The 105,688-nt window shown below is 26.5% G+C and overlaps 1 protein-coding gene across 7 annotated transcripts; it reads left to right on the forward strand.

Annotated features, from left to right (window-relative positions):
- The first annotated feature begins 6,727 nt into the window (after positions 1–6,727).
- Positions 6,728–104,734, forward strand: LOC145834033 (uncharacterized). Of its 7 annotated transcripts, none has more exons than XM_082941347.1 (19): positions 6,728–6,815; positions 9,073–9,367; positions 22,073–22,197; positions 38,008–38,080; positions 42,748–42,883; positions 44,765–44,829; positions 50,126–50,258; positions 57,188–57,316; positions 59,709–59,819; positions 60,279–60,315; positions 63,356–63,429; positions 69,233–69,372; positions 76,143–76,357; positions 80,517–80,608; positions 87,930–88,044; positions 90,573–90,732; positions 98,637–98,813; positions 100,122–100,272; positions 104,487–104,734. In XM_082941347.1, exons 1-19 carry the CDS (start codon positions 6,766–6,768, stop codon positions 104,540–104,542), a joined length of 2,334 nt encoding a protein of 777 aa, XP_082797473.1. In that variant the 5' UTR covers positions 6,728–6,765; the 3' UTR covers positions 104,543–104,734. The 7 variants fall into 7 exon arrangements, 6 of the variants coding, with proteins under 6 accessions (XP_082797473.1, XP_082797474.1, XP_082797475.1 ...); XM_082941348.1 differs by having other exon boundaries at positions 42,748–42,841; XM_082941349.1 differs by lacking the exon at positions 57,188–57,316.
- Positions 104,735–105,688: the final 954 nt, after the last annotated feature.

Raw genomic sequence — 105,688 nt, forward strand, 5'->3', positions numbered from 1 at the left:
AACAAATGTTCTATAACTAGAAGGGGGTAAGGATTTTTTGCCCTGGTTAAAATTTTAAATCTACAATCAATGTAGTACTCAGCGTCAGCACAGCTAGGGTTATGGAGAAGGTGTTCATAGATAATTTATAATAATAAAAATGTATTAAAATTATTAAAAACATTAAAATAGCAGTAATAAACCAAAGCAATGTTGTAGCAAATAAAATAAATTTTATTTTCATAATTTTGGTTAACTATTGCTATTTTTTATTTTAAAATATTACAAAGCATAAACATATAAACAGATTTTAAAAAGCTAATCTAAGTATTACTTACAAGTAAAACTCAAGACACACTTATATACTGCTTTTTAATTCTCTTGATTCTTTTTTTTAAATAGTATTATATTGCCTAGTTTTTATAAAACCTACATACACATTACATATAAAATTTTATATTAATATTCACTACAAAAACTGTAACCATTTTTTAGTTACATTTCATCTTATACCAAAAAAATTATTCTTTAGGAAATTTAAACACGAGATTTCAAAACTTAGGTTTTTAGTTTTTTGTATATTTTTTTCTGCTTTTTATATTCTAAATTTAATTTACGACAACTTCGGTTTATTTTTTTTAATCTTTTTAGATTTATTTTACAATTTAAGATCTCTAGAAGATTACTATGAGAGTGAAACTTTAAAAAAACTCTTTAACAACATGCAAAAAAAAAATTAAAGTCATTTTCTTATAGCTACGTATGTTAAGAACTTTTTATTGTCTAACGAAGGTAAATAACAATATTATATGCGAAGGAGAGCTGAAGTTATGCATATATTCAAAATCAGATAATTACGAATTTTGAACTGTTTTTCTATAAACACGTTTTAGTAAAAATTTAATATAGCTCAGAATTTTTATTCTTTTTAGACAAAAACATCTCAAACGATTTGTTTTGCTTTGTAGTATGACTCTTTAGTTTAAATTAAATAAAAACAACAAAAAATATTTTCTAATGGCTTAAAAATATAAGTAGTTTTTTTTTCTTGTTTGTTCTTTATAAAACAAACAAGAAAAAAAATGGAGCTTACTACTCGTATTCAATTTAGACAAAGAAGATCTCAAACGGTTTGTCTAGCTTTATAGGTATTACATTTTAATTTTAAATTTAAAAACATTTAAAATAAGTTGTCTTAGATTTTATTATTATATTCATATGACACTTCAAGAGTTTAGATATTTCAATCAAATTAGTAAGAGCTTTGAAAACTTTAATACCAAACTTAATGATCTATTTTCTTTTATGTCTTAAATTCATCTGTTAATGAAGTTCCAATAAAAAACTATTACCATTATATTTTAGGCAAGCTATTTTTTTAAATATTAATTTTTTAATTGTTACAAACCTTCAGCTGCTAAAAAAGAGATTCAAATTTCCAATATTTTTTACTAAACCGTTCTCCGTATTGATAAATTTATTACTATTATTTGATATCGTTAGAAACTTTCTAAGTACTCTTTAGCCATCTGTTTATAAATTTATAAAACGTTGTTATTAAAATTTAAGTTTGCAGCACTTTTTTATATACGTAAAATATTAAATTGTTTAACCTCAATAACACAAATGCCACAACTTTCTCGTCCACTTATTGTTCATGTTTAAAAAAAACTTTCTCCCAATTATTTAACCTTTCTATGATTCCATAAGCTTGTTTAAAAATAGCGCTAAAAATAAAATATATGTTAAAAAGTATTTCTTTTATGACAAAACTACATAAGGTTCAAAAAACTTAAGTTCAGTTTGACGGACGCTTTTTTAAACCTGTAAGTTGATTAGAATCTCTTGTTTTTATAACTCCCAAGTGATTTTTTTTTAACTATTTTAGTACTGTAAAACAATTGGTTTTTTATATTAAAAACTCTTTATTATTATTTGTTCTTAACTGTTTTTTCATGCAAACAGTCTCTAGTGTTTGTCATTAAGTTGAAAAAATGGAAATATTGCTTCAAACTTGGGTTTTTTTTTGTGATTTGGTGTACATTTTTTATTCAATATTTACTTTTTATTTAAACAGTTTGTTAACTCTGTTATCAATTTAAGCTGATGTTTATCACGATGAACATCTAAAAGTATATTTTTTAGTTTTATATCTTTAATCAACCGATACCTTATACATATTTTTGAATAAAGAAAATGAACATGTTGCCTATAGTCTTTAAACATTTCATCAATAAGCATTTATTTAAAAACATTTCACCAAATAAAAATAACCTACCGGGTTGTTTAGATGATAACTTAGTGTTCTAAACTTTTCTACTAAAATGATTTGTACGCATTGACATGTATGCAAAACTATAAATCTTTTCAAAAATACGTTTCGCCATTCCTTTTATTAATTCTTTATTGTTAATAACTATCTTTTATAATTTATCTTGTTGGTTTTTTGATTGTCACCTCTACAAAGCAAAACAAATCGTTTGAGATGTTTTTTGTCTAAATTGAATAAGAATTGTATACTCCATTAAATTTTTAATTAACTTGTTTGTTTTATATATAATGAAGAAGAAAAAAATAAGTTGGACTTTTAAGTCAAAAAAAAATTGATGTTTGTATTTATCTTAACAAAATAAAACATACCAAAAAAGCAAGAAAAATCGATTGAGATGTGTTTTGTCTATATTGAATAAGAATCATAAACTCCATTAAATATTTAAAAAAAATGTTTATTTTATATAGAATAAGAAAAAAAAAAATGATTTTTAGGTCAAAAATTTTAAAAATGTTGATTTTTTTATTTAATTCTAATGAAATATGTATGTGAAGAAAACATGACAATCGTCAAAGATTTTTGTCTAAATTCAAAAAGAGTTTTAAGCTCCATTCAGTTTTTACAAAAACGTGTTTATAGCGTATAAGTGTTCACAAACGCAATTATTTGATTTCAAATAGCTGCGAAACTTCAGCTTACTATTTGCAAATAAAAAAAGCAAAACAATATTCATTATATGTATTAAAGACCAAAAAGTAAAGGAATTGAAAAAATTGCAAAAAAAAAGTTGTTGTCATTGGCTATGTAATAGTAAATTATAGCCTATGGCCTGCTAACAGAAATTTATTGCTTAAAATGTTAAATTTGTATACAATTTTTACAAATTAAACATATTAACAAAACTGAAATATTTAACATATAATATTGTAAAATGTGCACTTATGTTTTTTTATACTATTTTGAATAGTTTCCTGTTTCTGGTGCGACATTTGAAAAAATGAAACAATTTACATAAGTTACTTAAATCAATGTACTAACTACTATTATTTATTAATTTGTCTTATTATATAAATACATGTTCAATGATATGCCTATAAATTACTTATTTTAACAGTAATAATTAAAAAGAATAGCTACAAGTCAACTTTAAATAATATAAAAACTAGAAGCAGACGTGAACAACTATTTTCAACTTTGATAAAAACTAATATTAACACAAAAAGTTTTCAATGTTGAAAAATTAAAAACAATCTGCGAATTAGTCAATAGTTTCCTTACTAAAAAGAAAACTCTTTTAAGTGGCTATTATTTGACAAGTGTTTTAAGTTTTAAGTAATAAAACTATCTACTCGTTTATTTCGTTTATCTTTAAATATTTTCGTGAAGTAAGTTACGGAAAAGAGTATACCCATTTGAAATAGAAAAAGTTTCATTCATAAATAACAAATCAAAAGTGTTTTAAAAAACTAATTTTGAAATATGCTAGACTTTCAACGGTCTTATTTTTATATTAACCGTAACTATTGACCGATTCGAAGATTGTTTTTAATTATACAACATTAGAAAAACTGTAGATTTTTAATTTATTTTTTATCAAATTTTAGAATAATTGTTCACGTCTACCAAGGGCGTAGCGTGGGGAGGGACACTGGCGCATGCGTGCCACCCAAAAAAAGAAAAGAAGTATAAAAAAAGAATGTAATATCTTTATCCTTTATTGTTTATTTTTTCTGCTTAATTTGCCTATTTTTCTACTATGTTTACCTTGTATTCGAAAAGTTAAACGAAATTTTGAATACCAATTAGGGAAATTACTCAATATACTGATTCGGTGCGCAAGCGAAAGTGCGTACCGATTTTGATGAAAAACTCCATAAGGAAAAATTTTATAACTTCATGAACTTCATAGGAATTTAGACTCAAAAAGTACGTAATTAATGTAGTGCACCGCTGTAGTATAACCTTATGACAGATTTTTCTACAAAAGTTTACAAAAATACGTCACGCTTAAAGGAAAATTAAACGATTATACAAGTTTTTTTTATGCTACAATACAGACTACTGCTAGTTTTCTGATCTTTATTTTTGTAAACATACAAGAAAAAGCGTGTCGGCCTATGAGAAATAAACTTTGTTTGTGATTTTTATTTAAAAAAAATACAATCAGATAAATTAAATTTAAAAATTATACTTTTAACTTAAAAACTTTAAAGTTATAACAACCAGTTATTTCGAACTTATTTTACTTTTTGAATTTATTTCAATTATATAACTTATAAAAAGATCTTTTAATAGCTAATTACAAAAGTTTTAATTTAGGGGATTTTTAAAGAAAAAAGTTTTGCACCCCTTGACCAAAATACTACGCTACGCCACTGACGTCTACTACTAGTTTTTTTTATTATTCAAAGTTGACTTTTAGCTATTTTTTAACTGAAACTCTTAAACTAAGTAATTTATATGTATAACATTGAACATGTTTTTCTTTTATAAGACAAATTAATTAATAGCTGTGAATAGTACTTTATTTTAATTACTTATGTATAAAAGATTTCGGTATTAATGTTAGCTTCACACTGTAAGGCAAAGTTTTCACATTGTAAATAATAACAGGACTAAATTTTTTATTTAATTTATTTTACGAAAAACTTAACAACATAATTACTCATTAAACAAAAGTCAACAAAATAGTATAGATACTTGATAAAAGTAAACATGTTTTAACATAAAACACAGTGCTCAAGTTTGCTTTTAGCTATTTTCTGTTTGAATTCTGGTAACTATAGTCATGATCTCAGTTTAATCATTAATAGCAGGCTTGCCGTTTAGAATTACATTAATTGATGAAAATTACTTACGTATGACATTTTGAACTAAAACAAATAAATTGAAACTTTGAACTGAAAATGAACTAAGTATTTAGTTGTAATAGCAACATTAGTATAATAAAAATCCTGGTGACAAGCAGATTAGTGCCTATTTAATAATTACTTTAGTTCAACTTATATACTTTACTTGCAATTTTTTTAAACATGTTCTGTCTGAAAAAGAACTTTTTGGTAAATTTGGCCTGCTGAGCGGTTACATGATAATTCAAATTCGGACAAATCAAATTCCGACAACTCAAATTCTTAAAAAAATTATTTAAGAAACTATATCTAGATAAGTAATATAAGTTTAAAGAAAATAGAATATACATATGTAGATCTTATTAATATCTACAAGCCCCTTTTTTCTTTTTTTGCAAAAATCTGAAATATTTTCAAGATATTTTAAAATTACTAAAATTAACTATACTTTTTACTTTATTTAAGCCATATCTAAAAATATATTCAATGTTTTGCAGTATAAAAAAATGGCTTGTAGATATTAATATGACCAACATATTTATATTTAATATTTGACAAATGTACATTACTTTTTCATTTTTAACCGTTTCAAATTTTTTTAAGAATTTGAATTGTCGGAATTTGAATAGACCGAATTTAAATAGTCGTGCTGACCATAGTTGTAAAAAAGCATTGCTTTATTTACTCTTGACAACTCTGATACCGACCATCCTACTAAAAGCTGCCCATCCAATACAGCAGGCTTGCCAAATTTATTTAAAATTGTATACAAGCAGAACAGAACAGGTCACAGCTTTCTAAATAAGGTAAAATTGTAAAAAGCTTAATTCCTTTAACGTTGAGTTTTATCAGTATTTTGTACTAAAAGTTTAACTTTTTTATTTGTTGAATCACCAAAGAAGTAGATATCTGATTGAAGTAGAAAATAAATAAAATTTATTTTAAAAACCGGTTAACTTGACCATATTTTTTTTTTGCTTTTATAAATATAAGTACTGTAAAATTTAGACACTATGTACTTAATAAGAGAAAAAATAAACGAAATAAAGCATTAAAATTGAACGCTAATAAAAAAAAAAGTTTTCTTCTAAAAAAATTCTTTTTTTTTTTTTTTCTGAATACTTTTCTTAGCTTAAAAATGTAACGATAAGGAAATATTTAATATTTGCAAACATTAAAAAGATAAATACATTACTTTTTAAGTATTTTCAAATCACCAAGTAAATATTTTGGCAATAAATTAATCACTTTTACTAATAAATAGACGAAAAAAAGTCCACATTTAAAAATTTAGAAGAAAGTCAGAAAACCTAAAAGTTTTTTGTTAAACCACCCTAAATATAGTATAAATATTTGAACAAAACTTGTAAATTCTGTAAAACATCTACAAAACAAAGAATAAATACTTTTTTAACTTAGTTTTTATATTATAATCTGAAATTCCTTAAGGATACTTACGTTCTTTAATATGGTTTACGAAATTACGATGGTTATTACTGTTCGTTTTTGCATTCTTTACTTGACTTTTTTATCTCTGTTTTTAACCTTTTCACAAAATAGCTATTTTTACTTGGGGAATTTTAAAATTATTGAAAACACTCATTTACATTTTAATTCAAATTTTGCTGTAAACAATAATTTTAGAAGTAATTATTGTGAAGAAAAATGCTATCAGTAAATGAATCTTTAAACAGACCACAAGATATTTACAACAGGTATAGTTAACTAAGTTTTTCAAAACTTTTTAAAATTTTTTTAAACTGAAATTTAGATGATTTTAAGGTTGCACAAAATTGAAATAAAGCAGGTATTTCCTGGCTGACTTTTGCATGAGGATTTAAGTTCATGATTTTTTCCACAGTTTGTGGTTTTTAGTGTTGAGATTTCAACCTTGTGAAGTGTAACCAAGGGATTTTTTTTAGTTAAACAGATAGTTTTTCTTTTTTTTGGTTAGTTTGATGTAAATTTAATATTGAAGGGACAAATAAAATTACAGGTGATGACAAATTGCTTGCTTAACTTTTGAAAGACGTTTATTGTTGTAGAGGAAACAATTAATCTGATGTTTTTCTACAATAAACACAAGTTCTTTAGTAGAAAATCATCAGTCTTACTCCTCCATCTGCAACAATAAACAATTTATAAAGGTCAAGCAAATAAGTTAGATGTTGTGTTATTATACTTACCCTTTTTAAAATATAAGATAAACTAGAAAAAAAGACTACATGTAAAAACTGAAAAACTAACTCCTTGGTGACACATCATTTATTGGGATTTGTTTATGCTTAAGATTTCTAGGCTAAGATTAAGCAAAAACAAGCATATTTTGTTCTGCTTGAGTAATTTTTCCATTTAAAACTGATAAATTGTTGATAAGTTTATGTTGTATGTAATAAAAAAGATATTAAAAGACTCTTAATGGTCTGTAGTTTTCTAATTTTGGTTTTGTTTATATCATAAAAACTTAAAAATAAAATATCAAGTTAATTTTTGGCTAAAATTAACATTTCTGTCCATTGTAAAAGAAACACACCTGTGACAAATGCAGTTAAACTTCTACAATAACTATTTATTTCCAATAAAAAACATATCAAAAGACTCTTAATATAGTGATCTGTTTGAGCTAAGATTTCTAGGCTAAGATTATGAAAAATCGAGCATCTAATGTTTTGCATGAGTAGTTTCACTGCTAAAATAGGCTAATATTTTGCAAATTATATCATGGTATCATTTTCATACTTTTCCATATTAAACTTTATTTAAAACTAATAAAACACATATAAATACATTCCTTAGGCTTTTCAGTTAATGAATAGTTTGTTTATTTTTGATATAAACATTTTAGTATACTTTTTTAAGACCTCAAAGTTCAACTAGTTTTAATAAATATAGACTCTAAAACACTTAAATGATACATGTTACGTCCTTTACAAACAATTGAAAACATATTATTGTTATAGTTTTTTGCGCATTTTAAATTATTTAACAAATGTTCACCTATTGCCGATTGACTTTTTATTGGGTTACCATAAAGCGGATTACCAAAAAGTGTGGGTGATAAAAAAGTTTAAACCCGTGAATAAATGTCTTTGTGCAAAAGTGTCTCATCATAATTTTTTTACACCTTCCCCCTGATAGCCAAAATTGCTCTTAAAGTTTAATATTGCCTGTTTTGGGAAAATGTCAATCTATTTAAAATATCATGATAAATTTGAAAAATGTTGTGCATGAACCCTGTTATTAGATCAGTATGATATTTTAATTTGATATTGAAATCTTTGAATAAGATTTAAAAATAACTAAAAAATTTAAAAAAAAACTGATGATTTTTCTTAAAACTAACAATATTATTTTGACTTCAAAATTTCAAAGCAACATAAATATTCAAAAATTAGTTGCAATTAGTTCGTTTGAAAAGATCTTAACATAACAAGTTTGTTGGAATATACAATAACAACAAATTTCACAGTACTTGCTTTATTTAACTGACACATGTTTCTCTAAATTAAACAGTTAACACAGTTTCTCAGAGTTTACATTTAGTTCTGGAAAGCAATAATGAATAACTTTGTGGAACTGTGTAAAGTTGCATATTTATATGATTTTTGTACTTATCAATATCACTAAAACTTGCTAGTTGTTCAAATTTATGTCTCAATACTATAAGTTCACTACAGTGTAATTAAATTAAAATAAAGAGCAACATTTTTTGTTGTTATAATGATAAACTTTGTTCGATTGAGCCTCTAAATTAATAGATGGTATATATTTTTGAATTTTAAATACTCGGCTTTATAATGGCTGAGGTTCAAGAGTTTATGCTTTTAATAAATTAATTCATCAAGATACTAATCTTTTGTATATATTATTTTTATGTTTGTGTTCATACAAATGAGTCTATTTTTAATGCTTATGGTAAAGTTTGATTTTGAGTAAAAATCAAACAAGCAAATGAATGTTAATTAATTTCAGTGGTCAAGATGGCTTTATTGATGATTGTCTTACATCTCTCAAACACAGTTTGCCATCACACTTATCACCAAAGTCTTCTATTATAACTACTAATAGAAGTTTTTTGGAGCTCAACAACACTTCAATGATACTTAATACTAGTGAAAAAAGTCTAAAAACAGTAACAATGATTGAAAAAATTCCAAAAACTGATATATTGAGTGGATGTGTGGCTTTTGTTGATACTTGGCAAGAAGGTGGAAAATATAATAGGTCACATATTTTTGCTAAAATATTAGCTAGGATGGGTGCTATAGTAAGTTAATTTTTTATTATTTTATCAATGCACATTGCAAATTGTTTTTAATATTTTTTGCTTTTATGAGATGTAAATTTGTTCATCTGACTTAAAATTCAATAAGTGTTAAGTGCTGAATTCAACTTAGAATAGTTTACTGATTTTGTGAGATTAAATGTTAATTATTAAAAAAAAACCTTTTAAATTAATACATACAACTTTTGTTTTTTGTTTAGTTGTTTTAAGTGATATTTAATATTTTTTTTCTGAGTAATACTATTTATTTTTGATTTAATATTTAAGGCCTCAGGGGATGATAAAAAAAATCTTGACCCCTAGTTGAAAACTAAGAAGAATAACTAACTTATTTATTATGTTTATAAACATTGATTCAGAATCATTTTTCAGAGTTTTAAATAGCAATAGATTATGAAATGCAATAAATAGCGTTACATAACTCCACATCGCATTTGCTCATTTAAAGCACAAACTATTTAAAAAAGGTTAAAAAGTAACAAATATCCTAATAAATAACTAAACTGTAAAGCAGGGTTGACAGCCTTGTGTAACTTGCAGGCAGGTTTTTCTATAAAAATTGCCTGCAGGCCTCACTATTTAGAAAAAAACCTTCGAGGGCCGCATTTGTTTAAAAAAAGTTCTAGTAGACAGAAGAAAAATATTATCTAAGATCTACTAATGATAGCAATATTAGAGCACTAATAAATTGTATTTATTGAATAAAGAGCCTAACTGTAAGTTTTTATTACAAAATTTTTAATTTTATATATTTAAAATGTATATTTTTGGCTTAAAAGGAGCTGAGGGTGCATTTGCCAACCGCTGCTGTAAAGTATAAATTTTATAGAATTCTTACTAAGCTAAATTTGGAAAACTTTAAACAACAAATCTTAATCAAAAACTACAAGATACACACTTAGGCTGCTTATAAATATGGCGATATTTGAGTTTTCAGCTAGAAGTTTTTTTACACTTGGCAAGTACCACAAAAACACCCTGTGCAAATTTTGAGATGATTTGAAGAAACTTTTACTTATGCCAAATTTTATTTTCTGAAAACTACCCCAATACAAAATGTATGGTATCCAATTGACCTTTGAATTTTCAGCTTTAATTCTTTTTACATGAGGCCAATTGTCGCAAAAAAACATTGTGCACAATTTAAGACAATTAAAAGAAAGTTTTATGGTGGCTTTTCTTGATTTTTTGAAAAAATGATTAGAAATTCAAGAAAACTTATAAAAAGTGTTAAAAATTACATTAAATCAAGTCTCTATAAAACTTTCTTAAAATCCTCTTGAATTGTGCACAATGTGGTTTTGTTATAATTGACCACATGTTAAAAAGTCAAGCTAAAAATTATAAGGTTGCATTTTTTTGGGTCCTATACAGCTTGAATTGGGGTTGTCTCAGAAAATTGAATACCCCAAGGTAAAAATTTCTTTAAGTCATTTGAAATTTTTGCACAAGGTGTTTTAAAGGTATTTCTCAAGTTTAAAAACTCTAAAAGGTGACTTAATAAGTTAAGTGTAATTAAGGACCTAATTTATTAGATCAAACCAGCTATGTATATTTATTGCATGTTTCGAAGCTAGAAAATGCAAATAAAGTCTATGTACTTAGGCAAATGTTCTATATAATCATTAAAAATTATAAATCTAGCAAAATCCACTGAATTTTGACAAAATTAAAGTTTCTTAGTATTCAATATCTGCCATGTTAAGTTTTGACAGAAAATTAATTATTTGCCCAAAGGGACACTCTAGTTATAAGTCAAAGAAAAAAGTCTTATCACTATACCTTATGTTTCTTATGTAATCCTAAAAAATGTGTTTTTTTTTACTGATTACTCTAGAATTTACTGATGTTTTGAAACTCTAGAAAGTCTAAGGGAGACTCAGGGTAACTCAGAATAATTTGAGATATTTTGAATTTAAAGAAAAAGTTAGGTTGACGCGGGGTAGTTTTGATTTTTAATAAAAATCTCAAGAGAGTTTAAAGATTTTTTATTTCTAGATTGAGTGAGTTTTAGTCGATCTAGTTTTAATGTTTTGTTATATTACATACCTAATTTTGTCCATGAACATGACTTTAATTGATTTAAATGTAAATTAACAATTTTTTTAGTTTTGTGGCTAGTTCTTAACCACTCTTATAAAAATTATTATTTTTTGTTTTAGATCTGAAAATAATATTCATGATTCGAGTTTTATTAAGCTGTTTATTAAAAATTGAAGTTAACTTAGAGGTTAATAAATATGCATTCAAGCAAGTACTTAATGTGGTAAGATTTAAGTTAGTAAAAAAAAATCAAACTATTTTCTTTTATATATAAAGTTAATTAAGGGCATAGGGGGGTAGAGTCCAACATTTTTTTACAAAATTAGTTATTGGAACTTATTTCAAAGCAACTGGTATATACTATAAGAAAATTTTTAAAGAACAAAAATTAATCAATTCATTTTTCAGATATAACAACCTTAGTAAAAAAATTCTGATACAATCGTATGGAGTAAAAAAAAATTATTGTCAGTATTTCAGAATTGAAAAAAATAATTAAAAATCTATCTCCTTCTTCGTTTTCAAAGCAATTTAACTCAAATTTTTAGGAAATGTCAATACTACAAACAACCTGAAAAAGCAGATTTTTGAAAAACAGCCATTTAAAAATTTATGACAAGAAAATTGTTTATATTATGTATATTTTTATTAACAAAAATTATATAGTTATTTGCCTTAACTAAAAAAGAATGCTCAATTTACTGGGATGTAAAGAGCTGATTTAAATATATTTATGCAAATTAAATATATATATATAGTAAATTGAGCATTCTTTTTTAGTTAAGGCAAATAACTATATATAAATAACTATATAAAAAGGTTTATTTAAAGATGCAAAACTCAAAGGACTTGAGTTTCGTGACTATTCACTCATCAGCTTCAAATCAAGTTTAAAATAAAGCACAAAACAAAATCACTAATGATTAGTAATTAATTTTCATTAGTGATTTTGTTTTGTGCTTTATTTTAAACTTGTTTTGAAGCTGATGAGTGAATAGTCACGAAACTCGAGTCCTTTGAGTTTTGCATCTTTAAATAAACCTTTTTATTAATAAAGCCCTCAAGGTGGGCTCAGTGTGAAAAATTTAATTTATTAAGTTAAATAACTTAATTCTATATATATATATATATAAAATAAGGTTAATATTCAAACTTGAACACCTTCTACTGAGCCCACTTGAAGGGCTTTTAAATAGTTTATTATTATTATTATATTGTTTATTGTGCAATGTTGGACTCAGGCATCAAAACCTGAGCCACTTAAACAGGACACACAAAAAGAGAAAAAGAAAATAAACTTATATTCAAAACTTTAAGATAAATTATATATATATATATATATATACAAACAAAATTTAAATGAAAACACAAAGTTAAACACAATATGATATACAAATGAACTAAATAAAAAATTCAATTCAAAAAATTCAAACTTATATATTACTTAGTACACACAATAAAGAAGTTTGTCTAACATCATCGCTTATAAAACAAAATTCATAATTACAAAATAAATAAGTAAACTAATAGTTTGTAGGGGGGAGGCGTAGGGAAACGAATATTTTTTCTTTTGTTTATATTGGAAAATTAGTGAATTTTACTGGTATTTATTGTATTTAAGTCAAATCTTTTTAGCTTTAAACAAAATTTTTCTACCCCCTCACAAGATACTATATCCTGGGGTAGTCTGTTCCACATAGCTTTTGCTCTGTGAAAAAATGTGCCTTGCCACTGACTGTTTTGAAAATCATGTTTACATTCTATTTTTAAATTATCTCCTCTTAGTTGATATTTATTTTGGGAAAAATTAAAAAACTGGTTAAAAAACTTTTATATTTGCCATTGATAATTTTGTAAAGAGTTAATAAATCAAATTCCCATCTTCTATATTCCAGTGATTTCAAGCCAAATTTAATCATTTTATCATTATATGATGTGTAAGATATGTTGCAACGACTACAAATATGACGGGTAAAACTCCTTTGCACAGATCCAATTTTGTTAACATCCTTTTTTAAATAGGGTGACCAAATTTGGGTACTAAACTTAAGTTTAGGGCGAACGTATGTTTTAGATAGTTTTGTCAGAATTAAAACAGAATTAGTTTTAAAACTTTTTAATATTTGATAAATTCTTTCAAACTATATAAATGAGACTCAATTTTTAGAACAAGATATATTGCATGCTTCTTTCATCAGTTGTATACTAAGCAATAAAAATAAAGTTTGAAATTTAACTTATATAGTGGAAATGCAATCAACGTAATTAATAATATTAAAGCAAAGAGTAATTAACAATACATAAGTACTTATAATTACAATGCAACTAAAAAAAATATAATAATAAAACAGAGCAACAACTTATAAAACAATTTAAGAAAACAACGAAACAGTATAATCAAAATCTTTATCCACTAGTGGTGTACAATTTACATTTAATTCACAAATGTATTCCCAACATGATGGAATAGCCATGGGCTCCCCGTTAGGGCCAACTTTGGCAAACATATTTATGGGCTTTATAGAAAGAAAGGTGGTCTCTAAATACAAAGTAACTTATTATAGATATGTCGACGATTGTTTTGTACTTGGAAAAGATGAGAAAGACATAGATGAACTTTTTGATGTGTTGAACAAAACACATTCTTCAATAAAATTTACTTCAGAAAAGGAAAACAATGATGAATTTGCTTTTCTTGATGTTTTAGTAAAACGACACAAGAATCAATTTTTGACAACCGTTTTTAGAAAGAAAACTTTCACTGGTAACTACTTAAACTTCCATTCATTCTGTAGCATGAAGAGAAAAACAAATTTAATAAGAACGCTTTGCCATCGAGCACATAAGATCTGTTCAAGAGAATTAATTGATGATGAAATAAAACAGATAAAATTGATATTAAATAAAAATGGTTATCTAAAGAACTTGTTAATAAAACTATAAATTTACATCTTAATAGTTTGAACAAAATAAAGCCAGTAGGGCCTGAGAAATGCTTGATTCCTTTAGTATTGTCTTATGTCAATAAGAACTCAGGAGTGTTAGAAAGAGAGATTTGTAAATTAGTAAGTAGGACGTATCATTCGGCTAAGCCAATTGTTATTTTTATATCGAAACCAATGTTCAGACCTGGAGGAAAAGATCCGATAGCAGAATTTAAACAAAGTATGGTAGTTTACCAGTTTAACTGCTTCTGTGAAGCCAGTTATGTCGGGATGACCTCAAGACAATTTGGCAAAAGAATAAAAGAACATATTCCAAAAAGTATTGACGAATTTTGTAAGAGTAATGAGAAAATTAAATCTATTAGAGTAATAAATGCTTCAAAAAGATCTGCTATTTCTGAACACTTAGTAAATAACCTTGATTGTGCTTGTAATTATAATTTAAAAAGATTTAAAATTGTTAAAAATTTTTTCACATTTCGGATTTAATTAAACTTGAGGCTATTTGTATTTTATTAAGAAAACCTAAGTTATGTAAACATAAAGATTTTGATTATACTGTTTCGTTGTTTTCTTAAATTGTTTTATAAGTTGTTGCTCTGTTTTATTATAATATTTTTTTTAGTTGCATTGTAATTATAAGTACTTATGTATTGTTAATTACTCTTTGCTTTATTATTATTAATTACGTTGATTACATTTCCACTATATAAGTAAAATTTCAAACTTTATTTTTATTGCTTAGTATACAACTGATGAAAGAAGCATGAAATATATCTTGTTCTAAAAATTGAGTCTCATTTATATAGTTTGAAAGAATTTATTTTAATGTCAAATAATGTTTAATATTTGATAACATGTAGTTTTTGCAATCTTATATAAATAGTTGATATGTTCATTCCATTTCAAATATTTGGAAATATAAATTCCCAAATCTTTAAAAACTTTAATTTCTTGTAACTTGATGTTATTGATTAAAAGGTCAGTTGGAGAAGATTTTTTTTTGTTAATGGTTAGAATTTTGCATTTACTAGGATTTAAGTTTGATTTTATTGTTTTTAACCATATGTAAATGTTATCTAAAGATAGTTGTAATGAAGTATTTGACTGACTAAAGATTTTGGCATCATCTGCAAATAAGCTTAACTCACTTTTAATATCAATGTTTTAACAAATATCATTAATATAAATTAAAAAGAGAAGGGGACCAACTACACCACCTTGTGGTACTCCACTGTAGATTGTTAAAGAGTCAGAAAGCGTATTATTGATGAGTACTCTTTGTGATCTATTATTTAAAAAGTTATCAAACCAATCAATTAAGCTTTCATGTAGCCCATACAGATTTAAAATTTTTAATAATCTTTTGTGTGATACAGAATCAAAGGCTTTTTGAATTTCCGTATAAACTACTTTAGTAAATTCATTTTTGAGATAAGGAACTAACCAAGAATGTAAGCATGTTAACAGTTGAATGGTTGATGAGCGGTTTGGAACAAAACCAAACTGTTTTTCAGTTAATAATTTGTTATCAAAGAGGTGATTGAGAATTTTTACAGATACAATATGTTCATAAATTCTTGAAAAGCCACTTGTTAGAGATATTGGTCTGTAATTTAACGCATCGTGTATATTACCTTTCTTGTGCACATGAATAATAAAAGATGTTTTCCATTGTTTAGGAACATCAGATAGTTCTAGAGAGCAATTAAATATTAATGAAAGTGGAAAAATTAATGATTGGATAACATGCTTGATATAATAGGCCGAAATGTTTTCTGGCGTTCTTATGATTTTATCTTTTAAGTGGTTAATTGAACTTATAATGTCTTCATAGGTTATGAAAAAATTTTGCATTTTACTACAATTCTTTTGGGGTAGCTTAAAAGACTGGTAACTCTCGTCTTTTTTAGAAACTTTTTGAAAATTTATGTTGAAAAGTATGGCTATTTCAAAATCTGAGGTTACTGTTTTGTTTTTATCATTATCATATAAGAGATGTATGGAATTATTTAACTTAAGTTTAGATTTCACGTAGCTATAAAACTTTTTTAAATTTTGGTTTTTGCAGAATTTGTTTTCATATTCAAAGTTGTATTTTTTAACAGCTAATTGATATTCCTTAGACTTGTTTTTGTATTTTATCAAAAGTGATTTATTTGTCTTACTTTTTTTGTATAAATTCGCTTTTTCTTTTATTAACTTTTAATATGAGATGGATATTTTTTACTTTTGTTATTTCTAGAATAAATTGGAACAAAACGTTTGATTGAGATTTGGATTAAGCTAATGAATTGATCGTAGAAATGCTGGAGATTTTCTGAATTTTTAAATAAAGAGGTCTAATTACTTTTTGACAGGAAATCATTGATGCTTTCAAAATCTGCTTTTTTATAGTCATATGAGACTTTTTTAGCAATAGGTACTACTTTATTTTCAATTTTAATTTTTAGTGAAAGCAATTTATGGTCACAAGTGTTTGTCAATGGAAAATTAGTTGAGTGTGATATGTTTCTATCTAGACCAAAATGATTGCAAATTATTAGATCGAGAATGTTACCATTCTTATGGGTTGGATTTTCAATTACTTGGGTTAAAAAATTGTCTGTACAAAAATTAAGAAAACACTCATGGGGTTTATTGAAATCTGTGCTAGGAATCTTTCAATCTATATTTGGCATATTAAAATCACCAAGAACATAAAAAGAACAATCTTTTGGAAAAACCATTTTAATCATTTTAATTATATTTTGAACAGTCAGTGCGCATCTCGCAGACAGTGGAGGAAGGTAGACACAACAAAATCTTAATTTCATCTTTTTTGAAATTACATCTACACATAGGTATTCAAAATTGATGTTGCTAGTAGAGATAGAATCCTTTTTAACTTTAATAACTTTAAGCGAATTTTTGAAAAGGATAGCAACACCTCCACCCCTACTAGACCTATCACTTTGGTTAATGTTATAGTTAAAAGGACACACTGTGGCATCGTTGATCTTATTAGTCAACCATGTTTCAGTCAAAAAAATAAATCAATGTTATTCAAATTTATATAGTTCTCTAAAATATAAAATTTATTTAAAACAGATCTTATATTAGTGTAACAAACTTTTAAATAGTTGTTGTTACAATTTATATAGGAAAACTTGTTAGTGTTAAAATTAATCCTATCACTTAATAAATTTATACCCGTTGACTCACGATTTCCTCCACTAATCCCAGATGTCCTGGGAGCGGTAACGAAAGGGCTGTTTTGTCAGTTCAACTATCTTGTTGTTCCTTATAACATATTTTATGTTCAATTTTTTCTCATCAGCGATGGCTTGCTTTATTTTAACTTCTTTTCTCAATGTTCTGAAAGCTTCAATTTCCAAGAAAGTTCTGTCAGGGTTGATGTAGATTTTTGATTCAATTTCACCATTAAACATTTCAAATCTCTCAGTCTTAACAGTCTGTGTTTGGATGCTAAATTGTTTAATTTGACTATAATTGGTCTGATTTTGTTATCTGCAATTTTACCAACTCGATAAAGTGACTTAAACTCTTCTTTTTTCATTTTATTTTCTCCTAATACTTGTTAAATAATTTTTAGATCATTTTTGCAACTTTCTAGTGCATTATGAGTTGGATTTTTACTTTCTGGAATGTTAAATATTATTACATTTAAAGCCTTTTTTTCTTTCAGTTTTTGTTCATTTTCAGCCTCTATTTTTTCTGCTACTAAATTTAATTTTGTACTAATGTTTGTGATAATTTCTGTTGGTTCACTTTTCTGCATAGCTTCAGCATATTTGGAGAATTTAGTTTCAAACTTGTTAAATTTAGAAGAAAAATCAGACTTAAACTCTGAGAAACTTTTTTGTAATTCTATTTTCTATATTGTCTATTCTCTTACTGCTGAATTCATCTTTTTGAATCTGATCAATGTTATTTTCAATGATTTTACTTTTTTCATTATAATCTTCCTTAAATTTAAGCATCTCAGCTTTAAAACAACTAAATTCATTGTCCTTCTTATTTCCAATGGTAATCAGTTTTTCTTTCAGCTGTTTCCCAATTTTTGAGGACTCAACTAATGCTTTGATTTCAGCTTCAACAGACATTTACTTTTTTATATTACAAAACCTTATTCAATATGTTGAAATGACAAATTTAAAATACCGGAAAATATGTTTCATAAAGACAAAAAAGATTGTCTTTATCTTCAGCCAGTTCAAATTTAAAATGAATAGCACTTAGGTAAACAAAGATGCAAAAGTTTACAAAAAAACAAAAACAATATGACGTAAGAATTGAACATTAAACATTACAAATATTCAGTACAAAAATCGATCTACCATCTAACTAATCAAACAACTAAAAATCAACGAAAACAACAGCTAATTGACTATAAAATACTATAAAATACTTCAAAATTTGTTGTATTTTAAGAGGAGCTTTTTCATATGTCGACAAGACGATATGAATTCACTCCTCTTATTTAAACAACCTTCCTTTTTCAACGCATACATAAGGGCTGTTGATTCTTTTAAGCACAGCCTACAAACAGGGTTGTTACCATCTGCTATTGGCTGTGCTCTTTTTATCCCCTCCCAAGTTAATTTAAAGTAATTTTTTTTGCGCTTAAGGCCGCAAACATACTTCGAAAACTCAGTTTCATTTTCGTATACACCACCTTTAAAGGATTTTTTATGGTTAGCATACCGAAACCTGAATTTAGTGGAGCATAAGCCGATGTAGAACTTCTTTTCAAGGTCAATCTATGTAAAATCTATGTTAATATTTTTGCCTAAAATCAACTATCTATTATTACGTAATACCTAATTTTGTATAATTTTATTGCTGTACTTAAAGTTTGCTTTTCATTGAATGAAACTTGGCTGAAGACGCGTATTAGACGCAGAAACAGCTGTCCCAAGCAAAAGTTTATTTTGTGTATTTTAATTTTATATATATATATATATATATAGAAATAACATACACAAAATAAACTTTTGTATATATATATATATATATAGAATTAAGTTATTTAACTTAATAAATTACATTTTTCACACTGAGCCCACCTTGAGGGCTTTATTATTAAAAAGGTTTATTTAAAGATGCAAAACTCATTTTGAAGCTAATGAGTGAATAGTCACAAAACTCGAGTCCTTTGAGTTTATATATATATATATATATATATAATTTATTCAAATGGCGATTTTAAAAATTCTGGAACATATGTTTCACAAAGCTTTAATTTTTCATAAAGCTTTGATCATCAGCCAGTTAAATTCAAAATACAAAGCACTGTACTAAACAAAGATACAAAAGTTATGCAAAAAAACAAAAAACAGTATGACGTAATATTGTACATTACAAATATTCAGTACAAAAATCGATCTACCTTCTAACTAATTAAACAACTAAAATTAACGAAAACAACAGTTAATTGACTATAAAATGCTTAAAAATTTGTTGTGTTTTAAAAGAAGCTTTTTTATATGTCGACAAGACGATATAAATTCGCTTCGCTTATTTAAACAACCTTCCTTTTTTAACGCATACATAACGGCTGTTGATTCTTTTAAGCACAGCCTACAAACAGGGTTGTTACCATCTGCTATTGGCTGTGCTCTTTTTATCACCTCCCAAGTTAATTTAAAATCAATGTTTTTGCGCTTAAGGGCCGCAAACATACTTCGAAAGCTCAGTTTCATTTTCGTATACACCACCTTTAAAGGATTTTTTATGGTTGGCATACCGAAATCTGAATTGAGTGGAGCATAGGCCGATGTAGAACTTCTTTTCAAGGTCAGAGTTAACTGTTGCCTTGTAAATAATGTTCTCTGACCGGCAATTGCCCCCCTTCAAATTGTATTTACAGCCACCGGCGCAATTAAATAAACCTTTATATATATATATATATATATATAAAGGTTTATTTAAAGATGTAAAACTCAAAGGACTCGAGTTTCATGCATGATTTTTGATAGTTTCAAAATTACGTCATAATCTATTTATGCAAAAAAAAATTAACTTTTATATGTGATTTTGTTTTGTGCTTTATTTTAAACTTGTTTTGAAGCTGATGAGTGCATAGGCACGAAACTCGAGTCCTTTGAGTTTTACATCTTTAAATAAACCTTTTATATATATATATATATAATATTATATAGTTGTTATGTGCAGTTTAATATTTTATTTATTCTTGAAAAGTTCTCAATTTCTTGCCACCGAAACCGGTCGCGAATAAAATATATAATTTGCACAATCTATTTTAACAAAATTTAAAAATATGTTTCCTACAAGTTGTTTAAAGTTTATAAAAGATTACTCTGAATTTTTTTAGAACGGTTGCTCAAAAACTGAAGGAGGAGATAGATTTTTAGTGAAATAGTTCTTTTTTTATGTTTTTGGTATGCACCTTTCATTAGTAACTTATTAAGCTCACTGAATTTGATAGCTTATATTTCAAAAATTACTTTATACTATTTTGAGCGGTCAAAATGTCTATCAGCTCAGATAAAACTTAACAAAATAATATCAACTTAAGGTGAACCCCCCTATGGCCTTAAGCCAACAAAAAGACAAAATTTTACATATTGTAAGTTAGGAGACTTGTGTTATTGAAGAAGTAGAATAAATTGTTACAGCTATGGCAATTAAAATGATGGCACTTCTACCCTACATTGATGCATATTCTTTTCAGACGTTGAAAGATGGAGACTGCTGGTGCAGTTTAAAAATTATTAGTCTCATGACAACTCATTTTCTTGTCTTTGATAGAGCTATCTCAGATGATGACATAGATAAAATATTCACAATGCTAAGGACTTTTATCCCAATGTCATAGCCTCCTCCACCCGCAAACATTATGTCCTTCATTGATTCCTTTGTTTAGCTTATCACATTATGCTCACCACGTTTGCTATTAACTGTGGTGATTTTACAAGTTTCTGCTTTGCTTTGCACCCCAAGTAGCAAACATTTTTAATGGTTCATCTTTGTCCTGGTGTAGACTTATTAGTTCTTCTCTTATTACACCAGTGACAATCCTTGAAAAAATTCTAAAGTTTGCTTCTAAGTTTTAAATATTAAACAATTAGAGTATACGTATTACTAATTTATTGTCTAATGTTATACCTAATTATAAGTTTATAAAAGCTTACAAGTTAACAGTTATTTTACAAAAAAAAGCCTAGTATTAAACTTTCTATAAGTTATCGATAAATAAATTTCTTTGTTATTTATCTTATTTTAAATCATAAAAAAAAAAAAATATCCTGTTTATACTCTATTAAAGATTTTATTGGCACTTTTAAAATTATATCACAAGAATTAGTTGTTGTTAAAACATATCTGATAGCTATGATTAAGCTCGAAAAAATAGGATCAAGTTGTAAAAGGCAAGGTCCCCTATGGCCTTAATAGTTATATTATGATTTTAATTACAAAATTATAAAAAAGCTATTTTTCAAAAAATCCTTATATAAAACAATATTGTTCCTATGGCTCTTTAGTTATAAATAAGTTCTAAATAGTCAAAACAAACATATATGAAGACAAAGGCTTAATATAAAAACTTTAACTTAAAAAATAACAATAAGCAAATAAAAACTATTAAAGAGCTTGAAGCTACTTTGTCTAAAACTAAAAAAAAATAAAAATAAGTTGTATCAAAGGTTTTAATGTTAATAAAATACATTTTAAGGTGGAAAATGACTTTAACAAGGACAAGAATTTAACACATCTAATATTCAAAGATGGTCGAAAAATCTACCTTAAAAAAGCCCAGCAAAGAAAGGTTAAAGTGGTCTCTTGTAGTTGGGTTGAGAAGTATGTATTTTATCTTTTAAGTTTTTTTCTTAAATATGTTTTTTATTTTAAGCTATAAGCTAAACTAATATATTTATTAGCCGAATGTGTTAAGAGATAGCACATTTTAAGTTGTTAATACAGGGGTTCTGCATTTTAAAGTTTAACAAGCCAGCTTTACTGAAGTTATTTCTTCTAGGACTGCAGTAGTTTTCAAAAAGTGTTAATTACAGATTTTAGTTAAGTTCTCTTAAGTATAAGTTATAATAAAATGGTCAATAAGTAAGTACTGTTGTCTTTTTTTTGAAAGCATATTTGTAAGTATTTATTGTTTAAAACTTAATATAAGTTTATTGATATAACTCAGTTTTTGCTGCACACTTAGTTTAAAATCAGGATAACTCAGGCTAATTAAGTTTTGAAAAACTCACTCATGTTGAATATTTATGAAAAACTCAGACTAAATAAGATATTTTTTTTTAAATCTTAAGCTAATGTTTCAGAATAAAATACTTTTTTCTAATGAAATGTATTCCTTAAAGTCATATTCATTACTTTAAGGTTCTTAAACTTGAATAAAAGTATTTTGTTTATGTTACTAATTTTCATAAATTAAGTTAAATCAGGCTAGATTGATATCACTCAGTTTAGTTTTCGGTCACCTGGGCTGTTTTAAGTTGTCTCAAAAAGTGGAAACCCTAATAAGTTGTTTTCAAGCTAAAAAGTGTGTTATGGGCTTTATTTCATTGGTTTTGTAAATTCTTTATTTAAATATTTTTTTTTACTTTAAAAAAAATATATTTTTACAGTCGGATTTAATAACATATGTTGCAACTTATATTAACCACTAATCTTCAATTATGACATAACTATTAAATACAAACGTTCATCTATTTCATCTTGTACTGTTTCCTTACAGTATTTATTTATTTTACAGAACTCGGTTGAAGTGTGTTAATTTGTTAACATACAGAAACATATGTTAGTTTAATAAAAAAAGAGTACTGAGAAATAGGGCTAGGGAGTGCTTGGGTGATGTTTGCTGGACACATCTAAACATATGACTCGGATGTGTTTTGGCTTCGTTAAAAAGAATTTTGTAATAAAAAAAACTTTGGAAAAAATTGCATTTTAAAAAACTGATTTGAATCCCTTAAATCACCTGTTCTTTTTTTTAAACTTGAATGAAAATAAAGTATTTTATACTTAGACTTACAATTTATATCTTAAATGAAAGCTTATAAATGAAGGCATACATTCAAAGACATTTCAACTGCTTTTGACATATTATGACATCATAATCACACAAAATATGTAAATTTTTGCTGTAAAATGGTTCCTTTTCTAATATAAAAAGCAAATTGTTCTGCTGTTTTTACAGTTAGTTTCTTTAATTTTGAGTGTTAAAAGTGTGGAGGTACACACCGAAAAATATTACTAATGTAATGTCATTTCAATTGCATCGTGATACAGTTATAAAATACATTCTGAATCACTTTCAGTAATTAAATATTATGATTTTTGAGAACACCTACCTGACTAAAAGTAAAATAATTATTATAAGTTCTGCATGTAAATTAATTAAAGTTACTGTAACTTTATTGTTTAAATATAAAGAGTTTCATTTAATAGTAAAATAATTATTTATCTGTATAAAGTTTTATTTTTAAGTTAGGTTTAAGTACGTTATTGTTTTCAGTTTACTATTAGTTTAAGTTTTTAAAATATTTTACATATTATTTAACTATAGCTTGATTTGTTAGTTTGTTTAAATGTTTTAATTCTCTTATTTAAAAGCTTTGTATCAAATCCATCCAAGAAATGAAGATAATGTGTTAGGGCATTGTTATGCAACATTAAGGGCATAGGGGGGGGGGGGGGTAAACACCCTTTTTTGGTTTTTGATCTTATTTTATATAGTTTTTACTAAGCTACAAGATTCTTTTTACAGATTTAAAAAATTCAAAATAATTTTTGAGATATAGCCGGTCAAAGTCGGAGGCAACAATAGGATCCTTATGGGAGGCGCAAACTAAAACGGCATTACTTATTCACTGAGAAACCATATCCAAATAGCATTATTAGCAGAAGGGATGTCTTTTAAAAACAATTAAATGATAGTTATTTTGTATCTCTATGAATATTATGTTTACTTAATTATTTTAAATAGAAAGTCCATTAGATTTTATCAATCATGTGACAGTTATTTTATAGTTTTATTTCTAAAGTATCAGTCATTTTGCAGTACTGTAAGTGTAAATGCAAAATGAAACAGTACGCTGTTCGTTTTATTTTGCAATGTTCTTTATTTCTTTGTTCTAGTCTCTATTTTTCAATCATTAAATTATGTCATACAACATAATCTTGCACAGGTAAATCATAACTTATTATTATTTTTTGTTTTCTTGTAATGCAAAATGATTAACTGTTTAAGGTTTTTTGAAAACATTTATAGCTTTTTGAGTTATGACATCAAATATCCCACTAATATGCATACCACATCACCTAAATTCTGAAGTTAAGTAAGTAAACCTACAAAGTTTCATTTTACAATAATTAAAAAAAAAAGATTAAACAACCAGCTGTGCTTTTTAATTTTCGAAAAGCACCGTTTTACAGACAAAATTTACATAATTTGTGTGATTAGGACGTTATAATTAAATAAAGCAGTTAAAAGTCTTTAAATGTATATTTTTTAGTGTAAGCATTCATTTAAGATATAAACAGAATTGTCAAAAAACCTTGAAACCTGAAAAAAACCTGGAATTTTTTATAACTTGAACATTTTAACTAGTTAAATTTCGATATGACTCAAAAAATCTATAGTTCAGATAAAATTATTTTGTAATGATCAAAATTTTTTTTATTAAAAAACATATTTTAAGTAGCTTTAGAGTTGATCATACCAATTCAATCATTAGACAACAGATCGAATAGGTATGATCAACCCTTATGTTAAACTTGAGTTTGTCTCACGGCATACGAAAGTCCAGACTTCTGTCTGCTGACTTTCGCCGATGTTTATGTTGATTGTATTAAAGTAACTTTATAGTATCTTTTCAATGTTTTTATACCATTTAACACAGTTTCAAAAAACTTAACTTTAAACTAAAAATAGACCCAAAAGTGTGTACTTTCAAAAACCTGGAGGAAATTTTGAAAACCTGGAGAAAATTTCCAAAAAATATTTGGCAACCCTCTATAAATTATAAGTCTATCTCTAGGACATGTATAAATAACTTTATTATGACTTAATTTAAAAATCATAAATATATGTGTTTTTTGGGTTGCGATATTTATTTTTTGGAAAATTTTAGTTTTATTTAAAAACTCTTCTTAATGATGCCAAAACACATCAGAATCATATGTTTAGATCAGGGTTTCCCAAAGTGGGCGGTACTGCACCCTTGGGGGCGATTTTAGTAAGTTGGGGGGCCTTAATTAGTGAAGAAGCGAAAGGGGGCGATTTTAAAACTTTAGGAAATTTCAAAATTTTTAAATTTACACTACATATTCTTGAGTTGCAGATGAAGATAAAAAAAAGTCTAAGGTGTTTTAAATGGTAGTCTTGTTGGAGGGGACAATAGCCTTTTTTATTTCTTCAAATGGGGCAAATTGAAAAAGAAGTTTAGGAAACCCTAGTTTAGATGTTTATTTTACAATATGACTAAAAATGTAATGTACTCTCTACCCCTATGTGAAAACTTGATATTATATATTCTGGTGAAATTGCTTCGCTAGGTTTATTATTAGCAAACGATATAACTTAAAATTTTGAATTTATAACTTAAAAAATACCTTTACTACTTAGTTAGTAATTATGTGATTGATTTAATTATAACTTGTTTATAACTTAACTATTTAATTACCTTGTGGACAATTTTAAAAACAATATTTATTACTTAGATACTAACTATGAAATTGCTAGACAGTTAAAATACTTTATAAAACCAAAAAAAAAATCAAGAATAAAATTTAATAAAGAGCTTAAAAAATATAACTTTCCAGGACATCTTGCTAATCACGCCTAAACTAGAAACTGAATAATAATTCAAGTTAAAAGTTAATAAACTTTACTAGTATTGACGTAACTGTTTAAGTTATGAATTTAATAACACACGAAATAACTAATTTGCTCTTTAACTTGAATGGCTGTCACGTTACACAAGGAACTTTTCCTAGAAATTTAGGGTATTTATCTTAAAAAACGTTGGAGGAGATAGTCTTATAGTGATTTTTGTTTATTAGCTTATTTATTTTTCCTCCCATAAGGAGCCTATAGACTTTATCATAAAAATTAGTTTGAATATAAATAAGGCTTGAAATCAACTTATAGCTTAGTTAAAACAATACAATTTAATTGGTTGTAAAAAAGTGCTTTACCCCTTATGCCTTAATAGTTTAAATAAATTTGATCTCTATGAAAATCTATTAAAAACGACTCAAAAAATAGTATGAACAGGGTTGCCAAACACTTGAGTTAACTCTGGCTAGTATGAATTGTAAGAAAAACTCATGCTAGTTTGAAATTATTTTGGCTGTTTAAAAATCTCAAATAATTAAGATTTTTAAAAATGTTAGTCTAGTTCAGTGGTCGGCAGGCAGTTGCTGCTTGCGGGCCAAATTGCAAGTTTCCAAAATCTTCGCGGGCCGCATTTTTAGTTTTAATGACACTTTAATAATCTTCTGATTTTAGTTTTAGTCACACTAGAGAAAGTTATTCTTTTATTAACTTAACTAATTTAAATGACTTTTGGCTACATTTATTTAAATTATAAATATTTATTGGAATAAAATTTAAATTGACTAATATACTTAAGCCTTAATAAACTATGTACTTTCATAAACACAGAATAAGTTAAACTTAATATTTTTATTATTTTACTTACAACCTAACTCTCTATAAAAACCGAGCTTGAAAAATATTTATGCAATACTTTTATACATTTTTTATATTAGAAACCACATTTTCATATTATAAAAAATACTTATGAAAATAATTTTTTCGTAGTATTAAATAGTTTTCACTTCAAAAAAATTGAGTAGTTAGTTAACTAAATAAAAACAAATTGTTCAGTAATCTTACTTTATTGTATATTTTATTTTAATGAAAACATGTATACACCTACTTTATTCTATGCTTCTATTCTTTCATTACAGTAATTATATTTTTACAGAACCCAGTTGAAGTGTATTAATTCGTTAACACTCAGAAACATCACTTCAACTGGGTTCTGTAAAAATATAATTACTGTAATGAAAGAATAGAAGCATAGAATAAAGTAGGTGTATACATGTTTTCATTAAAATAAAATATTTTTTACCGATAATAGTTAATAATAGGTAAAATACTTAATGTTAAATCCGAATGTTATAAAACTACATAATATTTGTGATTATTAAGTCTAAAATAAGTAAAGTAAACTAAAATACACAACAAAACAGCAAGTCATAATATAAACAAACAACTCACTTTAATTGAAAGAATAACTGATTCAAATTTTACTGTTGTTAACGAATAAACAAAATACATTCATTAGGGTAGGACTTTTTATGGGTAGTTTTTTTTCGAGCAATATTGGGTACTTTTCATGAGTATAATTGCAGCAATTTTGCAAAAAAAGGCTCCAATATTTTGATGACGTCATAGCATATTTTGGGTAGTTTTGATTTTAAAATTATACAAAAAAGTTGTAAAAATACGTCGCGCTGAAAAGTAAATTGAACAATTTTACATTTAAAAATTCTATAACAAATGGCTTCATTAAAAGTCGTACTGCTAGTTTTTGGAGCTTTATTTTAAAATTACAAAGAACAAGCGTCTCTGTTTATAAAAAATACGCTTTCTATGTAATTTTTAATTGTAAACAAATTCAACTAAATGTATAGAAATAAAATAAGAAACTATTTTAAATATTTAATAAGTTTTAATGAAATATAATGACAATTATAAAGTGAGTTGTTTTTAATTTATGTGTAATTTTCTTTGAGTCATGTGTACTTTATAAACTTATTTACTAAGTTATAACTACTGTAATTACTAGTAATTTTGAAATTATACATTTGAAACTTATTTAACATGATACAACAAGACTTCTTCTATGTTATGATTTTCGTAAAAAACATAATTGACCAGTTAAAATAATGATTAAAGTCGGTAATGTGATGTGTATAGATAAACTAAAATAAGGCATAAATAGTTTTAAATTAAATCTAAAGAGACTACTCTCATTTTGATTAAAAACAAAAACCTAGTAAAGTTTTAATTAATTGTAAGCTATTAATCATAATTATTTAAATAATACTTTAAACAAGCCATATGGGTTCTAGAATTTATTTTTAACAAATTTTATTACTTGCTCTTAACTCTAGTTGAAGCTTAAGTTCAAACTGTAAAATTATTCAATTATAACTATAATATTTCATTATACTATAAACTTTAAATCGAATTCAAAGTAACTTTAATTGTATACAAAAATAAGTATCACCTGTAATTTTAACTAATAAATAAAGAAATGAAACATTTTCGCATTTGTTAAAAATTTATTATTTTAAACTATGTAAATTTTTTCACACACACAACAACTTTAAAAACACTTTATATTTACCTAAATGTATAAGATAAATATTTTATTATAAAACACCCTAAAAAATTCACTAGTTATCTTAAGTTTTCATAATAATCCAAACATATTTTGAAAAAGCAGAAAACAAAACATCTATCTATAATACTTTTAATACTTGAACTTTTTATTTTAAAAACAAACAATTTCTTCCGTTAAATGTGTTGGAAAATTAAAAACAGGTGTATAAATCTAAAACATACAATCTTTAGTATAACAAAAAATGGATTATCATTAGTCCTAGGTAATCCTGTTCAAAATAAGCAATTTTCGGTTATCAATATTAATACTACTTGATATGTAAACAGAAAATTAACACTAAAAAATCTAATTTTAATGTTTACTGACAGTTATAGATCATAAAAAAACACAAATCTGATTTTATAAAGTAAACAGTTAAGTATGTAACCATGATTTACTTTTAATTATATGGTCAAAAGTTAAAATAGACTAACTCAGATAAAAATTTCTTTTTACAACTGAACTAAAACAGCACTTAAAAAAACAAAGTTAAATCTAACAAATAAAGAAACTAAAACGAAATACTGAAACATACACTCTTTAGTATAACAAAAAAAAAGAAATATCATTATTCCTAGGTAATCCTGTTTAAAAAAGCAATTTTTGGTTATCAATATTAATACTACTTGATATTTAAACAGAAAATTAACACTTAAAAATCTAATTTAAATGTTTACTGACAGTTATAGATCATAAAAAAACACAATTCTGATTTTATAAAATAAACAGTTATGTTAAGTATGTAACCATGATTTACTTTTAATTATATGGTCAAAAATTAAAATAGACCAACTCAGATAAAAATTTCTTTTTACAACTGAACTAAATCAGAACTGAACAAAAACAAATTTAAATCTAACAAATAAAGAAACTAAAATGAAATACTAAAACATACACATTTTAGTATAACAAAAAAATGAAATATCATTAGTCCTAGGTAACTACTTGTGCACTAATAATTTATACAGGCAAATATACTTTAGTTCAATCACAATAAAAGTATGTGAAAAAGAGTCAAAGAATTTTATTTAAGTGAAGTTCCTAAGTTTGTTTAGGGCCACTTAACACTTGACAGAGTGTACACTTTGACATATATGAGGGTGATAGAGTTGCAGTCAAATTACAATTGGGATCACCCATAGATAGTATTCCAATCTTAAACTAAATAAATTGTCTAAAAGTATTTGCTTGGATTGTCAAGAACAAAGATGCAGTTGTACAAATAAGAGATACATACACTTTACAATAGACTCAGTACTTTCTTAAACAATGTAAGTGTGAGCACCACAAATGTGGATGGGAGTTGACCACAATGCACGCAGTTGACACTAAATTTGACAATTGATCTATATATTAATACATTCTATCCACATGTAAATGGTCTAGAAGAAATTACAGCCAAATTTCTAAACACAGTTTTTAATTGTAAAGCTCTTGGAAACGAAATAAGTATAATAATTTAACGGTCTTCAAAACTTTTGATACTAACAAATATTGGCATCCAAATTATTTTGTTATTTTGTTGTATAAGGTAACTTTTTATCAAAAAGCTGTATTTGGAAAAAAAGGATTCTGTTGAGTCACTATAAAACCTACTTAAACAACTCAAAGAATATGATTCGATTAAAATAGTTTGGTATACAATAAAACATTCTTAAGATAAAAACTTCATCAGGGTGGTCAATGTTGTTTTATCTAAAGAATTTAAAAGATTTCTGTTTCAGTACAAAAGTACCCAACCATTGTTTTGTAAGAAAATTAGAGTTGCTCCATTTTCCACCAAAAAAGTAAAAGTTAATACTCTTAAAAGTAAAAAAAATTAAGAGTATAATTGATGATCCAAATTTAAATACCAAGTCAATTAAAAATGTGAAGTATAGAATTAACACCAAGCATAAGGAGAAAAATACTGCAAACGATCTAGAGAATTGCTTGAAGAAAGTAGGTGATGGATTCATTCAGTCTATCAAAATTTTTAATGATCCTATACTTACAAATGTACATAAAAACTTATCTTCATTTATTCTTTTCACAGAGGATCAGTTTGTTGACATGGTCACATGTTCTGCTCAACTAGGTTCAGGTATAAGTGTAGAGAGAACTTTTAATCTGGGAACATATTTCTTGACAGATATTACTTTCAAAAACAAAAAAGTAACTTTTAGAAATAATAGTTCTAATCCAGTATTTTTAGGTCCTTGTTTCATACACAAACAAGCAAGAGAAGAAGATCATAACTTTCTTTTCTCTTATATAAAATCAAAAACTTTAAATAATTTTCTTACCTTCAATTTTTCAACCCTATGCTTTGTCACAGATGGTGAACAAGCACTTGTAAATTTAATTACTACACAAAGCTTAGGTGTCATATACATACTAATAAAAACATTTATTATTTAGATAAAAACTTTATCAGGGTGGTCAATATTGTTTTATCTAAAGAATTTAAAAAGTCTCTGTTTCAGTACAAATGTACAAAACCAATGTGTTGTAAGAAAATTAGATTTGATCTAATGTAAATCAAAATAATTGAAAATTGAATTTATGTCAAAAATAAAAAATATTGATGACCTAAATTTAAAGAGTAAGTCAATTAAACAACATCAAGTACAAAACTAAGATCAAGCATAGTGGCTTTGAAGAGAAAATTATAGCAAATATTTGTTTATGGTTTTGAAAAAGTTCGAGTCGCTTTAACCCTCTTTCTACTACCAGGTTTTTTAGCAATGCTTTGTAAATGTTTAGGTATTTTGGTGTGACCACTATCGGAAACTGAATATCTAAATGAATTTTTTATAAGATCTTTATAGTGGTTGTTTTTGGCTGCTTCACTGAATGATAGAAATTGATAATATGAAATAAATTTTTGAAGCTTATAGTCTCCTTGATCAGAAATTGAATACTTTAAGTTATTATACTGGAATTTTACAATTGATTTTAAATTATCTATTAGTTCTGCAATGTTTGTCTTTGTCCAATTCACATAATTCTTTATTACATGGTTAATTGATTCTGATTAATTTGTTGTCAACGGATTTAATAATTTTTTTTCCCACATAGGTTGACTTACATACATAAAAATTTCTTCAATGAGCTTTTTTACACAACTTTCTGTTTTTTTATCCATCACAAAATTCAACATTTCTCCTTTAGTTTTTGCAACACTGAATATATCTTTAGAATTAATTAAGTTATTAAACTTTCTTTTCACGTCTGTTTTCTGTGAATAGTCCATATTAAACTTTCTCAAGTTATAAATTATGTTTTTATTAATATCTACATGACACCTAAACTTTGTGCTGTCAGGAAAACTTTTGTAGATTGAATTTACAAGTGCTTGTTCACCATCTGAGACGAAAGATAGGGTTAAAAAAAATGAATGTAGGAAAGTTATTTAAATGTTTGATTTTATATAAGAGGAAAATAGTTATAATCTTCTTCTCTGGCTTTTTTGTGTAAGAAACAAGGACCTAAAAATACTTGATTCGAACTATTATTTCTAAAAGTTACTTTTTTGTTTTTGAAAGTAATAGCAGTCAAGAAATATGTTCCCAGATGAAAAGTTCTGTCTACACTTAGAAATGAACCTAGTTGAGCAGAACATGTGACCATGTCAACAAACTGATCCTCTGTGAAGAAAAGAATAAATGAAGGTAAGTTTTTATGGACGTTTGTAAGTATAGGATCACTAAAAATTTTGATAGACTGAATGAATCCATCACCTACTTTCTTCAAGCAATTCTCTAGATCATTTGCTATATATTTTTTTAAAGTCCTTATGCTTGTTGTTAATTCTATACTTCACATTTTTAATTGACTTAGTACTTAAATTTGGATCATCAATTGTATTCTTAATTTTTTTACTTTTCAGATTAATATCAACTTTTACTTTTTTGATGGATATTGGATCAACTCTAATTTTTTTACAAAACAATGGTTGGGTACCTTTGTATTGAAAAAGAGCTCTTTTAAACTCTTTAGAAATAACAAAAGTGACTACCCTGAAATTTTTTTTATCTAACAAATGTTTTATTTTATACCAAATAATTTTCATCAAGTTGCACTCTTTGAGTTTCATTAGTGACTCAACAGAACATGTTGCAAAAACTTTAGTAAAACCTGACTTCTGATAAAAAGATACGGTTATGGTTAACTTTAGGTGAGCACCAATATCAAACTGAAAATATAATACATTTGATGTCTTATTTAACTATAAATTTAAACTAAAAAAACAATATTTTGTTTTAAACAAGCTATATAAATATATAGAAAGAACTAAACTAATATATTATAAACTAAAGTATTTAATCAATTTTATTTTACAATATAATAATCAATATTAATTGTTGTATTGTTATAAGCACTTTATATTGTAAAATAAAAGCAATTAAATATTTAAGTTTATTAGTTTATGATATATAAGTTTAATTTTATTCATGTATTTATAAAAGATAAAGTTTTAGCCTAAAATTATGATTAAATAAGACATCAAATTTATTATAATTTAGCTTGATATTGGTGCTTAATTTGTTTTGAGTTTGAAATTGTAATTTACACAAAAAATATAAGAGTTAGAAATTATATTTCTATAACTTTAATAACAAAGGGAAATGTTTTGTACTATTTCATTGATTTTATTCAGATTTATGCATTTTCATATTTAAAAAAACAAACAATGTGAATTTATCATAGGCCTGGACAGCAATTTTGCTTTGTTTACAAAGTTTAAGCTTCAAAACTACCCAAAGTAAAGTAAATGACGTCATCAAAATATTGGGTACTTTTGATTGCAGCAATTTTGCAAAAAAAGTACCCAATATTTATAACTACCCATAAAAAGTCCTACCGCATTCATTACATCTAATGTCATGAGGTGTTGAACATTACGTCACAATATAAGTGAGGTTATTCGTTAACACACAGAAACATATGTTGGTACTATAAAGGAAGATTACTGTACAATTTGTTTTTATTTATATTCCAGTGAAGTTACTTTACTAGGATCTTTTGTTAGCAAACGATTAAACCTATATTTTTGAACAGTTTTAGTAGTTAGTTAACTAAATAAAATTAATACCTATTTCTATTGTAAAAAATCTAAAACAAATTTTTAACATAATTAATGCTCAAATACTTTAATAAAATACTAATAAATAATTAATCTTTTATATACTTGCCATTTTAAAAGCAAAAATGTCTGAGTTATATCAAACCAGCTTAAGCTTATTTAAAGATGAAAATTCTAAAAACTAGCACTTAATCAAGCTTAGATACCTTACTAAAATATCATCATTATAAAACAGTACACAATATAAAAGTAGACAAGAATAAAATTGAAATTAGTAAACTACACTACAATCATAAAAATTATATTTTGATTCGAAAATTTATCAAAGTGTTTGAAATGAAAGTTTCAAACACACCTAAACACACCCCAGTCTTAAAAAAAATCTCTTAAACAGATTTAACCTTGTCTAAGTTTTTTTCAAGCTAGTCTGTTTGTTTTTAAACCCTGTTTAAAATAAAGTTCACAAAATAAAGAAATAACGAAGTCAATATATAGCAAAAAAATATATTATAAGTTGGCTTGAATGGACAATTAAGTTACTTAAATATTTTAAACAAAAGTATAAAAGTTTATTAAGCCATTAATGAAGTAGAAAAACTTATTTTTTATTGAGCATTATAACAACTCCTAATCTGGAATAAAAATAACATTACATTTAAAAAGAGTAATTGCGAAATATAAGACGAGCTATAAGAATTAAAAAACGTTAATTAAGAGTTATTTCGAAAAAAAAACAATTCGCTAAAGTCAGTTTCAACAAAGCACATGATTATCTTCAATTACTACAGACTGATCAGAAAGAATTGTTAAGACAAGTTATAAAGTAGCAAAATTAATTACTAAAAAGAAGATACTGTAAATAGTTAAAATCTTTTTTAAAGTATCTGTTTAGGCGGTAGTAAAATATTTTGTTTACTTCTTCAACGACAACAAAAAGTCGTGTTTAGGAAATGTCTGAAGATTATAAAGCCGCATAAATCTAATCAAGACTTTAATTAATCTCTTAAAATGAAAGCACTGATGCAACAAATATTGCTCATCTGAGAATTTTTATTAGAGGTGTATTCACTTAACTTGACGTAAAAGAGAAGTTTCTAGATTTAGTTCAATACAAAGCACAACGATAGGTAAATACATTTTAAAAGCAAAGATGCAATGCACCAATATAAAGTTTTTGAAAGTACAATTTTTTGCTTCTATTTTTAGTATAAAGTTAAATAAAAGGTAAAATAAACTGTCTTAAATAATAAAGCAATACTAAAAAGATACTGTTCAGCTACTTTAAGTGTGTTTTTTAATAAAAGAATTATTTATGTGTTAGATTTTTTGTGCAAAATCTAAATTTAGTTACCTTACATGTTGATTTTTTTTTTAATTTCCAAGTTTTCTAAAAAATACTCAAATTTAAGAATTTTCTAGGTTTTTAAAGCATAAATTGTCAAGTTCCAAGCTTTTATGGGATTCAAGTTAGTTGGCAACACTGATTGTTCACACTTATATGTATACAATTAATATAAACAATATTTCAAATTATATCAGGTGCAAGACTTGAAATTTAAGATGTATTTTAATTCAAACAAAGACTGTGATTTGAACAAAACGTGCATCATAAGTTTAATTTTCCTCTCTTTATACCAAAAAAGCCAGCCGGAGCGACTAAAAACTATCCAGATATTTTAGTATACAAAAATCATCTCAAGGCAAAAACTGATAAAATGACTAAATTGGCCTGAGATTTGAAGTCTTTAAATATTCATAGTCTGAGTGTGTGGAAATGTTTAGTTGTGTATTTGCTTGAATTTGAAGTATTTTGTTTAAAAATGTACATAATTAATAGATTTACTATCTCTAAACCTAGTTTGTATTAAATATTTAGTTTCAAAAAACAGCAACTGTATATGTTAGTGTACAACGCTTACAAACTAACTTTAGTTGCCAATAAAAAATTGTTTGGAAAATAAAAATGTATACTTAACAAAAAACTATTTTATTTTTTGTCATATATTTTATCATAATTGTGTTTGTACCAGGCACGTGGCTTGGCACGTTTCTGTAAATCTACAGAAACGTACACTTATATGCGAAAAAACTTGCTTTTATTTCAGCTTAAAAGGATTCTGCTTTCTTAGCTTTAAGTATTCATTTAAACTTAGTTATGCACTCCTGGGAGATAATTTTGACATGTATGTATTCTCTAGCGTTTTTAGTGTCGTAAAGATTAAATGAATTAAATACATCAAAATTGTAACATTTAGCGCGTTTTAGCTTTTAATTTGACAAAAAGCTGCATGCAAAATTGATCCTAATGGAAGCTGTAGCTTCAAAAACTAAAATCATACAATTTTATGTTACAAAATTTTGCATAACTTGTTGTTACTATTGACTACGTTAAATGTTTGATTTAATGAGTATAAATGTTTTTGAGTTAAATTGTGAATTTTTTATACTTATTTTTAATGAATGTTTTCTGGGTTTACACAATTGGCAACACATAAAGAGTCATAGGGGGTGTGGAGCAAAAAAATTGCCTTGTATACACTTTTCACTCGTACTTCAACATTCCATTTTTAATGTATTAACATAACTGCAGAATTTCAGATTAAATTCAATAACATTAGAGGTAGCTGTGATCCCGCTAGGACATAATCACGCGTCATTTCATATGTTTAATTTTTTGTAGATTCGTAACATTTTTGAGCTAGCTACGTCCCTGGTTTGTACACACTTAGATGTTACAAGTAGAAACAATAATGTTAGAAAATTGTGCATAAACTAAACTTAATCCGACTTAAGTATTAAAAAAAATGGTTTAAAGTATGAGCATCTTTGTACATTGGTGTGCATAGAAACTAATTTAAAGTGAAATCAAAACTTCTAAAAAATTAAAATGTGTAAAAACTAAAATGTGTAAAAACCAAAATTAAATAAACCTTATTTCTTACTTTTATATTACTTTAAATATTTTTTGCACACTGAAATACAAAATTTAATAATAAAACATCTAAAAAAGAAACTTAAGTATAAAAAAACATGTAAAAACAAATACCTAAACTGTAAAGAAATAACATTTTAGTTTATTAATGTGCATTACTTTTGTACAAGATTGAAAACATTTACATTTAATTTATTTACTAAATAGGTATTATATAAAATAAAAACAAGTTATACAGTAATCTTCCTTTATTGTACCAACATATGTTTCTGTGTGTTAACGAATCAACACATTTCAACTGGGTTCTGTAAAAAAAATAAATACTGTAATGTAAGAATAGAAGCATAGAATAAAGTAGGTGTACATGTTTTCATTAAACTAAAATAATATACAGGAATTTTTTTACAGAACCCAGTTGAAGTGTGTTGAGTCGTTAAAACACAAAAACATATGTTGGTACAATAAAGCAAGATTACTGTATAATTTGTTTTTATTTATATTCCAGTGAACTTGTTTCACTAGGATCTTTTGTTAGCAAACGATTAAATCTGTATTTTGAACAGTTAGGTATTGTATAACTATCTTACTAAATCCAAGCTTTCTTTACACTCTTTTTTTCAGATAATACCTTGCTGTTGTAAAATGAAAGTTATTATGAAACTGAGAAAAAAAACCTGTTTTCATATTCTGTCTTTTTCACATTTTAGGCTATAGCAGTAAAGTCTTTTAACTGTTCTAAAGTTTTCTGCAGCGACTTAAAACGAAATTAATCAAATTAAACCAAATTACCGTAAAAAATAATTTAAAGTATATTTTTGCTCAGCGGGCCACATTTACACTCTCGCGGGCCGTAAAATTTTCTTTCGCGGGCCGCAGTCCATTCAAAAAAAAAAAGTGCTCGCGGGCCGCATATTTACCCTTCGCAGTTTGCCCACCCCTAGTCTAGTTCTTTTATTTCTAAATTGTTGTCTTGGGTATGCTTAATGGCTGTTTTTTAGTTTTTGGCTCTTACTACATATAAAAGAAGAGTTAATTTTATTCTCTAGCTAGATTTTAATTTTCTTGTTTATAAATTAATTCAAGTAATTAACAAAATATTTAATGCATAATTAGATAAGTACTAAACTTAAAAACATAAAATTGTGTGTTTTATAATAAAGATAATAGATTAGTTATTTAACTTTTAGGTGTCGTATTACTCAGACTTGGGTTGAAGAAAAGCCATATATTTTTAATCCACAAGGTTACAATCCACCAAAGGTAATTAGTTTCAAATGTCTACAATTAAGATTTAGATTAAAAGACTTATTGTTTTTAACCGAAGCATTTAAAATTTGTTCATACATAAAAATGTTATACAAAACTTTCTATGGTAAGTAAATTATAAAACTTTGTTTAGTTATAAGTTGGTATTTTTATTGAAACGAATATTTTTTTTAGTTGGTAAAAAATAGTTACTGTTTAATAAAAATATTTCAAATCGTTTTTGTCTAAACGTGCACAGTAACCAAGTATGAATATTTTATTTATATTTTAGTAATTTATTTTTAAATTTGACTATAAATTTAATTATAATCTAGTTTTTTCCTTTAGCTGAATTATAAACATTATGTATTAAATTTTAATAATCTTTACTTAGTAATTTATCAGAAAAACCGAATAGTCAGTACTTGATCATTAGATTTCAAACTAATTTTTAAACCTGTGTTCCAGTAGAACATTATTTCTTTTCCACAGCTGCTGTCAAAAAATCTGTTTTAAAAATATTTTTTTTTACTAATAAAAGCATAGTTATCTCTAAACAATATTCAAGGTTTTGCCTTTTCTTATTCACAGAGCCAAATTAGATTAATCCATCTATGCGATTTCTATAAAAGGCATAAGTTTTTTACCAACTTTTTAAAGTTTGTTGCTTCTTGAATGTCATGTAAAGCAGTGATCTTCACAGTAATCGAATTCTGTTTACACTAACTGGAAAAAATAATTGGGCGCCCTAACTCAAAACTACCCATTTACCTTTGCTCTTTATTTAAAATTTTTAAAGAAAACACCGGCGGAAGTCTACAGAGCTTTAGCCTGGATTTTCTTATGCCGTGAGACAAGCTCAAGCTAACATAAAGGTTTAATAATACCAATTCGGTCATCAAACCACAAACCTTCGGTAGACTGAGATCCGGGTTTTGTTCTTATGGAAATTTGTCAGGCTGTAATGAAATATACATTTCATTTTATAACTTTAAAAGCGTGTGAATAAATACGGAATTTTCCGTAAAAACAAAAGCATTCGATAAGTTTTCTCAAAACTGTTTTACCAATTCCCCAAACAACATTAATATTCAAGGGAGTTAATTTCATTCCGACGCGTATATATCGGCGTTTGTCTTTTGAATAAGTGTTAGTTGTTTTACTTACTTCATTAACTAGTTTCGAGATTCAAGAAAACGTCTACATCGCGGAGTTGATGTTAGTAATTTATATAACTTAACGATTGTTAATACTTTTTATAGATTTTATTTGTGTCGTGATTTAATAGTTTCTTTCTTCAGAACTAAGAATTATTATTTATAATAAAGTAAATTGCATTTATTCAACGTTAGTTTTATTCATAACTTAAAAATAATTTTTGTAACTTAATACTGTAAGCTACTCGTAAGTATAGCAGTCAGTTTATAAGTTACTGGAGACCACTTAGTTAAAACATAAACCAGCATATAAAAATAACCTATTTGGTTAAAAGGCAGTCGCATTAGGCGAATGTTGACATGTTGAAAGTCTGTATCTACATGGTTTAGCTCTTTTTATGTATAAATTTAACAAAAGCTTATTATTAGCTAGTTTGAATGATTACTTAAAAAATAAAAAAGATATTCATAAGTATCATACGAGGTCTTAGGTAACCCACTTTGTCTTACCTATATTCAATAATAAGAGTGGTCATAAATCACTAGCCTACCAGAGTAGTAAGTTATAGTTTGGGATTAGTTTTGGTTCCAGGAAGATTTTGAAATAGTTTTTAAAATAGTGACTTGATAAATAGTGATAAGTAATAAACTATGATATATAGTAACAAACTTTGATAAATAGTTAAAGTCATAATTTATTACTGCTACTGTTTTATTTACTTTTGTTAAAAGAATTTTGTTAATGAATTTTTCTTTTATTAGTTGATTTGTTGAGTTGCAATCACTATGGTTCAGTCTAAATTGCAGCATTTTCATTTAATATTCTTAAGATTAATTATTAAGATTTCCATTTAAATTAACTTCGAAATATTTACCAACTTATTTCTTATTTTCTAGCTTGCTCATATTAATTTTTAGTTATAGATATATATTTTTAAAGAGTTAAACACATTAATATTAGGGCTTTAGATAACTGTTTTAAGTAAATTTTTTAATAATTTAACCTATTTTTTTTAAGAAACCTAAGTTTTTTTCTGTGTTTGCAAGTATTTTTTTGTTTTGTTATCGTTACGTTTTTGGCTAAAAACAGAATTATAAAAAAAAAGTAGGAAAATTGTTGTTATTATAATTATTAGTATTCATTATTGTTATTTTTCTTATTAAGTGCATAATGTGTAAGTGTTACAGTAATTAATCATTTATTTAAAAGTCAAATTATGTTCGTGGTTACATTTACATTTTAATAAGTAATTTAAAAAAAGTTTATCGTCAAATATAAGTACTTTAACTGTTACGATCGGGTGGGTATCAAATTTGCACGAAGACACTTTTACACTGGTTGAACTTTTTTTTTAATTAGCGCTGTTACCCTTGGTCGGTAACTTTGTTTTTCTTCTTATTGTTTTTTTATTAAATTATTTAATCAAATATTTTTTCAACCATAACTGTTAACCCTAACCCTTACCATTGGTTGGCAATTTTTTGTTTATTTTGTTAGTATTTTATTTATATATATATATTTTTTTTCTTATGAATTTTTTCGTTTTGTTAATAAATTTTTTTCTAAATATCATTTTTTTTACTATCACTGTTACCGTTTAACCTTGGTCGGTAATTTTTTTTAGTTGATTTTGTTTTATGTTGTTTTTTAACTCTCGTCCAAAATTGATTATTCGTCGAAAAGTATCTTGGTGCACACATTTAACCCTCGTGCAAAAGTGTCTTCGTGCAAATTTGACCTGTCTCTAAATCTTTACCTTCTTTGAAAATTTGCAAAACCCATGTTTCCAGGGTTGCCACTTTACCTGGAAACCTTGAAAAACCTGGACTTCGACAATTTAGGCAACAATAACCTGGAAAAACCTAGAATTTGAGAAATTTTGAAAAAAACATGGAAAAACCTGAAATTTTTAATATTTTTAACATTATCAGTAGTAAAATTTCGATTTGACAAAAAAAATCTATCATATAAATAAGATTTTTTTGTCATCATCAAACATTTTTTTTTTGAAAAACACAATTAAAGTAACTCCACAGTATCTTTTTAATGTTTTTATTCTATTTAATACAGTTTGTTATTTAGAAATTAACCTAAAACTAAAAATAAACCCAAAAAAGTGTACTTTTAAAAACCTGGAAAGAAATTGAAAAAGCGAGTGGCTTTCATGTCTTTCATGTTTGCCATTAGGACTGTTTGTTTTGTTATAAGTTATTTTTTACATTTTCTACTTTTTTTTTTCAAAATTTAAGGCTCTACTTAATTTTCATTTGTATAACAAATAGACTAGTTTTGTGTACGTTTTTAATACAATTTTTCCAAGTAAATCTATTACTTTCATTTGTAGAAGTTTAAAACTTAAAATTTTGATAATAAATTTTTATTAGTTTGTAATATATTGTAAAAGCATGTGGTGTACAACTCCATAACCAAAAGGTTCTTTTGTACACCAGGTCAATAGATCAAACTTAATGAAAGCTTTATATGTTGTTAATTTTAAATCATAATACAAAAACTTTTTTATTTAGAACACAAAGATTATTAAAATCTATAATTTAGTCAATAATTTAAAAAGATATTGGTATTTGCACGTAAGGAAGCAAAATTTCTATGATTTAATCAATTAACATGCTTTTGTTGATAGAGCTAAGCTTTGGTATGCCAATAAAAAGCAAATATAAAGTTTACCTTTGTTTTTTAATTATCTATATTGTTTGATATCAACAAGATTTTCAATTTTCAGAAGTACTGTAACTGTGATTTGGTATACGCTTGATAGTTTATTTGTGTATTTTTATAAAACATTTTATTATAAATTTAGTGTGGGTGTTTCTCTTTATAACATATTTTTTTATATTAAGGATTATCAAAAAACCGCTGTTGTTTGTTTCAATACTTGAAAACCGATCTAATATTGGATAAGATATGCCAAAACTAGTGATCTACACGATCCACAAAATTAGGATCTTTAAAAAAAATTAAGTTCCGGCCGGAACCGGATACTTTTAAAATCCTTTGGATCTGGATAGTGGGTCCGAAGATCACTAAAATACTCTAATTTTGTTATTCTTTGAATAAAAAAAAACCTTATAAAATCATTTTTAACCAACTGTTTTTGTAAGCAAATACTTAATTGACTGATGACGTTTCGCTTTTGAATTTGCGTAGAAAAACAGTTGTGTAGGATTTCTAATAGCTAGTGAATATTAGGATCTTTAAAATTTAAGGCTTTGTTACCTTATTTCATTTGTCAGTAGCCGTTTCTAAGTGACGGCCAATTAATTTGATTTGTTGGTTGCATTTGGCCCGTTGGCCGCAGTTCGCTTACCCCTGCGTATATTTTAAAATTATATTTTTACTTAAAAAAATATTTTTAATTTTGTGATATTATTAGTTTTTTTTGTTTTCAATGAAAAAAAAGATGTTTTGTAACTTAAATTTGTGATTGAAAAATCGCCTGAAAATTAATTTACACAAAAAAAACTAAGTTAACTTTATGGTTTGAAATGTGTAATAAACAATTTTAGTTTCGTGAATCATGTACGTTTGAAGAGAAGTTAAGAAAAAAAGAAATTCGTCAAAAGAAACAAAAAATAAAAACAAAGGCAAAACAAGCTAGAGGTGAAAAACTTTTTAAAGAACTCTTACTTGCAGATGGAAAATGTACGTTTTTAATATTTTTTGTAAGTTAATTTAAATCGAACCATCTAGGGAGTACGGACGTAGGTTGAATTTTTTATTGAATAAATAACAATACTTTTTATACAACTTGATACATTAAGTAGAGACCATGATAAAGTACGCTTTGCAAGAAGTCAGTACTCTCGTAAGGTACGGCACTAAATATCAAAAATGATAGAGATCAAAAATTGTTAGAAAGTTATATGATTGTAGTAAAATAAACGAAAATAATATTATGATTAACACTAATATAGCAAAGGTCTAGTAACTTGGAATAAAAGACTAGATTAGACCTTTTTATGATTAACAAGTAAATATTAGCTGTAATTTAGTGTGAAAAGTGTAACATTTACCTCAAAATTATAAGATTTATATTATTGTAAGGTACGAACTTTTGCTCGGGTTCAAGATGCTTAACTTATTGATGTCCCTACTGTACTCCCTAAGTAGAAAACTTGACCTTGATAAAGTCATTATTACTATATTTATTATTATTATTATTTTTGAAATTTCTGTTGCATTCTATGTAAAATATTAATATAATATTACTAGTTTTGTGTATATTTGTAAGTTAGAACAAGTATAATTTAAAAATAACTACTTATTATATCTTGGCTGCTGTTGTTGATCGTTGTACGATTAAGTTTATTATTTATGGCGCGAAATAACTCAACTTTGTTGTTGATGACTGAAAAACGTACTGGTTGAAGCTTAACATACTAGCGTAGACTAATATTGTAACAAGCTGACAATATTTAGACGTTGGGCACTGAACAATTTTCCTATGTCAGTTTTTCGGACGTTACCAACAAACGGTAGCTTCAGTGCATATGTACTGAACCCCGCTTGGTTAAAAATAATTTTCTAGGTTTCTCGCGATTATGCCTGCCTGATGAGTCCTAATAAGGACGAAACCGGTAGTAAGTTTGTCTCGGATGCTGTTGTTGATGGTCTTGTTGTGAAGATAGTTGTTTATCATAAATAAATTTAAGTTATAAAAGAAAACTTTAAAAAAAGCAGCAATAAAATTCCCAAGCTTAAACCAAGTGCAGTCGAAGGACTGAAAATTAAATGTTAAAACTTTTATTTGACATTTACTTAATTTAGTTTTTTTTTACAATACTTTTATGTGTGGCTGTAATATGTATGAGTCCAAACGTTTTCATTTCTAGCTAATCTTTTATTTCATTATTTTGCTTGGGAACGGGTCAAATATGCACGAAGAAATTTGCACGAAGGGTCATATATGCACGAAGACACTTTTGCACGTTGGGTTATTTTTGCACGAAAGTAAAAAAAAACTATATAAAAAACATAAAAAAAAAACAAAAAAGAAGAAAAAAAATAAGTCACCGACCGAGAGTAAGGGTTAGGCGTAACAGCAATAATAAAAATAGGAAACAAATAGTAATTAATAAAAATTACAAATAAAAAAAAGTTATAATATTAGTTATAAAAAACAAAAAAAAAGAAAAAAAAGTTACCGACCGAGTGTAAGGGTTAGCAGTAACAGTGGTATTAAAAATATTAAATTAATAAAATAAGTGAAAATAAAAGAAGTTAAAAAGTATAAAAAAACAATTCAACTCGTTCAAAAGTGTCTTCATGCATAAGTGTCTTCGTGGAAAAGTGATCCTTCGTGCATATTTGACTCCTACCTTTTTTGCTTTACTATTACTAACTCGCATTAATTAGTTCAATTAAGACCACTCAAAAATAGTTTTACTAAGTTATACTAAATCTAAAAGAATCTTATTTATATCGGACTTGTTTCTAAATATTTCGTAATGAGAAAAATAAATTTTGCTTCTATATAGTCTATAAGTCACTTTATTTTTATTATGTTTTTAAATTTACATGCAGCACCAGCAGAACCTCCAAAAAGAAAAATTATTGCTCGGAATACCCCATTCAAAAATTACCAGTCGGTAAGTTTAAAAAATTGATAATATGTAGATTAAGTTAAGTGTAAAATTTAATTTAAGCTGTTTTTTTATTATTTATACTCTTAATTGATTAAGTGATTAGAGCTTTATGCACAAAATCTACTATAAATTATGAGTAGAAGGTTTTAAAATCTGGTTTAAATTAAGATAAAATTTAACCTATATAACTATGGTTACATACAAATACATCACACAGTGGGACCAAAAGTAGAAGTTAAAAAAAATTGAATTTTCCATTAAAATTTAGTGATTACAAAGTCAATATTTTAATGAATAGAGCTTAAAACAAAATCAAAGTTTTGTCTAAAACTGAAAAGTTTTAAACTAGCCCAAAAAGTGTAGTAAGTTAGAAAAGTTGTTTATAACTTATGAAGACATTAAAAATTCAATAACCACTTAAAAGATAAAATCATTAGAACGCCAGTAAACATCTCACCCTATTTTGTTAAGCATACAGTTTCATAAGTAATATTTGTTTAAAAATAAAAAGATATAAATTGATACTATATATACGATATCATTAATATTCAATAATTTCAATTACAAACAAGTTTTTTTCTTTAAATTTCATCTAAATTAGTTAGTTAAACTTTATTTTTTCATTATAAAGAAAATATTTTCATTTTTCTACGCCTCCCTCCAACAGACTATCAATTTACTTTTGATAATTTTGTACAAATGTGTTATGTCTTATAAACAATGCTTCTAGAAATTTTAGTTGTATTTTAGTTGTACTTTCTTATAAATGTAAGTTTACAATGAATTTAAAAATTGTTTTTTGTATGTAGTTAGTTATCGCCTTTTATTTAAAAAATAAGTTTAAACTTTTAAACTTAAATCTTTTTGAATTTAAGGGTATATGGGGGATCCAACAATTTTTTCTACAAAAATAAACATTAGACAATGTATACATATATAAGCTTTAATTATATACTATAAGATACTTTTACAGAATGAAAAAAATATTTATTAACTTTTGAAACATCTTCAGTTTTGTAAAAAGTTTTTGATACAAACGTATGGAGATAAAATTTTTCATTGCTGATTTCTTCAGAATTTTCAAAAGTTTACTAAAAATCTATGTTTTCTTTCATTTTTTAGTCAATTAACTTCAAGTTTTTAGGAAATGTTACTTGCATTATTAAAAAAATATTATTCTAAGAATTAGTAAAATATTTAAAATTAAGAATTTTATGACCAAAATAAAATTAAAAATCCTAGAATATAAATGTTTATTATTTAGATAAAATTAAACTGAAAAAGTTTCAGAAACATTGCTTGAAAACTGAAGAAGATATATTTTTAATGAAGTAGACTTTTTTGCCTTTCTACCCTGGTCCTTTTATGAGGAACCTATTGAGCTTTCCAATTTTTACTTTCATATCTCTAAAACTAATTTGAATTTTACAAAACGGTAGCTTAATTAAAGATCTTAAAAATAAGATCAACATGTAAAAAGGTTCCTACACCCTTGTCCTTGATTTTATTTAAATTCTATTTAAATCTTAAATAATAATCTATATATATATATTTAATCTTAAATTGTTGAGTATGAGTTTATTTCATTTTTCTTCTTCTGTGTCCTGTTTGAATAGCTCAGGTTTTGATGCCTCAGGCAGCATTGCACGAAAAACAACATAAAAAAGAAAATTAAATTAAGCGTAAACAATTATTCACCATAAAATTAACACTATTAAAATACAATAAAATTGCTTATTATTTTTTTTTACAAAATTTAGTATTGTTTTTTGAATGAGAGCTTATATAAAATTTTAAAGTATTAACTATAATTCAGTTTTTATAAAATATAAAACTTTGATTAACGTTTGAGGTATAGATGTAACGAGATCGATTCTCGATATCGTTGTTTTTATATTTTCCGCTAGTTGGCGTTATAAAAGACAAAGTTACTATACTTACTTCCAATTAAGCATTAGCACAAAGGCTAACGTTTATTTTTTTCTGTGTATGCAGTACTCTGCTATACGGTAGCGAAACATGGACGTTGTCTAGCGTCAAGAAGAAGAAAATCAATACCTTCCACCTACGATGCCGTCATCGCATCCTTTGAAATGCATGGCAACAAAAGATCACCAACGAGGAAGTGTTGAGACATACTAGTTTTACCACCATGTACTTTACCCTCAGTCAGCACAGTCTTCGCTGGTTCGGTCATGTTCTGAGGATGGATGCTGAGCTAATACCAAAGTCTCTGTTGTATAGCGAGTTGGCCGTTGGCAAATGTAACCGAGGTCGTCCAAAATTACGTTTTAAGGACGTATGCATGCGCGACCTAAAAATATTGAATATAAGAACTGATGAGTGGGAGTTGTAATCTTTTATCATCTTTATTTATTCTATAAGTTATAAATTATGTATTATTGAATCGGTTTCAATTAAGAATTAGATTCAGTAAAGTTAGGAAAAATATTTGTTTTAGCTTGATCTGTTGCAGCCCTGGTCTTGTATAGTTTATATTTAGTCATTAGGCACAAAGTTTGTTTGTTTAATAAATGAATTTTATTCATAGTCTTTAGTGAGTCAAGTAAAAAAATGCTAAATAGGTGTAGGCTTCTAGATAAGATAGACCGTTATCGTCAGTTATAAGCCAGCCATGGGTTATATATTGTAGTTAGTCAATATCCAGTTTAGTATATAGATATTGATTGTTAAAAATTTCCAATACAAACGAATCGACCACATTTTTTTCATTGTCAATTTTCTCACAATTTAAAAGTTTCACCAAAAACCTCAAATTTTTAAGAAACTTTCCTTAAATAGTTAGATAAACTTTAAGTTTTGGAATAAAAAAAAGAAATATTAGACAAAAATGTGTTAGTTTTTAATTAATTTTATTTTTTTCCTAAATAAAAATACTCGTGCTTTGAAACGATTTAAATATTAGTAATGGAGTTAATGTAGAATTTTAAAGAAGGTTGACTAAAAATGAAGGATTCATATATTTTTAGTGAACTAATATTTTTCCTGAATTTGGTTTGCGCATGGTCATTGGTCAGCTGTTATCAACAAGGGTTTGTCAGTTTTTTTATTAGTTTATTATAACCAGAGTTATCTTTTACACAAAATTCATTGCGAAAGATTCTTTCAATTTTATTAGAGACTGAAACATCTTAATGTAAATGAAATGGCCAATGATACACTTCTTTTGTCATTTGATGTAAAATGCTGTTGCAAGTGTACCACTAAATGAAAATAGAATTTTCTGCTGAAACATCATAAAGCATGAAAAATTTAATTTTTAAAGCATCTAGCTCTATTCAACTAATGAAATTGCCACTGAAGGTAATATTAAGTTTCAATAATGTCTTGTCTTGTGAAATTGACGGCATAGCTATTGGGTCTTAATTAGGACCTACATTGTCAAGTTTATTTAATGGGATATTTTGAATATCAGGAAAGTTGCCAAAGTTAAATTTTAAATGTTATTTACTTTAGGATTTTAGATAGTTGTTTCATCATAAGCAACAGTGAAAAAATAACCTCATCGCTTTTGTATTATGAATGAACTTAATTCAGCACATACTGCTATAAGTTTCACCTAAAAAACTAAAGCGATGATCAATTTTTATTTTTGGACGTCTAAAAGTAGTTCATCACTTCTGTTTTTACAAAACCAAAATTTACTAGACAATATTTAAATTTTCAATCGTACTGTAGTAACAGAAGAGAAGTGAGATAAATTAAAATGTTGTTTTACAGAGCCAGAAATATCTACTTGCCTGAAATTTTTTCAGCTGAACTAGTTTTAATAAAAGAAGTATTATTTAAGAACGGATATCCAAGTTCTTTGATTGATAGAATATCATAAACTGAAAATAAAAGACAAAACTGCATAGATTTTTATGGGGCCCGTAAATCCCGTTAAGTTTTGCCTTATGTAGGTGCAAAACCAATTAACTTTGAAAGATCTATAAAGACAATGACTGAAAACGTTTACTATGCAGCTAAAGCCAGACTAATTTATACCTCTAACTCTGTTATTGTTGCAAGAGGTAAATATCTTATACCCAACGAATAAAACAATTGTGTTTGTTAAAGCATTTTAATGTTGTTACTAAAACTTATAGACACTTTGTAATTAGAATCAGTGAATATGTTATGTAATATGATTTGAATCATATTAGAAATCAATCAAAGTCTGTTGGTATCACAACTAAAAATGCTATGAAAAGTTTTTCAATGCACTTGATAAAGAAATAAGTCTGTGCAAAGAGTTACAATGGAGCAAGTTTTAGCATATTAAAAAAATGTTATAAAGTTTTTGGTCTATTTAATATCAAAGCTATACTTATAAATATTTATAAACCAACTTTATGTAAACGAAAGAAAAATCGATTAAACAGTTTCTTTTTTAGGTAAGTAATTTGGTTGCATTTTAATTTCAGTTATGTTATTTTTAAGTTAAGTAATTGTTTACGCTTGATTTAACTTTGATTACTTTTCCCTCGTTATTGATTACAATTATATTTATATTAGTAATTAGAAAGTTATTTAAGTAAAAAAAAATGTTTATCTAATATTGCAATTGTACACACACTGATCGAAATTGTTAAATATATTTGTGTTGTTGTAAAAAAGTAGTTGTCTTATTCTTTACCAAAATGCCATTATTTTTTTGTAAAAGTTTATTTAGACACCCTTATTTCTAGTTCTGCACGGTTTTGCGCACTGAATATATCATATTTTTTAGGAATTAAATTTTGGATCCTAAATATGTTTTATTTAAATCTTAAAGAGTTATTGAATCAATGAAGTAAGTTTTTAAGAAGCATCTATGCTTAACAAAATTATATTGAAAAATGTGCAAACTTATGTATTTACTAATCATATAATTGTATCATTACACTGTTAGGACTTTGAATATTTGGTTATAATTTGTATTATCAGATAACATTAAATTAGATTTTTCGTATTTTAACGGATAAAGATTTTCTTGATTGTTAGTAATGTAATTGTGAAATAAATTACATTAAACTACGTAACAGCTCACAATTTAGTTTTCAAAAAATACACACAAATAGTTAAAGTGTTCAATATTTTTTTCCAGCTATGTATATTTATCCAGTGTAGTAATTTTTATTTCATTTTATTGTAAATGTATTAAATTGAAAATATTCGCCTATTTTCTTTTATATTTGTAAAATAAGAATCTTGTATAGTAATATTTCGAAATATAACTTTAAATTGCCTAGTCTAAATATTTCTTCACTTGATGAAGTTATTAAAAGTAAAAATAACAAAGCAATAAAAATTCTAGCCAAAACAAATAAAACCAAACTATGTTTTCGAAACTCCCAATTATAAGTTGCAAGAAGCTATGAAAAGAATTAAAGACGGAAGATCGTGTTTTACACCTGCAACTGACTCTGGTGATGACTCTATGAATTGTGGTTTGTTTAATATTGTTAATAAACTAAATACTACTAAGTAGAAAATGAGTTATATAAGGTTTTTTGCCTATAGTTTAGGTTTTCATGACTATAGTTGTTAATTGAATGTGCTTGTTCCCACAACTTAAAGAATCGGAAACTGAGAGAGTGGTTTAAGTTAGTTTCTTTGTAGAAAGGATTAATATCATATGGATGTTAAACATATAGTTTGACTCAGCTACCAGTAAATGTAAGCTTTCCGTATCCGTTATAACCTTCTGGGATGGAATTAAAACTACCTAAGTAATAGGTATGTCATTAATACACTTGGTAGCCTGTGTGTTTACCTATAAGACTGTTTGCCAGACTGACAGTTTGAATACTTTAAATAGTTTAAATTATTTTAAAACAAATCTGACTTTTGAAGTCTCACCTGACTAGTGTACTAGCGTTTAAAAACAAAGATTAATATTCTTAAGTAATTAAAAGATAAAACATCGAGGTTGTCTTGTGTTTGTTTAAGTACTAAACCTAAAGTACCCCGGTATACTTTAGCTGAATGGGTTGAAAAAGAGTGCTGGTAATCTAATTTATTAAGTTTATAGCGTAGCTTGTTTATATAAGAATAAACTTAAAATTTAGCTTTTAATACTAAACTTAATAGTTTATGTAAATTATACAAGCTTGTAATTATATATCAAGTCGAGAAACTAAACATTACTGGTTTAGCTTTTAAAAATATAAGTTTATTTTTAAGCTTAAAATGTTCAAGTAATTTAGCTATTATCCATCTACTTAGGTTTGAATATCAGTTTTGGAAACTTATATACGTTAAGATATACGTTACATATTAAAGAAACTAAATATATAACAAAAAATACATTATTATTTAATGTATAAATAAAAAAACACACGACTTATTAAATCAAACAACTACTCTAGTTACTAAAATTTTGTTCACCAGCTCTTAGTGTAGAAGAAATAGTGAAGAAAATAAAGAGAGCTAATAATAAAACAAAATTAAGCCGTGCAGCTGTTATATGATGTCGACGATGTGGCACAAACTATCTAACCCAAAAACTAGTGGCTCGAGTAGTTTTATAGACTGCTCACTTAAAAGATTTTAAAAATCTGTTACTGGAGTCATATTTCATTATAATAAGAAATTTTTCACACAAATATATGGTGTGAGTATGGGAAACCCGTTAGCTCTTACTAAAGCAAATTACTTTATGGGTACACTGGAGAAAAGTCTGTTAAATACCGAAGATGAAAACAATCCAGTGCCATACCTCCGATATGTGGATGACATATTCTGTAACTTTCGAAAATATGTTTTATTTTAAAACTTCCACAAAAAATTAAACAAGATACATAAATCAATAAAGTTCACTTATGAGTTAGTTGGGAACAAACTCCCATTTTTGGATATTAAAATCAAGCAAACGACAGAAAAAGTAATAACAAAGGTACACAAAAAATAAATTGACCCAGATGTTATTCTAAATTTTAGTGCAATGACACCAATTAAATGGAAAAGGGCTTTAGTACTATATATATAATACAATAATTGGAAAAGGGTTTTTGAAAAGAGCAAAAATTATAGTTTCTACGGATACAATTTACAAACAAAAAATCACAAATTTAAAAGAAAAGTTCATAAAAAATTGTTATCTAAAGAAATTTCTTAATGACGTAATTGAAAGATGTTTTAACAGCAATTAAGAGTGCACTAATGAAAAACTAAATAGTTCAAACTACAAAAACATTATAAAAGTACCTTACATAGAAAAACCAAGTAGTGAATATAAAAAGAAAGTAGAAAAACTATTAAACAGTTATATTGAAGACTTTAAAATTATTTTTACAACAAGCAAAGTAGGTAATTACTTAGCAACAAAGACAAGACATCTCACGAATTGAAATCTAACGTGGTCTACGAATAAAAGTGTTCTAAGGATAAGAGCATCCAATATTTTGGATTTACTTCGAGACCACTAATATAAAGAGTCAAAGAACATTAAAAGGTAAAACAGCGGTATCTGACTACATTGGTGGTTGTAATAATGAAAGAATAATTATTAACAACTTTGGTATTTTAAAAAACGTAGAAATAAACTTGAGACTCTGATCAGCGAAACTATTTCAATTAAACATTATAATCCAATTTTAAACAAACAATTAACTAAACAGGGTATTACCCACACCCTAAGAATTTTAGATTAGTTATATATACATTTTTTAAACAGTGAATATATATTTTTGTAACCTGTAATTTTATTGTAGTTTGCAATTTTAATATATAACTGTTATATATATATATATTTAATTATAAGATGTAACGTTATAAGGCGTTAAATCCTGGAGATCCTGATAAGCTAAGCTTATCGGAATGTATACCACAGATGTTCTTGTGCTAAAACTTTATTTCAACTAACGGCATTTCACTGCTCTCAAATAAATTTAAGAACAGATCTACGGAGTCTCAAAAAGCTCTAAGAATAGAGCTTTTTGAGACTCCGTAGATCTGTTCTTAAATTTATTTGAGAGCAGTGAAACGCCGTTAGTTGAAATAAAGTTTTAGCACAAGAACATCTGTGGTATATATTTAATTACATATTTTTCTTATATATTTACCTGTTTAACACTAATTTTAAGTCATTTTGCACAGTTTTGTTATTGATAATGTACTATCAATACAACAGCGTCTAATGAACTATAAATTTGCAATGTGTATCTCTTTAAAATGGTATTTAAATCAGAACAAACTGCAAGTTTCAAAATTTTGAGTGTAATTTTAATGCAATTTACATTAAAAAAAAAAAAATTAAAGTTCTAAAATGGATAACTTATAAAAATCTTGTTGTGAATTAGAGTAGCAGAGTAGCTTCAGTTGATTAATTGAGTATTGTTTACAAAAAATAGAGTATGGTCTTTTGTTAGATCATAAACACTAATCAAGCTATTTCTGTTTAATTATTATAATTTATTGATATAATTTAACCATTCATTTATAGAAAAAAACCTAAAGAAAAGGACAGAAAAATTTTAATCTCTAAATTTTTTATTATTTTTAGACTGATAGTTTCTAAAATTAAAAGTATAAGACAATGGTATGCATGATCAAGCATTTATTTTAATTTTAAAACAGTTTATCAAGCAAAAATTATTAAATTAACTTATAGAAAAAGTAAAGCTATTTTTGTTGATTTGTAAATTAAATCTACATAATATTCCAGAATTAACAAAGTTATTTTTGATCAAATTATTTCGTTTTTATTATTTCATATTTAGATTTTAGTTATATGAAAATTTATCTAGCAATGAGTTCGTAATTTGTTAACTTAAATTGATTTTCAAAGTTTAAGACAACTTTTGATAATAAAATTTTTCTTTTTTAAGAGTTTAATAGTCTTTTTAATATTGAAAGACAGTGTATTGTATAAAAACAATTTAGTTTAGCTAAATAATTATGAGATATAGCGTTTTAAATTGATATAATTTTTTAATATTTTTCAATAGTTTGGGACACCCTAGTTTAATCAACAAAGTTGTGCTTATAAAGTAAAAAAAACGTATGTTTTTAACTTAAGTAGCAATAAATTGATAATAAAATAAGGATACCCATAAAAAGACCGATCCTCTTCATAATGTTTTAAAGCCTACGCAGTCCCTTGTGTTCAGTATTCAATACAAAAAAAAGTAAATCCATTACTGTTTATTTCATTACCTGGTTTCAGTGTGTAATGTAAGGCTATTTTTCCTAAAAGTACAAAATAGTTTTAATGAATCTAAGAATGCTTAAAAAACATATGACGTAATAATAGAGAAGTTTTATTGTTTTTGAAGACAGGATATGTCTAAAGAGTAACATGATAGAGCTTCAGAGAACTTGGTGTATGAACTGTTATGAACTGTTTTTGAACTTGTAAATGCTGTTATTCTCTCTTGATTTTATTTAATTGCAAGTTCACATTTCTAATTTGTTTAATAATAAAGTATAGTAATTTTATAGTTGTGTATAATTTATTAGTGATCTTTAGTACTATATTAGTGATAATTAAGGTTTAAGTTTTCTGTATTTATTAAAGTTGGGCCATTTAGTAATTTATAGTTGTGTATAATGTATTAGTGATTGAATTAGTATGTTAGTGATAGTTTAAGTTTTCTGTTTTTATATATAATTATTTAGACTTATTAGGTTCTATTAAATATTCATATTATTACTAGTATTTGTTATTGTTTTTGATATCCATTAATGATATTCATATTCCCTATATTCATATTCTAATATTTGATATTATGATATTCTAATATTGTTATCTTGTAAGTAAGAGTATATTAATATGATCTCAAGTGACTAAAAGGCAGTATCTGTTCCGACGGGGCTGCCAGGCCCCCCGAACGGACAGATGGTGTAAACCGACCTTTTCATACAACAATAAAATAATTAAATAGCACAAAAAGAATGACATTTATATTTGTATGTTTTGAATTTATTAATGGTAGAATATATAGATATAAATAAGATATTAGAACAGGGGTCGGCAAACTGCAGCCCGCGAAAGGTAAAATGTTGCTCGCGAGCATGTAAATATGGCCTGCATAGCATTTAACAAAAACTTACAATAGATATTTTGGGGGTGTTTGATAAAGACTAAGAATAGGTCTTTGGTGTTATTCACGGAAGACTTAAAACTTACACTAGATATTCTGGGGTTTGTGCTGAATGTATATAAGGTTTCTGGTATAATTAACAAAATATTTAAAACTAAAACTAGATACTCTTGGGTCTGGAATTTCCGAACCAAACACGTTGCATTTAAAACTCCAACTGCAGCCCGAAAAAGTTTTTCTTTTAGAATTTTGGCCGCCACCATCACATGCCAGTGGCGTCGCGTGGTATTTTTCTTAAGTGGTGCAGAAAAAAAAACCGAGTAGCCGGTGCTTTAATTGCCCCTATTCCAGTTGTCCTTGCTCTAGTTGTCCCTGCTAGAGTTGCTTTTGCTCGAGTTGCCTATGCTCGAGTTGCCTCTGCTCGAATCGCCTCTGCTCGAATCGCCTCTGCTCGAGTTGTCTCTGCTTTGCTTAGCTTTGTTTTCATTTTTTGTTTACAATCGCTTGTGGTATGATATTTAAACCTGTACTGTTTCAGAGAATTAGCTTTCTTACCGCAAGATATTGATTTTGCAGTAATTCTTGAAGAATTTTTGCTTTTTTGAGTTCGTTTGCGGCAGTCAGCTAAGAGTTTGCGGCAGTGTAGTGAGCAAAATGGTCGTTGTCTAAATTGGAGTTTTATAAGAGATTTTCTTCTAAAAATAACTAAAACGTTATAGATACTTTGTTTTTTCTTACAAAAATTTAAGGTGGTGCAATTGTGGCAGTGCAACACCCCACGCGACGCCCCTACCACAGGCCGACTTTGTATTACAATAATCTTTTATAGTATGTATATATAAGTACTATATCCTGCAATGAAACTTGTACAAAATAATGATAATAAGAAGAAGTAATCTCTTACAACACGGTCCAAAAATAATTTACTAAGTTAAGTCTGAATTAAAAAGTTGCATAAATACATTGTGTTCTGAGTTGTTTATTAATACAAAGTGAGAAAAAATAGCAATGCAAAATTATTAACCTAATAATCTGACGTCTTATTTATAAAAAGTTCACAAAACATAGCTTTCAAAATTGTCATTTATTTTTAAAGTAAATAAATATCTGATTGCAAGAACATTATTTAGTGTATTTTATATGTATATATATATTTATTTTATTGAATAAAGAAAAATGTTAAAAGTATATTTTGGATAACAATATACGATAAATAAATTTAAATTCTCAAAGAAAAAAACATTTTTATATAAACACTGACGAGGTCTTTGACCGAAACTTAGTGTGCATAATAAATTCTAGAAAGAATAAATACATTATTTCTCCTCTAGTAGTTGAGATCTCTTTATTTGTTTCCAAAAATCATAATATGTAATAAATAAATTGACTCAATATGTTAATTTCCGATCCTAAACCCCGTATTTCATTTCTATTGAACTTAACTACTTGTAGATTGGATTGAAATGATTTTTTTAAGAATAATATATTTATTTATTTACTTAATTATATAAAAACAATAGTTTAGACAGCTGTTTCGTACATGAAATATAAAACTCCATGTACTCCTCAGTAAGCTATAGTTTATTACAATAGTAAACATAAATTTAGATTTTGAATTTTTTTATAATAATTGTGACGAAGTAATAATAGATAGAGATTCATGTACATTTAGCTGAATTTGAAAAATATGCTGTAGTTGTAAATTTATGCATTTTGGAAAGTTTGGGAAAGGTTATTTAAGAATGCTTGAAACTGTTAGTAAATGTTATCAACTACTCGTGTTTGCGGCTTCAATTTTACTTTGTTTTAATATTTAGTTAGTTTTAATTTTTCTAAAAAAATGTTTTTGGTAATGAATGCATATGTGTTGTCTTTCGCTTTTCTTGTTTTGTGTTATGTTCTTATCTGATTTGTCAATTTCTATTTTTTCTAATTTACAAAGTTTGCAGCCGAATTTAAAATTAAATTTTGATTTTGTCCTGTTAAATATAACTGAACTGTCAATAAGTTTTTTTGGTGCAAAATCTACTAATTAAAAGAAAAGTGAAAAATTTATGTAATTTATTTTACTCCAGCTGTCTTGTAAATATTTGCAGAATACAAAATAATATGAAATAATTAGCTTAAAATTTTTTTGAACATTCTTGTTTTCTATTAGATTTCTTTTTTCTTTGTCTGTAATAAATTATTTGTGAAGTTACACTACAAAAATTAATAAAGAAATCTGCAACACTTTATTTGCTAACTTCTACGACTAGTTTCGATTATCAATCATTATCAATTAAATATTTGTAAATACTTATATTTTAAGCTAAAGATGTTTCAATATCCAGAGAGTTCCAGACATTTCTCAATGCTACCTCATAAACGTGTTGATGAAAAGCAGACCATCAAATGTTACATTTTCAAGTTGAAAACAAGCAGCACTATTTTTTTAGTAGTGTCAAACACCATTCCATTTTGTAAGTTCCAACTTTCAAAATCGTCTTTAATAGCACTTGTGACTGTTGTGCCAAGTTTTTCCTTTAGTCTTATACGTATGCTTGGCAATCCTAGTAATATTTTTCATTCAATACCAGATACTATGATAGCCACTCGTTTCTGTTTATTCTTACTATCCAAAGTTGATCAGTTCGTTTTGCTTAAAACGATTTTTGCATAGCTTTTTTTCTCTTTCTTTTTTAACGTTTGTCTTTAGTTTTGAATATTGCAACTTTATTTGTTGACATACTTCTGTATACTTTTTAGTGATCTATTGTCAACTTCATAATTTAGCACCTTCAATTAAAAAAATAATAGTTTCAATTTGTAGCTTTTTCTTAGCGTATAGATATACTCAAGATTTTCTTTTGTACAACTAAGTGCGTAAACATGTTGCTAATATCAGGGTTGCCAAAAAATCTGGAATCCTGGAAAAACCTGGTATTTTGAACAATTTATACATGTAAAGTAATGAAACTATGATTGGACACATAAATCTGTCACATAAATAATTTTTTTTTGCCTTTTTTTTTGATAAGAAAACACATTACAAGTAGCTTAAAAATATTTTTTAATGTTGTTATAATAATTAAGACAGTTATTTACTTTGAATTTAATTTTATACGAAATATAGACCCAAAAACTTGTATTTTTGAAAACCTGGAATAAATTTGTCAAAAATGTTGGCACCCCTATATTATGCATTATTGCTCATCTTATGCGTATAAACAATATAAAAGATTGTTTTTATGATGTATTGGATTTAACAATCTTTTATTTAACTAGTTCATCAAATTTAACAATTCTTTTAACTAATTAATTAAAAATTAGTTCTTATTTAAGTTTATTAAATGAGTGTTTTACATGTATGTATTTAAATAAAACAGATATAACTTAAAGTTTTTGAGCAAACTTATGCAACAACATTTTTGAAAACAATCAAACATTTATCAAATTCTTTTAAGACTTTTTAATGCAAACTCAGTTTCGGTCAAAGACCTCAAAAAATCTAGAAAAAATACAAGCTAACCAAAATAATAAATAGAAACAATTGTAAAATTTCATATAGCTGCATGAGCAATATTAAGAAATTAATCCAAAAACATAATCGAATATACTTAAAAACAAAAAACGACAAAGAAAACGAAACACTTTGCAACTGCCGAAAAAATGTCCCCTTAATAATAAATGCTTAATTAAAAATGTCATATATAAAGCGACAACCAGATCAGAAAACGAGACTAAAAACTATTTAGTCTCAATGGGTGGCACTTTCAAAAAAAAGATGTTGACTTTAAAAACTAGAAAGAAAACGGCACATAAATATCGAATATATCTAGAAACTTAAAATAACAACATTGATTATAAAATTGACTAGGAAATAGTCCACCACAATGGCAAAGCCAAAAACCTACAAAGTATTTGCAGTACTTGCATACTAGAAAAAGTCGCGACTGCCAAAGCCGACAGAAGGGATAACTTAAATAAACGGTACGAGCTTTTCTATTCTTGTCCCCACTTCAAAAAACTACACTTGAAAACTTAAACCTTAAGTTGTCAGTAATTTTGGTTTTATTTATGCTTTTACAAAGTTTTTATGTAGCTACTATAATTAGCTATCTAAAAGTTTTATAAAATTCAAGCAAAATTTCAAATTATTATAGCCAATACAAGCATATATTTCTTAAATTTTTCTATAGCTACGTCGTAATTCTAATTAGCCACATTAGAGGTATACTATCAAAATTCACCTGCGTTCTAAGTCCGCACAATTTATTTATTTTCTTTATTTATTAATTTATTTTATATATTCTTTACATTTTTTTATTTATTTATTATTTATTTTTCACTATCGCTGTTACCCCTTACCCTCGATCGGTAAGCGGTTCTCGAATTTGACTGGATGGATTTTGAAGGTGTCCCACATTAGAATAAATTTTAACTTAAAGCTCTTACACTACTAATAACCACAGTTTTATTGTAACAATGTTTGTTTTGAAAACTAACAAGAAAAAAAAAAACCTACATCTAGGTTTTTATTATTGTTTTGTTATTTTTTTATAATCAAAATTTAAACTTTAACATACATTCAACAGTAAGATTAAAATTTAACTAGTTTTGTTTTATAAGTAAATATTTTTTAAGTAAAGGTTTGTTTTTATTTCTATGTTTTAGCACTGTTTTCTATGACTATCACATATCTTTTTGATTTTTTATATAAGCACTGACGAGGTCTTTGACCGAAACTGAGTTTGAGTAAAAAGTATTGAAAAAATATTTAGTTAATATAATTTCTGCTCTAGAAGTTGAGATCTTTTTGTTAGTTTTTTAAAAATCAAAGCATATAACAATCAAATATATAATTTATTTCAGATCACCATAATTTATCTAGTTTGGGTATTCCACCGTCAAAAACTAATGGTAGATTTTCAGCCGACTCTAACATGGAGTTTACCTGCATTGATAGAAACCCTACTATAATAAGTATGTAAAAAAATAGTATTTATTACAATATTAAACGAATTGCTATAAAAGTAAATATATTAACCTAAAAATTAAATTTTTATTGAAAATTAATTTAGTTCTCTAAAAATGCTTTAAATTTTTGTACAGTACTATTAAGAGCATATAGTTTTTTAAAAGCCCTTTGAATACATATAATAATAGCCAGTCTACTTTCTTTACGGTAAAGAACTTTTATTCCGACCCAGAATGCTTTGCTAAACAAATAAAAAGTTCAAAATTTAAAAACGTAAATCAAGCTACATATTTTCGTAGTCGTTATTTTTAATTTTAACCCAAACTGGAATAATTTAAATGAAATTCACTAAATTACTTACATTATGTACTAAATTTAAATTTCTTTTAATTAACAATTTTTTGAATTAACTTTTGTATTACATATATAACATGTTATAGTATTCATATATTTTCACAAAACAGAGAACGAAAATCACACCCTTAGTCAAACAAGTTCTAAGTTAGTTTAATTTAATTGACGTCTTGTTAATTTAAAGTATTGACTTATTCATTTAAAGTTGTTTAAAATTTTTTGATAGTATTATATAGTTTTAATTAAAAAACCGTTAATCAAAGCCACTCATTCAAAACACACAGGTTAGTTTGAAATTTGATTAAAAATCATCCATGTTTATGCAGCTTAAAGTTTAAAAAACAATGCGATTGACCCTGGCTAGTTTGAATTTTTTATTTTTCAAAAACAGATTAGTTTAAACACTTATTGTAAAATCAAGTTATTAAAAGTTTTAGCATTTAAAAAGCTGAGTTAATCTTCCATTTAAGCTTTAAATGTTTTCGTTTTCTGCTAAAAATGTTTTTGTAGCTTAATTATCAGTATTATTTTTTTCGGCTGAAAAATTTTAAGTCAGTATTTCTTGAAGTGTTCATAGAACTATTTTCACTTTCATATAAATTTTAGTTGTACGTTTTATTAAATGTGGTATTTAAAAGCAACTTTTAGTAATAAAACTAGTTTTTATAATAAAATATAGATACTAAAAAAAAATCAATAGTTTTCAGGTCGTAACTGCAAACAGTTACGTAACATAAGTAAAAAAGTACTATAGAATTGATCAAATTAAAAAAGACTCTTTGTTTATGTTTTAAATAGTTTGTATCAAATTTAAACTTTTTTAATTACTTAAAATAATTAAATTAACTTTAAATGAAACTTAGTGCTGTATCAAACTCTAAAAAACCAAATCGTGTACACCATCTTCTTAAACTTGTTCAAGTTTATAAATTTAATTATTTTGATTATTAACACAGAATCTGTAAAAATAATATACTTTATTACAAAATAAATGAACTTATCAAAAATAAATGTATATGTAGTTAAAAATCGGTCAAATATTAGGCAAAAAAAGTTAAATCAAGGAAAGATCGAGTGTTTTTCAAAGTTCTGTCAATTTTATCAAGTGAAATCAATGAATATCAAGTTAAGTAAGAATTTTCTTTGAAATTTTAGTGGGAACCCTGTAAACAGTGTTATTCGAATTAAAACAAGTAGTTAAGTAGAACATGTTCTTTTTTATAATCAACTTAGTATATAATGTGAAATAAACATTTATAACGTGCTACATCTAAAAATAGTAATAGTATAAGTTTAACTTGCCTTATTTCCAAGTTTATATCTAATATAGAAAAAAAAGAAATAGTTGAAGTTAAAACTAATGTTATTTCTTTTGATGGTTTTTAATTTATATGTATTGATTTGGTTCTTAATGGAGTAAAAATAAGAATTTTATGTGTCTACATCAGGGGCGTGTTTTGACTGGTTTCCTCTTTCCTGTGCACTCCCTGAAAAAAGGAGTATAAGGAAAAAAAGTTTAGATTATTTATTAAATCATTATCTCTAAATCAAAAAAAATTATTATTAAGTCTAAATTATGATTTATTATTTTATTGTGTATTTTAGTTTATTTAATTTGATTTAGACTTAGTAATTACAAATATTAGTAATTACAAATATTATGGATTTAAAATTAAGTATTTTATCTATTATAAACCATTAACCTCTAAAAATCTAAAGCAATTATTTTTATTTTAATGAACACATGTATACACTTACTTAAGCTTCTATTCTTTCCTTACAATATTTATTTTTTTACAGAGCTTAGTTGAAATATTATATATTATTTTGTAAAATATATTTCATAAACTAAAAAGTTTAAAACAATAAGTCACTATTTGTAGTTTACTGTGGCTTGGGCCCATTATGAATAAAAACTCTGAAAAATTTATTAGTTATCTACTCTGCACAGTATTTTGAGATTTGCTATCCAGTAACTAAAACAATTAATAAAACATTATGTTTTATTAAGTTTTAAAGTAAGTTGTATGGCTAATTTAAATAACAAAATAGATGCCTTATTCCACTACCAATTATCAATAAATATAAAAATTTAATATAGTTAACAGGTAATCTGAAACATTAAAAACAAATTGTATTAAACACAAGGGTTAGAAAGTATTGGTTTTATAAAGAGGTGTCAAATTAACATATTGCGTACTCACGCCATCAACTTTCTTAAAAAACTCAAGTTTATATTTTGAAGTTTTACCCTATAGCAAGTTAAACTTTTGTATTTGAGTTTAAAAATTAACCGCATAGTATAATTACATTTTTCGTAGGGGTGGAGAACATACGGCTAGCTAACTTAAACTTCTGTCCCAAAAGGAATTTTTTAGCTTGAAAAAATCTTGTGCAAATCACATAAAATAACAACTATTTGAAAAATTCTTATAGTTTCAGTTTTCCTACACAGTAGCATTTATTAAATTATTGTTTTAACTTCCAAATGGTTTTTACTATTTTTATGGTGTAATTTTTAAAAACTCAGCGACCTGATAAAACTTTTTTAACAAGTCTGGCCCGCGATAGATTTTTTATAAAAAATATGGTCCGTCGACTTGCAAAATTTTCCACCACAAAGTAAAGCTTTACAGTAAAGTGTGATTTAGTAACTAGCTCAAATTAAATAGTGCAAGAGCGATAATTTTTTGAACTTAATTGGTCACCTCAGGCCGACTCAAACTGTATATATATTTCGTTTTAGCTCTGTAACTCTAGTTTAAAACTTTGTAACTACTAAGGAATGGTATATTATTTCTATCAAGTATAGAGAAGAAAATTAATTAAAACTTATAACAACTCAGGTAAAAACAATCTTGCATTTTCACAACCATAAAATTTAAAATTTAATTTTTTATTTATTTTTTAGTTATTAATTGACCGTACATTTTCAAAGCAAAATCAGGTATTTATTGTGATTGTTTTATTTTTGCAAGATTTAAATTTTTTATATCTAATTTATGTCATTTATACTCAAGGCAAAATAAAGCTAAAAATTTTAAAGCTTCAACCTTCCAGCTGAGTTTTCAATTTTTATTTCTGCTGCATAAATGAATATAGGTTAAAATTAATTTAGTTAAAACTGACTTAGTTGACTAGAATAGTTTTAAATATTTCATCGTTATTTAGTTAATTAATTTTTTAGACAGTCATCTCTTCAACTGAGTTTGCATTGGAGTAATGTTCAATTAAATGAAAAAAGTGGGGAAATCAACCCAGGTAAGTTTTTTACCAAACTCATCTTCTTCAATAACTAACAAAAAATCGTTTATTAAACGACTGCGTAAATTATTCCCAATGTAACCTCTCTTTTCTTGTATTTTTTAGGTTCAATATACTTTATACACGGTAGTATACTGTGGTACTAGAATTTAGTCTACTTTTTGTACGAAAGCTTAAAAGGTTTAATAAACAGTGTATAACTTTTTATAGAAAGTTAAGTTTCTATAAGATTTTCACTTACTTAAGCATTAAATTTAAAGTTTACTTTAGTGTCGTAGAAAAAAAAAAAAAAAAAAAGTTAAGTTAACAAAAAATTTTGATATCTATGTCATATTTTGTGTTAATGAGTAACGGATTAGAATTAAAAAAGTATTTAAACATAGTAGGTCAAGTTTTTATAACGATTTTTTGAATTGAATTAAGATAATCAAGACAAACATATTATTTTAAATATAATGTTATATAATTATGACAAAATATTTTAGACTGAAAACAAATTAAGGTAAAAAATAAAATATTAAAGAATAAAACAATATATTTATTAAAGTTTAATAATTTATTCGCGTTTCTTAAATCAAGAATATTTATACTAAAACTTTCATATAACAACTATTCTAATATCTTATAAATTCAAAAAAAAACGTGATATCAATGAATTTCAAATAGTTGAAATTTACATTACTTTCTCATGTTTTAAAATTGATACTGACTTAACTTATATTTATCGTTTGTTATATATTAATTTCTACGTGCCATAGTTTATAGAGTAACATTTTAGTTTATGTGCAACTTGTGTGAACTAGTTGTTAGATATTATTACTAAAATAAAATGTAAGTACTATTATAGGAAGGTTTTTAAACGTATTTGTATACCATTTTCAACTTAGTATATAGAGATTGCTCTTTTATTTTAATACTTTATTTCACAAACGTTTTCAAAACTATACGTCTTTATAAAATAATTTATTTACTTTAAAGTTCAAAAAAATCACGTAAAAGTTTTAATACAAATACATTATATTTCATTATAAAACAAATATTTTCTATTAAATACAGCGAAAAAAGAAATCAGAAAAAAAGTTATGAACTTGCAGTTTTTCAAATCCAATATTTAAAGTTAAATATATTACAGTTAATTTATTTCATTTTTAAAGGAACAATTAAGTTGATATTTGCATACCTCATGATTAAAACATTGCAATAAATAAAAACATTAAAAAGTCAGTTTTAAATTTTAATAAATGAAAATTGTGAACAGTGAATTAACATTTACATACCCGATGTTTGAAACATAAATGTAAAAGGCGTATAAGAGAGCTTTATTAAAATTTAGATAATTAACAAAGTTGATGAACAAAATTGTAATTTGTTTAGAAGTAGGTGCTCTTGGAAATATGTCTGTTAGTAAATATTGTTTTTTGGATTTAGTATACATTTATTGTTGTTCCGCAAGTTCTTTTAAAAATATTTTAGAGTTTTTAAAAGCTGATTGTAGCCTTCCATATTTGTTTTTTACCAGCAGCTACTTTCATATCTTCTGAAGACATCTATTTTTCTATAAAGACTTCTATATCATCTAAACCAGTGCTTCTGAACCTTTTTCTAGTGGCGGAACCCTTTTCCAAAGTTCAATTTTTCCGCGGAACCTCTAATTTAATTTTACATAAAATGTTTAATATAATATTTCCTGCAAAAAACAAAAGAATTTCAGTGAAAAACGAATTTTTTAACAAAACTTTATCATTGTTAGAAATCATACCAATTGTAATAGTATTAAGTCGAGTCAAACTCAAAGTGCGCCAGAGGCAATAGGTATTTTATGATTCTATAATAAATAAACGAAAACAAACATGATTAATCGCAACGTCATAAAAATCTTTCCTTGCATAATAAGCAGATCAATGAATGCTATAATTATATATGTTTTCCATTTTATGTGTTCCATTTTTTTTTGAAGTTTTATGATTTATGTTTTTTTTTTAAGTTCTTTTTTAAATTTCGAAAGGCTTCGCGGAACCCCTGAGAGGCGTCGTGGAACCCTAGGTTTCCGCGGAACCCCATTTCAGAAGCACTGATCTAAACACTATCAAAAGTATTTGTAGCTTGTAAACTTAAATTATTGCTAAGAACATCCATTGGCTTATCCTCATCTGATGTATTAATATTTTTTCATTTACTGCTTGCTATTCTTCAAAAAAAAAAGTTTTCTTGGAACACTTGACTGTTTTTGTCATAAATGCCTATAAATTCAAATTCATGTTTTGCACGGCGTCAGGGATCACTTTTTAATAAGTTCTCAATTTATCACTAGTTCTAGCACACTTTAGTTGTGTGAAACTAAAATAGAATTAAATTTGAAAAAAATAAATTAAGTTGAGCTGTAACCTAACCAATGCAAATAAAAATCAAACTAAAGTTTATATCAGAATATTTTTACTAAACAAATACTATTGGCATTTTATCCTTTTCGAGAGAGCTATGTTATATGTAAACTTAAGCTACGCAGGGAAGAGGCTTTTAGTTTTTGCTGCGTAACAGTTAGCTTAAAGCCATTGCGGCTTTTTGCTGCATTTAGTTGTGTATGGTTTCGATCTTGTTTAAGCAAATTTAGTTCGCTTTTATATTGCTTTATGAGTTTAGTTTAAACGAACACTTAGTTTTCAGCTTCTTTGATTCATGTATTTTAGTCTTTTAAAAGAATTGGTAATTCGATTTATTGATTTATGTTGTATGGTATTTTATCATCTTTTCGTTTCTCATTTTTATTGTAAATACATAATACATTTGATCACCACAGAATCGAATTATGGTTAATAGTAGTATAATCAATTTATTCATTAAACCTTCAGTAAAAAGTAAGTAAGTCATGTAAGTCTAATTATCAACTATAGTTTAATCGTTATCTTGGGAACGTCTCTTATAAAAGTTAAAGCACACGTTGCGTTGTAAACCAGGCCCTTGGCATGTATAAGTAGAACACTTCTGGTTAGCTATATGGTGACCCGGACAGCCAGTTAGTTACAACTGGAATTGAACACGGATACCTTAAATATAAGTTTTTACATTAAGTAGATGGTGACCCAAAAACAGATTAGAATAAACCTATTAGAATAATAGTAAAAATTTAATAAACACTATACCTACTTTCAAGAAACAGTAGTATCAGTTCAATAAACACTATACTGACTTTCAGGAAACAGTAGTATCAGTTCAATAAACATCATACCTACTTTCAGTAAACAGTAGTATAAGTTCAATAAACACTATACCTACTTTCAGGAAACAGGAGTGTAAGTTCAATAAACACTATACCTACTTTCAGTAAACATTATTCTAAGCTAAATTAACAATTAGAAACCTACTATATTAATCATTGTTAATAGGAACTCATGCAGAAAACAAAACATAGTCACATATAGGTAGTTATTGATGTGCCTTTATTTCAACCCGTCATCAGGTCTGTAAAGTTTATAAAAAAATTAAACTTTCTAGTCGGAAAAACATCTAAGTAATTCAAGTTTGTGAGAGATTTAATTTGTTTTTCGCTAATGTTAATTAGTTTTATTGTGTTGAACTTTTATGTTAAAGTAGTTTGGGAAAGGCTAATTGACATGTGTTAGAACTAAAATGTATTATTTTGCGTATGATATTATCTCACTTCAGTGTTGAAGTGTTTTTCGAAATGAATTTCAAATCTTGTACGAGCAAATTGAAACAATAGTCTTGTTTTCAAGTTATTTAGTTATTTTTTAATCATTTTACACATTTTATTTAAAGGAAAAATGTTTAATAAAAAGTTAAAATTTAATTAAAGGCTATAACTTTCTAATATAATAAAGAGCTTAATTTTTTTTTTTAAGTTAGCAACTGTAAAGTGTTATTGTTTTGTTTTTAAACAATGGTTTTAATTTGAACTGTAACCGATAATGAACTTTCAAAACTGCGTGTAAAAACATTGTTGTTTTTTGCGTGTCCTTGTAAAAAAATACTTGTTTAAGGTTATTAAACTTTTTTTTGACTTTAATCGGTTAATAAAGTAAAAATAACAATAGAAAGAATTTGATCTAAACTATCTGAGAATAATAAACAGTTTTTTATATATCAAAATGTTACCATTAAAATGAAATTGTAAAAACAAGTTAATTACTTTGTTTTGGCAATTAACGCAGATGTTTTTTTGTTTAGTATAATTAATGTTATGTATATGTTACTTCTTATCAGTTTATGCTTTGAAAAATAATTTTAAACGTTTTTTCTTGAAAACATACTAGACTGTAAAGTTTAAAAAAATAAATTGACTAAACGACAAATAAAATGTTGTTGCTAACTAATAGCACGTAACTTTGTGAATTTAACTTCTTCTTTATGTTTTTAATTGTTTTTAATTTAATTCAGGTAGCCTGGTGGACAATGTATTGTACGTTGCACGGCTAAAGACAATGCTGACGTCACTGATAATTCCAGCAAATGGTTGCTTCATGCTTGCATATATAAACTGTATGTAGATTAAAGACTGAAAGTTCATAGGTTGTCGCTAACCGATGCGTCCAACTTAGGACGAAACCGGTCACGGTCTACCGATGGCTTGTGGTCTGATGATTGAATTGGTATGATCAACCCTTATGTCAAACTTGAGCTTTGTTTCACGGCATGCGAATGTCCAGGCTTCTGCTCAGCAGACTTTCGCCGATGTTTTGTTCAAGAAGTCTTACTTGCACTCCAATTGCACTTTCGCACGAAAAACTAAAAAGTCGGCAATGGAAATAAAAGGACCTGATCGTAATGGCGGTACAGGAGATCGAGGTGGAGAACAGATGAGTCGACCGAGGTCTATGAACTAGGAGTGTAGAAATTTCTGAACTTCTTTAATTTTTCTTCTATTTAGTAAATTTTATCAAACTTTTAAGCAATCTTGTACGTTGTCAATTAATTTTATAAAATATTCAAAGTAGAAAAAATTTTTTCTTGCAACCAAGTATTAATTCCAAATAAGATTTTTAAGAAGACAAAATGTAATACTATTGGAATTTTCTTCTTTTCGAGAGAGCTATGTTATATATAAACTTAAGCTGCGCTTGGAAGAGGCTTTTAGTTTTTACTGCGTCGCAGTTAGCTTTAAGCCATTGCGGCTTTTTGCTGCATTTAGTTGTGAATGGTTTCGATCTTGTTTAAGCGAATTTAGTTCGCTTTTATATTGCTTTATGAGTTTAGTTTAAACGGACACTTAGTTTTCAGCTTCTTTGATTTATGTATTTTAGTCTTTTAAAAGAAGTGATAATTCGATTTATTAGTTTTATGTTGTACAGTTTATCATTTTTTCGTTTCTCCATTTTATTGTAAATGCATTTGATCACCACAGAATCGAATTATGGTTAATAGTAGTATAATTAATTTATTTATTTAACCTTAAGTAGAAAGTAAGTAAGTCATGTAAGTCTGTTTATCAACTATAGTTTAATCGTTAGCTTGTGGACATCAATTGTATAAGTTAAAGCGCACGTTGCGTTATGAACCAGACTAACAGTGTATAAGTAGAATACTCTGGTTAGCGATAATATCTCTTAATTTAAAAAAAAATTACAAAACATATTTTTTTTTCAAGTTTTGACTTCTCTATAGCCTTAATTGGTACCGGATCCTAGCAAAAAACAACTGGATTCCTGCAACCTGAAGATCACTTATAAATTTCAACTTATGTGTTAAGAAAGTAACAAAATATTTACAAATAAATAGTTTTAATTCTGAAATTATCATTAAACTTTTATGTAAAATGACAATTAAACACGTACATTTTAAACAGATGCTTCTCCAATCTTAAAGAAAAATTTCAAAAGGTGTAAAGCTGTTCGTAAACTGTGTGATGATTTATGTAATTATCCTGCAAGTCAATTGATAAATCCTATCAATAATTCATTTGTTAATAGTCCTTTGTACGTCTATGTAAGTGTTGTTTGTTAAAGTTAAATTATCAACTTAAGTTTAGAAATTTAATTGTTTTACAGAGTGGCCAGTAAACCTGGAGTCCTGGAAAAACTTGGAATTTGACAGTTTAGGTTAAAAAAACTGGAAATTGAGAAATTTTGAAAAAAAAAATCTGGAATTGGAGAAGTTTTTACATCTAAGTAATAAATTTTTGATTTGACACGAAAAATCCGTCATATCGATAAAAATATTCTGTCATCATCAAAATTTTTTTGGTAAAAGACACATTTAAAGTATCTTTTCTATGTTGTTATAGTATTTAAAACAATTTATACCTTAGTACTTTAAAATAAAAATAGACCTAAAAACGTGTACTTTCATAAACTTGGAAGAAAATTCTTAAAATCATCGGCCACTCTAATTGTACTTAAAATATTTGAATAAAACTACTAATTGATTTATAGAATTTTTAAAATTTAGTAATTATTGATAATGTTCACTAATGGAGGTACGAAAAAGGCAAGTTCGTTGTAATAAAACAACAACAAAAGTCCACTTTGATTTTTACAAGTTGATCTTATTTTGTAGAGTTTTATCTGAGCTATCAGACATTTTAAAACACTTGAAAAGTTCAAAGTAATTTTTGAGATATGAAATATGAGCGATGAAAGTCGGTGACCTCAATAGGTTCCTATTGGAAGGCGCAAACTAAAAACGCAAAAAAAGACCGTTTCACTAAAAATCTATCTCCTCCTTCATTTTTAAAGCAATCTTCTTCAAATTTTCACAGAAATTCTATTATTAAATTTTAAAATGATTGAATTTAGGAATTTTTTAAATTTTGCAAAATAAAGTTTTTATTAAAAAAATAAAGTTTATTGCAAATTATCAAATTGAAAAAAAAACAATACATATGTTTCAATAAGCTTAATGCTTAAATCATAACCTGTTAAAGTTCGAATTGACTTGCACTGTGCTTTACATTAATACACAAATTACACAAAAAGCAATATGACGTAATTATTAAACTTTGTAGAGGACAAATTTTGGTGCAAAATTTAAAATTTCTTCTTAACAAACAACTAAAAATCTCAAAACTACAAAAAAGTGACTATGAATTTAAATATTTTAAAATTTATCAAATTTGAAAAGCTTTTTCATATGTCGACAAGACAATATTAATTTGTTTCTTTTGTTTAAGCAACCCTCTTGCTTCAACGCATAGATAACGGTATTGATTCATTTAAGCACAGACTACAAACAGGGTTATTACCAGTTGTATAGACCGGGCTCTCTTTATCACCTCCCAAGTTATTTTACAACCAATGTTTTTGAGCTTTAGGTTACAAACATACTTCGAAAGCTTAGTCCAGGGTGATCTTGAATTTGTACAAAAATTGTTAAAAAACCTAGAACATTTTTTAATTTTAGTTTTAGTTAATTCTGTTTAAATAAAAATTTTAAATATTACACTTAAAAATAGTGTATACAACTTTTTAATAAGTAATTTATAAATTTTTAGTTAAATTATTATTTTGATTAATGAAACTACTTTTTTACTTGCATTTCCAGTGTTTTGAATATAAAAATAAATTAACGATGGTTTAAAAATCTACCAGTTTATTGCAACATTTTGTTCAAATTAATTTCGGACAACCGTCCTTCACCAGTGAATGAACAATTTGACGGTTGTCCGAAATTAATTTGAACAAAATGTTGCAATAAACTGGTAGATTTTTAAACCATCGTTAATTTATTTTTGTATCAACTGATGCAGGGGAAAAAAATCACTAGAAAAAACAATTGACTTGTGTCCTGGACTGATTTGCGAATTATTTATAAATCATTGTTTTGAATGTCATGTAAAGTCAGCCTATTTCTTACTGATGCAACTTAAAAGAGTTTAGTTAAGAGAAAATTAAGAGTAAGATAAAATTAAGAGCATCGTCAAAATAAGAGCAAAGCCAAATAGAAATGTAGTTGCAATGTTTTATGCCCAATGAATTTATTGCAGCTATAATAAATCTTAACTTTCTAGTATAAGTTATAAGTCATTAGTTGTGCCTAGTTTACTTTAAGTAGCTATAAATAATAACAAAAAACTAACAAATTTAAGTTAAAGATAAATTAAATCGGATTTTATGGCTATTTATAATAAATATCAACATAAAGGCTTTTAGAAAATTATATGAAAAGAACTTTGAAAAAGTTGATTCAAAATAATACTGTAGGTTGCTTGCAATAGAATAAAACAAAGATTAAATTTTAGTAATACTGTATCGTTTAAATAGTTTAAATTTATCAAAAAACACCTTTTTTTCAACTTAAGATTAATTTACTACTAACAATGGTCCAAAAAAGATGTACTTTCAAAAATCTGGATGAAGTTTTGAAAACCTGGAAAAAATTTGACAAAAACATTTGACTACCCTGTCAGTCTCATTTTCATATACACCATCTTTAAAAATTTTTTATGGTTTGAATATCGGAATCTAAATTGAGTTGAGCATAAACCGATGTAGAACTTCTTTTCAAGGTCAGAGTTAACTGTTGCCTTGCAAATTAAGTTTTCCGAACGGCAATTACCCCCCTTTTAATTTATATTTGCAGATACCATTCAATGAACATCAATGTAATTGCGCTTTCACAAATGAATTCTAATTTTTACAGCTGAGGATTAAAGCTTTTTGCTTTATGAAACATATGTACTGATTTTTTTACTATGAATTCGAAAATTTGCAATAAACTATTTTAAAACCCTTCAAGGTGATTTAGTGGTGATTCTGTGGAAGGTGATTTAGTTTAACTAATTCTATTCTTTTCTTTATAGTTTTTAATTTATTTTAAAATGTAAAATTTAAAAAAATAACCTATATGGTTTATGCAGCTATGCTATTTGGATTGAAAATTAACCCTCAAGTAAATATTTTATTAATCAACAAATTAAACAAAAACTAAAAACATTATGACGTAAGTTTGAGTTTTGTCCAAGGCGTATTTATATATAAATTTTACATTATAACAATTATGCGTCAAACTAATAATTTAAATCCACATAACCTCAAATAAGTGACCATACAATTTAAAGCTTGTTGAACTTAAGAGTAGTTTTTAAGTGTGTTGACAAAACGAAACGAATTCTCTTCTCTTATTTAGACAAAGCTCTTTGTTAAACACACTTACAACGGAAGTAGCATCTTTTAAGGAAAGTTTACACACCGGGTTGTTTCCATTGACTATAGGCTGTGATCTTTTTATCATCTTTCAAGTAAATCTTATGTCTAAATTTTTGTTCTCTAAGTCACAAACACACTTTGAAAACTCAGTCTCGTTTTCATACACTCATCCTTTACAAGTTTAATGGTTATTATATCTGTACGTAAACTGAGTTGATAATACGCTGGTTTAAAACGTTTCTCGACCTTGAGAAGAACCTTTAATACCAGGTGGTACGGTCACAATAACGACCAGAGATAATGGCACGGAACTATCCAAATATAAGTGGGAATCAAAAAGCAACATTATAGATAACAACATTAACAGAAGCATTATACACCATTTTGGAAAGACAAACAACCGTCAAAAAATCTGTTACACACACATCTACGAAAAAATGGAGATAGCGAAAGCCGATAGAAGAATAAGTTTTTAAAAAAGGAAATAATTATTTTATAGGTTGTCTGAATTCCAAGAAAACTCAGTTTAAAACTAAGATTTTTACAAAAAGATTAACGTACTAATAATAAATGGTATGCATTGACTTCAATGTTCGTAATTAATAAAACTTATTGCTACAAAACCAATATCTACTTCAATTTTTATATCCAAATATAAAACTAATTACTTAAAAAAATTAGTTTACTTAAAAAATTTCAAGACGTATAATCTCTAGTTACTTTACCACCTCTAATACGTTTTAAATACACAAAACTATCATTAATATTTTAACCAAGTTGTTAAGTATGTTCAGTGACTTTTATTTAAGAATTTTCCTGACCATAGTTAGTAGGTAAACTTGAATATTTAATAAATCAATTTGAATAACCTTAAATAGCTTTGTTTTAACTAGCACAAAAATTTTTTATTTAAGTTACCAATAACTTTCAGTTAAAATTTTATCCAAAATAAACCTATTTTTTTACTAATTTTTGAGATTGAGAAGTTTTCAATACAATCAGCAGTCAACTGTTTTGCCGTTTATTTAGTAACTCTATTAGTTTTTTTTGGCTAGGTTTGAGTGGGATAAAGATTGTTTTTAATTGACATATGATTTCTTCAGCTCATTTATAAGTAAACTTGTCTATCGTTGGTGCTATAATATTTCTCTCATAGGGCGAGGTGTCTTAGGTTGTTAGCTAAGATATAAACGGTAAGTTTTGCCTACGTTGTCTTATGCTATGTTTCAGCAACTATGGCGGAAGTTAACTTAAGCTTCTCTTGGTATGGTACGTCCTAAATCTGTAACTTAGTTTTCTAAATTTTTAGACTACTAGTAAATGTGTTCAACTTAGAATTTAAATTAATAAGTAATTATTATTATTGCAAATGATGTATTATAGGATCTATTTAAGTTGAACGCTAATTTAAACTAGCTCAAATAATTAATTTACTCTCCCAGGGTTGCCACAAGAGAGAAAAAATGACAAAAGTCAGAAAAAATGGGGGTTTTTGAAAAAATGTCAGGAAAAGTCAGAAAATTTGATATAAACATGCTCTTTTTTAAGAAAGTTTATTATCACTATAAACTGAAGTTTACTAATGGTATTTTCAAAAAAAAAAAGCTTTTGCAATTAATTGTTTTTTTAGGGTCTAATTTGAACTTATAAAATTAAAAAAAGTCTTTCATTATCTCAATGTGTATTTACTGGGTAGCTCTCAAATTTGGACGGGCGTACAAAATTGCACGAAGGCACAAAATTGCACGAAGACACTTTTGCATGAGCATACAATTTTGCACAGAGACATTATTGCACGGGTTGAAATTTTTAATTTTTATTGTTAACTTTTTCTAGTTTATTTTATTTTTTTAATATTTTTTTTACTATCACTGTTACCCCTTACCCTCGGTCGGTCGGTAGCTTTTTTTTTTAGTTGTTTTATTTTTTCATTAATAATTTTTATTATTTTTTTTTTTTACTATAACTGTTACCCCTAACCCTTATCCTCGGTCAGTAACTATTTTTGTTTTTATTAGTTTTTTTTTCGTTTTTTGTATTTTTTTTTCTGTTTTTTTACCATCGAGCAAAAATGACCCTCCATGCAAAATTGTAACTCGTACAAAATTGACCCTTTGTGCAATATTGTCATCGTGCAATTTAGTCCCTTGTGCAATTTTGTCTTTGTGAAAAAGTTCCCTCGTGTAATTTGGTAACCTTGAGCAATTTTGACCCGTTCCCATATTTGCTATCTGGTAAAGATACAAGTATCTTGCTTATTGAGCTGTTCATTGCATATACATCGATAATACACAAATAGTTAATAAGGTGCAATGGAAGTTATATGATTAAATCATGCATAAAAAACTGTTGTTCTAACCTGTATAGAATTAAGATTGAAAACTTTAAATACTTTAAATCTTACTGTTCAAAATATAGATTTAATCGTTTGCTAACAAAAGATCCTAGTGAAACAAGTTCACTGGAATATAAATAAAAACAAATAATACAGTAATCTTTCTTTATTGTACCAACATATGTTTCTGTGTGTTAACGACACAACACACTTCAACTAGGTTCTGTAAAAAATAATTACTGTAATGTAAGAATAGAAGCATTGAATAAAGTAGGTGTATACATGTTTTCATTAAAAAAAAAAGTTCTATATATTTTTACAGGTTAATATTTAACAATAGATAAAATACTTAATGTTAAATCCGACTGTTATAAAACTGTATAATATTTGTAATTATTAAGCCTAAATTAAGTAAAGTAAACTAAAATACACAACAAAACAACAAATCATAATGTAAACAAACCACTTACTTTAATGAAAAGAATAACTGATTCAAATTTATTTTACCGTTGCTAATGATTGAACAAAATACATCCAATAATTACGTCACAATATATATGAAGATTAATACAGCTATTTAATTTGTATTGTAAAGTTAGTTAATTTAGTCTTTATGTTTGGGAAAGTAGTAAAGCGCTTTAATATGAAAAGTAGTATGTAATCTATTTTGAATAAAAATGAAACAACAACCATTAGTTAGCGAATCAATAAAATTTAACAACGGTAAAGACAATAAAAGTCACAGGAACTTGATATAACGTGTGTTTTGTATATTAAATGTTTGTAATGATTAAATATAAAATTAAAACAAAATCACAGTTAGATACAATTAGGAAGCAGATTTAGTTTAAATGTAAAAATTTTAAATTTAACAAAACAAAGCACCAAAAAAAATTGTTATTAAGCTTACAAAGCACCGACCGATAATTAAGTTACAGCGACATACATAAAATCACAATTACTTAAAGGAAAACACCTACTTTATTCTATGCTTCTATTCTTACATTACAGTAATTGTTTTTTACAGAACCCAGTTGAAGTGTGTTGATTCGTTAACACACAGAAACATACAATAAAGGAAGATTACTGTATAATTTGTTTTTATTTATATTCCAGTGAACTTGTTTCTTAGCAAACGATTAAATCTATATTTTGAACAGCTACTTATTTAAAGTCCTATTTTTAGTCAAACGAAGTATCACGAATATGAAATTTCTATAGTAAGTTGTTTTTTATGTTACATTTTTTGATACAAATTTAAAGTGTTTTAATTTCAGTCACATGATCGAAAAAAGCAGCGTCGATCGGTAAGAAGTAAGAGTTTTAAAGAAGCTTTAAGTAACGAAAAAAAAGAAAAAAAGAAAATACCAGAAAATTTAAGTCAAATAGCTAAAAGTGAAAGTTCTACATGTTCTAAAATTTATCAAAGTGCGCTAGAGAAAACTGATATGAGTAAACTCAAAGATAAAACCAACTTATCCTCTCACAGTGTGTAAGTTTTTAGATGCTTTTAACTGTAGAACTATATATATCTTTAGTTCACAATTTTAAATGTTATTCACAAAAGTAATATTTTGAAATTTTGATTTAATTTTTTTAGTTTTATAACAACTAGTAACTTTATATCTTTATTTATTGTCTGCATTTTATTTTTTTAAACAGGGTTACCAAAAAATTAAGATCCTGGAAAACTAAATAGGCCAAAAAAACCTGAAATTTGAGAAATTTTGAACAAAAACCTTCACGAAATTTTAAAAAACATGGAATTTTAGACTATTTTTACATAAAAAATTTAAATTTAGATGAGATACAGAAAATCTATCAAATTAACTATTTTTTTGTATTACTTATGTAGTTATTTGTCTTAACTAAAAAAGATTTTTCAATTTACTGAAATATAGAGAGCTTATTTAAATAAAGATGTTCAAATTAAATATAATAAACCTGTTTATAAATAAAATCTTTAATTTGCACACCTTTATCGTTTGTATTACTAGGGGTAGGAAGTACAGCACATTTTTTTGTTCATGTTGTAAAATCCATATGAGGAGTCTTGATTTGGATGTGTTTTGGTATCATTAAGAAGAATTTAAAAAAAAAATTAAAAAAATTCCTAAAAAAAAAACTGCACCCAAAAAACTGATCTGGAACCCAAAAATCATATAATTTTTGATTTTTTGACTTAAAAAGTAATAAAGTCACTCATACACGTCCCAGACTTATATTTTATATCTTAAATTAAAGCTAATAATTATAGGCATACACTTAATGACATTTTAACTGCTTTTGGAATATTATGACGTCATAATCACACAAAATATGTAAATTTTATCTGTAAAATGGTGCGTTTTGAAAAATTAAGAAGCATAGCTAGTTGTCTAAATTAAAACAAAATATTTTAAAATAAAACTTTGTAGATATACTTACTTACCTTTAAAATTTAGGTGATGTTGTATGTATATTAATGGGATATTTGATGTCATAATTCATTTAGCTATAAGTATTTAAAAATAACCTAAGAATGTTATTCAATTTGCATTACAACAACATAACGAAATACAAAGAAGTTATAATTTATTATAGGCAACATAATGTTGTATGGCATTAAACATTAAGTTAATGATTGCAAAATAAATATAGACTAGTATAACAAAGAAATAAAGAACATTGCATAATAAAACGAACATTTCACTGTATCATTTAGTATTAACACTTAAGTTTACTGCAAAATGACTGATACTTTTAAAAATACTAGTATAGATAACTGTCAAATGATTGATAAAAATCTAACTGACTATATGTACATAATACTCATAAAAATACATAAAATTTACTTTTTAATTTTATGTAAAAGACATCTGTTCTACTATTAAATCTATTTGGACATGGTTTCTCAGTGAAAAAGTAATATATCTTTCATTAGAAACATCCCATTCCCCATCAACTTTACAATCAAGAATAGAATCTAAATGCAAGTTTAGCAAATCACGTTTAGGTGGGTGTTACCACTTCGAATTTCTTCTGTTTTGAACTCTCATGAGGTGGTCAATCTTATAAGTCCCATCATCATTTTTACCTTCACGCATAGCAATATATCATGTGTCTGATGACCCTTCACTAATTAATGTGACATAAAAATTCCCTTCCATAAAATCTTCATTTTTTTCTTTCTGTATATTGGGGGAAGAACCCCCTACAATTAATAATGCATCAGTGTTTGTTGGTAAAGAACATAGAGAGCACTCATCATCTTCTGCAACAAGGGCACATAAGTTTAGAAGTCTTTCTTCGTGAGTATTACCATTAACTTTAAAAAGTTCTGGATTGTATAAAACTTCAAATTTGTGAGACTCTCTAAAGTAAATTAACTCATTACGAACAATAACTTCATTTCGATCAGGATGAGATTTTAAAATAGAACGCAGCTCTTCCACGCTCACTACAGGCCCACCCCAACTTTTACATAGTTTGAGACGTTTCTGCACATATTGATCCCTTTTTTTTCCCCCTTTTCAATTTTTTCCTTTATCTGTTTGAGCTTTAAACTTTTTTGATCTGCTACCCACCTTTGCTCCATCTCATTCAGAAATTGAACAACTTTATTAAATTTTTTTCATGTTTAGTTTGAAAAGACATATATAATAAACAATGAACTTTACCGCAAGATCAACAACAACAGCATCCGAGACAATCCTACGACCGGTTTCGTCCTTATTAGGACTCATCAGGCAGGAATAGGAGTCATTTTTTTAAACTTTACCCACAAACGATCGCTTCAGTACTTCGTACTTAAGCCCGCTTGTTTAAGATCACAATAGCGGTTTCTCGCGACTATTCCTGCCTGATGAGTCCTAATAAGGACGAAACCGGTCATAGGATTGTCTCGGATGCTGTTGTTGTTGATCTTGCGGTAAAGTTCATTGTTTATTATCGATTGCATAAAACATCTCAACTTCGTTGATGATGGCCGAAATAAATACTGGCTAAAACTGATCAAACGAGCGCAGACTACAATCTCACAACAAGCTGACAATGTCTGAGACGTTGGGCTGTGAATGATTTAGCTGTGTCATTTTTTTAAACTTTACCCACAAACGATCGCTTCAGTACTTCGTACTTAAGCCCGCTTGTTTAAGATCACAATAGCGGTTTCTCGCGACTATTCCTGCCTGATGAGTCCTAATAAGGACGAAACCGGTCGTAGGATTGTCTCGGATGCTGTTGTTGTTGATCTTGCGGTAAAGTTCATTGTTTATTATCGATTGCATAAAACATCTCAACTTCGTTGATGATGGCCGAAATAAATACTGGCTAGTTTGAAAAGAATCAGATATAAGTAATGTACAGTCATTTCTTATCCCTTTTGCTGTGAATCGTTGGTTCCTAAACTTTGCCACTGCTGCTCGCCTTCCAAAACCAGCAAGGTGTCTTTCAGATTCCAAGTTGTTTGTTGGGAGTCCAACCAGTTCTTCATTACTTAATAGGTTGAGCTCAGTAGCACGTGGTGGATTTGACAAACGAAACTTTCCAAAACCATATTCTCTACCTGTTTGGCGATCAAAAACTTGAGCGGCATGGAGACACATCTCTCAATAAACATAATATCTAAAAGTGGTTTAGAGTGTTTTTTATATCTTTATTAACAAACAATTGAAATGACTTAGTAATATCTTTCTGGTTGATTGACTTCAGAATTCGTCATTCAAAATCATACAAACTAAAAGTAAAACCAGCAGAAGAATTTGCTTTTTATAATAGAAAAAATTCCATTTTACAGACAAAATTTGCATATTTCGTGTAATTATGACGTCATAGTATATCAAAAGTACTTAAAATGCCATTAAAGGTATGCCTATAATTATTAGCTTTCATTTAAGATATAATATATAAGTCTAGGACATGTATGAGTGACTTTATTACTATTTAAGTCGAAAAATCAAAAATTATGTGATTTTTGGGGTCCAGATCAGTTTTTTGGGGTGCAATTTTTTTTTAGGAATTTTTTTAATTTTCTTTTTAATTCTTCTTAATTAGACCAAAACACATCCAAATCAAGACTCCTCATGTGTCTAGCAAACATCACCCAAGTACTCCCTACCCCTAGTATTACTTGAAATTTTATTAATTTTAAAGCACATTTAAAGTAGCATTGTAGTATAGTTTCAATCTTTTTATATTATTTAAGACAGTTTTTTATCTTCAAATGAGTTTTATACTAAAAATGGACAAAAAAACTTCTACTTTTAAAAACTTGGTAGAAATTTAGAAAACCTGGATTTTTTTTAAACCTTTGACAACGCTGTTAAACATTCGGACTTAAAAGTAATTTGAATTCCTACACTCTGAACACAACTGACTTTGCCAACTGCTGATTGCAAAACATTTACAAAAGTTTAAAAACACAAGTTATATGTTATAAAAAACAAATTAATTTTCACTACTGTCTTAAATTACATCAAAAACGCTTTTTTCCGCTATTAAATTTGGTTTTTCTTTACAATTTATTTAATCAAAGACGCTATTGCAATCACATAAGGTGTTTCAATTTCTACTAAACACAAATGTGTCAGTATTAGCGTTAGTAATGTTTAAAGACCTTTTTATTTATTTTTTGTTATAAATTCTAGTTATTATTTGCAGTTTTTTTATAGAAATCAAAAATTTTCTTCTTTTACTGATGATAACTCGTTGATTTTCTTGAGTTTGAAAAACGAATCTGAAAGTTTATGTTCCTACAACCGTGGTTTGTGTTTTGAAATTAAATTATAAATATAGTAAAATAAATCGGTGTTTTAAGTAATACTACTTTGCCTCGTACTGTAAAAAAAAATTCCGTAGCAAAAAAGATATTTAAAACGAGCGCCGCAAGAGAAGGGTGCGGTTATAAGATTCCGAAGTAAGTGCGCTTTGCATTTGCGAGCGTGTTCTGAAGTGTATTTGCACAATTTTCGACTTCGTCAAATAGCGGGCCTTCTAAATTTTACTTAATGAAGAAAACTTGACTATTTAGAACTGTAACATAGACTCTTCGGCAAATTTGAATTAAGAACGTTTTCCAACCACATTATAATTATAATAAGTTCCTTTTACTTAATTCACTGAATTATATTTTGCAACTTTTAAAATAGATCGGTGTGTACAATCGAATTCGAAAACCTTCACTTTCCTCTAATATAATAAAAAACCTAGTCTAGATTGTTGAACAACTTCTGTTGTTTAACCCAGGTAATTTGAATTCGTTATACGTGAAGTGATTGTTCCTCGAACCTAAACACTAATATCAAAACGAGCTATTGAGAATTGAAAGTAACTCAAATACATAAACACCCGTCTCAAAAGCGATAAATTGTATAAAGTGCGAGTATTCTTTTCTCGTCGTTATTTTGTTTACGTTGTATAACTAAAGTTGAATGTTTACCGTTATTTGTTTACTACTTACAGATTAGCTTAGTAAGATAACAAGTTATGCTCTAAATACTTAAACAGTAGATTAGACCAGTGGTCGGCACGCTACTTCGAATCCGTGAACCCTAAATCACAAAATTAAAATTCTGTGCACCCCAATTTTCATTCTTTAGCGCCGCTAGTGTTTAAGAATATGTAAACACTTTTAATCGTTTTTTTTTACTAATAATTCGGTAACACCCAGTTAATTTTACACGCTTATTTTAAATTTACCAGTTTACGCTATCCATTTCAATAAACTTTTAATATCGATGATCTAATTTTTACAACAATATTTTACTTGTATCACCCAGGTCTAAAATACTAACTAGAATTTTTACATAATGTAACAGAATAGAACTAGGAGAGTACAAAAATGGTCGTTTTATTGACAACAAAATGGTCAATTAGATATCAAGGTTGAATATGTCTTAAATGTAAAAAGATTTAAAAAAAAACGTTAATTTAGTTTCTGCGCGAAAAAAAAAATCCATGTACCCCAAAATAAGTTTCACAAACCCAAAAAGTCTCATGCACACTAAAAGAAATTTCATGTACACTAGTGTGCACCAGTGTACACCGTGCCGACCACTGGATTAGACTATAGTAAGGTTTTTATAAATTAGATATCTAGTTTATCTTTATTCGTAGTATTAATCTAGATACCGACTATGAGTATTAGCAGCAGGAAACTCTAGCCTTTACCAGCCGCCACCATCTCTAAGATGGTTACTAAGCAAGCTATGCGTGCTTAAACAGCTGAAAAGGCTTCGGGTGCTAGTAAACATACTAGAGCAAGTAATCCGGAGATAGCTATAAAATAAGACCAACACAATATGCTACCAGACGACACAGTAAAAGCAAGGATTATAGTAGATTCGAGGTTCTGTAAACTAATCAATTGTCAGAAAAACACAGTTGAAAGTTGCTGTTATTCTTTTTCTCTATACATTAGAAAACTATTTTAGAACGGTTTAGTTACTTTTTGCATCAGTTTTTTAAGCGTTTGTTTTTAATTGCCGTGGAGAGTATCTTGCCATTTTGTGTTATTCCTTGTCATTTTAATTAGTAACCACAAAGTGGCCAGAAAACCTGGAATTTGATAAATTTTGAAAAATACCTGAAATATTGAACAAAAATCATTTTAAACCTAAACTTTTTTTGAAATTTTAGTCTTGTTTTTTACATGAATAAATAAGCTACTAGTAACTTTTTACTGCTTGTTAAATTTAAACGTAACTTTTGAGGTATAAGCGATCAAAGTTAGAGGGTACAAAAGGTTTCTAATGGAGGCGCAAACTAAAAAGGCGAAATTAGACTATCTCACTAAAAATCTATCTTCTCCTTTAATTTTTGAGCAATTGTTTTAAAACTTTAAAAAGAGTTATCTTTTATAAAACTTGAACAACTTGTAAGAAACAGGTTTTTAATTTTTCTTTCAATTTTTTTTTTTAATAAATAACGAAAATCTTCTTCTTTTTCAAAAATCCGCTTCATACAAGTTGTTGGTAATATTAAAAAGTACGTTTCCTAAAAGTTTAAAGTAAATTGCTATACAAATGAATAAGGAGATAGATTTTTAATGAAATTATTCAAATTTTTCAGAAAACCGGCCTTGAAAAATTTTGATTTTATTCGGTTCGGATATTTTTTACAAAGCAGATTATATATCAAAAGTTATTTGATTTTTTATTCTATAAAAAGTATCTTAATAGTTTATACTCTAAGCTTTCAAGTAAGAGCCAAACTTAATTATCAAAAAAAAGTTGGACTACCCCACCCCTCCTCCCTATGTCCTTAAACGCCGTTATCTGTAAGTCAGTTTTAAGCGAGCACCTAAATAGTAGTATAGTATAAAATAAAATGTGTGCTTAGAATAGAGCTAAGAGGTCTTAAATTAAACTATCAAGAGAAATATAATTTAAAGTATGGGTGGGCAACGTTTTTAATCGGCGGGCCGGAGCGTTTCGAATTAGTAGTCTACCGGAACCAATTTACTGATCCGGTCGGATAATCCCTTTTTAGATCCTAATTAGAAATTATCATCAGGATCCGACCAGATATTTATTTTAAATTGATTCGAATCCGGCCGGATACTAATTTTATCGATTGATCACTATTTCGAATCCATTTAATTTACAAAAATTTCGAAAGTATGTCATTTTAAGTTAAGATTTGATAAGTATTTAGATTTCTATATTTATTATAACCCTTAGCAGAATTAATAATGATTTTATAAATGCAATAGTTTAATTACTAGAAATCACTCGAGACAAATTTTAACTTGTTAAGTGTATCACAAGTTTTGTAATTATTTTCAGTTTTAAATTTTTCTATTAGGGTTTTACTGAAGTACATTGTCACAGATTGACAAAAGTAGGTATGTAAAGTATCAGAATTATAAATTATTTTGCTTAGGGTAGTTTGACAAAGAATATTCCAACTGAGTTTAAACAAAATAAAATATTGGGACAAAATTATGTTTCTATTACTACACACTAGGGACGTAGCTAGCTCAAAAAAGTTACGAATCTACAAAATAAAAAAACGTCATGAATGACGCGTGATGACGTCATAGCGGGAACAGAGCAGTTTAAACTGCCTCCAATGTTATTGAACTTTATGTCAAAGTATGCAGTTATGTTAAAAATTCAAAATAAATGGAATGTTGAAGTATGAGTAACAACTGTATGCAAGGCAATTTATGTTGTTCATGACCCCCTATAATTCTTTATGTGTTGCCACTTTTATAAACCCATAAAACCTTAAACTCAAAAAAAATCTATTTTATTTTAATAATATAAATGATAGACTTGAAATTTATGTTTTTGAAAACATTTTTCATAATCCAGAAAATGTTTGCAAAAATTGTTGCTTTATTAGATAAAAATATAAAGAAGATTACCTAGGCGAGATTTAATTACCCTCGGACTTGTCATACAAATAAACATGTCTGTATTAGTGATATTTTGCTTTAGGACTAAGTAGGAATTTATAAACGGTGTGAAATCAAGACGTTCAATCGTCGTAACATACTTTTGCGGTTTATTATATGACATAATTGTTTTAATAGCTAGGTTATATCTAAAAGTCATGTTTATCCACTTAATATAACAAAAGTATTTAATTTCTTCTTATGTTTGTTTGAATTTTATTATCTTAATAGGCCTATGCAAGTTGTAAAACAATTTGTATAAGTTATTAAGATTAAATTTCTATAAAAAATTAATACACTAGCCAGCAATAATACAACATTTACGTCAGACTTACAATGTAGTTTTTAGACCGTAATATAAACGTTTTTGTATCTGAATATTACAATTGTAGAGATTTACTTTTTAAAATTTGCATATGTTAAAATTATTATAATCACGTGAATTACAATGAGGTCCAACTTTTATATAGTTATAACTGCTGACTTTAAATTCGCACAAAAAAGATTTCAAAGTATTGTAAGGTAAACGTAAATTGATTATATGATTAAAGAAAACATCTGTTAAAGTAGATTGAAAAAACAAAAAAAAAACAATGAAAATAAATTAAAACTATGTGTAGAATGAAAAATCAAAAATGAGGTAATAAAAATAAATTAAAATTATGTTAAGTTAATACTAAAATTAAAGTTTATTCTAAAAACATTTTTTACGTAACACATTAAAACCACAGTGTTTAAAAGTAACTAAATTTTAAAATTGTTTCATTATTTTAATAACTTTATTGAGACTAGTTTGTTTTTGCATGAAATCCAGATTAAAAATAAAGATAAAATAAACAAGTAAAACGGGTTAGAAATTATTGAGTTAGAAGTGATCGGCCTCTTTTATTTCTATGTTTTAACAATGGGATGTGCAAATTTAAACTGCACTGTTCGTTATATTTGTTAGATAAGTAGATTCTAATATGTTTATTTTAAATATTGGATTTGATATACAGTTTGTAATTTCATAACTTAATTTCTGATTCCATCAAATCAACTTACTTTGTTCATCTGACAACACATTGTGTCGGTCTGATATGTTAGCCGGCTCAGAGTTACTTGTTAGTACAGTGCTTATTTACTTATCCGGACACATTGGGCAAGATTTTTCTGTACACATGTCCGGATAACCAAAATTTCGGATAAGTACAAAAATCATTTTTTTCAAATAATAATATGAATTTGACTAATGCTTACTATAGTGAACTAAAATGTTCACCGTAAATTACACGGTGTAATTCAGAGGCATTTTCTAAGAGTATTTGACCAGTTATTGGACTACCCATCTCACGTTCCTGACTAAACCAGATATAAAGGGCGCTGTCTAACTTTTCAAACCAGCCTCCCTCTACATTTTTGTTAGTTTTTGTAGCTTTAATTAATCCCAGCTCCTTCTTTTCTGCCTTAAACTTAATAAACTTTTCTTCATTTTTTAAAATGTCGTACAAAGTAGACCTGCCTATACTGAACTGCTTGATCATAAAAGACTTTGGCACATTGTTTTTACCATTTTACAAACTTCTAGTCTGTTTTTAATTGTTGGTGAAAATTTTTTTTGAATTGTCTTCCGATTGAAACTGTCCAGATAAGTGAATAAGCACTGTATGTGCTTACTAGCATCCAAAACCTTTTCAGTAACCAACCTCGAGCGGTCATAGGCTGACAAAGGTATGGATTTCTTACTGCTAGCGCTCATACTCATATATCAGTGGTTATTACTACTGATAGTGTTAATGAAAGTATGTTACAATAAAGCCTACTTTATATGAGGCCTATTGTAATCTAATAAGTGCTAGTAAAAGAACTATAAGCTGATCTAAATTAAATTCTAGTTAGTAAACAAATGCGAATTAACACTCATAATTTATTTTACAATATAAACAATCTACGATCTTAGAAAAGAAAGTAAGTGTCTCGCTAAGTAAAAGCAAGCAACGCCGTTAAGAATAGAAATCAATGCTAAATAACAAAAATGCTTATAGACAAGCGACTTATGAACAAACAAAATACGTCCCAAACATAATCGAAAATAAATAATTTTCTAAAACTAAGCACAAAAATACGGCTTAAGTACGCGACGCTCAAATACACATACGCTTAGGCGATGTTCGGCTTTTTATTCTGATTCCGCTTTTTTGCAGGTTTTATAAATCTCTCCAGAACGAGACAAAGCAGATATGCTTACACCTTTAATTTTATTTTAATTTAGAATTGTATAAATTATTTCTAAATATACTTTGTATTACTACTTAAGGTTTGTTTTTTTAATTTCAAAGTAAAGATAAAATTTTACTTTGAACACAACGCTTTTTAGCTAAAAAGTGCGTACCATACCGGCAGTACGTACCTAGGAAGTGCGTATCTAGTTGGCAGGGTACTGTTGTTTATATATGTTAGTATATTTATAGAAACACATTAATTTTTTACTTCTTTATTTTTTGGAGTATCTTTATTTGTTTCAGTACTCCTTAGAGCTGTGTTAATTTTACATGTCGTTAGTTTTTAATTAATTAGCAGGTTTTCAAAAAAACCTGGAAATTGACAATTTAGGTCATAAAAACCTGGAATTTTGAACAAATTTTAAATGTTAAGTAAAATTAGATTTGACATGTAAAATGTGTCATATAAATAAAAAAATCTGTTTTAATCATCAAAAGTCTTTTTAATAAAAAACATTTTTACAGTATCTTTTCAATGTTCTTATACTATTTAACACAGTTTTTAAACTTAACTTTAAACTAAAAATAAACTAAAAAACCTAGAAGAAATTTCTCTAGAACCAGTGACTACCCTGTATAAATAAAATTTCATTAAAAAACACAAGTAAAGTAAGTTAACAATATATTTTTAATGTTGTTATACTATTTAACTTAAAGTCAGGGTCGTCAAGGTGTACACTAGTGTGCACGAAATTTATTTTCGGGTACACAAAACTTTCAGGGTACACAAACACATTTAGGGGTGCACAAATTTTTAGACTACAAAAACAAAGTCCAGTTTTTATTATAATACTTATCTAGTTTAAGCGACATAAAAATATTAAATAAAACATTTTAAGAGTACTGTACTGGGACTTTTGTAGTGATTGCGGAGATTTGTTCAATTAATAAGTGTGTAAGACAAAGCAATATTAATAAAATATTATTGTGCAAACAAGGTAAACCAAATAGAAAGGTTCATTAAAAAGAGGATCAAATGATAAGTTTTAGTTGTTAAAAGGTTTGCATGTTAATATAAACTGAGTTATTTATTTTAAGGAGAAATGCATTAGTAAAAGTGTTTACGTAGTGACACCACTATCGGCACTTATTAAAATTAGATCTTTGGGTGCACCGATTTTATTTTTTGAATTTTGGTTTACACAGATTTTAATTAGCTTGACGACCACTGCTATAAATGACTCAAAAAACATGTTCTTTTAAAACCTTGATGAAATTTACAAAAAACATTTGGCAACCCTAAATTAAGTACTTTTACAAAATTATTGTTGTATTCCAAAGAACTTGTTTCGTTCAGATCTTCTTATGTCAAAGACTGTTAACAATTGCTATGTTTTAAACATTTGTATAAGTAAATTAAAATAATTTCGATAACTTTGCGTTTACTTCTTTTAAATAATTCTATATTTTTTATTTCCACTTAGCAACGAACAATTCGTTTGAAGACTTTGTAAGCCCTAACACTAGAAAATTTCAACAACAAGCAAAAAATAAAGCTGCTAAATATTCTGTTTGTATCCGAGTATCACAAAATATCAGGTAAATACTATTAAATGTTTTTTTTCACAGAGACTTAGAGATTACTTAGTTTGCTATAGTTTATGTTGAAATTTTGCATTAATAGTTTATTTATAAATTTAATTAATAACACTTCTAAAGCAATAAATCTTTTACAGTACCTTCTCGCGAATCTACGCACACTGCGTCCTTGCGCAAAGTGCGTAACTAAACGATATAACGATAGGTTGCAAATATATATATTTCTATTATATTAGCTTTTTTCTGATTATGGTTTTGATGAGAAAAAGTTTTTTCAAAGCAAGTGCTACAAAAGAAATATTCAAACAAAAAACGTAAAATTATATTTTTATGTTTACTAAGAAAAACATATAAATACTGTGTAATATGTATGCATTTTTTATTTAATATAATTGCCACATTTGGCTAAAAAATCTACATTGAAATATTTCTTTAGATTCATTCATAGAGCCTGTATTATTGTATTTGTATTATATGTTTGTGCTGTGTACTTTCTTTATTGTTATGTTTCTTTCAGAATCTACTACTCGTAAACGGAATATTGTTTTTAAAAACTCTACAATTAAAAAAAATTGTAGTTGACTTGATTTTTCAACGAAAGTTGTTTTCTTTTACGAGATACAAATATAAATAAAATATTTAACTTTTATGTAAAAACTAAAACATAACATAACAAAGAAAGTATTCTGAAATATTTTCTGCCAAAAAATTTAGTTATCAAAAATATATAGTTTTTGTTAAAAAATAATCTAAAATTAAATTTTTTGGGTTAAAAATATTAATTTATTATTAAATTAAATGTTATACTGCTTTTAACATATCCGGGATAAAAAATATACTGACATATTTTACTGTAAGAAAAAATTAAGGTCTGAAAAAATATTCATATGTGAAAAGATCGTGTTTGTAAAACAAAAAAACTGAATCAAATTTTAATTTTAGCACAAATCTTTAGTTAATACCAACTCTAGTACTTCTAAAGTCAGACAGGTTTTGGGTTATGTTTAACTTAAGGAGAAGACATTTTGCTCTTAATACACTCTCCGTGCCTTACTTACGAGTAACTTCCAATACTTAGTTTACAAGTAAAGATTACTTAATATGGTTGTCATATACTGTATGAGCAGAAACTAATTTTTACTGTGAGTCTAAAATACAAAAAAAAATTATAAATCACAACATATGTACTGTATATAAAAAGTTAATGATTTTATAATTTTTTATTAATGACTTGGTTCCTGACGATTTAGTTAATACCATGTGAAAATAAAATATCTTTTTTGATACCTTCTTTGAATTGCCGCAACTTTCTTGTGAATGAAAATGAAACTATCTCGTAACAAGTGAGCCAGAAAGTGTATCTTGAGAAGTGCACGAAGTCGATAGTCAAGTTCCGTATTATACACATTTAAAAGAATAATAATTAATTCTTACCTTTAATATTTTTTGTTATTACCTTTAACTGCTAAGAAAAACTTGAAGAATTTTTTTTGTCACAAGTATTTTCAGATCTCTTTGCATACACTTTTATATAAAATGAAATACACAGTTTTATTTTAAATAAAATAGCTTTATTACTACTAAAATATTTATAGCATTAAAGTAATTTAAAATCTTAACAAATTTTTTGTACGCAATTACTTTGTTGACTTTTGACGTTTCGCTCACATAAAATATTAAATAAACAGAGTTAAATTTCCAAAAGATTTTAAATCTTACCAATATAATTTGATAAACTTTGAAAAGTTAAGTTTTTTTATTTAAGTTAAATGCTAAAAGAATTGCTGTCCCTTTATATAAAAAACTTCTATTTTTCCGCTATATAACGTTTTATAAATATAACATTTTGTTCAAAATACAAAAATGTTATTATTTAAATACATATTATACCGCATGCTTTATTACAATACCCACAGGGTCGACAAAAAATCTAGAATTCTGGAAAATCTGGAATTTGACAATTAGGTTTAAAAAGCCTGAAAAAAACTGTAATTTTAAATAATGTTGAAAAAAATGGAATTTCAAACAAAAGTAACTGAAAACCTGGAGTTTTAAAGATATGAAATTTCGATAAAGTACCAAAGATCTATTAAGTAAAAAAAAAATTTATTGATTGATTTTTTTACCAAAAAACACATTTAAAGTAGTTTTACAGTATATTTTCAATTTTGTAATATTAATATACATAGTTTTTTACCTTAAGTTTAATTTTTTACTAAAAATGCACCGAAAAACTTCTTTCTTAAAAAACCTGGAAGAAATTTAGAAAAAAAATTCAAAAACATTTGGCAACCCTGTACCCAGTTAAATTATTTTATAGTTTTACTTTATAATTAATCATTTAGAGTTGTTACCTTCAGAGAAGAAAATAGAGAAAGTAAGAGCACGTTTAATTTTGTTGTTTTCAATTTATTACATTATGCGTTTTTTTTTTCTGAAGATAAATTCTGAAAAGGTGTGTTTATACTCTTGTTTTCCAGTTTAAATTACTTTTTTTTTAATTTTAAGTTTGTTTTGTTAAATTGCAGGGTTCGACTAAAGCGGATTACTAAAAAATTAGGTGGAAGCATAAAAAAGTGCTTACTTTTAGATGATGATACTACGCATATGGTAACCGATGAAACAACCTATCATAAAGAAATAGCAATGGCTTGTTGTAGAGGGCTGTGGATTCTTAAACCAGAATGGGTTTTTTTTCTGCAATTTTGCTTAATTATAGATAGTATTTATGAAGCGTTTATATATTTTATGAGTTTGAAAGGTACAATGATGTCTTGCTTGGTATCCTTGAACTCACCCAAGTTCTGTCATATTCCAATGAGGATGCATTTATTAATATATTTTTCTACTTGTAACCTGAGTACACTGAAGTCACCTCCAGTGTTACAGCTACAGTGTTACAGTTAATGTATACTTATTAAAAAAAAATTAGAAAATAGAAGAGATCTACTTATTTATTGTTTACTTGATATGCGTAATATGATACTATGCAATAAAATATGATGGTATATATCATATATTGCGTTCAAGTTAAGTAATAGCAGGGTGGCAACAAAACCTAGAACTTGACAACTTAAGCAAAAAAATGGAATTTGGGAAATTTAAAAAAAAACAGAAAAAACTGAAATTTTGTACAAAAATCGTGGAAAAACCAGGAATTTTATTTAAATTTTATTTTTTCACAACTTTGTTTCCTAAAAATTGTAAACTTATCAATTTCAGACTTAAAAAAAAAATTTACTAGCTTTAAACTATTGATTGATAGATTTATAGTTAAATTAATACTTTAATTAAATAAACTTAATTACTTGCATTTCCATTGTTTTTAATGTCATGTAAAGTCAGTCAAGAAGAACAAATTTCTGACTGATGCAACTTTATAGAGTTTAGATCAGGGTTTTACAAAGCGGGCCACGAGCAGCAAAGGGGTAAGAGGGGGGCCATGCGGTCATAATTTGAAACTTACACTAGATATTCTAGAGTTGCAGATGAAGAGCAAAAAAAAAGGTTTTTAGTGTTATTTATGGTAGTTTTTGAGTAATCTTGTTGAAGGGGGCCATGACTTTTTTATTTTTTATAGGGGGCCATTTGCGAAAAAGTTTAGTAAATCCTGGTTTAGATTAAGAGAACAAGAGCAGAGCCAAATAAAAATTTCTGATGCAATGTTTTATGCCAAATGTATGTATATTGCTGTAATATTTTTTTAACTTATAAATCATTAGTTGTGCCAGTTTATTTAAAGTAGGGATAATAAGTATCATTTAGTTAGGTTTAATGTTTTTAGTAGAATTACAAGACCAATTGTAAGTTATATCAAATGTTATTTATTCTTTTTGAATTTTCTTTAAGTTCTTGTTCTTATTTAGCATTATATTAGCTTTTTATGACAGTTTTTTTTTTTTGGTAAGATGGCAAAAAGTCAGAATTTACAAAATTCCATATTTTTAAAGCTTTAAAATTTACAAAAAATCCTTTAAAGTTAGACTAAAATTGCAAAATTTTCCTAGAAATTTGCTTACAAAATTATTAAACTCCAAAGCCTTCAAATGGTAAAATTGATTAAAAAAAACCTTTATAAAGTCAGACTAAAGTTGCAAAGTTTTCCTAAAAACATCTTGAACTGTTACCCTATTTGAACAAGAAGTTGTTGTGTGTAATCTTTTAGTATTGATGACCTGTGGCAAGGACACTTCTATAGTGAAACTTTGATATATACACAACAGTCTATTTTGCAAAATTTTAGATTCAGACTGTTTTTTGTTTAAGTAAGTTACTAAGATCTTTATGATTAAACACTTAGTTTAGTATTTTATGTAACGAGTTTGTGTGTATTGTTTAATGTTTTATATAGTTTTTTCACAGTTGATTATATTTTAAAGGTAAGTAAAAGCAGATTATGTTAATTATTTTTGTATTTCTAAGATTTCATAACAAACAATAGGAGAATGTATTTTATAAAACAGATGTAAGATTTACTTTATTATAATTAATATTAAGTTTGTAAAGTAAGTAAGAGTTGAAAAGTATTTTCTGTTTTAAATGATATGAGAAAGTATTTAATTTATGTAACAGAACATGGTTAAGTTTACTAAATATTTACAAATGTTAAAATTTTGATACTATTTTTAATTTTGCAGAACTAATTTAGATTTAGTTTGAGTATATTAATTTAAAACTTTATTTTTCAATAGTTTACTTCACATTTGTGATACTTGATTATTTGCAAAGAGGTAAGCAGTGAGAAAAAAGTATACCTAGTTCAGTGCATAATTCGAATGATTAAGTTTTTATTTTTTAATTTACATTCCAATAAGTTATTATTATAGTTATCTTTCGCTGAAGTACACATGTGGAACACAGCAACCACTCAACAGAACATTTATAGCTAAGAAATACTAGAATAAATAAATAATTCACCGATAGCAGTAATTATTTATTAACAATAGCTACAACATCAAACAGTTCCTTACTACGATAGTTTTTAATTAAAAGTTTTTATCGGTAAAGGTTTTGTTTTTATATTCATTTCATTTGGATTTACTTTTACATACAAAAATATCATTACAATGTAAAAAATCTTCTAGCTTTAAAAATTTGGTTTTATACACAGTTTTGTATTACTACGTCATAATATATTTTTTTCACTTTTTATAAGAAATTGAGACAACAATTCATTTTGCAGTTTATTTTATTTTTTAAGAACTTAAAATTTTTCAATCTACCCTTTTCAAAAGTTCTTGTAGATAACTAAATAGATTTTTGTAAAATAGTAAAATTAATAAAATTGTAAGATTATGCGTCATAATAGGTAAATAAAATTATATGTACTATGTGATGCTACTATAAAGTTGTTTAGCAAAACTTAAAGTACAAAGCTTAAGTACTAGAAATTGAAAGCATTAATAGTAATCTTAATAAGAGGAAACAGACTTATTTAAAATTTTTATTAAAATAAAATCAAACAACAAAAACAAAACTTAGTAGCGAATTTACAATAAATTAAACAAATTAGAATTATAAACAAATTTTTGTTTGCATAAACTTGGCTTATTAGTTTTTATAAATATAGATTCTAAAACACTTGAATGATACATGTTACGTCCTTTACAAACAATTGAAAACATATTATCGTTATAGTTTTTTGCGCATTCTAAGTTATTTAACAAATGTTCACCTATTTGTTGGCTTATTTGTCTCATAGATCATCCAGTTTCTTAAGGCGTTGGTCACGTGTTGGTCCCTTCTTATGTGGAATCGTTGCGAAGTTCTCCCAATATACTCACTATCACAGTGGCATTTGAACTTATAGATTATCTTGCATTTTTCTGGATCAGGAGTGAGATCTTTAACAATCCCGTTAAGGGGTTTTCTGGTGGAATAAGTTATTCTTAAATTTACTGCCCCAAAAGTATTATCTACGGTTTCTGAAACTTGGTTTTCAAAAAGCTTAGCTTCCTTTCCTAAATATAGAAGTCTTAAATATACTGCACATTTATTTGGGCCGTGTTTTGTAGGGCTGACAAGTTTCGCTGTTGTCCTACTAATTGTTTTTTCAATAACTTATAAAGGGTAACCTAAAGAGCCAAAAATACTTTTAATGATATTGATTTCTTCATTTAGTTCCACCTTAGAACATATTTTATGTGCTCGAAAAACTAAGTACGATATTAAGTTGGTTTTTAGTAAGGTGGGACAAAAAGACTGCCAAGGAATATATTGGCCTACGAAAGTTGGTTTTCTATAAATGGATGTGTTTAAAGAGGTTGGTGTTCGTTGAACTAAGACATCAAGGAAAGGTAAAGAGCCATCAGCTTCATGCTCACGAGTGAACTAAAGTAAAGGATGTAAGTTGGAGATTTGGTCAAACAAATCATCCACATTGTAGTCTGTCTTGTAAGAAATAAAAATATCGTCAACATATCTAAAGTAGTTTAGAGGTTTTTCTATATTCGCAAATAAAATGGACTCAAAGTAGCCAACAAATATATTTGCTAACACAGGACCCAAGGGACTGACCATCGCGACACCGTCAACTTGTCTATAGATGTAATTATTGAACCTAAATTCTACGTTCTTAGCTACCAAATAAAGCTGCCAAAAATTTGTTTTAGAAAATGGTCTACGTTTTTCCGTACCTTTTCAACAACAACGAGAATGTATTTTCTCAGAATTTGAAATTCTTACTGGACAGTTGAAACACCACAAACCTTTTTCGCAGAATAAACTTGATAGATGTTATGCTAAGTTATATGATTTATCTCATTCCTTACAAAATAGTAGAATTAACAATGCAGATTTTAAAATGTTTAAAAGTTGTAATTTAGCCTACAAATCGTTAAAATCAAATAATCCAATTGTTATTTTAAAAGTAGATATAGGTACTTCTTTTGTTATTTTAAATAAGGAGGATTATATAAATAAAATGAATGCTATTTTAGATGACAAATCTAAATTTATAAAGCTAGGCCCGGTTGAAAAAGCTGACTCAACTGTTAAAATTGAGAAAGCTTTTAAAAAAAAACTCAGAAGCTGGTATGTTAAAGGTTTTATTTCCCAAGATGTTTATGAGTCTATTAAACCAACTGGATCCCAATGCCCTAAACTCTATGGACTTCCGAAGACGTATATAAAATAGCAAACTTTTTAATTCCAATCTTAAGTCAAGTTTCTAACAAAATTTCCAAATTTTGCGTAAAAGATTCCTTTAATTTTTTTGACAATCTACGTAATAACCGCTGTTTATCCTACCAAATGTGTTCTTTAATTACATCTATTGACAAGTTGACGGTGTCGCGATGGGCAGTCCCTTGGGTCCTGAGTTAGCAAATATATTTGTTGGCTACTTTGAGTCCATTTTATTTACGAATATAGAAAAACCTCTAAACTACTTTAGATACGTTGACGATATTTTTATTTCTTACAAGACAGACTACAATGTGGATGATTTGTTTGACCAAATCTCCAACTTACATCCTTTACTTTAGTTCACTCGTGAGCATGAAGCTGATGGCTCTTTACCTTTCCTTGATGTCTTAGTTCAACGAACACCAACCTCTTTAAACACATCCATTTATAGAAAACCAACTTTCGTAGGCCAATATATTCCTTGGCAGTCTTTTTGTCCCACCTCACAAAAAACCAACTTAATATCGTGCTTAGTTTTTCGAGCACATAAAATATGTTCTAAGGTGGAACTAAATGAAGAAATCAATATCATTAAAAGTATTTTTGGCTCTTTAGGTTACCCTTTATAAGTTATTGAAAAAACAATTAGTAGGACAACAGCGAAACTTGTCAGCCCTACAAAACACGGCCCAAATAAATGTGCAGTATATTTAAGACTTCTATATTTAGGAAAGGAAGCTAAGCTTTTTGAAAACCAAGTTTCAGAAACCGTAGATAATACTTTTGGGGCAGTAAATTTAAGAATAACTTATTCCACCAGAAAACCCCTTAACGGGATTGTTAAAGATCTCACTCCTGATCCAGAAAAATGCAAGATAATCTATAAGTTCAAATGCCACTGTGATAGTGAGTATATTGGGAGAACTTCGCAACGATTCCACATAAGAAGGGACCAACACGTGACCAACGCCTTAAGAAACTGGATGATCTATGGGACAAATAAGCCAACAAATAGGTGAACATTTATTAAATAACTTAGAATGCGCAAAAAACTATAACGATAATATGTTTTCAATTGTTTGTAAAGGACGTAACATGTATCATTCAAGTGTTTTAGAATCTATATTTATAAAAACTAATAAGCCAAGTTTATGCAAACAAAAATTTGTTTATAATTCTAATTTGTTTGATTTATTGTAAATTCGCTACTAAGTTTTGTTTTTGTTGTTTGATTTTATTTTAAAGAAAGTTTAAATAAGTCTGTTTCCTCTTATTAAGATTACTATTAATGCTTTCAATTTCTAGTACTTAAGCTTTATACTTTAAGTTTTGCTAAACAACTTTATAGTAGCATCACATAGTACATATAATTTTATTTACCTATTATGACGCATAATCTTACAATTTTATTAATTTTACTATTTTACAAAAATCTATTTAGTTATCTACAAGAACTTTTGAAAAGGGTAGATTGAAAAACTTTAAGTTCACAAAAAATAAAATAAACTGCAAAATGAATTGTTGTCTCAAATTTTTATATAAAGTTAGTATCGAAAAGAAGTTATTTAGTAGATTTTTCACTTTTATTTACTTAGTTGCATGAATGTGTATTAGCTTTGTTGGTTTAAAGTTCATTGAAGAAGGACTGTTGTTCGAAATCGATTTAAACTAAAGTATGCAATATACTTCTAGATTTTTAAACTATCGTTTAATATTTTTGTAGTTTAAATAAAAAAGAAACCTGACAGAAAATTAATATTGGTTCAAAAATATGTACTCAATAAGAAGTGCGTGCTAAAATGCGTACTTGTCAAAATGTGTGTATTCAAAATACGTACATATCAACTAATATGTACTCAGAATGCATATTTAACTGGAAGTCCGTACTTAAAACTCGTACCTAAGAGGAAGATAAAAATCAGGTTAGATTGGTAAAATTTTGAAAAAGCAGGAAAAATTAAAAAAAAAAAATCGTGACAACCCTGTTGTTCTAACACAGGGGTCGGCAAACTGCGGCCCGCGGGCCACTTTAAATTATTTTTATCATCTAGTTAAATATATTAATATTCTCAAAAAACAAAAATAAAAATTTGGTGTTATTTTTTAAGGATAATCTATCGCCTAATTTTTTTTTTCAAAAAAAAAAATTTTTAATATGTTTTTTAAAGCACTTAAAAAAACGTTCCTTTTTGACCTGTCGACTCCTGTTCTAACACTTAAAATATTATTAATTTATTTAGTCAATAAATAAAGAAATTAACAAACTAAAACTAACAACAACTTTTAACTAAATTGTATGGCTATTTATGTTAAATATCAACATAAAAGCTTTTAAACAATCATATAAGAAAAACTTTGAATAAGTTTTTTTTTCAAAATAATAGTACAGGTTGCAATTGAATAAAACAATATTTAATTAATAGTAATACTGTATCGTTAAGTAATTTAAATCAATGGCTAGCACGTTTTTTAACTTAAGATTAATTGACTACTAAAAGTGGTAAAAAAAACTACTTTCAAAAACCTGTAAGAAATTTTGAAAATCTGGAAAAAGTTTACCAAAAACCCAGTGGCCATCCTGTAATAGTTAAAAATACTTTTTACTTAAATAATTTTTAAAACCAAGCATTTTAAATAATCTCATCGATATCGAGTATCAATAAGGTATACTTTTTAGATTTTTTGTAAATTTTTTTAGATAAACTGTAACTTGTAATGCGAAAAACTTTTACGACTATATTTTATCTCTGTCACACTTTTTACAGCTTAACAAATTTTGCATAAACTTTTGAAATAAAAGTCATACAACCCTCAAGTTTTTTACTGAAGTTACAAAATAAAAGTTGTATTTAAGTAATTATGTATTTTCTTACGGTTTGAAATCGTTTGGCTTACGTTTTTTCAGTTAATATTTAACAAAAATTTTAAAATAGTATAGTTTTTATTGAACGACAAAAAATACGGTCAAACTATTTGGTCTTAGGACCTGGTTTACGAAGAACATTTCGATTATCGAGTCGCACACCACGGATATCTTTTAACGTGTTGTCAAGGGCGTATAATCAAGAAATCTAGTTTATAATTTTTTTTATTAATTAAATAAGTACAATTTTTTTTTTAATTTGGTCATACTTTACATTTTTACTTATAACTTTATATATAGTTTAAAATAACATTCCTTTGAATTTGGATTCGTCTAGCTTTAAAGATATTATAGAAATATTTTGGAAGTATTAAGTTTGTTAAGCTAATTAAGTTTATAATATAAATTACTCTTCCATAAATTTTGAAAAACACTTATTTTCAAAAAATTAACAACATTGGAAAGTTTGTTGAAAAATTAAATCCTTAAAAGTAACTTATACTAAATAGTTCAGGGTTTTATATAATAGCAAAAAATTATTTTCTTCTCATATGGATTTATGTAAACTAAAATTTTGATTTCATATCAACGTGTTTGTTAACAGTTATTGGATTGCGAAAAACAGAATAAATTTCTAACTCCAGAACGGTATGAACTTAATTTAGTATGCAATCAGCAAAATAGATTATCAAGAATGAAATTAGCCTCTTACGCAAGGAATGTGTGGTATCAACAAATTTTTTGTGATGTTACAGTATACGTTGAGTCATCTGTAGATCATGTAAGTTTATGGTTCCTCATTACAGAATACTTTTTTGTTTAACTTCGTTTGAACAGTTACATACCATAAGTTTAAAATGAACAAAATGAAATTATTCATACATCTTTTATAACTGTTCAAAATTATAGGTTTAATCGTTTGTTAAAAAAAGATCCTAGTGAAGTAACTTCACTGGAATATAAATAAGACAAATTATACAGTAATCTTCCTATATTGTACCAACATATGTTTCTGTGTGTTAACTAATCAACACACTTCAACTGGGTTCTGTAAAAAAATAATTACTTTAATGAGAGAATAGAAGCATAGAATAAAGTAGGTGTATACATGTTTTCATTAAATTAAGATATTTTCTACAGATAATAGTTAATAATAGGTAAAATACTTAATATTAAATCCGACTGTTATAAACATACTCAAAGAAGCAACAGCCGTTATATATGCACTGAAAGATAAGAGATGCTTAAATAAAAGAAGCGAGTTTGTATCGTCTTGTAGACATATAAAAAAACGCTTTTAAAGTTTAACAAGTTTTAATTTCATCTTAAAATAACCTAAATTTCAATTTGTACCTTAATTTTATCTTTATCTCTTTCAATTATCTGTCGTAATATATATTTACTCACTGAAGTTTTATGAATTTTTGCCAGTTTATTGTCGATTGGTAAATTAATATTTGCACAAGCCGATTTGCATGATTTTTGATAATTTTAAAATTACGTCATAATCTATTTATGCAAAAAAATTTTACTTTCATTTGTTCGTTTTGTTTTGTGCTTTATTTTAAACTTGTTTTGAAGCTGATGAGTGCATAGGCACGAAACTCGACTCCTTTGAGTTTTACATCTTGAAATAAACTTTTATATATATATACATATATTATAATAAAAGTATTAAATTATATTGAAAAGTTAAAAAAGTGTCATGCTTAAATAAATAAAAAGAAAGTCAGCAACCCTGTCTTCACAACCAAAGTATGTATTTTAAATTAAGAAAAAAAATTAATCAATAACAAAAGTAGAAACAAAAGAAAACTAAAAATAAGAACAAACTAGACAAAACAAACCATAAGCCAACTTGAACAGAAGTTGTTTTTAAGATTTGCTAACTAAAATTATTGAAATTTAATTTATTTGACACGTCATAATGTGTACTTCTGTGATTATTTTTAAAATTTTGCTGTTAGCTTTATTATTGTTCTGATGAAACGCTTAATGCGTAGAAACTATAGTAAACAAGTCAAATATCAGTTATTTTTTGTATTATTAATACTTAAAATTAAATATTTTCATACGTTATATTATTTAGAATGTTATCAAATTGTTGCAACTTTGCGGTGGAAATACCAGTTCAAATATTACAAGTGTAGATATATGTATAGGAAATAAAAATTTCCACTTTGAAAAACAAAATCAACACCTTCAATGTAAACCATGGGTCTGTGCGAATTGGGTTTACGGTTAGTTTTAGCAATTTACTTTACAAAATATGCTATTTCAAAAATAGTTTATATGTAAATAAATATGTATATATTTATAGTATATTTTTTTTTTGCTATGTGAACCTGAAAGTGTATAGGCTTTCTACAAGGAATTGTAGGTGCCATTATATATTATTAGTAAAACACGATTTTTTCTTATACAATCGTTTCCTATCCTAACAAATAGGAGTTCATTAGTTTGTTTTTTGAATAGATTATTGGTCTTCAAACTAATAAAAACCTGTGCACACACACTAAACTGCAAAAAAATCTTTGCTCCCCAAAATCTATCAAACTGACTGAGAATTAAGTTTGTTCTTATTGAAATTTTTCAGTCAGCCTCAACCGAAAACCAACAAAACACAGTCTACTGAAGGATTGTGGTCTGGTGATTGAATTGGTATCATCAAATCTTTATTTTAACTTGAGCTCGTCTCACGGCTTATGAACGTTCAGGCTTAGGCTCTGTAGAGTTTCGTCATGTTTTCTTTGATTAAGATATTTGAAACATAACTTAATAAAGCGTTTTAGGAATAGTTTTTATTTTTTAAAGTTTAGTGTACACAAAATTAGTTTTTCAAAACTTTAGTGTGATTAGCTTATAAAAATGTTGAAAACCACTGCTCTACATAGTTAAGATTTTTGTTGTTTATTGATGACAATAAAAATAGCGCTCAAAAGGTTTGGTACATGGACCTGGTGTACAAAAAAACATTTCGGTTATCGAGTCATACACCATGGATACAGTTTGATGTCTTGTCCATGACAACTAATCTTATGATCACTATTATTTTTTTTTACTTATACATATTTATGGAAACACATATTTATCTTCTACGTTTAACTTATGTTCTTTGAGCTACTTTTTTCGAGCTCTATAGAACTGAGTTATTTATTTAACATAGAGAAACCTCGTTTACTTTAAATAATTCTAAAAGTTTTTAAATTGTTGTTGACTTACTTGTTTTTACATTGTTTTTGACGTTCAACGCCAAACATAATGTTAAAAACTTCAATAAACTAATGAAAAAACACTTATCTGAATAAAAAAAAAACAGTGTTTAACTTAAATACTTATGAAGTTTACAAAATGCTTAAAATTTTTGTTTTAACATCAATAAAAAAAAATTTTGCCATGCAGAGAACAGAGTTTCTATACACTATAAACTTGGGTTTGACATCATTCTTTTTTTTAACTATATAGAAAGTTATTTTATATAGAAAGCTAAGAACATTTATATTTTCTTACGTACAGACTTATTTATTATTTTAACAATAACTTATATCCCTTTACGAAACTTTAAAAACGCAAATAAAAACGTAGACAAAATACATTATTTTTACTACTGTCTAAAATAAAAGGCAATTTTCTATTACATATTTCTGCTATCAAATTTGGTATTTCATTTTATTATCAAACTTAAGTATTAGCATCGCTTTTCCGCTACAAATATAGTTTTCTTTTAAAATAGTTCTTATCTATTTGTTAAGTTTTTGATATCAAATAAATTTTAGTTTATATTTTGAAAGAACTGTGTAAAAATTTAGTTTTATAAGTTTTTTCTGTAGAAAAAGTATATGCTGTCTTAAATTTTATAATTACTGAAGAAGCACATTTGAAAAAGGATACTTTTCATTCAAAATTAGCCAATCAAAAGTGTTTTAAAAGACAGTTTTTGAATGATTTTTCAACTCTAATGGTTTTATTTTAAACTAGGAAACTTTTGACCAACTCACATATTGTTTTTAATTTTACAACATTAGAAAAACCGTAGCTTTACAACTTATTTTGTTTTCATCAAGCTGTAAAGTAATATTCTAAATTTGCTTTTACTTTTTTTTTGAAAATGTAGTTTGTTTTTGATTTGAATTTATTTTTTGTATTGTTTTAATTGGAAATTGACTAAGTTATTTATTTACATGTCATTAGATATGTTAGTTTCTCATGTATAAAATATTTTGTTATACTTACATGTTAGCTTCACAGTTTAAGGCAAAGTTTTCACATTAATAATAATAAGAGGACTTAAGTTTATATTTAAACTTTTTTACTTAAAATTAAAGAACTGGATTACTTATTAAGAGCTGCCTTTTGTTTAACGGGTATTTTCAAGTTGTTTATAGTTTAAACATTTTTTGTACCTGAAAAATTTTGGACAATTAATAGAAATATATTATGACGTAGAATTCAAAACTGTATATACACAGTTTTTTATTACTACCTAATAATATATTTTTTCATTAACTTTAACTTAGTTGCGAAAATATGTTTTAATATTGAAAGTTTTTTGAAATTTTATTGACAAAGGGAGCAAAGTTCCTGGAGTTTCAGACTTATATATGCTGTTAAAGATTGTAATTTTTTTTGATAATCATTATTATTTCAAAACGATCAATAGAAAGTTAAACAGTGCTGTATTAAACGTCCCGTAAAAATATTAGGAACAAACCAACCAGAATTTAAGAGCTTTAAAAAAGTGTTTAACTAGACTTTGTTTTCACATCTATGCATTCAAAATTCATCAAAACATATATTCATGAAAATATCGAAGTTATTACATGCTAAACTGTGTAACCAGTCCCTGTAAAAAGGCAGTTTCAGAAAAAAAGCCTTAGTGGTATAAAAAGAACTTTCAAAACAGTATTATCTATCAGTAATAGAAATAACAGTTCAGAGTAAAAAGCACAATAAAAACACTGTTCAGTTGAACAAAATTCAGCATATGGGATAAAAACAGTTTAAAAGTGTGAGTATAAATCTTATTTAGTTGACACATAATTGGTACCATATTTTTAGTGCAGGGTTCTGACAGATTTTGACCTACTTTTAATAAGTTTAAAGTTTGAACTGCACTGTAAAGAAACAACCGAAATAATCTACTAGTAAAACACAATCACAAAAGTTACATAAACAATGAAACAACCAGACTGTAAGTTTATATCGAGGAAAACAAAATCATAAAATGGTGTTTAGTTTTCAATGCAGACTTCTGTCAGATTTTAATCTGCTTTTGAATCAGTTTCAAGTTTGAACTATCCTTTGATATTTGATTCTTGTACAAGACTATTTTGACAGTGTTTCTGATAAAAAGCTGATTTTCCTTATCAAACATTTTCAAATTTGTGTAGTTTTAAATATGTGTAGGGTATTGATACATTGTTTAACTGATATTGTTGTTAACTTTGAAGTGTTTCACTTAAATTGTACTTAAATTAATTAGTAATTATTTTATTTATTGAAAAATAGTTCAGTATTGCATATTAGAATGTAAATTGAACGATGGACTCAACCAATGTAAGGTTTCAACTGTTTTGAAACTTACTGTACCGCTCAAGAGTCCTGTTTACCTTAAGCTTTTTTCCTTAGTAATATTTTTAAGAAATTTTCTAAAAATTTTTTAGATATTAAGTCAGGTTTTCGGCTCATTTTTTCTTAATACTATACTGTAAAACTCCTCAACCGTGTAGTAGAACAAGGTACTTCTACTCGTTAAAGAATAAAATCATCGAAAATTCGGCTTAAGTTTACATAGCCTAAGCCTGGACATTCATATGCCTTGAGACAAGTTAAAGTAAGGATTAAAGAACAAGTTATATCATTTTCAAGTACAGTTGTTACTGCGGTAGGTATTACCCTGGAAATTTTTTTTATTATTTCTTATTTCATTTTAACTCCTATGGATGTCAAATTTACTTTTCAAACTTTGTTATTTTAAAGGTTAACGTTTTTATAATTTAAGTTTGAATTTTATTTTTTTCGTAAACATGTTTTATAGAATCAACACGTTCTATATTGATTATATTTAAAATGTTTTGTTTTTTATATAGTTTACCAAAAAAAATAGTGACGTGTCTTAATTTTCAGTACTATAGACTAGTTTTTTTTTAGTTATTGTTTTTTACGTTTTTGCATTAAGTTTATAGAATAAAAGCCAACATCTAGTTTTTAGATAGTCTCAACTTCCATATACCACGTTTCCATTTTTTCGTCTGTACTATTTTACATTTTTAGATATGTAAATAATCGAAAGAAATGAGTAAAAGTTGTTTAAGTGTACTGTATGAATATTCTTTATTTTTCATTAACGTAATGTATCTATAAAACTCTCTCTATTTTAATATTATATCTATACTATCTTTATATAAAAGGTAATACTTCTTAAAAATCTAATTGTACAAATAAACCATTGCAGCAAGTGTTTACTACGGTCAAATGATGCCACATTCAACTTATCAGCTAACCTCATAGTCAACTAAAAGGACGCTTTAGTTTATTGCATTACTGCAGTAAATATTATTTTAGTTTATAAATTAAAAAATTACTGAAGTTTTTAAATTAACATACTTTTTTTAAAAATTGTTTTGTTATAAACTTGTATCATTTTTTTGTCTTAAAATTTTTGTATTTTGTTAAGTTTTAGTGTTTAAAATAAAACTTTAATACTACTTTAACTTAGTCATTCTATAAGAAAAGTACTACTGATGATTGTTGTCTTAATCATGGTGACCAAAAAACATGGAATTTTGTACAAAAATCGTGATAAAACCTGGAAATTTTTTTATTTTAAGTTTTTAACAATTTTTTTAATAATAAAAATTGTTAAAAACTTGTCAAGTTTAAACTTAAAAAAAAGAGTACTACAAGTTTTTAATTAGTTAATTGATAAATTAATAACTAAATTATAACTTTGATTAATAAAACTACTTCAACTTGCACTTCCACTGTTTTGAATGTCATGTAAAGTCAGTCAACAATTTCTATTCAGGCATCTATTTCTGACTGATGCAAATTAATAGAGTTTAGATAAAGAGAAAACTAAGCGCAAGAGCAAAAGACAAACAAGAATGTCTGATGGGATGTATTTATAGCAGTTTTAATAAATCTTTACTTTATGGTATAAATCATTAGTTATGTATAATTTATTTAAAGTACCTATAAATAATAACAAAAGTTTAACAAATTAAAACTTACCAAAAATTTTAAATAGATTGTATGGCTATTCATTTTATATATCAATTATCAACACAAAGGTAATGAACAATCATAGGAGAAAAACTTTGAAAAATAAGAAATTCAAAATAACAGAACAGGTAGCAATAAAAAAACAAACATTAAATAATAGTAATACAGTATCATTTACAAAAATAATGTATTGATTAATTTCGTTTAGCTCTCTTCGGAATAAAATTGCTAAAATTTATGAATATTATAGAGTAATTGATAGTTTTTAGCTATTTTATTCCGAAGAGAGCTAAACGAAATTAATCAATAAACTTTTTTCGAAAATGAGTGAGTTATTTTTAAACTTTTTAATTAAGTATCATTTGAGTAGTTTAAATCTATAAAAAAACACCTTTTTCGACTTAAGATTAATTTACGACTATAAATAGCCAA

The sequence above is a fragment of the Thalia democratica genome, chromosome 4 (genome assembly GCF_965202585.1).
Source record: "Thalia democratica chromosome 4, ktThaDemo2.hap1.1, whole genome shotgun sequence".
NCBI classification, from domain to species: Eukaryota; Metazoa; Chordata; class Thaliacea; order Salpida; family Salpidae; genus Thalia; species Thalia democratica.

Excerpts from the sequence above, each read along its gene's own strand:
- LOC145834033 (XM_082941347.1), top strand. The coding sequence starts at position 6,766 with ATGCTATCAGTAAATGAATCTTTAAACAGACCACAAGATATTTACAAC. Across the intron at positions 90,733-98,636 it reads GGATTCTTAAACCAGAATGG|TTATTGGATTGCGAAAAACA; the intron begins GTTTTTTTTCTG and ends GTTTGTTAACAG. Across the intron at positions 100,273-104,486 it reads CTGTGCGAATTGGGTTTACG|CAAGTGTTTACTACGGTCAA; the intron begins GTTAGTTTTAGC and ends AAACCATTGCAG.